At 34.6% G+C, this 112274-nt stretch overlaps 4 protein-coding genes and 1 long non-coding RNA gene across 7 annotated transcripts; 1 reads left to right on the plus strand and 4 right to left on the minus strand.

Annotated features, from left to right (window-relative positions):
* Positions 1 to 314: 314 nt before the first annotated feature.
* Positions 315 to 71782, minus strand: LOC126808830 (sideroflexin-2). Its single transcript, XM_050533820.2, has 11 exons — positions 71673 to 71782; positions 69830 to 70030; positions 69407 to 69577; positions 68373 to 68471; positions 67684 to 67762; positions 66470 to 66555; positions 65678 to 65738; positions 65041 to 65107; positions 64552 to 64651; positions 64036 to 64083; positions 315 to 742 (listed from the first exon to the last, which is right to left on the minus strand). The coding sequence occupies exons 2-11, from the start codon at positions 69982 to 69984 to the stop codon at positions 631 to 633; spliced, it is 978 nt and encodes a 325-aa protein (XP_050389777.1). The 5' UTR covers positions 69985 to 70030; positions 71673 to 71782; the 3' UTR covers positions 315 to 630.
* On the minus strand, positions 15923 to 17211 carry LOC130010601 (uncharacterized). The gene is made up of 3 exons (XR_008785903.1): positions 17097 to 17211; positions 16830 to 16857; positions 15923 to 16498 (listed from the first exon to the last, which is right to left on the minus strand). It is a non-coding gene; the product is annotated as an uncharacterized LOC130010601 (long non-coding RNA).
* Positions 71764 to 78993, plus strand: LOC126808836 (ADP-ribosylation factor-like protein 3). Of its 2 annotated transcripts, none has more exons than XM_050533827.1 (6): positions 71764 to 71869; positions 73505 to 73648; positions 74468 to 74584; positions 74948 to 74998; positions 75301 to 75486; positions 75827 to 78993. In XM_050533827.1, the coding sequence occupies exons 1-6, from the start codon at positions 71867 to 71869 to the stop codon at positions 75869 to 75871; spliced, it is 546 nt and encodes a 181-aa protein (XP_050389784.1). In that variant the 5' UTR covers positions 71764 to 71866; the 3' UTR covers positions 75872 to 78993. The 2 variants fall into 2 exon arrangements, with proteins under 2 accessions (XP_050389784.1, XP_050389783.1); XM_050533826.1 differs by lacking the exon at positions 71764 to 71869 and adding an exon at positions 71922 to 71948.
* A 1251-nt stretch (positions 78994 to 80244) lies between these two features.
* On the minus strand, positions 80245 to 92293 carry LOC126808827 (isocitrate dehydrogenase [NAD] subunit beta, mitochondrial). 2 transcript variants are annotated; one of them, XM_050533814.2, is made up of 10 exons: positions 92182 to 92293; positions 90222 to 90269; positions 88166 to 88314; positions 87264 to 87404; positions 86519 to 86651; positions 85789 to 85922; positions 85382 to 85484; positions 84740 to 84886; positions 84052 to 84207; positions 80245 to 83317 (listed from the first exon to the last, which is right to left on the minus strand). In XM_050533814.2, exons 1-10 carry the CDS (start codon positions 92251 to 92253, stop codon positions 83237 to 83239), a joined length of 1164 nt encoding a protein of 387 aa, XP_050389771.1. In that variant the 5' UTR covers positions 92254 to 92293; the 3' UTR covers positions 80245 to 83236. The 2 variants fall into 2 exon arrangements, with proteins under 2 accessions (XP_050389771.1, XP_055954310.1); XM_056098335.1 differs by lacking the exons at positions 90222 to 90269; positions 92182 to 92293 and adding an exon at positions 89489 to 89499.
* A 2966-nt stretch (positions 92294 to 95259) lies between these two features.
* On the minus strand, positions 95260 to 105726 carry LOC126808835 (calcyclin-binding protein). Its single transcript, XM_050533825.2, has 6 exons — positions 105561 to 105726; positions 103710 to 103911; positions 99649 to 99745; positions 97890 to 97989; positions 97002 to 97102; positions 95260 to 96121 (listed from the first exon to the last, which is right to left on the minus strand). The coding sequence occupies exons 1-6, from the start codon at positions 105576 to 105578 to the stop codon at positions 95971 to 95973; spliced, it is 669 nt and encodes a 222-aa protein (XP_050389782.1). The 5' UTR covers positions 105579 to 105726; the 3' UTR covers positions 95260 to 95970.
* Between the last annotated feature and the right edge of the window lie 6548 nt (positions 105727 to 112274).

Consider the following 112274-nt stretch of genomic DNA (forward strand, 5'->3'; position numbering starts at 1 on the left):
TAAATATGATTTCAAGGACATACCAACATGAAACTTCAAACCAAAAGCATCATATTATCCGCAAATGATACTAGGTTCATAGTAAAATATAAAGTAGTTTTCCAAACTTCCAGCTTGGTCTAATGGAAACTCAACCCTTTAATATTCCTATCTTCTCTTTGACTTCTGAACAGTATACAGGATCAATTAAGATGCACAGATGCATTGTTAAAAATTTAGAAGACTACGGGGCTAAGGAAAATATGTCCTGAAGCGACCAATTTTATAATGTTTTTTTTTTAAAATACAAATGTAACACCATCCTTTGATGCTGGCATACCATTATTTCAAATAAAGGCACTGGCAACCTGACAGTCATACATTATTTAATACTAGATGAATATTCAACTTGCGCATAGGTACAGGATATTGTCTGTATTTTAAGTTGTTTAATGGTCTTCAGCGAGGCATTGTGTAATATATTGAAATAACAGTATCACTTAATGTCTCACTGTCCACTATAATACCACACAGAAATCATTTTTTTTCTTCTTTATTGTTTATGGGGGAAGGGACCAGTCACAAAATTGGGACCTAAAAAAAAATAACCCATCATTATAAGATAATACTTTTACATGTTCCTGACATATTTTACAATCCTTTGTTAAAATAAAGTTGGTCCGGTAAATCAGCACCATACCGAATCTTTAGATCTTCAAATTTCTCTTTATCTAATATTTTTAATTTCTCTGTTCTTATAGAACTGAAATATATAAACATAAAAGATACAAAATACAGGCAATCTGCAATCAAAGAATTTCAATAGAATTCTGGCTTAGAACAATTCCAGCCAATTTTAAGAACTGTACTGAACAACAATTCATTCACATAATTAGCAAGGACAAAAATTGTTTTACCAGTAAATTCGAGGGGGAAAGTACATAATACAGTGCTAGGACTATCTAGAAAAAAGTGCTAAATTTTGGATGTTTGGGTTTGGTCCGGTTCACTGATTTTAATTGCTTGGTATGCTGATCTAAACAACATGTCCGTCTTGAGTAGTATTGCCCTAATATAAATTACATAAGCGTTGACAACTATTAACCTGCCAGTGGGAGTATCAAATAACTTAACATTTTAATTTCTAAAATAAAAATCTCATTTCATATAAAGTCTTTGAAATCAGTTGTTTAGTCTTCCAAAAACCAAGTTTTATCATGCTGAGCTATTTTTGTACGCCCATATTTTCAAGTGGACGTGTATTGAGTCGACCCTGTCAGTCCACAATTTATTTGTGGACACGCGGTTCCTTTTGATATTGGCATTTTATCCAATATTAAAAGCTGTTCTAACATATCACCATTCCACCCTTATGATGGTTGAGTTCGAATTTCATGAAAATCGGATTGAAACTGCCCGCTCCTCGTTCGCAAATAGTATAAAAGTATATAATACCAAGGTTGTGGACACTGTAGAAGTCACAATTTTTTTATCCTATTTTGATCAAACTTAAAATATATGTCTATATTCCACGGATTTTTGTTTCTTTCCATATTCGCACATATCGGTCTGTAACCTCCTAGATTATGGACCCCGGGTGTACCAAAAATTACAGTTTATACCCGATTTTAAAAACCGTTTAAATATACACCGTTACACCCTGGGTTTGAATTTTGTGATAATCGGATCGAAGGCTGTGGTCCCTCTAACAATTTGTATCCGGTTTTGAAAAAAACTTAATATTATATGTTTATGTATCAAAGATCTCGGTTTGATGTTCGCGTATATCGGGCCTAACTTCTTGCCTTGTGGCCCCTATTGTACGAGAAATTGTAAGAATAATACTACGAGTTCTTGATGTTGAAATTTACACGGAAATATTTATTTATGGCTAGGGATATGATATCATATCTTTCTTATCTAAATTATATCCTGGTTATATATATTATATATATCCTGGATATAATATATATAACCAGGATATAATTTAGATAAGAAGCAGGATCTAATTTAGATAAGACTGATATGATATCATATCCCTAGCCATAAATAAATATTTCCGTGTAAATTTCCACATCAAGAACTCTGTGGTGACAGAAATGAAATGAAATGAAATGGAGTTTTAACGTCCTACTGTTCTGCTCCTAACCTGGGCTAATGAAGCCGGGCATACGCCATACAGTGTGCTATAAGGGAAATTTTGCCCGGACAGCGGCACTACGGCCTACTCTTATATCGAATTCCAACTGCCAAGGGATCTTTTACGTGCACGCCAATGTGTACACGGGACCTCTGTTTTTCGTCCCATCCGAACGACTAGACAGCTTTCCTTGTCAGCCCCTCCGTCCTGCATCACTGACAAGGGAGAACCACGCCGGAAAATCTGGATGCACTTTCTCTGTGGTGACAGAGAATATAAGTAATATTGTTATAATACATTATTAAAGGTGTACTGTTTTGTTGACATTGACAATAAATTCGCGTTAACAAAATAGTTTATAAAGTCTAGTATTGATGGCGATATTAGCGACCTTTGATTTTGGCTTGCTGTCGTACTGTTGTCTTTTCGCCTCAGAAGTTGATGTAGTCTCTACTTTCAAGGTCACTTTTCGACTTTCGTGTTTTGAAGGGGCGAAAAGTAGAAATTATAAATGGTAGTTATAGGCTTCCATAAGATTGTAAGACAAAATAAACATTTTACCATCGGTTCACGAATGCCTTTAAGTGCCATTTATAACAAGGGACTAGAAGGACGGGGCTAGATATATTCCACAAGTAACTCAAACGGTTACGTCATATTCCTATCTGGAGAGCATGCGCAATAAATACTAAATCAGTTTATGTACATTCATATTACATTATTATTTGTGTTGCGAACCATTTGTGTCAATTTCTAGGTCCTAAATATTAGCGAGTTAGCTCTTTTAAATAACAAATACATGTAGATTGTTTTGGGGTGACCTTTTCCCTGTATGTAAATAATCAGTAAATGTTCATATTTTTGCACCAAAATAGATAATTTTGGATCAAATTTTCTTTTACTGATTATTGATAAGTTCGTAAATAGTAGTGTACGATGATCAATAGGCCATTAATATTTCGATATTGGCCCCTTTCTATAGAAATCAATATATAATTGGCAAGAGTTATACAATCGTAATGTGCTCAACAACCCTTGTTTTACTTGTGAATATTTATCTCCCCAAGAAAAAGTTCCAAAATCATTTAATTGGTTAACATCAAATTGGTCAATATCAAAGTATATGAGTAAAATAATGTAAGATATTTTATACCCTGGCTTAGACAAGCTGCTGTAGATATTACATCAAATTAATAAGCTTATTATTACATTATGTAATATTTGAATCAATTTTTTTAAATTTTATTAAATTGTTATTAAATTTGTTTAATTCTGTGTTTAATTTGATTAGTTTTTCTTATTCTCTTATTCAAATTTCATAGAATCTGATTCCAAACCCATCTAGCTTTAGTGTTACATTCTAAATATAGAGCAGTGTAATATGACACTTATACAATACACCATCTGAATAGATAATAATTGGGCTACTATTTATTGTCTTTGAGAGGTTGATGACAGGATTCTCTTCAACAAATCTTTGAGGTCACATTCCCAAACTTGAAGAAATCCGGCTGATTTCTAGTTGGTCTTAAGACTGAATACAGGGAAACCCACAACCTACTGTTATAACTCAATTAAATTCAGGATGTGACCTAATACAGTACAGTTACATTTAGCCGTTGCTCCCATCCGTCCTGGCCCCAAGTTCACAAAGCTTTCTCAGACTTAAGTTAAGAATTTACTCAAAATTGTTCACCTTATTTTAACTAAAATATAGCCCTTTATGAAACTTTTGTTGTTTTAATGTATCAAGTACATCAATAAGAAACTATGTGCTATGTTTTATGTTTTTGGATGAAAGTTATTTCTCATAAACAGTGATTGAAAGTTGAGTAAATTCTTAACTTGAGTCTGAGAATGCTTTGTGAACTCGGGGCCTGGTCTACAATGTTATGTGAACAACTCTCAGACTACATTTATCATCTGACTGTTTTGAAATTGATATATACTATTCAAAAAAAGTAGGGGATATTTGATTTTTAAGTGTTATTAAAGTCACCTAATGAAACTGACGAAGAAACAAATGACAAAATGAAATGAAGTTCACATTCATCGATTTATTCCAAATGATCGTTAGACTAAGTAAGGCACAGACTGACCATTATAAGGGTAAAATGATACCCGGGGTCAAACAGCAAAGTTACCACAGCATCACAACCAAGTCAGTAACGGGTAAATCCTCCTCTGTTTGCCAAACAAGCATTGATCCGACGTGGCATACTCCTAATGAGACGTCTAAGGTCATTTTGGTCCAGATTGTCCCATTCCTGTTGCAACGCAGCAGCAAGTTCTTGGACATTGGCAGGACGTTGTTGACGTTGACGTAACCTCTGTCCAAGCATGTCCCAGACATGCTCGATGGGGGAGAGGATTGGGACTCAGTGCTGGCCAAGGTAATGTGGTGATGTTCTGTTGTTGGAGGTAATCTGTAACGATCCTGGCCCTGTGACATCTTGCGTTGTCATCCTGGTAGATGAAACGGCAGCCATGACGTCGTGCGAACGGCACAACATGGACTGCCAAGATGTTGTCCCGGTAGTACTGGCCTGTAACACGCCCTGCAACAGTGATGCCTCCCCACACCATAACAGAACCACCCCCAAATCGATCATGTCTGATGACGTTAACGTCTTGGAAGCGCTCGTTTCGACGACGCCACACCCTCCTACGTCTGTCCAAAAAATCAACAGTGAACCTTGACTCATCTGAAAACATCACATTGCTCCAGCGTCGATTATCCCAGTGTTGACGATCCCTACACCAACGACGTCTTGCCTGAATGTGATGATCTCTCAAACAAGGGATCACCCGAGGACGTCGGGCGCGAAGGTGACCCCTATGCAGTCGATTCCGAATCGTCTGGCCACTCACTCTCACACCAGTGTCTGTTTGAAGACGAGCGCTGATCTGATTTGCTGTGATGACACGATTTCTCAAGGCCAAGGTACGGATAAATCGATCCTGGGCTTGAGTTGTCGCCCTTGGTCGACCTGAGCGTGGTCTGTCCTGTACAGATTGTGTATCACGGTATCTGGACCATAGCCTGCTTATGACAGACTGAGAAACATTCATCGTCCGCGCCACAACCGCCTGTGTTGTGCCGATCTGTAGCATGCCAAGGGCACGTAACCTTTCATTTTGGGTAAGCCGACGCATATCAAAATTTGTTTTCTGGTCACTAAAACAATTAAACTGATGTTTCCACCCTGGAATTCAATGCCACAATGACTGTAACATTCAAAGTCAGAGTCGTGCAAATCTTGGGTTGGACCCCCATGATGATCCCAAGCATCACCTGCATTCCATGCGGTAGCTATTGGTGCGTTTGGGCGTCACATGTAACTGGAAATGTTTCTTCTGTTAGGTTCTATAGTGACTTTTTTCGTAGTCATTTGCATATTTTAGTATTATGCCCCCAAAATCAAATATCCCCTACTTTTTTTGAATAGTATATGTCATTTATATTTAGCCTCTTGAGCGTCCACAAGGTAATTATCGGAAATCGCTGAAAATCAATAGGTTTCTTCATCTCATGACCATAAACAATGTGCATAGTTTTTTTTTAAGTCAATTGGATATTAAACAAACAGATGGGGGTGAGACCATATGACTACATTTCAATGTGAGCGTATAAAAATGTACCAATAATCAGATGATATTGTTACCTCGGACATGAATGAAAATCAATAATTTAGCTAAGTCTCTAACTCATTATCATCCAAAGTCTTCAACATTGAAAGCACAAATTATTTGTCAGTTTAACATTGATGTTGTGATCTTACCAGGGAAAGATGGTCCTTTGATATCCAATATTTAAGACAATATAAACACTTTACCATTGGTACACGAATCGTGTACCATAATGCGTTTCAGCGGCATTTGTAACGAAGAACGAGGTTAGACATATCCCACAAGTCATGTCAAACGGTGACGTCATATTCTTTGTCAGTTTAACATTGATGTTGTGATCTTACCAGGGAAAGATGGTCTTCTGATATCCAATATTTAAGACAATATAAACACTTTACCATTGGTACACGAATCGTGTACCATAATGCGTTTCAGCGGCATTTGTAACGAAGAACGAGGTTAGACATATCCCACAAGTCATGTCAAACGGTGACGTCATATTCTTATCTGGAGAGCATGCACAATAAATACTACCGGTATAGACTGGAATAACCAGACGCTAGAGATTGCCATTCGACTGAGACTTTTGGCTATTTCGCCGAAAATAACTGATTAGAAATTACAATAAAAACAGAAACGATTGAATCTAAATCAGTTTATATACATTCATATTACATTATTATATGTGTTACGACCATTTGTGTCAATTTCTAGGTCCCAAATATTAGCGATTTAGCTCCTTTAAAAAGTAATAGACAGAAACTTTGCGTTTAAATTTCAGAACTATTGCAGAATAGCTTTAAGAGCACAGGCACGATTTTTTCAAATTGATCAAAGGTCATTACTCCTACAGTAAAATTAACAGAAATTGTTGAAAATTAATAGGATTTTATCTGTTTTTAAATTTCTATCAGAGAATAACTTTACCGTGTAGACCATGATTAATTTTTATATGCCCACATATTCATTTGGACGTATAATTTGTTTTAGGACAGTCTACTGGTCACAATTATTATCTGATTTTGACAAGACTTGAAATATAGGTCTATCTCCCAAAGATTTCGGTTCCATTCGAAATTTGCATGTATCGGACTGTAGCTTCATGGATTATGGCCTCTGATTGTAAAAAAAATCATGTTTCTATGTTCTGGGCACTGTAGCGGTGACAATTTTCATCCGATTTTGATGAACCTCGGAATGCATGTGTATAATCCAAAGATCTTGGATACTTTCGATATTTGCACATATCAGATCGTACCTTCCTGAATTATGGCCCATGATTTTACTTAAAATCGCCTTTTTTTTTCTCTGTGGGTGTATCTTGCCTGGCAACCACTGGTTATAGAAATATTTATATATTTGTGATTCTTATTAGTGTAAGACTTTGTTGACGTTATTTGATCATTAATGGACTTCAGATTAATATTAATATTGTAGATGGTTTTATAGAAATATTTACATCAGATATAAACATATACATGTATTTTAAGTTTCACTGAAATAGGAAATGAAATGGGGTTTAAAGTCCTACTGTTCTGCTCCTAAACTGGGCTAATAAAGACGGGCACTGAAATTGGATAATACATGTGACCTCTACAGGGTCTACAACCTATTTGTGTACGGGGAGCGGCCATTTTGTCATGAAATTGAAACCCAGCTGTCATTATGGTGTAATTGTGTAATGTAAAAGGGTTTTTTTCAAATCAAATAAAAATTGTGACCTCTAGAGGAACAACAAGTGAAAAACACAATTTTCCATACAATCAGGGGCCATAATCCAGGAAATTACTGTCCGATATGCACAAATATCAACATGAATCGAGATCTCTGGGATATATACATACATTTTAAGTTTCATCAATATCAGATTCAAAATGCAGTGACCTGCAGAGGGTCCAGGATCTTTGGGATATAAAGTATATTTTAAGTTTCATCAAAATCAGATCAAAATTGTGACCTCTAGAGGGTCCACAACCTTAGTATTATATAGTTTTACACTATTTGCATACATAGAGCGGCCATTTTGTCTGGCAGTTTCGGTCCTATTTTCAATTCGAACTTAACCGTCATTATGTTGTAACAGTGATATATTCGAACAGTTTTTTTTAAAATCAGATAAAAATTGTGACCTCTAGAGATTAACCCCAAGCCAAAAAATTTGATTTTTTGTACCATATGGGGCCATAACCCAGGCAGTTACGGTCTAATATGCATGAATATCGAAAGGAAACAAGATCTTTGGGTTATAAACATACATTTTAAGTGTTCACAAGCTAAAAACATGATTTTTTGTACAATCCGGGGCCATAATCCATAAAGTGGTCCAATAAATGCCACTATCGAAACTAAGCAAGATCTTTGGGAGATAAACCTATATGTCAAGTTTCGTCAAAATGAGATAACAAGCCAACAGTGAGGCTGATGTCCCCCGCCGAAATCAAAAAAAAACAACAGATGACAGATAATAATTAATTACACATTTGTCTTTTTCAAAAGTATCGAGTAATCAAACTGATTATCTATGCTTAGTCTGAACATAAAATGTACACTTTCAAACTACCTGGTAGTGAGTGATACTATACACTAAGTTTTATCACTCTCCATCAGTTAGAATCAAAGTTATCTTGTCCCAAAGCATCGACCAAAGAAATTGCTTAGCTCTGCTTAGCTTTTAACGGGAATATTCATCATTGAACACCGTCAAGACATTCGCCTTAAGAACATCTATACCTCAATTAAAAGCAGAATTGTTATGTTCCAAAGTCTTGACCAATCAAATTACTTATTGCTACTTAGCCTAAGCAGAAAATTCTCATTATCGAACTTAGTCAAGATATTGATAAAATAAATCTATACTCAAAGTTTCATCGCTCTCACTCAATTAGAACCAAAGTTATCATGTTCCAAATTCTCAATCAATCAAATTGCTCATCTCTGCTTGGCCTTAGTGGAAAATGCGCATGAACGAACTATGTCATGGCATTCACGGAATAGACACCTACACCAATTTGGATGTTGGAACATTCTACCTCAATTAGAAGGAGAGTTATTGTGTTCCAAAGTCTCGACCAATCAGATTGAAGTCTCTATTTTGTGAAGCAGAAAATGCTCAGCATCGAACCTGGTACAGGTATTCATGTAATAAAACTATACACGAAGTTTCACCACTATCACTCAATTAGAATAAAATTTTTCAAGCTCCAAAGTCTTGACCAATCAAATTGCTTATCGCTTTGTTTACCCTGAGAAGAAAATTCTCTCATAATCAAACTTAGTCAAGGTATCGATGTGATGAAAACTATACACCAAGTTTCGTCACTCTCACTTAATTAGAACCAAAGTTATTGTTTCCCAAAGCATCAACCAATCAAATTGCTTATCTCTCCTTACCCTAAGCAGAAAATTCTCATCTTTGAACTCCATCAAGGCATTCACCCAATCAACGCCTACACCAAGTTTTGAACATTCTAGCTCAATTCGAAGGAGAGTTGTTGTGTTCTGAAGTCTCGACCAATCAAATTGCTTATCGCTCTGCTTACCCTGATCAGAAAGTTATCATGTCCCAAAGCATCAACCAATCAAATTCAATATCTCTGTTTACCCTGAGCAGAAAATGCCCATCTTCGAACTCCATCAAGGCATTGACCTAATAAACACCAAGTTTGAACATTCTAGCTCAATTAGAAGGAAAGTTATTATGTCCCAAAAATTGTGACGGGCAGGCAGACAGTCAGACAGACAGACGGACGAACCCATTTTAATAGTACCCTGCTTTCTTAGAAAGGCGGGGAACAAAAATTGTGACCTGTAGACTATCCACAAACAAATTGTGAACGGACGGACGGGGGCGATGACAATTTATGTCCACATACAAATGCAATCTGTTTCACAGAGTATTACGAAAGTCTTCTAATAACTCTGTAAAAGATGACTGCTTTCAACATATGACGTCACATACAGCAGCGTCAATCACTGGCTCAATGGGGCGTGCACTGTTTACATATATAAGACGTTACTGGTCCGGGCAGAATGGTGTCCTTTACTCATTTTACATACCCATTTAGAAATTAGACTAAATAGGAAATATTGTTTACCTACATATACTTCAAACACCTTTATTTATTGCTCTAATGCTTAAAAAAAATTGTTCTAGAATTTAATTTGCAGAAGGAAAAAAGATAATATTGGGGGCTCATTAAGCAAAACCAATGTCATCTCTATCAGTCGTTGTAGGGTCGAATGAATATTCACTGCTGATCAGTGTGATAAAAATGTGAGCGTATAAAAACCATCTACCATATTAATATTACATATTTGGGAATTTTTAAAGTTTATTCTGGCGTTTTGTTGTGTATTCAAGTATAAAAGTCCACTTATGATCAAAAATACAATTTTATGAATAATAATTGTGATGAAGTTCACACTTTTAAAGTGTATTCCGGTATTTTGGTATATTGTGGTCAATAGTCTTCCATTAGCTAGAGCCTATAGAGGTTATGAAATAGACTTTGTGAACCTGTTGTAATTGTATAATAGTAATTATGAAGTATAGCACTTGTGTTGCTATAGCTGAAGTGTTGTCCTTAGCAATGAACTAAAGGCCTGGTCAAAGGTTTAATTCATTCATTAATAGAATGACTCAATACTGAATTATACTGCAGATATCTTACATAAAAGGAAAACTTCACACATAAAGTATTGATGTCCCACCCTTCAAAATAAACATAATTTAGAGTCACAGCTACATAATATTAGTCAGAGATGTGAATAAGAATGTTGTTGGTACACTCCTATTTAGTTAAATAGCATTAGCCTACTGTGCACAATGCATGGCCATCCTATAAGTTGAATAATTATCCCCCACCAAGAAATCAAGGAACATTTTTATAATGAGCTTGGGCGTAAACAAATTCACAAGTTATGACTCTTGGTTACAATTTCCAAACTTGCTTGAAAATTGCATTTTAAAGGACATTTTTGAAACAAAAACGTTACAATTTTAAATTAAAAGTGACAATTTGGCATAAAGTACAGTATATTATCAAATATAGATTTAAATTATTATTCTACGAGTTTAAATAATGGTGGATTTAGGTAAATCGTGCTACCGGTGTATAAATAAGTATGATTGCTTTGATTGGATATTACAATACAAGCCAGTTTTTCAAAGTTCAAACAAGCCACAAATGAGGCTGATGTCCTCTGCCGATATCCCCAAAATATAGATGACACATACTAATTAATCACCCATTTATCTTTTAGAAAAGTATCAAACAATCAAACTGATTATCAAATCTTAGTCTAAGCAGAAAATGTTCATGATCAAACTCAGTTATCACTCTCAATTACATGTAGTTAGAATCAAAGTCGATCTTGTCCCATAGCATCAACCAATGAAATTGCTTAGCTCTGCTTAGCTTTAGTGGAAAATGTTAATCATTTAACTTAGTCAAGACATTCACCTAATGAACATCTACACCATGTTTAAACATTCTACCGCATTTAAAATCAGAGTTGTTATGTTCCGAAGTCTTGACCATTCAAATTGCTTATCACTATTTAGCCTAAGCGGAAAATATTCATCATCAAACTTAGTCAAGGTGTTGTTGGTATAATGAATTGACAGAATGAGTTTCATCACTCTCATCCAATTAGAACCAAAGTTATTGTGTTCCAAAGTCATAACCAATCAAATTAATAGAAAATGTCCATGATTGAACCCCTACACCAAGTTTGAACATTCTACCGGTACCTCTATTAGAAGGAGAGTTATTGTGTTCCAATGTCTCGACCAATCAGATTGAAGTATCTACTTAACTTAACAGAAAATGCTCATCATCGAACTAAGGCAAGGTATTGATGTAATGAAACTATACACAAAGTCGAAGTTTCACCACTCTCAATCAAAGCTCCGAAGTCTCAACCAATCAAATTACTTATCGATCTGCTTGCTCATTATCGACCTTAGGTATTATTATAATTAAACTATACACCAAGTTTTATCACTCTTAACTTAATTAGAACCAAAGTTATCGTGTCCCACAGCATCAACCAATCAAATTGCTTACCTCTGCTTACCCTAAGCAGAAAATGCTCATCTTCAAACTCCATCAAGGCATTCACCTTATAAACACCTACACCAAGTTTAAACATTCTACCTCATATGATGAAGGAGAGTTATTGTTTACCAAAAAGTGTCTTCGAAAGACAGGTGACAATTAGTAAAAACTGTTATGCATTCAGTAATGAAACAGGAACGTCTCAATGAACTATTATTGACTCTTGTGTGACCTGGTGGACATGATCAGCCATGACAAAATCGCTGATTGGTAATCAAACTTGACTAAGTGCGGACACTTGATAAAAATATGAGGACATAGTCATGTCTTTGCTAATTTATGTATATTCACCCCAACAATATATGGAAGATTTTTGTTCCATGTAAATGATGTGATTATTATCACTTTCATAAGTTGTCACAGATTCACAGTACTTTATAAGTTCTTGCAAAATTCTTAATAAATAACATGAATTCCCATGTACTCAATTTTAATCATGTTATAATATAAGTGTTTTCTGATCATCAGAATTCTGCAAAATCTTCCCTCAAAGTCCAGGAAATGGTATTTCAGAGATTCTAGATGCCCTCCAGATTCTCCTAGAAAGCTTGCACCTGCGGGGCTCGACCTGTGGCTGCATCACTCGTATTAGGGGCTTGTGCATCAGTCTGTCTCATTTTTGCTAAGCACCCCTCCGAACAAAATCAATATGTACGCCACCGATAATTCATTGAGTTTGTATGTCAGACTTTTGAGACTCAATTACTCTCCATCTAATTCAACTATAATATTCAAACTTAGCCTAGGTGTTTATTAGGTGAATGCTTTAAATGAGTTCGAAGATGAGCATTTTCTGCTTAAGCTAACCAGAGATAAGCATTTTGATTGGTTGATGCTTTGGGACAAAAACTCTGATTCTAATTATGTGAGAATGATGAAACTCGGTGTATAGTTTCATTATATCATTACCTTGACTAAGCTTATAATGACCATTTTCTGTTCAGTTTAAGCAATTTGGTTGGTTGGTACTTTATGAGTTTGATAACTTTAATACAGTGAGAGTGGTGTGACTTATTGTATAGTTTGAAATTGTTTGAATCTATCATAGACTATGGAGAAAGTGAAGCAACATATGACAAATCAATTTTGATAGTTATTTAGAAATGTGACTATGCTTTTTCACAGACCCCCATTCACAAGAAACCAAGCCAAAAAATATACCCAGTCAAATTGTGACGATGAGCCAAAGGGGTTTTATTGTTGTGAGATGTTGTACATAATTATTTAATTGTCTATATTTACTACTTATATCAGTGTTCATATTTTCTTGATTACAGCAATTTATTTCCTCTTTAATAAAATTCAAGAATTATAACCATTATATAAGCATCACTTAAAGAGTCACTTTGTGCAAAAAATAATTTTTGATTTGACTACATTGTTGAAATAATTTAATAATCTTTCATTGTCTTCAATACAGTGTCATTTAAAATAAATAGAATTTATTTTCTCGGTTAGAATGATAATGCCTTTTTAAACTCTACATTATTCTAAAGCATAAGGAAGAATAATATGGGGTTAAGTTCCAAACAACACTAAAGCCTGGCGCACACTATGCGACAACTTAAGCGACGAGTCTGGCAACAAATATCACCTGAATTAAGTTGATTACGCACACTACACGACGACTTTGGCGATCACGAAAAAAACACCCTGTCACGTGCTTCATCATGTGACACCTGTAAATTCATTGCGTTGAATACTTCAATTAATATTGTTTTGTACATGATGATCAGGCGGCGGCGTAGCCGTCTTAATACAACACCCGTCAAGTGCAGTGCGTTTATAGTATTATAAGTAACTAGCTCAAATTGGGCGACTCTTTCTTGCATGTATAAAAAACAAGCTACGTGAGGAGGAGTCCAGAAATATTCCAGAGAATCCTAAATATCCTCTCATTGCCAAAATAAACAACCAAGATGAGACAACCAATAAGCCCAGGTGGGAGATCGACGGTCACTCTCCGTTTTCTCGCTACAGGTACTGGAAAAATAACGCCCATTCTAATTACCATCCATGAATCCTAGGACTATATTATTATTGAGTACATTGCTATATAGACGGAACAATCCACTCTGACTACCATATGTATTCGACAGCTTTGCCAGAATTCCAAACTAAATTTCAATTAGTTAGTTAGGGCTAAATTAGATTACCCGAGTCACTTAATATTATACATGCAGTATGCACCAGAAAAAAATTCTGAGAAATCTTGTGTGTGGTTACGTCACATGAGAAGAATAACCAAAAATGATTGGTTTAATTTATTTTCTTCGTTGTCGCTTAACTTGTCGCCGAGGTGAGCACATTACACGATTTGTTACCGATGAAGCGACGACTTGGGCGATCATATCAAACAAGTCTGATATTGACGACGAAATATCGCTTGCGATCGAGTGCGCACACTAGGCGAGTTTTGATTTTTCATCGTCGGCGACCGAAATCGCCTTAGTCGTCGCGTAGTGTGCGCCAGTCTTAATAAGCCTAGGTCAAAGTAAAGCGATGAGGTTTACAGGGCAGTAATCTGAATTAAATTTACCTAGAAGCATGTCTAAAGAACAGACGAACAAACCTAGATAATATCAGGAAACAAGGGTATAAAATAAACAAGGCCATAAAAAGATTATTTAAATGCAATTTATTTGTATCAACATAGTTAATTTAACAACAACAAAAAAAGAGATAAGTCAATATATAAAAGTAAAATTTGTAATATATATAAATATGTATCCTTATAATTATATCCTAAATCAGGTATTTTATAAAGAAAATAAAATATTTTAACATAAATTAACAACAAGAAAATACATAATTAATAAACAAAAGTAAAATTTGTAATTCATATAAAACCAAACTAATTAAAATGTAAGAATAAATAGTACTATTCTAAATAAATAAATATTTATCTTTATATTCTCAATTAGGTATTTATGTTTTTATTCTAAATATAAAATTCTTTCCAGAGTCAATAATGCATGTAACCACTGCTTCACAAATATACACCAACAATATAAATACATTAATAATATATAACTGACAGATCAATCTGAACAAATGAAATTAAATAAATACATATCCCTGAGTTTCTATTGCACTATTCAGTAGAATTTGTAACAAGACAAATATTTTGTATCAAATGTGTTTTTTTGGGTTCAGTTCTGTAAATGAATCTACATCTATTTTTCACAAGTGTGCTTGTATTATACACAGTCATGTGTGCGAATTTCCACATAAGATAAAATTAACTTTCTGCACTAGAATACTTTATTTTCTTCTTAAACATCATAAAAACAGGTTTAAAATCCAATTAAACTGAGTCATTTCGGGAATAACATGTGATAAAAGTATACTTTTATTTCAATTGCTCCTATGGGTCTTTAGCATTAGGAGGTAACAGAACAAAATCCACAAGGTAAACCAGGCAACTCTACTCCCCATCACATACAAGCTTTGGTTTGAAAACACAATACTTGAATCGATAATATATCCAAATTGTATACGTTAGACCGCTCTGGCACCCAATTCCTCTTTATGAACTTCGAAAAAATATGATACATAGAACAGCCTCCAGTTGTCTGTTCTTCGTTGCAAAGACAAGTGCACAAGTTTACATCGCTTCCCCATGTATATATGTTCCTTGGATATTTGAATAATTTGTCAGTGTTAAATATCAGCAGTCCTTAAACTGGTTCTGGAGGGACATGAGCATGGGCTGGTTTTAACTGAATTGATAACTATCAGCGACATATGTCAACCTCGTCGACATTGCTATCTATGCACTCCCTGGGATAGATATGTGTTATTTCCTTGTGTATAGCACTTGTTACCTCCTCTCCCATACAGAGCTTTAAGTATGGACAATTAGGGAAGAACTTGGCATGCTCAATCCATGGATCATCATCAGACTGCCAGAACTTTACGATACCTTTACACGCAAAACACTGGACACGGTCACCAATTCCTGTATAATAGAAACCAGCCCTAGCTAATTCCTGTGGTGTTTGGTTTCTACTTGACCAGTTCGTGAAGCTGTTCAAACGGTTGTGTTCTTTTGTATAGTCAGTATATGCATTTTGTCTAGTTGCTTGTGGAGTACAACAAGGCCTGTCCACGGGATGAAGATATGTGTGCTTTGAATTTGTTTCAACAGTTCTTGGTTGTGTTTCTGTTAATCTGTTATAGGCAGGCGATGATTGGACCATGGTGGGAACATGAGATTTGGCTGGGCTGTACATTACAGCTGTGTTGGTGACAGGTTGCCTGTAATACACAGACTCATTTACTATTGGAGAAGCCCCATTCTGAATTGGTCTCATGCTATCTTTGACAAATATACAATCTGGGAAACTTCGGCGATGCTCTTCCATGGGTTTGTCTGTAGGTTTCCAGTTCGACAGCTCTCCATTACAAAATGCACAGATGACTTTATCTCGCTCGCCACTATAGTAAAAACCTGCCTGTACAAATTCATATGGTCTTGCTGAATGAGTTAATGGCCACCACTGAAAGGTTTCTAATCTTTCTTTCTCTGAAATGAAACTTCTGGTCCAATTCAGCTTCATTGACAAGTCTTTCTTCTTCAGTCCTTTTTTTCTTAGTCTCTTTAAAACAGCTGTCTGTTTTGAAAATCCTGAAAATAGAAATGCAGGTTTATATTAACACAAGATGGAAGGGGAAATGTGTTGATTTTGAACAACTAAAGCTTGAAGTAAGGATATAAAATCTAAAATAATTACCCATGTGATACCAATGATCAGGTACGGCTTATAGAGAGCATATCGATTAGTTATAATTTTCCTAATTCCAGCGATTCCTTTACAATAAAAAAAAGTACAAGCCTCCATGGAAGCAATATCATGAAGGACTATTACTATTAGTCTCTGTCAAGAACACTTTTGCTTATGTAAAGATATTTGTCCAATTGTAACTGGATAAGCAAATTATATTTTCAATATACCCACCTTGCTGACATTGGCATCAACCCCATTTCTGTAAAACGAAGAATATTATTCATAAAAAAACGTCGACACCGGAAAGATATTTCTCAAACCAAACGACAAAATACCTATATTATATATTATTTATGTGATTACGAATTAAATTTTTATTAATAAAATATAAAGTGGTGAATAATGTTCCTTATCCAGACTTGATGGCAATCCTACACAATTATTCTGTCATCCCCATTCTTACTAAAGCTCAAAATAAATCGGAAAATGTAAACCTACCTTATTAAACTTGTTTTACAATATTTATTGTTGTAGAGAATCTTAAGATTTCGACGATCATTGGACATTATATAGTCAATGGTTAGGTCATGTGATCTATATCTATTTATAGTTAACCTTTGTCAATGACGTGTAATATGCTCTGTGTACTGTAAAGCGCAACATGCCAGAATATACTAGTCTACCGAGAACAAACGGGATTGGCCGTATTGCGTCATTATAACTAAAAAGAATGCCATATTGACCGATTTTTGTTGTTGATTAACTAACATAACTGGTTTAAACACCTTTTCAAAATATTAAGCTACATTTGAATATAAACATCAGCAAATCCATGGACCTTATAAGGTCCATAGCAAAACTAAAAGAGCTAATATTTGGATCTAGAAATTACTACATTCAATCGTTGTGTTACAAGTCTCAAACGAATGACAATCTCTATGGCGGGATTTAAGGGCCAAAACTAAATGTATGTTGAAAGTGTTATTATACATCATAGAAAATACCTATTTAAGATGTAAAATACATATGTCGTTATACTTAAAATGATGAATACATAAAGTAAAAGTCAAATGTCAAATTACAAATGTTTTTTGGAAAAAATCCACTAATATGCACAACCTTTTCACATACACACTTCAACAAAGCAACTTTGCAAAATGACATTTGTCTTTTGTCTTTTGCATCTTGAGTTCTTGAGGTCAACGGTCAACGGACATCGGGTTACATGTCAAATTGTTAAAATGAATGCTCCCATGAAGGAAAGATAAGCTTGTCGTCGTCGTCGTCGTTGTATGGATTTTGACTTTACGGCTTTACTTGTTATTATCAATTAATGGAATCTTGCGTCAATTTAAATGTACGGAAACTGTATATTATATTTGGAAAGATTAAATATATATTAAATGCTTATTATGTACGACAACTTTTTGAAATAAAATTTAAATTTTACTTTGATTTTGTATCTGTTCTTTGATGTAAATTTTTATTAAGGAGCTCATTTCATGAAAACGAAACGATTAGTCCATTTAATGAAATGTTCTTTAATTAAGAAAGTAATTTGCCAGCAATCAAAAATTTAATATAACAAGAGATCGAAAACGTTTCATATCCCATCCCATATACTTGTCTATGCCTACTACAGTGAAGAATGAGAACAGATCGGATTCTGATTTAATATACTATTCAAAAAATGTAGGGGATATTTGATTTTTAAGTGTTATTGAAGTCACCTAATGAAACTGACGAAGAAACAAATGACAAAATGAAATGAAGTTCACATTCATCGATTTATTCCAAATGATCGTTAGACTAAGTAAGGCACAGACTGACCATTATAAGGGTAAAATGATACCCGGGGTCAAACAGCAAAGTTACCACAGCATCACAACCAAGTCAGAAACGGGTAAATCCTCCTCTGTTTGCCAAACAAGCATTGATCCGACGTGGCATACTCTTAATGAGACGTCTAAGGTCATTTTGGTCCAGATTGTCCCATTCCTGTTGCAACGCAGCAGCAAGTTCTTGGACATTGGCAGGACGTTGTTGACGTTGACGTAAACAATTCATGGATTTTCTTCACAAAAATGGAAAAATGTTATCAAATATTTAAAGGAGCTAAATCGATAATAATTGGTTCCCTGAAATTTGACAAAAATGGGTCGCAACGCATATAATAATATAATATGAATGTATATAAACAGTTATGTTCCGCGAAATACATCAGAAGTCTCAATCGAATGGCAATCTCTAGCGTCTGGTTATTCCAGTCTACACCGATAGTATTTATTGCCCATGCCCACCAGATAAGAATATGCCGTCACCGTCTGACATGTATAGCCTCGTTCTTCGAGTCCCGTGTTAAAAATGGCACTGAAATGCATTATGGTACAAGATTCGTGCACCAATGGTAAAATGTCTATTTTGTCTTAAATATTGGATATCTGAAGCCTATCTTTTCCCGGCTAGATCACAACATCGATTTTGATTCAAATTGACAAATAATTCGTGTTTTCAATGTCGAAGACTTTGGATGAAATTGAGTTAGAGACGTAGCTACTTTAAAGGTTGGCAGTTATAATTGGTACGAATTAGACTCATTTATAGAATTTATATCAGAGATTTGAGTTAAAGAATTTTCCTTCCAATGGCGAGTTTCTGCGACGGCCAATCAACCGATGCAAGCACCGATGTTTGTTCCCCATGTATCCAAGGGTAAATTTTGTTATTGAAATTAGCACTAACAACAGTGGGATTTTTGGGGGGGGGGGGGGGGGTTTGTTTAAAAAAAAGAGGTTATCCCCCGTAAGTCATGAACATTCCCTTTATTTTACTAAGGAGACATTTGATTGGACGATAAGAATGGACACGCCTCGTCAAAAACTAAAGTTTTCAGTCTTAATACAGCAATGGCCAGAGAGTGATTTCTCTGGCCACTGCTTCAGGAATATGACACTATAGAATTTCATAGTATAGAAAATGGGATACACTCCCTGAGAAAAAAAAGTGGGTCAAAAATGAGTAAAACTTACTCATTTGGGTGAGTTATGAGAAAATACTCAGCTAGATGAGTCTTTTGACTCAGATTGGGGGCAAACGGGTCAGCTATGACTCAGTTCATTGATATTTGCGTGGACACTTAGAGTCGCCAACTAGTCACTTCCGAGTTATTAAATAATCAGTGATGAATTTGTCCTAAGTGAGTCACTGCCTGGTCAAGAGTGAGTCCTTCCGGTGAAATGAATTGTGGGTGGAAGATTTTGGCGGCCGTTTGACGAAGACTGGACGCTCATTGACCTAAAAGAAAATCCAATGCATCTACAAGTATCTACTGTAAAAAGGTGAATCATTTGTGTTTTTATGTTATGTTTATTATTATACAGATTAAGTGGCATAATATATGAAATAGGCCAATGATTTTGAATTTCATTAAAAATTCAAATTTAAATTTATTAAATCTATAAGAAATTAATATTATTGACCTAGGCTTAGTTACTAGGCTAATACGATTGAGTCGAAAGCGAGTCGCCATGTAATTCATAAATGAGTCACAGCTACTTTACACAAAGAGTAGGAAAATAAGTAAATACTAAATCGCAACTGGGTCAATAATAGATCACTGTTTTTTGTCAATAATATGGTAGGATTTTCGTACGTCTAACAGGCTTAATACTAAACATGAAAGATGCATTATTTAAGACTAAGGGCTAAATCTGCCTATTACAGGTCTTTATTTTGACTTCAAATGTTATATGAACTATTATTTAGACGTTTATTCACATGACAAGCCTATAATCAACTCTCTAGAACATCGAGTGGCAGAAATTTAAATGGATCAGAACGCCCCGATATTTGAAAATTTAACGATGAAATAGATAATCGAGATGTAGTCTCGTTTGTCCAGTACCATTGCTTCCATAATATAACAAAAACTACGCTACTTCTTCTAGCACTCATAACTTCGCTAAGAATGAAGTAATTTGATTGAAATTTTCAATATTTTCATTTTCCATTATCTATATATTTTTGTACTATTATAGTAACATCGGGCAGCCCTTTATCCAAATCTTACATAATGCATCTTAAATGGGCTGTCAGGGTTTTGCAAGTTTTTGTGATATGTTACTGATACCATATCTCACATGAAGCGCTTCGCAAATTCACTTGTACTGTTTCTTTCTTTCTTTCAAGGCTGGCTGGATGCTACTGTTAAAGCAGTTCAACTTTATTAAAAGAAGACATAAATAAAATACTTTGTCCCACTGAAATGGTTAGTAAAATAGACTTTTAAGTTTCACTTAATTATGGGGGTGGGTGTAGTGTTATTTGACATAATTTAAACCATTTACACATCAGCTGCAAGTGATGATGTTAATCTGGTAAATTTGTTTTTGTATCATTGCAGAAACCAGAGAAGTGATGTCATAGATAAATAAACAACTTATGGAATTGGAAATGCGAAAGATTTCTTGAACTTTTGAAATGATAATGTGTTTTGGGAACATTAAACTGATTCTTAGTGATCATTTACTATATCTGTATGAATTAAATACAAATGTATTTTATAATATTTTCAACTTTTAAACTGACACAATAATGATCATACAGGTTTGGAAATATAATATTATGTTATTTGATTGTTCGGCTAACTAGTTGGTTAGTTCAAACGACGAACGCATCATTACACTGATGCAGAGGTTGATACATCAGACATAAAGTTAATAGGATTCGGGCTTGTGCGGAGTCATTTGACTCGTTGTGTAGGCTAGTAATTCGATTCATATCTATTTGCATTGATTCACTTTACTAGTCATTTGACTCACTACAGTTAGTTGCGTTACTCATCTGTTGTGTCAAATGACTCAATAAAGTAGTCAAAGAACTCACTTTACCAGACGAGTCACTTGACTCATTTAACGAGTCGTTTTATGGATTTTTGGGTGTCACAAAAATGAGTCTTTGGACTTATTGTTTGAGTCTTATGTGTGTCCCAAGTTAGTCAACGAAAAGTGAGTCGTTTTATGGATACTCACTCAAATGAGTCAACTGACCCACTTTTTTCTCTGTGTACATGCACTCTCTAAGAGTGTTCTATACTACGTTTTCTTAAGGGTATAGTACTTCGACTGACAGCCGATTAAAGCCATCGTTAAACCGACAACGGAACCCAACACCTTCGTTAAATATAACGGCAAGTTAACTCCATGTTAAAGTTAACGGGACTTCTAGTAAAAGACTTTCTTTATCTATCCCTTAAAGTTAACTCCGTGTAAACGGGTCGTTATATATAGCTTATATAACAGAGCTTTGAAAAACCTGCCCCTGATCAATATTCATGAATTATTCCAGACTGAACATTTAAAGGGTACATTATTCGAAGACCGAAGACAGGGGCGTGTGGCTCTGCGTGTGGGCGTGAACTGACGGGCACGGTCGCTCTTGACAAAATTGCCGATAGTGGTAAAACTTGACTAAGCGCGGACGCTTGATGAAAATATAGTCATATCTTTGTTAATTTATGTGTATTCACCACAACAATATTTCGGATATAGGTCCAGTAATTATTATCACTTTCATATAAGTTGTCACTGATTCAAAGTAATTTGTAAGTTCTTGAAACATTTTTAATAAATAACATGAATTCCCATGTACTCAATTTTACTCATGTTATAAGTGTTTTCTGAACATCAAAATTCTACTATATCTTCCGCCAGAGTCCAGGAAATGGCATTTCAGGGGCTCTAGATTAAAAAATTCCTCCGAGGGAACATGAGTGAAGTTTGATAAGAAACCTTATATCTCAACCCTTCGTGTTTCGAGATATGAGATGGTGCTATAGAATCCTTGTGGCAAAACCCGACGGGGATCACATCGGGCCTTGGTAAGCAAAATTGACAACATTTTTCACCAAAACAACTAAACGATTGATTATTGTTATTCTTAACATTTCTGCCACATTCAACTACAATTAAGAATATAATCCTACACACACAGGTACAAATCTATGGGACAATATTCATGATTCTTGTTTCTACATTCCAGTTTAAACATTTTAGACATGAACGCAACATTCTAAACTAATTAGGGTTTCACACTGCGAAGCTTGTGTGAAACACTATTGTTTTTGTTAAAATTATTATTCTTATTATTATTATTCTTCTTTTGTTTTGAGTAGATCTCAGCAACTGATTGTCGGATCGTTACGATTTCTTCGGTTTTATCGGAAAAGTGGGTGTGACTTAGAGGATAAAGCTATTTTGAACGTTCTGCGACAATGCGAAATGTCCGAAATCACCGAAGCTATCGTTTTTAGAAATATTGCAGTAATTTTAACAATAATCATTGGATTTTAACTTTCGATGCATTTTGGCATAGCCGGAGACGGGGCACATAGCTACGCTACTTTTGATTTTTGATTTTCGGCAAATCTTCGCAGATATTAGGCGCTAAATTTAGAAAATTTAAATTTTTACAAAAAACTTTTTTATTTATGAATATTTTTTAATCGTGTTTTACACAAATATAACGAGTCCTCTGACTTGGGCAAAAATGTGAAAATTTTTTGTCTCGGTAATTTTCCTTGGCCCCCATTGGCTAATTCAGTTTTTCAGTCCTAGATTAATTATTTATTGTTCGATTTGTATAAAACAAAGTTCATATGCCCCGTTGTCTCAATTGTCATTTTTTTTGTTACCAATAGTGTTATCTGTCGGCACCGGAAGTGGCGTAAATTGACAAAAAACTACAATTTTGACAGTTAGGTACCATTTTTCGAAAGCAAATATTATTTTGTTCAAATCTGGTATAACTGAAATTGTGCGCCCTTTAAAGGCGCACAAAATGTTGGGACCATTTTTTTTAATTTCGATTCCGTTTTCGGGCTATTTCGATTAAAAGGTGAAAAAAGGTGTAAAATTAAGCTATTTACAACCCATTCAGCGTTTTCATATTTTAAAATATTACTTCGTAACTTTCATAAACTCGTAGCAATAATCTATACGGAGAGAATGTATGTGAAAATTAATTTGTAATATGCGCAGTTGCCGAGAAATGGGCAATTTTGCATGAGTCACTTTTTACGCTAGTTTGCCTGTAAAAGAGTCAATTATTATTCGATTTTCATAAAAGTGACACCATTTGATGTGTAATGTCAATTTTAACTAGGTCAAACCAATTTAACATTTTCAATATCACCGGAAATGACGTAATTTGGGCAAAAATTGTATTTATAGCCTTCGAAACCAGTAATTTATTCAAATGAGTCATATTTGTTATTTGTTTAAAATTTTGATATTTGATTCAAATCAACTAATACAATGAACCCTTACGATCATATAGATATCACAAAATGGTTTCTAACTTGTTCAGTTGCGGAGAAATAGGCAATTTTCAACAGGTCACTTTTTAAGGTTTTTTTGTCAAAAAAAGTGTCAATTATTATTCGATTTTCATGAAATTTTCACTGTGTGATACATAATGCCATTTACGATATCATACAAGTAATTTAAGATTTTCATTATCACCGTAAGTAACGTCATTTTGGCAAAAACTGTATTTTTAGCCTTCAAAACAGATATTTTATTCAAATGAATCAGATTTGTAATGTTTTTAAAATTATGATATTTGATTCCAATCAACAAATAGAATGAACTCATTCGATCATACAGATACCTCAAAATGGTTTCTAACTTGTACGGTTGCAGAGAAATAGGCGATTTTCTACAAGTCATTTTTCAAGGTTTTTGGTCTATAAAGGTGGCAATTATTATAGGATTTACATAAAATTTTCAACATGTGATGATGCTATTTCTGATTTCATAAACCAATTTAACATTTTCATTATCACCGGAAGTAATGTAATTTTGACAGGATCACTGACATGTAGCAAATGAATTGATTGCTGGATTTGGTTGTTTCTGCGTCCATTTTATTTCATGTGTGCAATGCTTATGTGGAAACCTGTTTAACGGTTTCATTGGTACCGGAAGTGACATAAGTTCAAGGGTAACGTGGCACCGGTGAAACCCGTCATTACTGCTTCGCAGTTCTAGTGATTCTTGTTTCTACATTCTTATGTCAACATTTCATGCACAAAATCAACATTTTAAACAAAAAATTGACTTTATCATTTTATGTTTCATTTTCGGCGTTTTATCGGTAACTTTTAGGCAACACAAATAAAATAAGTTGTTTCTCGGGCACCGCCCGCACGCAAAATTGGTTGCGCGTGCGGACTATTTTTAGTCTTGATGAAAAAAAAAAAATATGTAACGCCCGCCCGAACATCGATAAGCAAGTCATAAAAAAAATATGCCGCATGTATCTACATGCCCCATACGTGAATATCCATTCAAATGTATTAAACTGATTCAGATGTAAACGCTCATTTACGGGTCTTTTTTTACTGATATCGAAAGAACCTCCATTTTTGTATCACGTGATTATAATTACCTCCCCTTGTGAACTGGAATTTGAATCGTGTTAAACACCGAAAGTCATTGACAACAATGCAATGTATTTCAATCATTCGATCTTAATCGGCTCATTATTGCCGGCTTCAGTCGGTCCATGTTTAAAAAAATCCTACTTATAAAACAATGAATCGTAGAACAGGTTAATTATTATAACTTGTGGCTACGAATACGATACGATGATAGTCACCATACCTTAGTCAGAATCTGGGTCATTAGCACATTTAACGCTAGTTTTGATAATCCGGAAAATAATAATTGGATTACACATTTGATGGTTTTACTGACGAGTTGTTAGTTAAATTTAAATAGTCATTCGATATAAACCCCAGATAGAACACCGAATATCCTGAGAAACACACCGAATAACCAGAGAAACAGTCATATCCCGATGACACGTGACATTGGTTGGAATTAGGTCAATCATTATAAACCAGCGATACTAGATTTAGATCGAAGTGTCGTTTACCGTGATGATGATGATACACATGCTGACAGAGACTTACTCTTTAAAATATTGTCGTTATTATGGACGGCTATTAATAGTCGTACGGAATTTTATTTTAAACCAATTTCAATTATGGTTGTCACTATTACCATTAGTAAGCTACATTACGTGAATTAAATATGGAAAATTATTTTCCTTTCAGTCAGTGTTCAGTGTTTGAGTAGACTTGATTTTTGGTATGTATAATATATAACTGAAAGCAAAACCGTAGACAAGTAATGACTTTCTTATTAAAAAAAAAAAAAAAAAAATACAAGGCCGCCCTCCCGCCCCAACAATTTTCAACAATAGGCAAATTTTATTTTGCACCATCCTCTAGCCAGAAATGAGATAAAAAAATAAATAAACCGCCCTCCCCCCCCCCTACAGTTTCAGCTGTCAGTTGCCCGAGAAACAAGACATTTATTTTGTGTAGCCTTATATATCATTAAATATTAAAATTAAAAAATAATTAATAATTTTACACGACAAAGAAATCAATTCATTGGTTTCTGAAAGTATCTAAATAAAAATCTGGAATTTGAACTCTTATGAATATAACAAATAATGGCGAACGTTGGTGTTTGTTCACGTCACATGTCTTTCCTTTTGAAAACCCCATTTACATCATTCCGGATTACGAACAGGAAGCCACGATGGATCGTGGGAATGGCAGAATACGAATGAATGAATGAGTAAATGACCATTCGTCACACCTGAATACAACACACTATTATCTATAAAAATATCTCTGCATGGAAACGACGTCAGCTTATATAGTATGTGTATGTTGTCAGTAATTACTAATACAAAAATACTAATACTTATTAAATGTTAACACTTACACGCTAGTTTGAGAAGGGTGGGGAAGCCCAGGATCTATACGTCTTTCAACGATTATTTCCCAATGTTTTCAAAAGTAACCGTTATAAAACGTGACATATCAAATATTTGACCATTAGGAATGCACCGCCATCTGATAGTGTGATTGACCTATAAATAAGTTACATAGAATTTTAATTTATTTATATCTTGTCTGTTACAGGGCCGTATGTAGGGTTTTAAAAGTGGGGGTGCAGCAGAGTGGTGGGGGGCGCCAAAATAATGCCTGAGTTACTGAACGCGGAGCGGCGAGCGCCACGCTCGCGGATCGATGTGTGTGTGTGGGGGGGGGGGGGTGTCCCCCTGAAAATTTTGAAAATTAGGCTGCCGCAAACGCGTTTTCCAAACGCATGGCGCCCCATAGCCTCCACATAAGTGATATAAGAAAGTTTGGATCAGGGCAAACGAATCAGGTATCTATTAGCGTGTGGGTGCCATTAAAACCGACCGACTCATCAGTGCCTTAAGAGAACCACTGTGTGATCATTATCAAGTGTATTATTTTATAACTGAAAGGTTGTCAATTTTTTTGAGGGGGCGCCATTTCTCTTGACAGATTTAACCCAATTTGAAAGGTATATTGGAAGCAGCTCTGTCCCATAGTAAATTTTGGCCACAGATTTGTTTTTTTATTAACTACTTGATAGGCCTACAATCTCAAATCTAAATCCAAATCCAAATAAAATTTGGCAAATATGTGAAGGCTGATTTAAATTGTCACAAAACACTGTTTCCACCGGGAAAAGTAAACTGAAACACAATCAACACGTTATTTATGAATGGCGGGCATGTATTGGTTATTTAGGACATAACGTCATTGCAAAGAATATCTACCTGTTTCAATAGATATATCGTGACATATCATAATAACACTATTATGTACCATTATCCAATGCAAATCTTGCTATGTGTATACGGAAATGTATTTACGTCAGCAAGCGTGTTTGTATGTATGTCAGTTCTGCAATCTGATTAAAATACAGATCTATATTTCGTTTCGTTACATGAAGATCTGACCGGTTATAGTGGAAGGTCGCGTCAGGTCATACGAGCGGTTTTTGACCCTATGACGTTAGACATTTGATTAACCAATCAGCGTTGCTGTTTCTAGTGGGTTACCCACAGTTCCGTGCAATTCACGCCAAAAACTTGCCGTTACAGACCGTTTCATTGGCCAATCCTTCACATCATTCAGAACGCGGGTTATATAACAATTTTTCCAGATCGTAGTGTAGTAAAGAGAAGTAAAACGAATTTTTGAACTATAAAAAACAAAACAAAACGAAATGATTGATCAGTCCGGTCTTCTACATTTTAAGTTTCGTCAAAATCTGATAACCAGCAAGAGATGATTCATTGTCACTAGATAAGAGACAACGAGAAAAAAAGAAAAAGTCCGTGCATTACCATGATTTTGTTACGTATAGAACAAGCTAACAGTGCGGCTGATGTCCCCCGCCGAAATCCCAAAATAAATAGATGACACATATTAATTAATAGCACATTTATTTTTTTCAAAAGTATCAAGCAATCAAACTGATTATCAACCATACACTAAGTTCCATCACTCTATCAGATAGAATCAAAGTTATCGTGTCCCAAAGCATCAACCAATGAAATTGCCTAGCTCTGCTCAGCTTTAGCTTGAAATGTTAATCAATGAACTCAGTCAGTACATTCACCTAATGAACATCTACATCAAGTTTAAACATTATACCTCAATTAAAAGCAGAGTTGTTATGTTCCAAAGTCTTGACCAATCAAATTGCTTATCGCTCCTTAGCCTAAGCAGAAAATCTCATCATCGAAATTAGTCAAGAAAATGATAAAATGAATCTATACTCGCAGTTTCATGGCTCTCACTTAAATAAAGTATCGTGCCCAAAGCATCAACCAATCAGATTGCTTATCTCTGCTTATCATCGAACTCCATCAAGGCATTCACCTAATGAACGCCTACACCAAGTTTGAACATTCTACCTCAATTAGAAGGAGAGTTGTGTTCCAAAGTCTCGATCAATCAAAATGCTTATCGCTCTGCTAACCCTGAGCAGAAGAGGCTCATTATCGAACTTAGTCAAGGTATTGATGTGATAAAACTATACACCAAGTGTCCTCACTCCTCTCACATAATTTAAACTAAAGTTATTGTGTCCCAAACCAAAGCATCAAACAATCAAATTGCTTATCTCTGCTTACTTTCACCGTTTTTAATACTTTAAATCACTGTTCATAGTTTTAGGGAAAACCCCAGATTAAACGAAGGGCTGGCATGTTGCTGTACTTGGGATACATTTGATTGAACCGGAAGAAGAGACACACTCCCTCGGAAGCTCAAGTATCAGAAGCCAATCCAGCGATGGCTAAATTAATCTGACCTCCTCATCTCAAGAACATAAAAATGTTTCAAGACAACTTTAGTCTGCTTCATTATACCCGCACCTTGGCTGATAAACATTTCATTTCAGATGTTTTAAACGGTACTTAATGAGTGTTATTCTTTTTTATTTTGGGATTTAGACAGTAATAATAATAATAATAATAATATGGTGTTCTATTTCGGCCACTTACCGCGTCGCTCTTGAAAAAGATAGGTTGCCAGGCAACAAAACATACGCCCACAGCAGCTAAATCGTCCGAGCGGTCGTCAAGGGTTGTCGCATATTTATTCCTTTGTAGGTAATGGGGGCCTTTACAAGACAGTTCCATACAGATCAGATTATAAATTTTGTCGTTTGAGGGTTTACAAGGTTCTACAAACTGAAACAAGGGTCTCAACTCTGGAAGTAATCTACAGAAATTGTTGAAATTTGACAGGCTTTTTCGTTTTACTAATTTAAATAATGCATATAAATTTCATACAGATCACATGATCACTTTTGTCATTCAAACGTTCACAATCGCCATAAATCTAAAAATTATTGACGGAAATTGCTGAAAATCAATAGACCTGTTTCACAAATTTAAATAATGCATATAAATTTCATACATATCGGATGATAACTATCATCAACTGAGCATTAACAAGGTTTTACAAAGTGAAACAAGGGCAATAACTCTAGAAGTAATTATTGTAAATTGCTGAAATTCAATAGGCTTTTTCGTTTCACTAATTTAAATCATGCATATAAATATCACAAAGATCGGGTGATCAATTTTTGCGTTAGAGCGTTCACAAGGATCAATAAAGTGAAACAAGGGCCATAACTCTAGACGTAATAAACGGAAATTGCTGAAATTCAATAGGCTTCTCCGTTTAACTAATCTAAATAATGCATATAAATTTCACAAAGATCGAATGATAACTTTTGGCGTCGGAGCGTTCACAAGGTTCAATAAAGTGAAACAAGGGCCATAACTCTAGACGTAATTAACGGAAATTGCCGAAATTCAATAGGCTTCTTCGTTTCAGTAATATAAATAATGCATATAAATTTCAGAAAGATCGGATGATAACTTTTGGCGTAAGAGCGTTCACAAGGTTCAATAAAGTGAAACAAGGGCCATAACTCTTGACGTAATAAACGGAAATTGCTGAAATTCAATAGGCTTCTTCGTTTCACTAATTTAAATAATGCATGTAAATTTCAGAAAGATCGGATGATAACTTTTGGAGTTAGAGCGTTCACAAGGTTCAATAAAGTGAAACAAGGGCCATAACGCTAGACGTAATAAACAGAAACTGTTGAAATCGTTTCACTAACTTAAATATTGCATATAAATTTCACAAAGTCACAAAGATCGTATGTTAACTTTTGGCATTAGAGCGTTCACAAGGTTCAACAATGTGAAACAAGGGCCATAACTCTAGTAATTAATAATGTAAACAACATCAATTTTAAAACAATTGGATAACTTTTGGCGTTAGAGCGTTCACAAGAAATTGTGGACGACGGACGGACGGGGGCGACGGCACCATATGTCCATATTTCAATGTGGGCGTATAAAAAGCGACGCGCCTTTTTCAATGTTAAGCTATAGAGAGAAAAAAGCGACGTCGGCTTTTTAACACGACGTCGCCCTTCAAAAGGCGACGCGTCGCGTCGCCGTTGGCGTCGCGTCGCGCATCGCCTTTTCTGAGGTGATGAAATGCGCATGTACCAGGAGAATTCTGTGATTTGCAGTTTATTTGCCGTTTGGTATTTTATCTTCAATACAGTAATTTTTGCTGGACACAAGGAACTGCCATTGATATCTTTTATATAACAATACATTTCTATAATACCCAGATTATATGTTATATTTTAAATCTCTGTTCTAAACTTAAAATCGTAAACTCTGGTGTGAATGAGTGACCTCGTGGTCTCTGCAGATACAGTCATACACTATTATAGTTAAACACACGATGACAGGGTACTGATAACGTTGTAGGTTTCCGTTATTCACACCCGTTGTTTTATAGATTCTCAAGTGTTGTATTACTGATAGTTTGAACATTCATTGACATTCTTCCACAAGAATTAATACGAGAATATCGGAAGCGAATATATTAGCAAGGGGAGGGGGGCGGTACTGAGTATAGGACATACGCCCGGGGTGACTCTTCTTTGGGGGGGGGGGGGAGCAATTTATCTAAGTGCTCACCTTGGAGGCTGAGATAACAAATCACCGCCCTTCGCTTCTCCTAAACATGTGTAAACCAGGACAAACTTCATCGACTATAGAGGGGTAGAATTATGATTTTTCCAAGACATATTATAGGGTTTTTCGATCAAACGGAGAGTTGACGGGGAAATAAATATAAAAAAATTAATAAATTTAATCAATAGTTATTTAGACAAGGTGTTAAAAGTATAAAAGATGATATTTTAAAATTATTTGATCGAAGACACTGAGCGAAGACACTGAACAAAGCAGATACAGTATGCAATGGCATGGGGTGCCACATGGGCTTGCGAGGGCCCTGTTAGTAGCTGCCTGTGTGACTATAGGATAACTAGTGCAGAAGTGAACCTAATCGTGGATTCTTTCAACATCTATCTTAATCATGCATTATGCAAGAGCTAAATCTGCTTATTGCAAGTCTTTCTTTAGGCCTGAAATGTTATCTAAATTATCAATTAGACATTCATTAACTTATCCAGACCATAATAAACTCTCGATGTTGGCTGGATTAGATTCCTATATGCCGCTAACGGCCATTGATAATTAAATTAAAAAAAAGTGGGACGTTAAACCCCATTTCATTTCATTTCCATCCAAAATTACATGCTCAAGGCGCAGTCATGACACTCTGTACATTGCACTTTACACTATTTACACTAGTAGCTTGATTATTTCTTTTAAAGGTCATATAAACATGTTTATAAACGTATTTACGCCACTCTTTTCTTTAACGGTATATAAATATGACTTTTAATGGTTGAATAATATTTCTAGGGCATTCTTCTTTGTATATATATTTTTTTTTAAACGGGTCGCACTATGTATGCTATGGCGTGACAGTTTTTCATGGATTATTTTTAAACTTTACATATTGTCATCAACAGATCAATGAACTATTTGACTTGGTTATTATTTTTGCTTTTAAATTTATTGGTAATAAATCTATATAATTAAAAATAAACGTCTTAACGTCTTTAAATGTGGGCGTATATTGTCATCGCACCTGTCCATTCGTCCGTTATCTACAATTCCCCGAGATGCCCCCTGCCTTTTACACAAAGTTTGTGGACCTCCAAACAGACGACAAAGTTTGTCCTTTTCTGATGAATTCAAAAAAATAGGTTGAGGATGAAAAGATTTTGAATGGGTTCCATTTTGGTCCGCATCAAAACTCCACTTTTTTCAAATTCAATGTGAAGCACTGGGACAATATGAGGGTGTCCGAATGAGTCCATCTGGTGCATTATGTGGGCGTGTCTTACATGATAACTGCTTGTATTCACGAAGTTAATTTGGCAGTAATAAAAAAACAACAGAATTGTTGCTGATTGGATACAAGTTTTAGTAATTTCGAAGATCATGAACCTTCCTTTAAAAAGAATGTATAATCACAATGATATTATTTTGACATCCAACCATATCAATGACATGAAATGTGGTTTAACGCCCCACTGTTCTGCACCAGCCAGGCATACGCCATACAATGTACTATATGGGAACTTTTACCGGGATAGCGGGATTTCTGCCATGGGTTCTTTAATGTGCACGATGACGCGTACACGGGACTTCAGTTTTCCGTCCCAAGTTAAAACAAGATGACTAGTCATCACCATCCCGCGCCCTTGCTCTTGTTTGGAAGGCATAAGGAAAAACAACTTCTTGGAATATCAATGGGACTAGTCAAAAGATTCATAATCCGATAACGCGCGGCAAGGCAGGGTCGCTACTCATTGTAAGGTTTGCACAACAATTAATTATATACCAAAAACTAAGTCAAATTTGTAGTAAAAATTCAAAAAATCATTCAACAGAGAAATTTGTTTCCATGGAAACACAAAAACTATTAAATCTGAGAAATTTCTAATTAGCAAAAGACACAACTACTATCACAGGTTAATGTATAAAAGGTTTCATGAATATATCTTGAAAAATTTATGAGATATACTCTGGAAACAAAATGTACACGAAACACCAAGTCAAATTTGTATGCACGGAATCAACAAAAATATAAATCCAAGAAATTCCTAAATAGCAAAAGGCACAACGAATGTAACAGGTTGATGTGTGTGTGCAAAGTTTCAAAAGGATATCTTGAACGATCTATGAAATATGCTCCGGAAACGAAATCGGGAAGGACGGACGGGACTTACTTCAATACCCTTCCCTAACTTCGTTCTGCGCGGGATAAAAATTACTTTCTCGACCAATACCGGGATCCAGCCCTGACCGTGCCCATTATCCCACTGAACCACTGTGGCTCCCCATATTCATTATCTATAATTTCACCAATAGCAGGAAGAATTATTCGAGTGTGATTTATCTTTGAAAATCACAAGCTTGAAAATGATCACAAACCCCCCCACCCCTCTCCCAATAGTCCTACATATCTAGATAAAAATCCAGTAGACCAGGGAACAGATTGTTGGCTAGCTGCAATATTGTACCCGTGTCCTGTCTTGTGCGAGGCTACAACTGATACATAATTCGAGGCTTTGCGCAAGTAAAATTGGGTTGCAAACTTTTCAACACATGTCATTACAGTCTGCATGTAAAATAAGTAATTATGTTACAAAATAGTGAAGTGTGGAACACTGAAATCTTAATCCAAACACTTTTTTCTGTATTTTCGAGGGGATGTGAAATCACAAACGTGTTCTAATTCTAGTTCGGCGGTCATTTTAAAATGGACAGAAATTTCGCGTGGCGATTTTGTGACCCACTTAATAGATCCAACCATCCTTCAATAAGAGCTGACCACATTCCATTTGTACCATAACTACCGTGAAGCTATTCAACATCAAAGGCATGACTTTACCAATTAAAGCAGCAGTCCAGAGTTGCGGGACTTTGGGTAACTAAGTGTATCAAGTATAGAAAACTCGGCGGAAATAATGTCTAACCACTTTCGTATCGCTTACAACCAAGTCCGCCACCCACTTACACGGTACTCAAGTAACAGGATGTATATATCATGAACTTATTAGGTGGTGTGGGGCAGTGCCGGACTGGTGGGCCAAAGGCCCACCTGTCAGGTCATTGACCAAGGCCCACACATACGCACCAAAGGTGCGTCACGAGCGCGCCAAAGGCACGCGAGCGTGCGAGGTGGGTCTGGGGGAAATTTTTGAAAATTGATAACCGCAAACCCATTTTCCAAGCATTTCAGACCAAAGCAGAAGAAGGCAAATTTTTGATTTCCTGATACAGTTAGATAACAGAATAACCTAAGAGCACTATCATTAGATGAATTTGAGAATTCTCTTCAGTGTCAAAAACAAAAACCTTTTATTGTCCGTGATGAAAATAACGCAAATTATAATATACATATATACAGTTCTGTTGACGCACATCACAGAATATAGCGAGAATCTTCGAACTCACAGAAGTAAACGAATATCATCATAAGCTCATGAACCTCACGTACTTATGATGATATTTGTTTACTTCTGTGATGATAACTGATAATAGTTCTCTAAAAAAGTAACAAATTATTTCTTTAGCTTCAAGGATAGCCAAAGTAATCTTCAGGTCTTTTAGATGATGGCACTAGTCAACTGTAATTTTATAATGTTGTGACAAGCAGAACAGACAACCTGTACTCTCTGTAATATTCTTTATTACTATATTATTGACAGGAAAATGTTAAATGAATCCCTCATTTGACAATTCAATCGATAATGAAATTATGCATATAATATTTTTATTGTGATGCCCGAAAATGACTCCGAAGCAGGAAGAAACTTTTAAATTCAAATTCTCCCCTCTCCTTTCTATCTCTTTTCTTTTTTTCTTTCTCTTTTTTTATTTTTTCTTTATAGGCTTAGGCCCGCTTTTTTTTAATGTGTGTGGGTCTGGGAGCGCATGATTGTTATCGTGCCTCGCCGTGTTTTCGACTCAATGCTGATTGACAATCATGTTCCTGAAGCAGCAACTGTGATACTAAGACAATCAAATCAACTATAGCGACCTCTACGGAGACCTAGACATTGAATGATTTTTGAACTTTGAAACTCAATTATCGCACACATTTTAGCTGGAAATTAGTGCCGGAATATGCAGGCTATTGCCTTGATAAGATGTACGGAGTTAAAGCGAGATCAGGACTTCTATTGAAGATGATCGACAATAAGAATATTCCGGCACATGCTTTCGAACACCTCATTAACAAGCTGAAAGTCGCATTTGAAATATGTACCTAGAATCTGTGTACCCACAAAGGGTTTTGCTGTTTCTAAATTTATATCTTTGAGATGTGTAGAACCAGAATCTGCCTGGTGCCATATGGGCCCGGAAGGTTTTTCAGAATATGCAAAACTGACTAAAGCTTAGTGAATATGTGCAGGATAACATATACAATCATATTGGTGTCTATACCCATGTTTATATGGTCTGAGAACCCAATAAGAGTATTACAGATGAGGTCTTGTACTCTTGTATACTGAATATGAAAATTAGGTGCCGTCAATAAGTAATTTCTGTTTTGCCAAATAGGAAATGAATTGGGGTTTAATGTCCTACTGTTCTGCTCCGAACTGGGCTAATGAAGACGGACATACGCCATACAGTGTTCTATGAGTGAAATTTTGCCTGGACAGCGGCACTAATATAGTATATGGGATAATTAGTGTCTATCGTGGGCAACCAGGATCTCTTCGCCTATTAAATGTATTTCTGACATTATGATTGTCCTATGATTGATATTATAATTGACAACTATGCTATTTGCAATCTGATTTTTGATAGGGTCCCCCCTTTGTTGCTGGCGAGTTCACACGATTCTACAAAGTGAACAAGCACAATAACCGGAAAGAGTTGGCATTGGGGTTTAACTGGGTCATCTTGTGACTAACATTCTGTGTCTTTTTATTTTAATAATTTGTAGGTGCAAAAGTCTCTTTAGAAGTGGGAAAGAATAGTCGGGTGATAACTTTCGATGAAAATGATCAAGTCCAATAACACCAGAAGTCATTATCAGAAGTCGCTAAAATTTAAAAGCCTTCTTCACAAATGTTAAGAAGCTCATCTATTTGATTTATTAATAAATTTATTCTTTATGGTCGGCAGCCCATTGGCAAAAATTGAAATATACAATTTTAAAAAATCAACAAGTCATTCATCCAAATCAAAAATATCTATTTTATTTTTTTTTTAAAAGAAAAAAAAAAACCTGGCAATTGTTTTTTTGTCTTAAAAAATTAACAATAAATTGAAATATATTAAATTATAAAATAAAAAAAAGCTTAAAGCAAATCGGAACATATTAGGCTAAAAAAATAATTATCTTTTCGTGATAAAAATTCAAATTATTAGATTTTAAATCAGAAAAGGGTTTAAAAAAAACCCTAGTTTTAAATGAAATGAAATGGGGTTTAACGTCCTACTGTTCTGCTCCTAAACTGGGCTAATGAAGACGGGCCTACGCCATACAGTGTGCTATGAGGGAAATTTTGCCCGGGCAGAGGCGCTACGGCCTACTCTTATATCGAATTCCAGCTTTCAAGGTATCTTTTACGTGCATGCCAATGTGTACACGGGACCTTGGTTTTTCGTCCCATCTGAACGACTATACAGCTGTCCTTGTCAGGCCCTATGTCCTGCATCACTGACAAGGGGAAACCACGCTGGAAAATCTGGATGAACTTTCTCGGCCAATGCAGGGATCGAACACCCGACTTCCAGGCTAGCGAGCCAGCGTCTTACCCACTTAGCCACGTGATTCCCCCCCCCCCCCCCTAGTTTTAAAATTTAAAAAGTAAATTGTAAAATGTAAAACAATAGAATGACCTGGGTATTGGATTTACACAATGAAAAAAAAATTATGTAAATAACAAGGGTAAAAATAGAAACTTAGTTCCGATTGCACTTGTATAAAATATATCATAAATAACCGATTCACTTTGCACACATAACTCTAACTTAATTGATATTTTTTATAAAGTTGATTTTACTGTGTCCTTCCTGCAATCACCTCCAATCAACGTATATGCATGTATACATCCAGTGTTGTACAGAGGCTATCTCAACTTTTGTGAGATGTGATCGTAGCACATAAAAAGGAGTAGGTGGTGGTTTAACGCCTGCGTCCACACTCTGCTTCCACACAATAGTGATATCACATACAAAGCACGCAAACATTTGTATCTGCGGTTTATATGACACTGGTTGGTTTTATTTGCTATTTAGAAGTGTCCACCCATCTATCCACAAACGCCAACCAGCTATACTAGGAGTAGGATAGCAATTGCTACTTTTCAACGAGTCTTCCCTTATCAGTGGTGAATGATTTGGCACTGTGTAAGGAACAGTTTGGTTTGGTTTGTTGGCTATTTAGATCAGTTTATCTACCCACAAACGTCAACCACGTCGTAGCTGTAGCTATCTATGTATTCCTTAGGATAGATTCTTGCCGATTCTTCATGAATAGCACTTGTTAACCCCTTTCCCATACAAAGCTTTAAATACGGACAATTAGGGAAGAACTTGGCATGCTCAATCCATGGATCATCATCAGACTGCCAGAACTTTACGATACCTTTACACGCAAAACACTGCACACGGTCACCAATTCCTGTATAATAGAAACCAGCCCTAGCTAATTCCTGTGGTGTTTGGTTTCTACATGACCAGTTCATGAAGCTGTTCAATCGGTTGTGTTCTTTTGTATAGTCAGTATATACATTTTGTCTAGTTGCTTGCGGAGTACAACAAGGCTTGTCCACGGGATGAAGATATGTGTGCTTTGAATTTGTTTCAACAGTTCTTTGTTGTGTTTCTGGGGATCTATGAAAGCTTGGTGGGTTATAGGCAGGTGCTGAGTTGATAGTAGGTGATCTGTATCCTGGGGTATTATTTACCATTGGAGAAGCGCCTTTGTGAATTGGTCTCATGCTTTCTTTTACGAACAAACAATTTGGGTAGTTTCTTCGATGTTCTTCCATGGGATTGTCTGTAGGTCCCCAGTTTGACAACTCTCCGTCACAAAATGAACAGATAACCTTATCTCGCTCGCCACTGTAGTAGAAACCGGCTTGAACAAATTCATATGGTGTTGCCGAGTGACTTAATGGCCAATATTGAAAGGTTTTTAGTCTTTCTTTCTCGGATACGAAACTCCTAGTCTTTTGCATCGGCATTGCTAGATATTTGCTTTCCGAGTTCTTCTGTGCGTTTTCTATATAGCAAAACTTAATTCCTGAAAAATATTAATACGTCCTTATTTTAGTCTAGTTATTATTTGAACAATCAAAAATCATGAATTGAACAATGAAATAAATGGGGTTGCACAGGAAAAGAAGGCGTGGCCACGGTGACCGAGATGAAGCGTGCTGACCCAGAAACTTTCCCGCAGCCCGACTAAAAATAAAATACAGCATCAACGGCTAATCCCGTATAAATAGTAATAACTTACTACTAGTGGTGATAGATGTAAGACCCACACTTTAAAATAAAATAAAATAATCTAATCGACTTACCTTTATTGAATTCCGAATATGCAGTTAAATATCACAAATTGTAATATCGTTATTCAAATCGTATACTTTCAACATTCAATTGTGTCATGATCACCAGGTTCGCCGGTTATATTTATATAAAATGACTGATCACGTGATTCAATACAAATTTCCATAGCCTTGAACTTATAGCCTTCTAGACAAATCAAAAGTATTCCACTGCATTATATATTTTCCAAAACTATTCTCGAACAGTATCGAAACTTCGGCCAGTGTATTTTTGTTTATAATCTTCGGAAAAAGTGTTTAAGTTATCAGATTAAAACTAGCAGAAATCCATGTCTGTGGATTACTGCCTAGACCAGACAGTGATGATATGCACAAAAGAGTTCTAAAAGCTAATAGAATGCTAAAAGTCTTGTGTAAAGATTTTGATAATGTCAAATTTCATTGCCTCTTTTCGGTTGTCAGTGACTGGAATGGTTGTTTTTCATCCAATTTTTATCATGATCCACTACATTTAAACAACTTAGGTGTAGCTCGTTTGGCTAAATTCATGAAGGGTGTACTTAGCATTCCATGGTATGCCCTACCTGGGCAACAAGACACCCCAGATAGTAATTCCGGATCAGCAAGACCCGAATGGCATCAAACTCCAATGAAGTACAATAAATGCCCCACTGTAAAAGAGAGAACAGATGATGCTAGCTTACTGAATACACTCCAACCCTTATTAAATCAGATTTCATCTCTCCAATCAGTACTCAATACAGTTTTTACCACTGGTAGACATCAGTTTTCTAATATGTCTGCTTAGACCCGTAAACCAATATCTATATGCATGTTGACAACCTATTGATAGTTTATTTTGCTCATATAATCAAGTTGTTTTGCTCATATAATTAAGTTGTTTTACCAAGTATATATATACATGTAATGTTATTATTATGGTCAATTGGTCATATTATTATGTTAGTTTATTTTGCTCAGTTACATGTAATTAAGTTGTTTTACCAAGTACATATATAATGTTATTATGGCCATATTATCATGCTTTGGTAGTTTTATCACACTGTTTACTTGTATACGGTTTCTAAACTATAGGATAACATTATACACAGGGCATGCCAAATGGTGAGCTGTGTTTCAATTATTATTTCAAACTCAAGTGCCAAATACTGTGTGTATACCTAATATGAACTCTGTCCATTATCTAGCTGTTAGTTGTAGTGATTATGTTATATTGTTTAATTTGTTTTGTTTTATGTTCCTGGCTTTTCTTGTCAGTGTTGTGGGATGGTGTAGACCCCATGTAAATTGACTTGATAATTACACCAGGGTGATCCTGGCACGTATTTATGTTACGGTTAGATGGTTGTAGGGTCAAATATCCTTCTTTATCTCTTTTTACCCCAATGTCATGATATTAAAGAATATTAAGATATCCACATGGAATGTGCATGGACTTAATGACACATATCTGGTTTAAGTAAACTGGATGACCAGAATTTTGTACAAGAATATATACACAAATTTGATATAGTATTATAGAAACATGGACTAATAAGGATAGTAAGCTTTGTTTTAAAAATTATCAATATATCCATTCCTTTAGGAAGAAAAATAGACGTGGAGGTTTAGTGGTTTACTTTAAAAATTGCATAAGTAAAGGCATAGAACATTTAAAATCAGGTAGTGAGGATATTATTTGAATTAAACTAAAAAAGGAATTTTTTAACTTAAAAAATGACATATTTGTTTCTTTTGTTTACTGTTTACCTATCACATCTTCATTATATGCAGAAGGTAGCAAACATGATACTATTGAAACACTAAAATCTGAAATTACCAAGTTTAGTCTAAATGGTGATATTATAATTAGTGGTGATTTTAATTCAAGAACAGGAGAGTGTGCTGATTATGTTATGAATGACAGTTTAGCACCACATCTACCCATGTGTGATGGTTATACTGTTGACAACTGTAGACGTAGGTATAGTAAAGATAAAGTTAGAGTTGATACCCAGGGTAGAAAATTACTTGACATTTGCAAACAGGCTTCTATACGTATATTAAATGGAAGAACTTGTGGCCGGGATTCCTCAGGTGAATTTACTTCTTACCATTATAACGGCAGATCAGTTGTGGATTATACTGTTGTGTCAGAAACTTTATTACATTTAATTTCAACTTTTAGAGTTTGTAATTTGACTTCATACTCGGATCATTGCCAAACTTGGTTTATACTTGATATAAAAATATCCACAGCTCAAATAAAAGGTGATCTTAATAGGAAGGCTTTCAATCCAGTTAAGTTCATCTGGGACAATAATGTAAAGGACCAGATCCAACAAAATTTTGAAAAGTTTAGTGTTTGTAACGTTTCAGAAAGTATAAGTGATACTGATAGTCTTGAAAAGAAAATTAATGAATTGGAAACGGACATTAAAGCAACTTGCAGCCAGTCTTTGAAACCTAGGCTTATTAAAAAGCGGAAAAGAATGACAAAACCATGGTTTCAATCCTCCTGTCTACAAATGAAAAGACGCCTTAGTCAATTTTGTCCTATTTTTCAAAAAAATCATAACGATCCAGTTATACGTCAAACTTACTACAGACTGAAGCGGGCCTACACAAAAATGCTTAAGGAAGAGAAGCGTAACTATAAACAAAAATTGATTAATAAAATCGAAGAATTAAATGAATCGAACCCAAAACAATTCTGGAATATTATTTCTAAACTTGAAGAGTTATCTAAAAGCAAGAATGATGAAAGTTCATTATTTGATACAACTACCTTTAAATCTCACTTTGAAACACTTGGTACACACACTACTGATGATAATACTTTTGATTCCAATTTTATGGATAAAATCCAAAAGGCCTTGCAGGACTTTGAAAGTACAAGCATGGACAATGAAGAGTTAAATTTTCCTTTATCTCTTCTCGAGATTCACACCCATATTTCAAAATTGAAAAGTGGCAAGAGTGAAGGCCTGGACGGGATAAGTAATGAAATTTTAAAAGCTTTAAAATTCCAAATTTCACCGCACTTAATGTACTTATTCAATAATTGTTTACAACTTGGTTACTTTCCCCGGAGATGGGTAGATGGTTTCATTGTCCCAATACCTAAAGTAAAGTCGCCACTTTCAGTAAATGATTTCAGAGGCCTAACAAAAACTAGTTGTATAGGTAAATTACTTATAAGTATTTTGACAAGTAGATTGACTAAATATTTTCAATCGCAGGCAATGCCATCCGATTTTCAATGCGGTTTCCGTAAGAATTACAAAACATCAGACAACATAATTATTCTTAGGTCTCTTGTTGATAAATGTTCTAAACAAAATAAATATTTGTATGCATGTTTTATAGACTTTAATAAAGCATTTGATCACGTATGGAGAGATGGTTTGTTTTACAAACTACAGTCGTTAGGTGTCACTGGACCGCTATACAATTGCCTAAAAAGCATGTTTTTTAATAGTAACCTTCAGGTCAAAGTTGGAAATTTTCTCAGTGATGAATTTAAAAATGATGTTGGGGTCATGCAAGGAAATAATTTAAGTCCCCTACTATTCAATATATTCATAGATAAAATACCTGAACTTCTGATGCAATCTACGGACTTACCAAGTCTAGGTGATAAACCCATACCAGCTCTTTTGTATGCGGATGATATTATTATATTCTCTTTAACACCAAGTGGACTCCAATCATCCCTTGATATTGTTGGCTCATATTGTAAACAATGGAGAATAAAGATTAATATTAAGAAAACACAAATTATGCTTTTTAATAAATCTGGCAAGACATGTTTCCAGAAATTTTATATAAACAATGCCGAACTTGAAAATGTTAGTGAATACAAATATCTAGGTATCACAGTTCAGTCATCCAGTTCTCTTAGTAAAGGCGTTGAGTATTTAATGGATAAATCATTGAAGGCATACTTTAAGATTATAAAAGCTTTTTCTCATATTAATGTTTCACCTCATATATTATTTAAACTGTTTGACTCATTAGTCAAACGTATTACCTTGTATGCATGTGATGCTTGGGGTGATTATATTACCACAAACATTAATAACACCTTAAAAATTGAAAAGCTACATTTAAATTTGTGCAAGAGTATTTTGAAAATTCACAAAAAGGCTACTAACTCAGTTGTTCTTGCTGAACTAGGCAGATTTCCTATCTTTCTAGATGTGAAATATAGAATGGTTAAGACATGGATAGAATCTGAAGTTAAATGTTATAACTCATTAATGTCGCTAGCTATCACAGAGATGAAGACTTCTAATAGTAAATGGCTTAGTCAAATACAAGTTATATTAGAGGAAACAGGAATGGGTGAAATATTTACTGCCGCAAAAAATGAAAATTTTAATACAGAATTCTTTTTACACTTATTTAAAACCCGATTACATGATATATATATCCAGTCCTGGAAACACACTGACCAGAGTAGGACTATCCAGCATCTAAATGGACATATGAAATCAAATTCAAAACATGATTTTTATTATAATATTAAGAATTTGTATAGCATGGAAAATTATTTATGTGCACTGAAAAAAGATGAAAGGGGTGCACTCAGTAAATTTAGACTTAGTGCACATAAACTGGAAGTTGAAAAGGGAAGATACAGTAAACCCTTTACTCCTCGTAATGAGAGACTGTGTAAAAACTGCAACCTTCAATTAGTAGAAGATGAAAAACATTTCTTATTGTATTGTCCATTTTATGATAATTTGAGACAACAATATCTCTCACCCTTCATCAAACCTCATATAACTGATTCAATTCAACTTAATATATTAATGAATAATGAAGAGTGTATAGAAAATGTTGGAAGTTTTGTATTAAATGCCTTTATGAAAAGAGGAATATAAATATATCTTTGTTAATTGATTTGTAACATTAAATATTGCCGATTATTAGATTCGTATGTACCAACCGTCTTGAAAGCTAATGTTAATTCGTAAGATATGTAGATAGATATTGTTATGCATCACAATGTGTAATACTTGTTACACCTACAGCGCCTTCATCAGGCCTGTGGTGAGATCAAAATAGTTTTTCGTTATGAAATTAACAGATTTAAAAAAAACATCTTAAAAAGTTACGGAAAATTATTGAAAACGTATGTTCGTTGGACTTTTTAATTGCTGTCAAATACTGCCATTAGTTATAAAATGTTATTTTCTTAAGCCAAAATAGGGACCATGGCAATTCTTCTTTCAACACCAGTCTTTAAGGTAAACAAAGCATGTGTTTCATAGTGACAATGTTTATCAACTATATATTTACATAAATATTACACGTTTTGGTACCTAAATGCAACTATAATTATTTTCTAATATATTACCCAATGATTTATGTACAACCCCCCCCCCCCCCAAAAAAAAAAACCAATGAATATATATCAGTTATCATTGAAAGTAAAGAATTAAAAGTGTTATGATTTGTAGTCTCGGACAACTAAACCTGGTACATTTTAGACGTCTTGCTAACCAAGACTATGTTGGGAGGTTTTCTACCATACACCATCTTGAAAATTAATGTTATTTTGTAAGACATGTAGATAGATATTGTTATGCTTCACAATGTGAAACGTTTGTTGTAACTTCCATACTCATGCCTGTACATGTAGTTGTGAATAAACTGTTATTATTATTATTATTATTATAAAGAACGATGATAAATGTATGTTGCAACATTCGTATATGAAATGTTTAAGAACAGACATTAAATACCATTTGCTATGTAAGGCCTAATATATACTTTACAAGCATTAGTATACTATTCAAAAAAAGTAGGGGATATTTGATTTTTAAGTGTTATTAAAGTCACCTAATAAAACTGACCAAGAAACAAATGACAAAATGAAATGAAGTTCACATTCATCGATTTATTCCAAATGATCGTTAGACTAAGAAAGGCACAGACTGACCATTATAAGGGTAAAATGATACCCGGGGTCAAACAGCAAAGTTACCACAGCATCACAACCAAGTCAGTAACGGGTAAATCCTCCTCTGTTTGCCAAACAAGCATTGATCCGACGTGGCATACTCCTAATGAGACGTCTAAGGTCATTTTGGTCCAGATTGTCCCATTCCTGTTGCAACGCAGCAGCAAGTTCTTGGACATTGGCAGGACGTTGTTGACGTTGACGTAACCTCTGTCCAAGCATGTCCCAGACATGCTCGATGGGGGAGAGGTCGGGACTCAGTGCTGGCCAAGGTAATGTGGTGATGTTCTGTTGTTGGAGGTAACCTGTAACGATCCTGGCCCTGTGACATCTTGCGTTGTCATCCTGGAAGATGAAACGGCGGCCATGACGTCGTGCGAACGGCACAACATGGACTGCCAAGATGTTGTCCCGGTAGTACTGGCCTGTAACACGCCCTGCAACAACATGTAAAGCCGTTCTTCCAGCAACAGTGATGCCTCCCCACACCATAACAGAACCACCCCCAAATCGATCATGTCTGATGACGTTAACGCCTTGGAAGCGCTCGTTTCGACGACGCCACACCCTCCTACGTCTGTCCAAAAAATCAACAGTGAACCTTGACTCATCTGAAAACATCACATTGCTCCAGCGTCGATTATCCCAGTGTTGACGATCCCTACACCAACGACGTCTTGCCTGAATGTGATGATCTCTCAAACAAGGGATCACGCGAGGACGTCGGGCGCGAAGGTGACCCCTATGCAGTCGATTCCGAATTGTCTGGCCACTCACTCTCACACCAGTGTCTGTTTGAAGACGAGCGCTGATCTGATTTGCTGTGATGACACGATTTCTCAAGGCCAAGGTACGGATAAATCGATCCTGGGCTTGAGTTGTCGCCCTTGGTCGACCTGAGCGTGGTCTGTCCTGTAAAGATTGTGTATCACGGTATCTGGACCATAGCCTGCTTATGACAGACTGAGAAACATTCATCGTCCGCGCCACAACCGCCTGTGTTGTGCCGATCTGTAGCATGCCAAGGGCACGTAACCTTTCATTTTGGGTAAGCCGACGCATATCAAAATTTGTTTTCTGGTCACTAAAACAATTAAACTGATGTTTCCACCCTGGAATTCAATGCCACAATGACTGTAACATTCAAAGTCAGAGTCGTGCAAATCTTGGGTTGGACCCCCATGATGATCCCAAGCATCACCTGCATTCCATGCGGTAGCTATTGGTGCGTTTGGGCGTCACATGTAACTGGAAATGTTTCTTCTGTTAGGTTCTATAGTGACTTTTTTCGTAGTCATTTGCATATTTTAGTATTATGCCCCCAAAATCAAATATCCCCTACTTTTTTTGAATAGTATAATATAATTTAATATACTTTTAGAAACCTCTATAAACCTTATTCTATTTTCTTGATGTTTATTATTGTATTGTACTTTGCATATACTGTATGATTTACCATACTCTGATCGTGTATATACCATGCAGTTGTGTAATAAAGCATTATTATTATTATTATTACTAATTCACCCACAATATCGCAAACAAATTCCGTGCCCTAACCCTCTTGGCGAAATCTGCATTTGGCCTTAATATTTAGACCTGACCATATCCAAGAGAAACACAAAATACTACATTATCTGGTACCTACCTTTACCTTATTACTGATAATAGATGGTTACTGGCTTCATTATCCAAGTTGGTGTAGAAAAGTAAGAAGTTAAATCCGATTTTAGTATAACATTATGAGTACATCAAATCAGATATTATAATGTAACTTTCTTCGTGTACATCAGAATCTAGTTGTGAATAAACTACATGTATTATTATTAATTTATATACACACACGTACCGGTATTTTATAATTTTACAAACCGAAACTATATATTACTATGTGTCATTCCGTATTTTTAGCCATTCATGTACTTAACAGGATCATATGAACTTCCATCTGATACATTTACATGTACATGAATAACATATACGTTGTGGTGAATAAGTGAAACCAATAATAAATAATACTCTGATATTTTTTGCAGTAATTCTTGAATTGTATAAATCCCAAATACACTATATTGCTGGTGTTCGTTGTGGTGAATAAGTTAAGTGAAACCAATAATAATAATTAATAATAACACATATCCTGATATTTTTAGCATTAATTTTTGAATTGTATACACCCAAATAGACTATAAATAGCTGGCGTTTTATTAAATGGATTAAAGTTTTAAAGGGGAAGTATAAAAGATTGTGAAAATACTAAAAAATATCTCATCTCATGAACCTCTAGAGCAAGGGTGTCAAAACTCAATTCGATTCAGGGGCCACACGAACTAGTTTTTTTTACATCAAGTGACCGGAGATGTGGGAGATATACAATTAATATCAAGATAAAGCCAAATGTCCTTGAACTTTACCGAATTCTAACAAGCGGTTGCCATGCAAGATACGCCCACATTTGGCAAGAGATGGACAGAGAACAAGCTCAAAAAAAAGAAGTGATTTTTCGTACAATCAAGGGTCATAATTCAGGAAGTTACAATCCGATATGCATGAATATTGAAAGGAACCAAGATCTTTGGGTTATAAACATGTATTTCAAGTTTCATCGAAATCGGATCAAAATTGTGTCCTGTCTCTAGAGGGCCCAAAACCTTGATATAATATTTGCGTACAAGGTGCAGCCATTTTGTTCGGCAGTTTTGGTCCAATTTGTACAAAATTCAAACTCAACCATCATAAGGGTGTAACAGTGATATATTCAAACGTTTTAAATCGGATAAAAATTGTGACATCTAGAGAGGAACCCCAAGCCAAAAAATTTGATTTTTTTATCATCAGGGGCCATAACCCAGGCAGTTACGGGCTGATATGCATGAATATCGAAATCAGATAAAAATTGTGACATCTAGAGGGACCTCAAGCTAAGAACGCCATAAGAGGCCATAATTCAGGAAGTAACGATCCGATATGCACGAATATCGAAAGCAACCAAGATCTTTGGGTTATAAACATGCATTTCAAGTTTCATCAAAATCGGATTAAAATTGTGACCTCTACAGGGTCCACAACCTTGATATACCATATTTTTACGCTATTTGACTAAGAGGCGTGGCCATTTTGTATGTCAGTTTTGGTTCGATTTTTACGAAATTTGAACTCAACCATCCTTAGGGTATAACGGTGATCTATTCAAAAGTTTTTTAAATCAGATAAGAAGTATGGCCGCTATAGGGTCCACAAGCTAAAAACGCGATTTTTCATACAATCAGGGGCCATAATTCAGGAAGTTACGATTCGATATGCACGAATATCGACAAGAACCGAGATCTTTGGGTTATAAACTTAAATTTCAAGTTCCATCAAAATCAGAAGAAAATTGTGACCTCTAAAGGATCCACAACCTTGATATACCATATTTTTACGCTATTTGAGAACGAGGGGCGGCCATTTTGTCAGTCAGTTTTGGTCCGATTTTCACGAAATTCGAACTCAACCAACCTTAGGGTGTAACGGTGATATACTAACACGGTTTTTTAAATCTGATAAAAATTGTGACCTCTATAGGGTCCACAGTCAGTTTTGGGCCGATGTTCACGAAAATCGAACTCAACCACCCTTAGGGTATAACGGTTTTTTTTTTAAATCGGATAAAAATTATGACCTCTATAGGGTCCACAAGCTAAAAACGCAATTTCTCGTACAATCAGGGGGCTATAATTCAGTAAGTTACGGTCCGATATGCGCGAATATCGAAAGGGACTAAGATCTTTGGGTTATAAACTTACATTTCAAGTTTCAACAAAATCGGATAAAAATTGTGACCTCTATAGGGTCCACAACCTTGATATACCATATTTTTACGCTATTTGAGAACGATGGGCGACCATTTTGTCAGTCAGCTTTGGTCCGATTTTCACGAAATTCGAACTCAACCAACCTTAGGGTGTAACGGTGATATACTAACACGTTTTTTTAAATCTGATAAAAATTGTGACCTCTATAGGGTCCACAATCTAAAAACACAATTTTTCGTACAATCAGGGGCCATAATTCAGGAAGTTATGATCCGATATGCGCGAATATCGAAGGAACTGAGATCTTTGGGTTATAAAGATATATTTCAAGTTTAAACCAAATCGGATAAAACTTGTGACCTCTACAGTGTTCACAAGCTAAAAACGTGATTTTTCGTACAATCAAGGGCCATAATCAATGAAGTTACAGTCCGATACATGCCAATATCGAAAGGAACCGAGATCTTAGGGTGATAAACCTATATTTCAAGTTTCATTGAAATCGGATAAAAATTGTGACCTCTAGAGTGTTCACAAACAATTGTGGACGGATGGGCGGACAGGGGCGACGACAATATACGTCCACATGAAAATGGGGGCGTATAAAAACAAAGCCGAACATCCTTGACACAGGTATTTGTTTTAGACTGGTTATCAAGAATTGCCAAGATATGTATGGTTTAATGGTCGAGAGCGAGACATTAAGTAATATATTGATACTGCACCAGGCGTTAGCCGAGTGTTGTTTCAATATATTATGCAATGTCTTTAGCTCGAGACCATTAAACAACTTAAAACACAGACACTATCCCGCACGTGCTTTTCAATGAAATATGTCACGCGAAACCAATATTTCATCTAGTATAGAAAATGAAAGATTGGTAAGTTACATTATTGGAAATAATGGTAGGCCAATATCAAAGGAAGACGTCACATCTGTTTTTTAAAGCCTAATATTGAACACACCGTTCTCTTGTATTATCTATTCAGAGTTGTACTGAAACTGGAAAACATTAATAAGTGATTTCCGTCGCTAGTTTTATCAACATGTCAGTTTGTTGAATTTTTTTCCACGGGCCACATTTAAAGCCTTGGCGGGCCACATCTGCTCTGGGGCGTCCAGGACGGTGACGTAGAGCTGAACGATATTTCGATATAAAACCGTCAGAAATACCGTCTTCAGAAAAATATCGAAAAACCGAACATACCGAGGTTTTGATTTTTGTGGTTGATATTTAACATAAATATTTAAAAAAAAAAAAACTATTTTTTTCCTTATGTTATTTACGATATTTTATTGCTTAATGATGAATACATACTGTTATAAACACCCGAGTGTTCGACGAAGTTTGCAAAACCCACTAAAGAGCTTCGTCTTCATCACGTGACTTCTCGTTCACTTTATTCACCGGGCCGATACCGTAAGAATTATATGCCAACTACCGGTAGATTTATTATCATACCCAGCGAAGTGGCATGGCGGTCTGTGACCCGAAAAGTTTAATTTAGTATTCTTGTATTGTAAAATGCATTTTCAAGATGGCATACGCTTGAATGAGAAAACATGAATTTGCAAGGGTAAATGAATAGCAATCAATCGTATGTAAATAAAATATCATAATTAATGTATTGGAATTCAAATTTGTAACAAATAACAACACATGGACCAACATCAAAACATGTTTTCTCTAACATCTTCCCTTGCCGAGAAATAACCAATTTGGTCGGGATCACATTTTAAAATAGATAGAATGAATCAATATATAGATATCAAAACATTTTTTCTCTAACATCTTCCCTAGTCGTGAAATAACCAACTTGGTCGGGATCACATTTTAACTTTCTTCGCATGTTATTATGGTTTTATAAAGGGTTAATTCTGTTCAATTTAAAGATTTTGTTGATGGCATCGTGTTAAGTCTTCCTTCGTTTGCTGTAGTTTTTTAATGGCATATTATGTAACAGATTGTATCAAGTGTATAAATGAAACTGATATTGCTGAAATTATTTGGCTAATTCTGCGTACATTTCACGTGTGCACTTCTCACGTGGAAATCTGTTTAACGGTTCTATTGGAACGGGTAGTGACGGTAGTCATGGTGGCTATGTGAGTAAGGCGATGGCTTGCTAGCCCGGAGGTTGCAGGTTCGCTCACCATGTTGGCCAAGAAAGCTCATCGGGATTTTCAGGCGTGGTTTTCCCTTGTCAGTGGTGTAGGATCGAGGATCCGACAAGGACAGTTGTCTGGTTGTTCAGATGGTAAGAAAAACCGAGGTCTTATGTACACATGGGCGTGCACGTAAACGATCCCTTGGCAGTTATAATTCGATATAAGAGTAGATCGTGACGCAGCTGCTGTCCTATGGGGCGCCGTTTGTAAAATAATTATTTAATTTTTTTTATAGCAAAAAACATTAGATTTAACTCCGAATATATATATTTAGATAAATATTAGAACAAAAATGGCATATATGTAAATATCAAAAAATATTGTATCTAAAAGTCGAGTTTTTGGTCTATGAAAAACTTTAAATGTTATATCTTGATTTCACATCGCTTAGCTAAATATGCTGTTTTTCGTAGGTATAAATGCTAAATACTAAATCACTGAAAAATCTAAAGTTAAATATTTAGCTAAATATATAAACATTTAGCTAAATATATAAACATTTAGTTAAATATATGAACAGTTAACTAAATATATAAATATCATGCTAAATATATATGTTTAGCTAAATGTATAAATATTTAACTAAATATATATTTGTGGTCCCGCCAATATTTCTATTATCGTAAGCGACACAAAAAACTGCGCATAAAATGATGACGTGTACCCGACACGTGAGCCTTGGCACAATAGGCCTACTAGCAATTAGAAATGGAAGCTGACCACGAACCCGAATCACATGCTCTAATAGTAATAAGTAGGCCTACATCATGGATACTGACTGTGTCACTGTCAGTGTGTACTCGTTTTCCTTAGCCTGGCATCAGCCTAGTAGAGACAAGCACACGGCGCGTGACGACAATGAATCAGATAACCCGTAATATATATGTCGTGAACTTACCATATTTATGAGTGATCGATGTCTAACGTTACATATATGTAGGCATTATTAACGAATTGCAGGTGTAAGAACTAAGCTGAGCGTTCAGGTACCAGATAGTACTGTGTTGTGCAGTCAATGGAAAGTTGTACACTACGTCATTGTTTAGTGTGAAGTCGCTTACAACAATAATTATTTTACAAACGGCGTGGTACGGTTGCGCTTTGTAAATTTAACTATATGTTTAGCTAAATATATAATTATTTAGCTAAATATATAATTGTTTAGTTAAATATATAAATATTTAGCTAAATATATATTATTTAGCTAAATATATTTTATTTAGCTAAATATATAAATGTTTAACTAAATATATAAATGTTTAACTAAATATTTTAACATTTAACTAAATATATATTTAGCTAAATGTTTAAACATTTAACTAAATATTTAGCTAAATATTTATATATCGTCAAATCTCTTGTTTTGGTCTTAATATTCAATGCTAAATGTTAAATATGAAAATAGAGACAAATCAAGAAATATTTATATACATTATGTTTAATATTGAGTTTTTGTTGTATTTTTAGTTAATTTATTAAAAATTTGCACAAAAGTCGAGATTTAACTTTATATATCAATTTAAATTAAATCTAGTGTTTTTTGCTATATAAAAAGCTAAATAATTAATTTACAAACGGCGCCCCATACTGTCCGGGCACATTTTCCCTCATAGCACACTGTATGGCGTATGCCCGTCTTTAATAGCCCAATCGGAGCAGGACAGTAGGACGTTAAACCCCATTTCATGTCACGGGTGGTGACGTCAGTTCAAGGGTAACGATATGCACCGGTGTAACCCGTCATCACTGCATTGCAATTCTATTTTTAACCTGTTATAGTTCACCTGTTATTTAAAGAATAGTCTAGAAAGCCAGAACAACAAATTAAATAGGGCAGTTGACCTAGATAGTGTATGAATTGTATTTGACCCACTTAAATTTGCACATTATGTAACTAACCCTTTTATGTTAACGCTTGAATAATTAAGTGGATACTGTTATAGTTGTGGTCAAGTGTGTTCGTTGTCTCGTGCAAATGTTTTGAGCAATGAGAGAGAGTATTTTCAAATAACCTTTTCTGTCAAAATAATTATTTGAGTCATTTTATATTAATGAATACAGGCAAACATTCTCCCCAATTATGTTTGGCTATAACATACTAATTTAAAATGAAATGGTGCGTTCTAACATTTCACTTTCAGCACCAACCGGAATAATGAATACGGACAAGTATCATCATGCACGGAGTGTGCTGTGGAAAATTCCGAGCTTTCCAACTGGGTCAGCACGCTCGATGTAACACGGCGGGACCTGAGCCACCGTGCCCCCACCTCCTTCTAGATAAACACGAGTGAATGATTTTTGATTGTTTAAATACATACATAACTAGACTTAAAGGCACGTAATTTATATTTTTCGGGAATTAACGAAACACTAAATGAAGAAAATCCATTCTGCTTTAGAAGCATTAAAAAACGCACATAAGAACTCAATCTAGCAATGCCTCTGCGACAGATTAGAAGTTTCGTATCCGAGAAAGAAAGACTAAAAACCTTTCAATATTGGCAATTAAGTCACTCGGCAACACCATAGATAAGATAAGATAAGATGTTTATTACATCAAAACGTCCATTATGGACAGCATGCATACATATTTAGACATAGTCATATACATTTAATAATATACATATTACATAAACACATACATTCATACAAACAGTACATCTAAGGGGTTTCAGTTACATGTATTTCCACCAAATTTGATTTCGCTTTCTTATCAAAAGCCAAACACATATAAAGCCACTGTCTTGGCCATCGATTAAAAGCAATTAAGAAAATTGTAGGAAATCTCAGGATTTACGTACTGAGAAGGCTGGGTATAAATGGGCTTTACGTATTTTTTCATACGTGCTACATTTTAGCAAAAAACATGTTGCTCGTTCTCGAGATTGCCATTTGATTGAGACTTAACTGGTGTATTTCTGGAGTAAAGATAGGTTGCCAGGCAACGAAACATACGCCCACAGCAGCTAAATCGTCCGGGCAGTCAACAAGAGTTGTCGCATATTTTTACTTTTTTCGGTAATGAAACATTTATAATACACTAAAATCTGATTAAGAGCAACAACTGAGAAAACCATTAGAATTTTTTTGGTTTTTATAAAGTTCTACCCCATGCTAACGTTTTGTATACAAAACTTTTAATTTCATGGATTTAGCTGTTCCAAGTCATAAAAATTCATTGAAAATCAATATACTTGTTCCTCTCAAGATCTTAAACTTTTGCAAAGTGATCAAGGGCCATTGGCAGAAATCGTTGAAAATCAATAGGATTCTTCGTCTCATGATCCTAAACACTGTGTATAAATTTAAGGTCAATCGGATATTAACTTTGGCCTCTAGAGCATCCACAAGATTTTTCAAAGTGATTAAGGGCCATAACTCTGGCAGTAATTATTGCAAATCGGTGAAAATCAATAGGATTCTTCATCTCATGACATTAAACACTGTGTATAAATTTAAAGTCAATCGGATATTAACTTTGGCCTTTAGAGCGTCCACAAGATTTTTCAAAGTGATCAAGGGCCATAACTCTGGCATTAATTATCGTAAATCGCTGAAAACCAATAGGCTTCTTCGTCTCATAACCTTAAACACTGTGTATAAATTTAAAGTCAATCGGATATTAACTTTGGCCTCTAGAGCGTCCACAAGATTTTTCAAAGTGATCAAGGGCCATAACTCTGGCAGTAATTACCGGAAATTGCTAAAAGTCAATAGGCTTCTTCGTTTCATGACCTTAAACACTGTGTATGAATTTAAAGTCAATCGGATATTAACTTTGGCCTCTAGAGCGCCCACAAGATTTTTTTAAGTGATCAAGGGCCATAACTCTGGTAGTAATTATCGGAAATCGCTGAAAGTCAATAGGCTTCTTCGTCTCATGACCTTAAACACTGTGTATGAATTTAAAGTCAATCTGATATTAACATTGGCCTCTAGAGCGTCCACAAGATTTTTTGAAGTGATCAAGGGCCATAACTCTGGTAGTAATTATCGGATATCGCTGAAAATCAATAGGATTCTTCGTCTCATGACCTTAAACACTGTGTATGAATTTAAAGTCAATCGGATATTAACTTTAGCCTCTAGAGCGTCCACAAGCAATTGTGGACGCCGGACCGACGGACGGACGGGGGCGACGACAATATACGACCACATTTAAATGTGGGCGTATAAAAACGGAAAGGATTGAATGTAAATCAGTTTATATACATTCATATTACATTATTATATGTGTTGCACCCCATTTGTGTCAATTTCTACGTTCCAAATATTAGCGATTTTTTTGTATCGGCCCCTATCTATTTATAAGTGAGTCTAAGTGTGGTCATAGCTTTCTTATGATCTCTATTTTTAACCGAATATAAATAGTCTGGAGAGTTCCTAACAGTAGGTTTAGAACTGAAATATGTACGTATTACTCGAGTTGGAGGATATGTGGAAGAAGGAGTTAAATTTTGATTCGAGGGATTTCTTTATACAGTCTTAAGACCAACTAGAAATCAGCCAGATTTCTTCAAGTTTGGGAATGTGACCTCAAAGATTTGCTGAAGAGAATCCTGTCATCAACCTCTCAAAGACAATAAATTGTAGCCCAATTATTATCTATTCAGACGGTGTATTGTATAAGTGTCATATTACACTGCTCTATATTTAGAATGTAAAACTAAAGCTAGATGGGTTTGGAATCAGATTCTATGAAATTTGAATAAGAGAATAAGAAAAACTAATCAAATTAAACACAGAAATAAACAAATTTAATAACAATTTAATAAAATTTTAAAAAATTGATTCAAATATTACATAATGTAATAATAAGCTTATTAATTTGATGTAATATCTACAGCAGCTTGTCTAAGCCAGGGTATAAAATATCTTACATTATTTTACTCATATACTTTGATATTGACCAATTTGATGTTAACCAATTAAATGATTTTGGAACTTTTTCTTGGGGAGATAAATATTCATAAGTAAAACAAGGGTTGTTGAGCACATTACGATTGTATAACTCTTGCCAATTATATATTGATTTCTATAGAAAGGGGTCAATATTGAAATATTAATGGCCTATTGATCCATCGTACAATACTATTTACGAACTTATCAATTATCAGTAAAAGAAAAATTGATCCAAAATTATCTATTTTGGTGCAAAAATATGAACATTTACTGATTATTTACATACAGGGAAAAGGTCACCCCAAAACAATCTACATGTATTTGTTATTTAAAAGAGCTAAATCGCTAATATTTAGGACCTAGAAATTGACACAAATGGTTCGCAACACAAATAATAATGTAATATGAATGTACATAAACTGATTTAGTATTTATTGCGCATGCTCTCCAGATAGGAATATGACGTAACCGTTTGAGCTACTTGTGGAATATATCTAGCCCCGTCCTTCGAGTCCCTTGTTATAAATGGCACTTAAAGGCATTCGTAAACCAATGGTAAAATGTTTATTTTGTCTTACAATCTTATGGAAGCCTATAACTACCATTCATAATTTCTACTTTTCGCCCCTTCAAAACACGAATGTCGAAAAGTGACCTTGAAAGTAGAGACTACATCAACTTCTGAGGCGAAAAGACAACAGTACCTCAGCAAGCCAAAATCAAAGGTCGCTAATATCGCCATCAATACTAGACTTTATAAACTATTTTGTTAACGCGAATTTATTGTCAATGTCAACAAAACAGTACACCTTTAATAATGTATTATAACAATATTACTTATATTCTCTGTCACCACAGAGTTCTTGATGTGGAAATTTACACGGAAATGTTTATTTATGGCTAGGGAAATATAAGCAGGAGCTAATTTAGATAAGAAAGATATGATATCATATACCTAGCCATAAATAATCATTTCCGTGTAAATTTCCACATCAAGAACTCGTAGTATTATTCTTACAATTTCTCGTACAATAGGGGCCACAAGGCAAGAAGTTAGGCCCGATATACGCGAACATCAAACCGAGATCTTTGATACATAAACATATAATATTAAGTTTTTTTCAAAACCGGATACAAATCGTTAGAGGGACCACAGCCTTCGATCCGATTATCACAAAATTCAAACCCAGGGTGTAACGGTGTATATTTAAACGGTTTTTAAAATCGGGTATAAACTGTAATTTTTGGTACACCCAGGGTCCATAATCTAGGAGGTTACGGACCGATATGTGCGAATATGGAAAGAAACAAAAATTTGTGGAATATAGACATATTATTTAAGTTTGATCAAAATCGGATAAAAAAATTGTGACTTCTACAGTGTCCACAACCTTGGTATTATATACTTTTATACTATTTGCGAACGATGAGCGGGCAGTTTCAATCCGATTTTCATGAAATTCGAACTCAACCATCATAAGGGTGGAATGGTGATATGTTAGAACAGCTTTTAATATTGGATAAAATGCCAATATCGAAAGGAACCGCGTGTCCACAAATAAATTGTGGGCTGACAGGGGCGACTCAATACACGTCCACTTGAAAATATGGGCGTACAAAAATAGCTCAGCATGATAAAACTTGGTTTTTGGAAGACTAAACAACTGATATCAAAGACTTTAAATGAAATGAGATTTTTATTTTAGAAATTAAAATGTTAAGTTATTTGATACCCCCACTGGCCGGTTAATAGTTGTCAACGCTTATGTAATTTATATTAGGGCAATGCTACTCAAGACGGACATGTTGTTTAGCATACCAAGCAATTAAAATCAGTGAACCGGACCAAACCCAAACATCCAAAATTTAGCACTTTTTCCTAGATAGTCCTAGCACTGTATATTCTCTTTATTTAGCAAATGAACATGATTTATTTGGAGTTTCGATGTTGAATTATTGATCGCAGCTGACCAAGACAATTTTTTATTTTTAGAGGATTAATTGGTTTAGATTATTTTTGTCCAATTTTTCAACTGCGAAATTTTGGCTGTGCACCAATTCAGCTTCCATATATCGGTGGCATAAGTTGCATATGAATTTGTTCAAGCAGGTTTTTACTAAAGTGGCGAGGGAGATAAGCTAGGTCATCTGTTCATTTTGTGACGGACAGCTGTCTAACTCTCGACACAAACAATCATATTGAAGAACATCGAAGAAACCACTCGCTTCTAACGAGATTTTCACAAGTCCAACAGTTTATTATTAGCATAATCTTTGGTTTGGTTTTACGTGCAAAACTTTCAAGAGTTATTATATCGTTGCTTTTTGTTACTACAAATATGTGGTACCGATCCCAAACGAATACCAAGTGAAATTACATCTTTGTACATCTTTGTTATTGTTGTTAATTTTGTAGTTCTTATTAAATTTTAACAACTTCACTATACAAGCCTTTTGTCATGAAAATCATGGGACCTAATTCTGAAAACATTCATTTCTTGAACATGAATTTATCTCTCCATATCTCATACACTTAAAAAAAATAAAAGAACATTTGTATTTTAGGAGATTCGAAAAAACAACTTTTTACTGAAAGAAACGCCACACCTTATAAGGATGGTAATACTGTATATAATATAGGTAGATATTTGGATTCCTGACGAATATGGGCGACAGGCGAATTTGGCCCCATGCAAATTTCGACACTGGGAAAATTTTCACTGGACGAATTTGAGCCCCGGGCAAAGCCAAGTATCCTGCAAGTACAAGATATTATTAACACAAATCAGAATAGGGACTATTACATAAACATAAAATCTTCAACCTTTATTATTATATTTTCCATATAATATAAGACCGCTGATTCTTTTCAATTGACCGTCGCCGATCAGAGTACGAACTATTACATTTGCACAAACATAAAATCTTCCAACATTAATGATTATATTTTACATATAATATAAGATAGTCTCAAACAATAAAACTGGAAGAACGAATCCAGGGAGAAAATTTGACATGAATTCCCTGAGGCAGGGCACAAGTCCAGTGCAGGGACCTCAAGTACAATAAAAGGGCTCTTCAAGTCCAAGAAACGGGACAGGTTTGTTTTATGGGGGTTTGTTTATGTTTGATGCACTTACTATTCCCTATGTGGTAGCATTTGTTCTCCACTCTAGTGCGACTCCCAATCTCTTGTGTTCCACTGGGGAGCCGAGGTGGCTCCGTTAGTAAGACAATTGGCTCCCTAACCTGGATATCCCGTGTTCGATCCCGTTGTTGGCTGTAAAAAATCATCTGGATTGTGTACCGGCGTGGCTGGGCAATGGACAGTGTGTAGTCGTGTACAGATTGTTGTGCAACTCAAAGAACCCTTGACAGAATTTCATATAAGATATGTCGTTAGCCCAGTTGAAGCAGGGGGGTTGGACTGGCGTGGTTTCGAATCCCCGGTTGTACGTGACAAGGAGTAGGGGCGCCTGTCCAACCTCGTGGGTTTTCTCCGGGTCCTCCGGTTTCCTCCCACTGCTAAAGACCCCTATGCGCAAGCGAATTATTGAAATAAAATTAAACCACATGTTAGTCCGAAATGACCTACTTTGTGTCGAGTGGACGTTAAACCCCATTTCTCTCTCTCTCTCCAGTTGAAGCAGAACAGTAGGACATTAAACCCCATTTCATTTCTTTCAATGCGTTCTACTATCAGATCTGGATTAACATTTTATCGGTCACTTGTAGCAAGATTGGTAGAATTTTTGCTCTTTAAATTAGTAGCATTGTATTAATAATATATTTGGCTAATTATTAGATTAACACATTGTATAGAAGTCATATTGTCTCATATGCACTTAAATCAAAATGAGTGATGGATTTAAACATAAAAAGAGTTCTAATTTGGTAAACATAACTGGTTCCCTGGTATTCAGAATATCATCTGTTAAAAAGCTTAAACCAGCCATTTAAGATTCAGATATTGTTGGATTCCAGAGAGATTACCATCTGAGTTCCTAGACCATATGATGTAGCAATTTCTATCAGCAGACTGGCCCCAATGGGATTGAGAGAAAGATGTTAATTTATATATGCTATTGTAATCTTGTTATGCATTCTAAGGATATGTATCCATCTTAATTACTGAGAAGACAAACATCTTAATTACTGAGATAGTAAGAAGAAAATATACAATGTGAAAAGGAAACAAAGAATACAATTATAAATACTAGAGGATCACAGGGTTGTTCCAAGATATGTAGTAAGAAAAGAGTGCATGGGTCATACGTAGGATGTGGCGACCGGTTTTAGTACCTGTCCACTTTCCACATCTGACAAAAGACCCATGGTGCTACACAATGGGCTACAGATAATATTTAAAAAAATGATTATTAAAATTTAAAGGTTTGCTTTAAGTAATTTCTTTAAATTCTTTCAAACTAATATCTCCAAATATTTTAATTCAGCATTTACAATAAATGATTGAATTCACTTTTCATTAGTCAATTTTGTTTCCGTGGAGTCGGGGATTAATTATTGCAGAGCCACTGGCCAATTAGAATCCTCCATCATTATTTAAACTACTTTTTTTGGTGCAGAAAATGCTTATAAATCCGTATCAGTAATGAGTGCAGGAAAGACGTGCCAGACACTCCGTCCTGCAACCAGGGCGCGCAACAGGGCACTCCAGGCCCTAGGACAATCAAGTGGGGGGCTCGAAAAGTTTTGAAAGATACATGGCATGGTCTGTAGCGTCATTTTGGTGTATATCTGGGGTAAATGGAGGTCACTTTTCTAAACCACAGAAACTAAAGTTTAACACAGCATAATGATATACCAAACACATGTACTATGTTTTACTTTTACTGATGTAATAATACTCACATGTAGCCTACACGATTTTGATTGGAATTTTTAAGCAAGCAAACAGGCGGAAAAATAAAAACCATGAATACCAGGCTTCAAAATATCAAAAAGAAAGTTTTTACGTCACAAATATTATTCGTTTATTTTTTTCAATACCTAAAATCATGTTGAACTGGATTCAAACTGAAGGGGGGTCAGATACCCTGACATTGGCACCATCCTATTTATTCGATTTGATTAAACAATATGTACCTTCTCGGTCCTTACGTTCCTCTCATAAAATCCAACTTGTATGTCCAGTACAGAAGTCAAAATTTGGTGAGAGAGCTTTTGCGTACGCAGCACCAAAAGAATGGAACAAATTGCCTCTGGAAGTCCAAACTTGGCTATATTTAAACAACATCTAAAAACCCTGTTTTTTACCCAAACTTTTGAACTACAATTTAAATGCTTCACTTTCCATTTCTATATTGTAACTTGACTATTCCTTTTTATTCTTTTGTTTATTTGTATATACATGTATGCTTTTTATAATCATATCTACATTGTAAAGTGCCACAGAGCAGTCAGACTGACTGAATGTTCAGCGCTATAGAAAACAATTATTATTATTATTTATTGATCAAATAGTTAGGCGGTTTGGGGAACACTGATGGGTGTAAACGTATAACAGACTCTGCAATTAAACAGCGGAAAAAGAAGTTACTAGAAAATAATTCAAAAATTTACTTATGCCTCCATATGTATGGTAAATGGACAGTAAGTAATGACAAATGGGCCCTCCCAGGTGAGAAACATGACTTCTAAAAATAGATTTTTTATATCTTTGGATATCTCCTCGCGAATGCAAAGCTTTGATAGGGATTTGAAGCAAATTTTTGATAGATTAATAAGTTTGAATATGTTTTTAGTGCAAATATTATATCATCAAATCACACAGTTTGTACATGGGAAGGTATCTTTAACTGCAACGTTTCATTGAAAGTACTCTAACCGTTAACAAGCAATGATACAATCAAACATGTTACAGAAGGTTATGTACAAACGGGTAACAATAAACTAATTAACAGAAGCCATTCACAGAACCAGTGTTATGGTGTTAATCATTATATCAAACACTATGACAACCAGGTGGATACTATGATAAGGCATCACTTAATTGAATACTATTCATATCCATAACATAACCAATGCCATGTGGATGAGTCAACCAATTCTGTGTGGATGACTCAACCAACGTATTTTGATATGTGGATGACATACTAGACTTTTCGTGTGATTGCTTGTGGAGAGTTAACTGACATTCTATTTGGTTACGCCATTTGTGTATGTATATGCAGTGTAAATAAAGTAATACATTGTTTTGTTATTCCTCTGGTTTCATATCGATTCAATGCAATTTCTGTTGTTTATTACTAATGACCAGAAATTGAAAGTGAGGTGTCCTCGTGATATGCATTAGATAGTGCTGCATATGTAAATAGCATGATTAGTAGGATATAAAAATAGATTAGACTATCGGGATTATAAAGCAATCCAGCAATGGCCAGAGAGGGATTTCTCGGGCCATTGCTTCAGGAATATGACATTTGACATGCTATAAGCTACATCTCTTAAGTGCTCATGTGTAGTTGAACATTGGACTTGTCTGCGATATCACCTCGGTGGAAGCGGACGTAAAATACAACTAACACTAACTAACTGAACATTGGACATAACATATGTACACTAGACATTGATATAGATGATATACATATTAATCCATTGCACACACACACACACACACACACACATGGAACAGATTACAGGACACAGCTATACATGTTCATTTTATATTTAAAGATAACATTATTCAAGAGCTAAATCTGCGTATTGCAGGTCTTTCTTTAGGCCTTAAATGTTATATGAATTATTAATTAGATATTTATTAAAATGACAAGACCATAATTAACTATCTAGGCCAAGGAATGGTTCGGCTATTTAATGTTTTAATTTAACCAGCGGCTGCCAGGAAGGATACGCCCACATTTTGCAAGAGATGGATAGAGACCAAGGTAAAAACAAACATGAAAATGTTGGCGTATAAAAATGGGAAAGCGAGGTTGAGTCTCAAATATAGCAGTATCATGGTTACAATGATAAACAATCAATGCACATATCTTGTCAAAACAACAAACAGTGATAATTTGAATTAAATTTTCAATATATATTCATTTTTCATTATCTATTCTTGAACTATTACAGCAAGCAAATCCAGCTCTTTATCTAAATCTTACATAATGTATCTTTAACTGATATAAGATGATGAAATGAAGGAGTCATGGCCATTGGGTATATATAGTGCTTGTTAAGCTTATTTGACAAGGAACAGATGATGTACATTGTGAGCAAAATGTTGGCATTGTGTTTGGTGTAGATACAGTATAATTCAAATTCAGCATGATGCAGATAATGTATATTTGTAATGGAACAGATTATGTATATTGATTGTTGGAACAGCTGATTTACCTTCCACATAATGTAGATGATGTGCATTGTATATTGTGGGAACAGATTATTTACTTTCCACCTGAAGTAGTAGTTGATGTAGTCTACAATGTATACTTTTTCAAAAAAAGTAGGGGATATTGAAATGCAAATACCTATGTAGGTTGCGATATGATAAATAGCCATGGACATTTAACATGCTTTGAGAGTATGTTCACAGGTGAAGAACTCATTGCCCCAACAGAGCCACTGAGCTGCACATGTGACACGCAATAGCACCATACACGTGGGAGGGGTTCATTGTCAAATTTGACACTTCAAGGAAGGGTTGATGAAACCTGCCGCATGCTGGTTTATCTATCCATGTTTGCTTTCCTATCTGTTCTTGCATAAGATTTACTGTTTAGCGTATCTTTGCTTTAGTGTGTTACGTTTAATTTGATCGGGAGACGTCAACCGACAACACTGCAAGAATTGGCCGTGGCACTGCAAGAAGAGTGGGTCAGATTGACCAAAATCGTGATTGGACGGTTGATTAGGAGCTGCCACGACAAATTGCTGAACGTCTGAGGATTGGTGGAGCAATTACTCATTATTAAGACTTTTGACAGTGTATCTCTTTGCGAGTGAAATGGGGCCGTCAGATAATCCGCCCATATGAACTGTTTATGTTCATGTGTAGGCAATTGGCCTGTTACTAACATACACTGGTTACCTCTAATAAAAACAGCAGTGCATTTCCGCAGTTTTGTATTGTTTCTGAATATCCCCTACTTTTTTTGAAGAGTACCCCGGTCTATATGAAACAGATGGGATATATGAAGAACATTGTACATAGAAAATGTAATGACTGTTGAACAGGTGTGAATTTGACATGAAAATGATGGTGTACATTTTACATGTAACAGATTATATGAATTAGACATTAAACAGCGGTTGTGTACATTGGACATACAAAAGATTATGTACATTGTACATAATTATATAAATCAACATGATATGTACTGAAAATGGAGTATGTGATGAAAGAAGATGTGGATGATTTATAATAGGAACAGAAAAGAATATTGGATTGGACATTGGACATGAAAAAGAAAGAGTTACTATAATAGTATAGTACATTGTACATAATTATATAAATCAACATGATATGTACTGAAAATGGAGTATGTGATGAAAGAAGATGTGGATGATTTATAATAATAGGAACAGAAAAGAATATTGGATTGGACATTGGACATGAAAAAGAAAGAGTGACTATAATAATGAAGTGAGTATTGTCTATTTCCAGCAAATTTTTTTAAAGATCAGGTTAAAGGTTTGAATTTTTATGAAGAGGAGAGATACAACTTACCATTTCTGTGGGAATAGAGAACATCCTACTGGCACCATAAACAACATTCTATAAATATAATTAGCATGTGCAGAACATGTATTTAAAATAGTTAAAAGGTGCTTTATATAAATATCCTCTTTAATTTAAATCAAAATAAAGTTTTGAATTAGGTTGATGTGTTATTTGAATTAGTGATAAGATAAGCGCCATACAGTAAAATATTTGTTTTGAAACATTCAGTGCAAGTTGGTTTATTAAATAATTTTAGTTTCATTTTTGATGTTCTGGGTTATATTTCAATATTGACTTAATCTAGTACACAAAATTTTGAACAAAGACATATTGTCATTGGTGAAAACAAATCAACATACAAAATACAATAAAATGCCTAGTTTATTTGACCCAGTTCAAAGAGGGAGTGACACTTTAAAAAAAAAGATGTCAATTAAACTTCAGAACTCAACAATACAGTGGATGTGACTTTATATCAATTAACCAGCAATTTGAGTAATAATGTTTCTAGGTAAAACTTACGTAACACCCGCTAAAAGAACTTGCAATGGGGGATTTAAAAATTTATTTCTTTTCATCCAGGCTGTTTTTTCTAATTTTTCTATTAATATTGGTAACATGGCTGCAAAACAAAAAGTTATTCCCATTCAGTTGTTTGTAGAATTATAATCTTGCTGTGACATAAGATAAATGGGACTCAAAACCACTGAAACAAATTCTTCTTTGGTTTTTATGTTCATTGCTTTGCTTTGCATGGTGATGATGACGTCTTTAAGATCAAGGCAAGTCAAAACATCTCAAGCAAATTTTTCCTTCATTTCCATGCAGTAATGTGTGTAGTTGTCGTGCTTATAGGACATGGGTTCAAAAACTGCGAAGTTGCTGTCATTGTTGTTGTCGTTGTCTAGTTCGGTCGGGATCAGCCTTAACACTAATACCGCCTCATAATGAAAAGTTATTGAGTAATATTCTATTTAGTTTATCTTAGATCCTACTAAAATTTCTACTTACTCATACTAGGTATAACCATCATTATCCTACAAAACACAACCTGAGATATTCCTTTCACAGCTGCATACTAAAAAATTAATATAAGTTAGGTCAGTAATAATTTCAGTCAATGCAGGGGGGATCACGTGGCTTAGTGGGTAAGACGCTGGCTCGCTAGCCTGGAGGTCGGGTGTTCGATCCCTGCATTGGCCGAGAAAGTTCATCCAGATTTTCCGACGTGGTTCCCCCTTGTCAGTGATGCAGGACGGAGGGGCTGACAAGGACAACTGTCTAGTCCTTCAGTTGATACGAAAAACCGAGGTCCCGTGTATACATTGGAATGCACGTAAAAGATCCCTTGGTAGTTGGAATTCGATATAAGAGTTGGCGATAGTGCCGCTGCCCGGGCATAGGAGCAGAACAGTAGGATGTTAAACCACATTTCATTTCATTTCATTTCAGTCAATGCAGGAGATCAATTACTCAATTAGGACTTTGAAAATATTCCCTTATGTAGGATAAATCTGATGAGCTATTAATGGAGCATTGGATATCTGGCAATATCCCTTTAAATGCAACATATTAATATAGCTGTAATAATTTCAGTAAGTCTTCCATTAAAATTTGAGTACCCATATTTTTCAAAATCTTTTCCTACCTTTGATTCTGTGATTTTGTTATTATGTTTATCAAATACTGTTACACCATTTATTAATTCACTGAAACAAATGAAATAAATCATGAAGACAGTCACACACCATGAAAACAATCTGATTAAAATAAAGATCTATATTTCGTGTCTTTTTTTATACTTTCGATGGCCTACACTACATGAAGATCTGACAAGTTATAGCAATAAGTCACGTCAGGGATCAAAAGACCGACTTATGACCCTATGACGTCAGACATTTGATTAACCAATCAATTTTGAACTATAAAAACGAAACGAAATAGGATCTGTGTTTTAATCAGATTGACCATGAAGTGTGCTATGCGGGAAATTTTGCACTGATAGGAGTATACACAAGAACTTGGGGTTTTATTGTCCCATCCGAACACCTAGACATTTTCCTTACCAGGCTGAAAAATCCAGAGGAAGTTTCTCAGACAACACTGGAATAGAACCCAGACGCCCCTGGTTAATGAGCCATCGCCATGCTCACCAAGCCACTCACTGAAACAAATCATGCAAGTTAATTGCAAACTAACTGTGTCAGAGGAATTTTGGGCACCATATTTAAGACTGTGACTTTGAATTGAGATTTGTGATGGATAATTTATTTAACCTTTTGTAAAAGACGAAAGAGATTATTTTACAAATTCTAAAGAAAATACTGTTGAATCATAAGTATATTAGAAGACCAATTGATTAATGATCTCATACATTCTTGTGTCAGGTTTGTGAGCATGCAAAGATTTTAATAATTGATCATTATTTATCCTTACTAACCTTTGCCTCATAAGAGGTATATTGATAATATTAGCTGCTGCTACTGCTGCAAAGGGTACAAATCTTTGAATTAATGGAGTTGCTCTCTGTAAGAAAAATTGGATATCAAAAATCATACTTATATTGATTGGTATCTAAGACATAAATTGGTCATTATTCAACTGCTGTTAAAATAAATATCACCAATTTTTGGATTGTTTTGATGCATTTTTAGATTTTTAAATAATTGTGAATCTTTGAAATCTGTTTATTTTCATTATGTGTTTACCTATTTTTGTAGAATTAATAATATTTAACTAATATTTCCTACTGGAGACAAATTCCATTGATAATGGTTGTAAAATAACATCCAAAAATTTGTTTGAATAGCCTTGTAAAACTATTTGAATTTGTGAAAGCATTAGTTGGTGTCTACAAATACAGTAAAAAAGTTATGGACACAACAGAAATGGAATGAAATGAAATGGGGTTTAACGTCCTACTGTTCTGCTCCTAAACTGGGCTAATAAAGACAGGCATACGCCATACAGTGTGCTATGAGGGAAATTTTGCCTTGGCAGCGGCGCTACGGCCTACTCTTATATATCGAATTCCAACTGCCAAGGGAACTTTTATGTGCACGCCAATATGTACACGGGACCTCGTTTTTTTCGTCCCATCCGAACGACTAAACAGCTGTCCTTGTCAGGCCCTCCGTCCTGCATCACTGACAAGGGGAAACCACGCCGGAAAATCTGGATGAACTTTCTCGGCCAATGCAGGGATCGAACACCCGACCTCCAGGTTAGCGAGCCAGCGTCTTACCCACTTAGCCACGTGATCCCCCTGGACACAACAGCAGTGAGGTCTGGCACAGCAAGATCTGGGCACAACAGCAGTGAGATAGGGCACAACAGCAATGATGTCTGTAAATAGTGTGACCATTTTATAACTACTCAGACATATGACATTTCGAAACAAGACTGGACATAAAGCACCTGTCACAGACTGTGTCAAGTACAAATTACCACACAACGTACATATACAAGCCTGGAGATAAGGCACCAGTCACAGACATTGTCAGGAAAAATTATCACACCATGTATATATTATAATATAAATGTTGTATAACAGTTTGTGTCTAAAAAAAATCTGTGACAGATGCCTTATGTCCAGACTGGCTTGGAAACTAAAACCAAACCAATAAGTAAACTGATTAATAAATATATACAAACTTTTGCTAGAATTGATTTTAAACCTAGAGCTGTAACTAACGCACTAGTTGTTGCACTGACATACGCCACTGCCATCTGTCTAAAACAAAAATAACAAAACACAAGTGTAATTCAGAGCTCAAAGTAACAATACTATTATAAATTTGCTTAAACTTGATTGTATGTCAAATTTGAGGCAGATCTGCCTATCCAACCCGGAGATATAGATGTCTTATTACTAAGAGCCGTAAACACTATAGCTTTTTGAGATTAGTGTAGTGTTTTGTGGGGTATTGTGTTTGCGGATACTATTGAATTAAGGGGTAATTACTCTGAACTTTATTTTTTGTTTGAGAATGAATGTGTGTATTGAAATCAATGTGACTTTCAAAGCATTATTTTCTTGCCTGCATTTATTTCGTGTTTCATAATATAATTATTTTCTGGTTTAAAGTTATTAAATATTTGAATATCATGAACTCTTGTTTATTATGAATAAACTAATGCAATGTTGTTTCAATTCATCGCAGGAAAAAACTTATACATAAGGGATATTTAGCAATCAGAGAAAACCAGAGAATCCAAACAAAACCCACAATGTTAGGCAGGCAACTTGATGAATAAAATGATTCTTTCTTCCATAAGAAGTCATTTCAATACGAACCAAATGCAGGCATTTATTCATTTGAAATACATGAAATAAAACCTACTTTGTTGTTATTTCTGAAGCAGCATTTCTATTGGTGTAATTAACTAGAGCATTGAATGATTGATTAGCCCACTGCCAGAATATCACAGCTGAATTAGATCTGAAATACATAGAAAGGGAGATAATCAACCAGAATATAATAATCGAATAACCATTAGGCTAAAATTTCTATTTCTATACAAAAATCACCATGATTACCAAACTTCAAAGACATAAATATAGCTCTGAGCAATAAGTACATATAGTCTTCGTTTTTTGTCAATAGATGGTCAGTATGTAATTTATTGCAAGCTAACCCTAAACTAGTAATGAAATTAAACAACTATTCCAACCACAACAAAGAACTATTCCTTTCTAGAATAAGATTCCTTTAATATAAATGCATTTCTTAAGGTGGAACACAGATACATTTTTTAAAAGTTATTTCTGATCTTCCTTTTGTTCAATATTACTGAAACTGACATTTCTTACAAGTATATATAGCTGATCATAATTTGTGCAATGATACAGTTGACTAATAGGGTGCTCTTTCACTTTTCTTTTATTTTTATTTCTAAATTATTAATCATAACCATTACTTCTTTTTCCGAAATTCTAACCAAAATTGCCCATATTGTTGTTAACATTATATTGATGTTCTAATTTACAGTCGTTCTGCAGAATATCGACATCATTCAGAAGACAGCCTTCAAGACCAGTCTCTACATTTACATGGGTTGTTTTACGCACACGAGAATGTGTGCAAAACCTAGGTTATTTGTTCCATCCAAATTACTAGGACTGTTACCTATAGAATTCAAATGAAGAGATTATTGCCCAGATTGCTGCATTTCCGAATACTCTTAATTTGAACTGCTCAAGGTTATTTTACATCTGAATAACTAGGCACATACTTCTGTCAGCCCCCACACCCTCAACCCCAGTGAACCTTGAAAAATCCTTTCATGATACCCCACATTTTTTTGGTTAGATTACGAAATGATAGTTTGATCTAATGTAAATTAGATTACTGCTACAATTTCTTTTTAGACAGACCTATAAAATGTGATCATAGCCCCAATTAGTACCATTCCTCCAGGAACTTGAAAAGACATTCTTCCAATAACATTCTGCAGTTCTCCAGAATCAGGATGGAATGCTGATAAATATAGCTGCTGTGCCCGTCGAATTTTATCTACAGTTGTTCCGCTTGATTCCTCGCCTTTCCTGAAAAACGTAATATTAACATTAAGTTAAGAACGATAAACTCAAAATCTTTGGTTCTGACAGACAGGGCAGGGTGCTCCCATCTGGAGTCAACTAGGGTCACAATTGGTTTCAATTGAGTTCCTACTTATGATAATAGTCAACAATTACATATATTACAGACAGCTAGCTGGAAGGACATATGACAATCTACTTCACAAACATGCAATAATATATCAAAATCAATGTTTTGAATAAGAAACCTCAACAAACCTATATTTTTCTAGCAGGAGTTTAGCTTCCATCAACTGTGATGAAGGTGTAATGGAAAGCCTAGGATCTGTTATCCAGGAAAAATATTTCAATCTTCCTGTAAATGTTGACTGATCCCATCTGGGCACTGACAAATTAATTCTTTCACTTGTCATTACCGGTACATAAGACAACAATCAAACTGTAGGCCTTATTTCTTATCTGTAAAATATATAAAGTATTGTCACAACAATCCTCAACATTTTATTATCTGCCAAATTTACTGTTTAATCTATGATCCTGATATGTTAGCCTATATTTCTGTTGACATTTTTTTTTATGCCATTGATAGCCTCTACCTGCAGCACACTAATTTTGTGTAATGTCACACTTTAAGTTAGCCTACTCAAAGCAATCTTCTATTGGGTGGACTAGATGGAAGGGGGTAGCAATTTAGGCTATCTAAGAAGGTTTATATTGTATTTTCATAAGTTGAGCTAAGTGGGCATGTTACATCAAAATTCCTAACTTACAAGGCTAGAGTTGATTTTGTAATTCACTAGTTAGTTTTTCAATATTTTTTTGGTATCAATGTTGGACTTTATTATTGTATTATTAGGTCTATTTAATAAAAAATGGCACCATATCATTATATGTTTTAAAGGGAGAATGGCTCTATTCTTTTGAACCTTAAAATAGACAAAAATGGGTCTAAAAGCACACATGTAATATGAATGTATATAAATTGATTTATAATCAATTTTTAAAATTCTTAAATAATTTTTAATCAGTCATGTTCGGTGAAATAAGCGAATAGTCCAAATTGAACATTATTTTTTTTACGCCTACCAAGTCTATTCTACACATTTTGTTCATTTTTATTTTGTCGTTTGGGAATCAACCATTACATTTTCGCACTGTCTGGTTGGATATGTTTGTCTTCGTTCATAATGGCGCCCAAAAACGGGAAGTAAGTGAAGGCTGTCCAATTTGCATTTCCCTAATATGGTGGTAATAATTGTTTGGACTACGTGTCGGGGAACAGACCGTCATTTGCTTTACATGTACTCGAGGATTAAGTTTAAATATGATTTGTGTTTTAATTTCTGCGATACACGTTCTAGCCTGTTTGATTTTTTATGTCCTTGATTATATAGCCTACATGACTTTTGTAGGCCTACTGATAGTGATATCAAAATGTTCATTGTGTCTTTATATTGGATTTTATAAAATGATCCCATATTTTCACGACAAGATATAAATGGACCCATATTGAATTAAAATTTGTGTTTTTAATTTCGTATATTATGCACAATATATACAATTAGAGCTATTAGAGATTAGCTCTTTTAATGTGAGACAATTACTTGACATTTACTTAGGCTATTGCAGTTTTTGTAATGTCTATAGAACACATATGGTTCTCCAGCTAGTTGAAATTAAACTATATTTAGCTCATGAATGTTAAGGGTTCATTGTGGACTTAATTTAACCTTGTCCAATCAAGCAAGGCTTAATAATGTGGCTCTTTAGTCATTGACAATATGCTAAAGCATATGTAAGTACAGTCAGAGTCAAATTAAAGGAATCTATTTCTCGGTTGCTTATAGTTCATTCAAATTTAATGTGTGTCACTGATTCACTGTGGATGATTGAAAATTGATCCGACGTGTAGGCTAACGTTATTCTGTTGTCTGATTTGAATGACATTCATTAATATTCTTGACTCTGTTGTTGTCTATTACAAAAACTATTATAATTATTGGTTTCTTCTTTCAAAATGTTACAAACAAAAAGTTAATATCCCAAATTGACACTATTCGTGGAAACTTATTCCTGTATGGAAGCTACTTTAATTACTTACAATGTCAAAATGTAGTTCTTATTTTTGTATGTGTATCTTCATCACTTTAGAAAACATTGCTGTCTGAACCCTTGCATACCACACATTTCAGAGTTAATCCCCCTTTTCAGCTCTCGGCTGTCTGAGAAAGATTAGCTTGCAGAGTGACGTCACACGTAGTTACCTCAGAGTAAATAACTCCGGCCAGCCAAATTATGGTAAGAAAACGTATGCCTTTCGACCGTACACACACAACTTAAACATTGAAAATTGTTGTTGAAACGAATGCTATATAAGGTCTATGATTTTATGTACTTGGTTCCTTTTTTTAACGGCGATCATGTTTGATCCGACTCCCTTTTCTATTTCCAATCACTTACATTCCATCCATCACTTAAGTTAAGTTACTAGCCTAGTCGTTTTAAATTAAAATTTTAGGGTTAGGGTCAGGTATAAGATTAAAACCTATTAAATTCAGGGTTAGGGGTTTAAGATTAAAACCAATGAGTAATACAAAATCTTCAACAACAAAGAAATATTTTGACACAAAAATGGGAGTCACATCAAGGTTCAAACATGAATGCCTGTGAATGGAATATTATCTGAACATTATTATAGGCCCTACTTGCTTACTTCGCTAGAGTTACAGTCAGTATGTGCGACACAACATGCTATTAAAAATACGTCCCCATCTGCTAAACTGCATGGCAGTAGCTACATGTAGTTCAGCTCTGAACGTAGGTCGACTCATTACACTCGCCCTCTACGTTCTGGAACTGTCCTATTGAATCCTTCTCGAAAATTTAATCGCTTCCCAGTCAATTTTACTGGGCAACTTTTTACTGCTAAACGGTCGCGTGTAAGTCCCTGTGAACGCCTGAACAATATGATTGAACATCTTAGTGAGAAAATAAGACCTTGCTTACCTCGCTAGAAGAACCAGTATGAGCGACACAACACTTTGTTAAAAAATATGTCCCCGTCTTCTAACTGACTTGGAGAACTTCATTGAAAGGGTAACGCACAAATTTACAAACTCGGCCATATAAGATAAGATGAAACAAAATTTAGGTAAGTCTGGGAGAAAAAAATTGAAATCTTCTGAGCTGAACTAGGCAGAAGCAAATGAAATCTAAATATAGGGTAACACACAAATTTATGTAAATCGGCCATATAAGACGAAACACAGTTTTATCAGACCAAATACCCACAAGATGAAAGGCGTCAGTCAGGAAATTCTACATGTCCCCTACCTTATTTAATTATCCTTCATTGAACAACAAAAACTCATTGACAAACAAAAGCTGTCCAGTAGTATTAAACTCAATAAAATGGCGTCATTTGAAGAAGAATGTTATTGTTTAAACAGTGATGCTGCAGGCTCCACAAGGGTTCATGTGCCCTACACAAAGTTATTAGATACCCTAATTCAGTCACAGATAGGTTTAGATCCATTTTAGAGGACGTTGAACTAGTTGAAGCAACAGAAGAAGCCATCTTAAATAAAAATTAACTGGAACTCTGGTTGCCAAGTCAGATATGACTGTATGACGTCGCTAATCTAACGCAATTTGATTGGCTATTGCATCAATCGGCTGAGGTATAGAACTGGTACTATCCATACAACTAGCTGGCCATACAACCATTTGTTGGTCGGATGCGACCATAGCCTCGATCGTTGTATGGATTGGTTGTAAGCCCTATCGTGTAAACGCCACTTTAGAGGAAACTCATTTATATAAGCTTTTATACTATAGTAACTTATAGCTCATATGTGGCTGTGTTGGACAACATACCAATTCTCTTTAATGAGATTTAATTACAAAAACAAAATAACTTTGAATCTTTTGTAGGGTTTGTTGTCTTTACTACGAAGGATACGAGGGACACAGGCAAAGGAATTGAGAATTTTATTATTGGGTTTAGATAATGCTGGTAAAACGACATTATTGAAGTCATTGGCATCTGAAGATATCAGTCATATAACCCCTACACAGGTTGGTATATATTAAATCCATTTTGAAGGGTTTAAATTCAGGTCCTAATTCAACTGTTACACTGATTTCTGTGCCTTGTTTACCAGGGTACACTGATCTGACTCGAGGAATTGTCCATATATTGATTGGATAATATTTCCTTATGAAAACATTTTTATTGGTCTACAAACTGTAAAGCAGGTTTTACAGAGTGTTCACTACTCAATTCATTACAAATAATCTTTTCTTGAATAATGATCTGACTATCATTGTGGCATGATCATACAGACTCTTGGCCATTAAAGAGAAGTTTTCCTCGGACAGTTTTCACCTACTCTTCGATGAATTCCAACTGCCAAGGGCCCTTTTACGTGCAAACTAACGTGTACACTGCTACAGGATTTCATCTGATCAACAAGATGCTGTTCATCATCTTACCACTTCCTGTTGCCGCTCATGTAATGACAAAATTTGTCAATTTTAAAATCGTTTGCTTATTAAAAACAATGCAAAAGTATCTTAGATGAGGAGAGCTATTTAAGCTTATTTTATAAGGTATGGTTATAAGCTCTTTTTCCTAAATTTAATTTCAAATGAGTCTAGGAGAATGAGATCTATAGTTCTCCCTTTCTTTCAAGCCTGTTTTAACCACAGAATATAAGATTTAAAATCATGATCTTTTAGAGGCATTTAGTAACTGGATAGAGCAATAAACTATAACACATTCTTATGGAAGAACAATTACTGATTTATTTGGGCGACGTTTCGAAGAGTATTCTCTCAACGTTTTCAAGCAATATTTAAAATCATATTTTTAAACTTTTACAAATATATTTTCAGGGCTTTAATATCAAAACAGTGCAATCAGCAGGATTCCAGTTAAATGTATGGGATATAGGTGGACAAAGGAAAATTCGTCCATATTGGAAAAATTATTTTGAAAATACAGACATTTTGGTATGTGGTGATATGGTTTAAATACTGTACCCTTTCAGCATTTGGTTTCATTGAGTACTAGAATTCCGGTATTAACATTGTCCAACAGCTCATTTGGAGTATCATTTCTGATCATGGAGTGCTCATAGAAGCTATCCACTAATTTGTTCTAATACTATCTTTTCTGCTTATCTGAATTGAGGACAGATTCTTATTAAAGTATAGCCCAATATTCATCACAGCTTATTTAAAATACAAATTTTAAATTGTTTTTACCAAATCCATTCAGACTGAAGAGTGTAACCATTATTCTTTTTTTTAATATTTTTACAAATGTTTGTCAAATTACTTTTGAGTGATTTAAATGAATATTCTATTTTTCAGATTTATGTTATAGATAGTGCAGACAGAAAACGGTTTGAAGAAACAGGGGAGGTTTGTGTGATTTTTGTGTACCTATTTCTATGTTGGCTACCATAGTCATACAGTTAAAAACATTTCGCAACACACTTCACTCTTAATGGGGACAGCCCCTGCCACCCTGATCAAAAAAGGTGTATTTATCACCCCTTCTACATGAAGAATTAATATTAAAATAGTATGCCAAAAAACAAAAATGTTACATTTCAATTCATGTTTTGGAATAAAACATTCCCATTCAGTATGTTCAGTTGAGATGGTCCTTGCTCTTTCTGGTGCACAGTAAAAATATTTCTTTAAAGTTGTTGTTATTGTAGGAATTAACTGAATTATTAGAGGAAGAAAAGTTAAGTGGTGTACCTGTTATGGTTTTTGCTAATAAACAAGATTTAGTAACGGCTGCACCTGCTAGTGATATCGCAGAAGGTTTAAATCTACATCAGATCCGAGACAGAGAATGGCATATACAGGCCTGTTCAGCACAGACAGGCGAGGGTGTTAAGGTACATACTTCATACATAGTACTTTTTGGGTTAGTTTGTCAGGGTTCTTGGAAAAAGTCATCAATTAAAGTCACAATGTCCCAGAAGGCCAGTGATATTTTCCTTAGATAAATGTACCAAAATGAAGAGCTATAAAATGTTATTTAAATATTAATTTAGACAATTAAATTAAGAACAAACCAGTTTAGATACTATCTTGACATTGATGTTCATGGAGAGAAATAACGATGGCAATGTTAATTTAAGTGTTGTGAAGTTTAGATGACCATAACTTATATAATTATGTTAGTATTGATTGATTTGATTAATTTTAATATATGTTTATTTTGTTTATTTACAGCATGGTTTAGATTGGTTAATTAAAGCATGTAGTAAAAAGAAATAAAGATACTCGTTCAATCTAATATAATATAATATATCTAGATATCTTCTTATATCTACATGTATCATCACTCATTTATATTTGTGTCAATATTGTAGAAAGTGATGATTTTTACTTACTGGATACAATAATATAGCTATTTCCTGTAAACGTATTGGCAACACAAAACAAACTAGAAAACTATTTGAGTGTGCCTTTAATTTGCACAGAAACAAGGCATTGCCAGTATGTCAAACTGATTAGCGGTCGTTTATATTGTATGGTTATGTAATCAGGAAAAGCGTGATTTAAGATACTGTAAAATAAATTTTTATGTGACTTGCTCTACCTAATTTAGACAATCTATATTATGGTAAAAAACATTTTTTATATTTTGTACTGCATCTCATATAATAAAGGAGATGTGACATGTCTTATTTAGACAGAGCTGGTCACATGATGGTGTTAAATATAAATTATTATCACTGGTCACATTCATTTCAATACACAGTTTTGTCCTCATTATTTCTTGGTTTACAGTAATTAAAGTAATTCACAGTTTTTATGAATTCCTTTATTATCATGATAATCATTTATATCTATTGTGTATGTTTTCATTGCAAACAGAATAGTCATTCCCGCCAAAAGTTTGGTAATTGTGCATTGAGAGTGTCGTCCATAATTTGGCATGGAATCGGTCATTTAGATTTAGAAGTTAACAGTTTGGAATAGGCTGCACGTTACTTTTAATCAAAATTAATAAAATGGATCTGTTTTGCATTTAAACCTTTCAGTTGGACCAGAAAACTTAATTTGATTGGAAAATTATATTAATAAAGTTTCAAATAAACAGAAAACAGATCTGAGACCTACCGGTCGGTCCCCCATTTTTCAAAGAGAGCAAAGGACTATTAAAATAGGTCTGGCTGTCCATTACACTTTTAAGGACACATAAAATCTCCTTCTAATTGAGATAGAATGTTCAAACTGTTGGCTTGTTATCTCAGGAGCTGAAAATATGTATTTCCTTTATCCTCATTTAAGACTTACAAACATACCCCATTAATCTTTAAATGTTTATCCGTCCAATCAAATTATAACAATTCTTCAGTATTTAGAAGACTTACTTATAAAATGAATTATTTTTTGAGCAATTTTGTGATTTATTCATATCAAAAACAGCAGTTTTTCCGTCCAAATTTTTAAAGATTACTGAATATAAAACAGGAAAAGTATAATCAATCAAATTTGTGTTTGTTATATTTAAATGGCGTTTACACTATACAACCAATCCATACAACCGTCGGGTGCAACATGATACAATTGTTCTGTTGATTGTACGGCAACATTTTGTTCCTTTTTAATAACTCAATAAAATGGCAGTAAGGCCATGCTTCGTATACAGATTTATTAGATATTCTAATTCAGTCGTGGATAGGTTTATAATCCATTTTAGAGGACATCAGAGTGACAGAAGACATCTTTAATCACGATTTCAGATATGACGTCATATACCCATATGACGTCTTATATGATGCAGTTGGTTTGATGAGAATAGAACTGATCCTATTCATACAACAAGCTGTCCATCCGAGGGGGGTTGGATGGCTGAATGGTTAGCATGCGCGCGCTGTATCAAAAAGTCTGTCATTGAGTCGACTGGCGTGGTTTTGATTCCACGGTTGTACGTGACAATGAGTAGGGTCGCCTGTCCAACCTCTTGGGTTTTCTCCGGGTCCTCCGGTTTCCTCCCACTGCTAAAGACCCCTACGCGCAAGCGAATTATTGAAATAAAATTAAACCATATGTTGGTCCCGAAATGACCTAGTTTGTGTCGAGTGGACGTTAAACCCAATTTCTCTCTCTCTCTGTGTCCATCCGACCATTTGTCTGATAGGTTGGTCGCTGCATCTGATGGTTGTAACCACTGCTTAAGGAACGATTTGTTCATTAAAGTTCTAAATTATTTAGTTAGGGACTTAATTTGAGTATTTTCATATTACTGACAGCGAATATCAGATATCTGGCGAGACGTATCCCTAAATAAAATGAAAAGATAATTAATGATGTCGTTAATTCAAGATGTGTATGATATATGCTGCATTGGTCTTGTTGGAGAATTGCAAACTTGTGACCTCATTACTGTACGAGTATCAATTAGAGATCTCATATTACTATTAATAGCTAGTGACTAGTTGACAAAGTAGTTAAACTGACTTGGATATGGAACTTAGTCTACATTATTCAAAACATTTAGTATGATATTAGTCACATCAATTCAATTACCACCAATATTTATGTTATTCTTTTGAGTGTAGATAATAGCCATGTTGTGAAGTTTTGTTTATTTGTTGCCATAGTTTACAGTCAAATCACTTAGTAATGATGGGGAAATTAAGGGTAAATAACATCTTGGCTTACAGTAATATTCAGTTTGATGTGGCTTTTCCATTTACACATTTCTATCTGCTATTGGGAAATGGACAAGATATGAATTTCGTACCATTAAATGATCAGTCACACATATGTACAGTGTACAGGTAAATAAAACTTGCTAATTCCATAAACCTTTATCTTTGTACTGTACATAAAACAGTTTTTATGTGTCGCTGGCGACAAGGTTTCTTAATCAATACCATGATTGTGCCAGGGTAAATATGTCTATAAGCTTACAATTACAAAAGGTAATATATTGAATTCAAACATATAGGCTTATAATTTTGTTAAATTTCTAATTTAGCTGATGTGTTGAAAACATATCTACATAATAGTATTGTGGATTGGTGAGTCATGAATGATCTCCGTTAATTAGTGAATGACATTGCTGATAGTCATTAGAATATATTAACTGTCTTTTGGACCACAGATCTAAAAAATAAGGCGTTTTTACTCATACTTTAATTTAGAACCACTTATTTCAAGATATACTGTATAAGATTTGGGACAATTCCTTTAAGTATTGTAAATTAAACACAGCCAATTACAAATATTAGTACCTCAAGAAATATTGATTTTAATTGGCCAGGGATATTCACATGAATTCAGAAGTTTGATGCCATAGAAATATTTGTGATTTGTCTATGCTATGAATGTTCATTCCATTTTACATGTACGTGTCTTGGGAGAAAATAAAAGTGTATGTCGTCTTTCATGTTTCATAAGCTGATGATGTTGTCATGTCGAGTATAATTAAAATTATATCAACATTTCATTCCATATTAGTCTTCAGTTGGTTACTCCACCTCATCTTGGTCTGAAGACGTGCAGATTAAATCAAAAAAAGAAGTGAAATGGGTTTGGCTTTTGAAATTGAAGTCCAACTCATGCTTCATTAACCTGCCGGTACTTAGAAGTAATGGGCATTGTTTGGGGCAAGATATGCTTTTAAATGTTGGTGATTTGTATCTTGTGTGAAATGGAATGGGGTTTACTGTTCTGCTCCAACTGAGCTGATGAAGACGGTCATACAGCGTGTGATGAGGGAAATTTTGCTCAGACAGCAGCACTACGGCCTTCTTTTAAATTCCAACTGTCGAGGGTTCTTTTTCATCCCATCCGAATGACTATGCCTTGTCCCTTTCCGGGCCCTCTGTCCTGTACCACAGACAAGGGGGAACCAAGCCAGAAAATCCTGATGAACTTACTCAGCATCACCGGGATCAAACACTTAGCCATCCCAGCTCCCTATCTCATTGCGTCTCTTTGTAAATATAAAGTAATATTTTTATACTGTGTAAAATATTGGCGAGTTGATGAGATACTTAATTTCATAGACTTATTTGTCACAACACATTGCAAACCCCCTACACTGTAGCTACAATTGATCTCAATTCAAATCGACAATATTGAGCTGTGAGTATAGCAAGCAAGAGATGTTCCTGTCATTTGAATGAAAAGACAAAAGAGAGAGAGAAATTGGGTTCAACATCCACTTGACACAAACTAGGTCATTTCGGGACTAACATATGATTCAATTTTATTTCATTAATTTGCTTGCATGTAGGGGTCTTTAGCGGTGGGAGAAAACCCACAAGGTTGGACAGGCAACCCTACTCCTTGTCACGTACAACCGTGGAATCAAAACCACGCCAGTCGACTCAATGACAGACTTTTTGATACAGCGCGCGCATGCTAACCATTCAGCCATCCAACCCCCCTCGGATGGACAGCTTGTTGTATGAATAGGATCAGTTCTATTCTCATCAAACCAACTGCATCATATAAGACGTCATATGGGTATATGACGTCATATCTGAAATCGTGATTAAAGATGTCTTCTGTCACTCTGATGTCCTCTAAAATGGATTATAAACCTATCCACGACTGAATTAGAATATCTAATAAATCTGTATTTGACCACCCAATAATCCCCCACAAAAAGAAAGACAAAAGAGAAATAACTTGTAACGAATTCTTCATACATAAAAGCAACAAATGTTATCATTCTCTGAAAACCATAGATGGTACTCAATCGAAAATAAAATGAATTTTCAGACCCCCACAAACGATGACTATCAAGTTAACATAAGAAGATCAGGTGACGAAAGCATGCAATCATATTTTCTCTACACACAAAACATGTTTGATTTTGTCATAATTCTACTACTCCATATCTGCTATCGGAACTAACAAATATATTCTTTGCCGTAATCGACAGCAAATCTATCATCATTTATGATTCCCTGACTCTCAATCAAACACAAAGATGGGCATATGTTTCAATCGAGCACAAAAATATGTCTCACTGACATTTATATACAAGCAGAAATCTTTGCCTTTTTGAATTTATACTTGAATCAAATTAATATGGAAACTGTAATAGATTTATTTGGTTTGCGATTGATCTAAATCCTATACCCCACAGAAGCCAGCAAAACATAAACAATTTGTTGAGACAGACTATGGGTTTCTGAGAATGGATGCATCATACAATATATTTATATCATTACTGTTAGCTACACTACAGTAAAACATCTACATACGCCTATATACAGGACTCTATCAAACATAATGGCAATAAGACATTTCCAAGCTTTTTAATTCTTTCACTGCACAGGCATTCTGAAAATGTTAGACATAAATAGCCCAGGTTTTTTTTGTTTTTCGACCTTCTGTAATGAGATTCACGTTCACTCTCATTATCCGAAAGAAAATACACTTTCCCGCTATCAGAATCCGCTAATAAATCGACTCATTCTGTCAAAGAGAAATAATCCTGTTTGCATTTCGCAGCCATCTTCACTGAACAATAGAACTTGTAATCAATGCACAATTGAAAATCCCCATAAGCAAGCCATGTGGGAATGACATCAACGGTACACAATGCCTTATGGACTAGCAGACGAATTCACTAGCAGATGATTCAAGTTGTCTGTAGAATGAACTATGACACCAGTGGAGCAGCTACGCCATCTAGCTTTGGGAATTATATTGAGCATGTACGATCTTGGCAATTTACGACTAAATAAATGTACGATCTTGGGAGTTGAGCAATTTATAGAATTCAAGTCAAATCAGTTGATTTGGATTCTATATTCATTTTTTTAAACTTTAAAGTATTGTAATCGAGTAAAATATTTAAATTTCATGTCATCAGAACCAGATGCTTTCAATGTCAATCAGACAAAACTGGAAAACATTAACTAGTAAGAGCCCTGTGTCTATATCTATATATATTTAAATTAACACTCTCATATTTACAGCTATATAACAATTCATTATTACCAGAAACTGGTCTATTATCAAATTTTTCTTAATAAATACTACAAGCCAACAGTGAGGCTGATGTACCCCGCCGCAATCCCAAAATAAATAGATGACACATACTGATTAATTGCACGTTTATCTTTTTCAAAAGTATTGAGCAATCAAACTGATTATCTATACTAGTCTAAGCAAAAAATGTTCAGGATTAAACTCAGTCAAGGTTTTGAAGTACCTGGTAGTGAAACTATACACCAAGTTTCATCAATCTCCGTGTCCCAAAGCATCAACCAATGAAATTGCTTAGTTCTGCTTTGCTTTAGTGGGAAATGTTAATATGTTAATCATTGAACTCAGTCAAGACATTCACCTATTGAATGACTACACCAAGTTTAAACATTCTACATCAATTAAAAGCAGAGTTATTTTTCAAAGTCTTGACAAAACAAAATTAGTGGAAAATGCGCATGATCGAATTCTGGAAAGGCATTCACCTAATAAGACACCTACACACAAGTTTGAACATTCTGCCTCAATTAGAAAGAGTTATTGTGTTCCAAAGTCTACACCAATCAGACTTAAGTTTCTACTTTGCCTCAGCAGAAAATACTCAGCATCGAACTTAGTCAAGGTATTGATGTAATGATACTATACACAAGTTTCATCACTCGCATTTAATTAGAGCTAGTTATTGTGTCCCAAAACATCAACCAATCAAATTGCTTATCTCTGCTTACCCTAATCAGAACATGCTCATCTTCGAACTCCATCAAGGCATTCACCTAATAAACACCTACACCAAGTTTGAGTTATTGTGCCTCAAAAATTGTCACGGACGGACCCATTTTAATAGTCCCCTGCTTTCTTCAAAAGTCGGGGGACAAAAATCTGGAAATGAATCTAGTGGATGGACACAGATTTTGGGGGGAGGGGGGTATACTCAAATACCAGTGACGACAGTATTAAAAGAAACATAAATTATCAAAACAAAAATATACAGTCTAACAATACTCCATCAGCTCTTGAGCAAATAAAATAATTGTATGAATGTCGACTGAAGAATTATCTGTAATAGTCACATCTGCTGTAAACGCAAGAGGACTGCACCACTAAATGGCAGTATTTTCAATAATCTTTGTTCTTCAATAGAAAAGAGATTCATTTAGATATTAGATAAAGATTTGTAATCAAATTCTTTTCTAAAATATAAGGCCAGGCTTTATGTGACAGTCTTGTATTTTGGCCAATAAATATTTCCTAGTTCATATTTTTCAAAGAAAGAGAAAAATAAAAGGTTTCATAAATTAATAGATAAATGGGTGGAAAAAAAAGTTTCCTACAGTAGGCTACATTATTCAACTGCTAGTTGACTGAAGATTCAAGCTGTCCGACTGTGGTTTTTGAATATCAAGAAGTGACTTGTCAACAAATGTAACCCTAAACATACTACTGGGCCATTTTTTTATGATATAAGATAGCAAGTCGCATAGTTCTTTTTCACAACATGTAAATTTCTTTAAACATTTGTACAGTTGCTCATTAAAATAGTTAAGACTGTGAAAATATGATTTGGCGTATCAAGGTCACGGTTCATTAATTTTTGAACTTAGATGTATTAGGAAAATATTCTTGGCCAACAGATCCTGACATTATATTTTAAAAAAAGATTTGAATATAAAGTTTCATTTATCCTGTATGTAAATTATTTACAATAGCCTGAGTAAAATCACTAGTTGATGTATAACCTCCCATATCTTGAGTTCGGAACTGTAAAATACAAAAGAAGCACTATTAAAGTTACTAACAAAAATATTACCGAGAGAGACAGATTATCATGGAGATTTAACAGCAACCCAACACAAATTAACTCATTTTGGGACTAATATGGTATATCTTTATTTCAATGATTCATTCACCTTAGGAGTGGGAGGCAGGAGAACCAAGAGAAAATCCAAAAGATTAAGAAAGACAACTTAACTCCCTGTCATACATGTTTGGGATTGAAACCACAACCATCCACCTTAATGACAGAGAAGCATGATCTAAAGCACACAGAAATCGAGGTCTAAAGTGCACATGCTAGATCACAAAGCTATGCAACTTTATAGCAGTGTTGGTATCAGGCTTTAAAAGGTTTTACTTCTCATGGGATTGAAATCTCAATCATGTGGGAGACATAAGTGTCTAAGCATAGCGCTTCAGATTATCCTACCACATCCATTTCAATATAAATATTAAATTATAGCTATTATTAATGCCACTCCAAGTTAACAATGGAGATGCTTTGCCAGGCCAGAAAACAGATGTGTTGTGAGCAGTATCGTGACATAATCAAACTTTTCAGATAGGGTTATTTGTCGAGCTAGTATCATATTCAGTTGGTGCATACCTTTTGCATGTTCACTCGATTGACATTTTTCAAGGGATTGAGATAATTCAATTCAGAAACAATCAAGTATATCCCTTAAAAAGTTACAACTATAAAATGATAAGTTATTTACCTTGCCCGATTTAACAACTCTATAAACAGCATCTTCTATTAAACGAGAGTGAAATTCTAAATGTAGATGTTTTAACATATTACATGCACCCAAAATGGTGGCGGTTGGATTCGCTATATTTCTACCAACAGCTTCAGCATATGAATGACGAGCACCCTAAAGAAAAAAGAAAGATGAAATAAAGGATACGTATTTAGGTCACACCCATTTTAACTTGTATTCTTCTGTAACACCTATTAAAATGTGTCTTCTTATTTCTTGGGGGTGACAAAATACAAACTAAAAACAAAAAGTACTTTTTCTCTTCTCAAAGGCTTATAGTACTTGCACATTTGTAAGTTTTGAAATATTAAAAAACAAAAAATGTTCACAGGACTCAAGTAGCTTTATCAAAACCCAGAAGAAATACAAATTAATTTGGATTTACCTTAATCATGAATGCATTTTGAAATAAATGTGATCCAGATAACAATTGGCCATTCATCTTTGATTATTGTATTGTCTTAATGGGTGATACGTTTGGCAATCAATGCGACTGGTGAAAGGTGGCATTTAATACATTAATTCCTTGTTTGTTTTAACATCTTGTACCAATTTTCTTAAAATAAATTTGTTGGGCATAAAAATTCATTAGAAATTATACCGGTAAGCATTTATTAGAAAAAAGCAATTATCGGTTGTTTTTTACCTGTTCATAGATGGCAACATCATGACTGAAACTCTCTCCAGGAACAACACCAGCTCCCCCTACCAGTCCCGCAGCTAAATTATCAACTATGTTACCATAGAGATTGGGCATCACCATGACATCAAATTGATGTGGATTAGACACAAGCTGTCAAATAAAATAAATTGTGTTCAGAGCAACCAAGAACAAACAATACTGGTTAAACAGATAGCAAACGATGTATACATTACAGAATTTCTAATGAATAATAAAATCTAAATCAAGTAAATTATTCAGAAGCTGTTGAGAAAAATGTAGATCATTATTTTCTCCTGGTGTTTGACCAAGCAGGTCAACTGTGTTAGGCATGAATTTTGCAATGCAGCATACACTAAACAACAATTGAGCAACTTTTAAAGGTCCCCCCACCTCTTTTTTTTAATTTCTCTGCTGTTATGTATTTGTCAGTCACATAACTATTTATCCCAATGAAGCAATAAATCAATATGATGTTGGGGCTATGTAATGGTATCAATATTAACGTCATAATAAAAGTTTTAATATAAGTTAGTGGGTGTAAAAAATTTAAATAATATATCATGGTATTAATATGACCTCTTTAGTCTTAACGCAATTACAGCAAAAGGTGATATAAGCACTAACCTGCATACAACAGTTATCTATAATCATTGTTTCAAATTCTATACTAGGATAAAGCTCAGCTATTTCTTCACATGATCTTAAAAACAAACCATCACCTAGCTTCCTGGAAGAAAACACAGATTTACTTTTAAAAACATATAGCTCGGAGAAAGTTCACCTCTCCAGTTGGCTAAATATTCCCTGCAATAATATGGTCGCCAATCAGAATTTAAAACAATACCTTTTGTGGTTTTTCAACTATGCATGAAAGTATCAATCAGTCTCTCTGAGGGATTTAGAACCCCTTGCAAACTACAATATAGTGAAAGTTCAATCTCTAAAATGAATATCAGTACAAACTCAGGCCAGCGGAGGCAACAATGCCCTAAATTTAAAAAAAAAAAAAATATCAGAAATCATTGACTTACATGATATTAGCTTTATGGACAGCTGTTACTTTCTTTCTGTTTAATCTCATAGCATAATCAAATGCAAACTTTGCTATTCTCTGAGATTTCTCCTTTGTCACGATCTTTAGACACTCTACAACACCAGGTACACTCTAATAATACATACAAACAAATTAAACACTTTATAACTCAGTAAACTGTAATAATAAACACTCTGTAACACCTATTGAGCTCTAGTCTAATAACACCATGTAACATTCTAATTATAAGGCCGTGGTTAATTAATATATTGTTTTTCATGACCTGCCCGGCTGCCCACATGTCCATTTTCATCCGTATTATGTGAATAAATCGCGGACACTGGTTACCGTTGGGTTTTCAACGACCAAGTAACTGACATTAGTTATTGCTGAAATAGAAACAGCATTAAACTAAATTAAATTTCATCTCAATAATTAATAATTACCACATGTAGCATGTATATTTCACAAACTCAGGTCATGAGAAACTGACAATTAATTAACCGCGGCCTAAACAAAAGAAATTAGACTTCATCAATATTACAGTCTGGATAACATTAGCCTCTATGCTTTCAATCCTGTATCGGATACAAGGGCAGGGTTTTCAAAAGGAGTACCTCATCATATTATCTACTAACCATCACAGGATAACAATCCCTAACATGATACTGCGATCAGAATATTTATAATAAACAATTGGAATATATAAAGTCTGAACCTGGTTTTACCTCATGTTCTAAAGCACTGTATTCACCTTCTGTTTGTTCACGAATAATAACAAAATCTAGATTATTGTGCTTCGTTTTATAACCTGCTAAACTCTTTATACGTACAACATTGGCAAATAAATCTAACTCTTGCCTGAAATACATATTAAAAATGCTTGATTACTCTAAAGCAAGAATTATTACATCATTGAGACAATACAAAGGCTAGACTGCCTGAGATCAATAGATACCATGATGTCAGTGCCACCCCTTGTGTTTTATTTACTGAAGGTTTAGAGCAGGCGTGTCAAACATGTGGCCCACGCACCTGATCTGGCCCGCCAAGGGTTTTAAATGTGGCCCGTGGAACAAATTTCAACAAACTGATGACGTGTCAATAATTCTTAGAAATTAGCGTTGGAAATCATTAACTATTGTTTTCCGGTTTCAGTAAAACTCTAACTTCTGTACTGTATGTCACAGATATCTAAGGTATATGTAATACCGTACAAGAGATCGTTGAAATCAGTTTGACACCCCTCGTCTAGAGAGTTGATAATGGTCTTGTGATGTGAATAAATGTCTAATTAAAAATTAATGTAACATTTGAACATCAAAAGAAGACCTGCAAAAGGCAGATTTAGCTCTTGTCATGATGCATCTATAAGAAAAGATTCAATGTGGTAAGGGCCAAATTAAAAATCCAGGTCAACTGTAAGACAACACCAATTTAATTTTTCATTTAATGAAACATTTAAATCTTTACCTGATCTGCATGTTTAATGTCTGTAGAACACCACCTTTAAAACTAGAGGGTGTGGCTATAATACCTTTTAATCCAACACCATTTCTTTTAAATGATTCGACCACAGAGCCTACAGTAGCACTCTGAGCAGGTTGTACTTCACTAAAATGATTAAAAATGAAACATATTAATTATCACACAAAACTGTAGCTAAAATAAGAATGCTACTGTAATTATTTACTGTGTTGTGAATCAGGTTAACATAAAACATCAATGACATCTCAAATTATGTTCACTATGTTTCCTGGATAGAATTATTAGAAACATGACAAGGACACAAGGTACTGTGACATCCAAGGGACAAAATGCTTCAACATATTGACACAATTAGTGAAAATCAACAGGATTCTTACGCTCACTCATGTTGACAACATATACCTTTTAAAAGTGTTAACAGGAATCTTCAAATGAACCCATAAACTTAGCTACTGATACTAGACATGTGACTGCATATTTTTTTTCCCAAATACTTTGAAATGGATTTGACTGATTTTTTTTTCTTTACATACCGGGTCCGGAACATTCTCCTGTGACTTATTTGTAATCATGTTACACAGAATTCAGTCCTGTTACAGTTCTGTACAGTCCCATTACTGGTTTGGTGTGAATAGAATAGTGATATAATCAAACACAGCAAACATGTTTAAGTTGTTGTGGTTAGTTGAGATTTTGTTCTTATGTCTCATGCTTTTTCTAGACAAAGTCCTCATTTTCACTTGCTTTTGACATTATTGGGATTGGCAGAATTGAATTCCAGAATGTATTGAATGTATCGTGTGTCCATTCCAACGAAAAGAAAGGGTTTGAATTATTCTAAGGAAAAAAAAACACACACATTTTATTTAAATCCTTGTTCATCTAACCTGATAAAAATTTCCTCAAAGTCTACCGGTGCTCCAGCTGACTGAAAGACCTCCTGAACACTTGCCATTAAATCTGGTCCTACTCCATCTCCTGGTACCATGGTGATGGTATGACGACCAGCAGGATGAGATATTGGTTCAGCTACCGGCTAGAAACATAAACAATTTCTAATAAACACTGTAAATATATGTTAACTCAAGGTTAATTACGTCATCTAGTGCAATAGTAAAGTTATCAATAAGTACGAAATTCTTGAATGTTAACTAAGTTTGGTCGCAATTTCTTTCTTTTCTGTGTTTGTATTATTGTGTTAGAATAGACTGTACCATATTGCTCATTCTTTTTCCTTTTCTCATAGACTAGACCCCAGGAGCAGAAATCAAACACGTTATTTCTATAAATATGAAAATATGACAAGTTTCAAGATCTTGACAGTAAAGACCACCACTGTGTAAAGCGTTCAGTCATTATTTTATGTATCAGTCATCACAAGAATTGTGGAGCATTAGAACCAGATCATTTACCAATTTTACTTGAAAACTAACTAATATAGCAAAGACATGCACTAAATGTGTAGGTACAATTACAATCCGATTAACATACAAATCGAAATTTCAGTTTGTTTAGGGTTTTTTTTAAAATACTTTTACTGAGCCAAACTATGATACTATCAAATAGATCGGAACGGTTTGCGAGGGAGGTAAAATATAGGTAAACTTTGAGTGAATGATACAAACTATTTATATCTTAAGTTTTGTTTTGTTCTCTACAGTAGAGATTCTACTGCTTTGAAGATGTCTCAGTGTACACCTTGACTGAAGCGTGATACTAACTTGACCATTTATTTATAAATAAAATAAAATTTGAATATACAAAGTGAAAGAAAATAGGATCTACTTTTAGTCAGATTGCAGCATGTAACATTCAATACCATTGCTTTCATGTATGTGATGAAGCAAAACATGCCTTTATTGTGGGTTCAATAAAAACCCAACCATATATTTTGACATACATTATAACACATGCATTCAAATGACACTGCATTACAATATAGGCGACAAAAAGGCCAATGGATGGAGGCAAACAACTGAAGCTTAGACAATACAAAACTACATAACTATTTACCCATAACAATTTCATATCACGGGCAGTCATGGCATAACATCCAACATGATAAAACAACAATTAAATAAACTTAGAAATTTAAGACTAAAAACAATTGCCAAAACCGAAGACTATGCAAGACAAATTTTTCTATTTTTCGAAGTTGATGTGTGACTGTGTGCTAGACTTAAACACCTGTTGCTACGACATTAACTTACCTTGTCAAAAGCTGGCTACAGTTTTAAATAGGACAGAAGTAGATAATAGAATTGTATTAAAGAGAGATGTGGATTACAGAATACTTAAAGATATATATTATCTTTTATATTTATGAGCATATTTATACTTATATCATTATGTTCTAATAGAGTTAATTTACTTTACATACTGATATCTTCAAAGAGTTCTAATTGAAATAAGAGGCCCAAGGGTCAGACTAGACCATCAATTAAGATTTATATAGTGTATTAAAGATTTTACTCACAAAATATCAAATTTAATTTTCAGGCATGCATTCTAAAAGTCACTATATTATTATTATTACCTTTAAGATAAGCTCAAATAATAAGACAGTAACGTTTGATGATCACCGTACAAATAGTAATACATGTATGATTATGCTTTAAATACTGCAATATGAATTATGCTATTTTACTTAAATAACCATTGGTTGGTAGTTAGATTTTTAATCCAAACAACGCATTCACTTACTGTTTTAAAGATTAAGATGTATATATGACTATGAATGAAAAATTTATTGATTTCTGTTGATCTATACAGACATGACCATTCCCTTTTTTAAATAGGTAAAATGACATGCTACAGTGTATATATGGTTATATAATGAGTAAATATGTAATTTATACAAATCAACACATCATACATCTACTATATAGGCCAACTAGTTCAATCCATATTCATATTGTATACTGAATTCTAACACTATCTTACCTTGCTTAAAACTGTTGTTTCATGATATTTTTGTTTGTTTCCACATGGCTGTAAGAGATTAAAAGAATTATTTCCCTAGTCCAAAATGTCTGATTTTTGACTGATGTTCTTTTAGAACATTAAAGTAAAAGATCAACTGGAATTCAGGTGTCTTTTGTCTACCACCATAGGATTACCTATTGTAATTTTTGGATTGTCAGTTTGGCTCAGTTTCTTGATCATTGGGCGAATGTGAAAATGCGATCAGTTATATTCCTGCTCTATAACTGCCAAGAAATGATTTATTATGTAACAGTCAACTAGAGAAGTTCTCGTTAGTATAAAACTTTGATTTGGTATTCCTTGTTTATTTGAATAATGTTTTACAACATTATTGTTATTATTAATAAGTCTAACAATGTCAAGGTTACAACTGCTGCCAAACCAGGTACTCTGTAAAAAAGCTTTCAAAAGAACATTAGGTTGACAAATGAAATGGGGTTTAATGGTCTACTTATCTGCACCAACGGGCTAATGAAGATGCATTCTGTACTGTACTACAGTATTATAAATTTTGCTTGACAGCAGCATCTCTTCCCACTCTTCATCAAATTCCAACTGCCAAGGGTACTGTTCTTTTACATGCATGCCAATAAAATGTGTACACATGACCTTGATTTTTCATCTTCTCCAAACAATTAGACGCTCCTAGTGTGTCCTAGTCCTTACAATACCAGACCCTCTGAGATAGCATGATTTAGCCAAACCATCATTATTTCAACTCATAATAATTTGTAATAAAATATCATAGCATTTTTGTATCAAAAATGCCCCCTCAAAATGTGATTTCCAAGCACGGGATCACAGTTTGCTAAGTGGGTAAGACGCTGGCTCACTAGCCTAGAGGACGGGTGTTCGATCCCTGCACTGGCCGAGAATGTTCATCCCCTGATTTTTCGGCGTGTTTCTCCCTTGTCAGTGATGCAGGACGCAGGGCCTGACAACGACAGCTGTCTAGTCATTTGGATGGGACGGAAAACCGAGGTCCTGTGTACACATTGGCGTGCACGTAAAAGATCCCTTGACAGTTGGAATTCAATATAAGAGTAGGTCGTAGTGCCTCTATCTGGGCAAGATTTCTCTCATAGCACACTGTATGGCGTATGCCCGTCTTCATTAGCCCCGTTCGGAGCAAAACAGTAGGACGTTAAACCGCATTTCATTTCATTTTGATTTCCAAGCATGTTTGGAAGGTGTAACCAAGGGACATAACTTGTGTATTGCTTGGAAACTGCATTTTGCGGGCCATTTTTGAAAAAAAATCGTTAGGATTTTAATCTAAAATGCCAATTTGGCTTAAAGAACGATATATTAAATTAAAAATTATCAAGTATCGATATCAATATAAATTGTTGTCATAGGCCCATGGCCATATTTAAAATAATGGTGGATTTCTTTACAACAACTTCCAAACTTGCTTGGAAATTGCATTTTGTGGGGCATATTGACACAAAAACATTACCATTGTAAATTAGCAATGACAATTTTACATAAAGAACAGTTATATGGATATAAATCATTATCTTTTAAGTTCATATAAATGGTAAATTTGGGTGGATTTTTAAATGTAAATCGTGTTAATGGACTGTCTGCTGTCCTAGACTTAGCACCACTGAGACAGAAAAACATGGCTGGAAAATCCAACCAAACTTTTTCAGCCAAGGATCGAAATAGAGACCTCTTGGTTATTAATATTTGCCTATGTATAGGCTACTTGATATCGATCTCTACTTAGGTCTAGGAGTAGTAGTAGTAGTAGTAGTACTACTAGACTAGGCTAACTAGAGTAACTGCCATTGGAGTTTGCACAATTTGCAGCTGAGAAAAATGTAAATGTAAATGGTGCCATTATTTCAAATTCCTATTATTTGCAAACTGATAGTTAAAAAATAAATGTGGAATCTTTTGGGGCTTCACTTACTGCAATTAACGACCGAAAACTCCCTAAAATTGTTCGACCGACACAAGGTCGAAACATTGAAGTGGTCGCCATGCTGAATTCTGAAGGCGAATTATGACGTCACGAAAGGGGTTTTCCAAAGCCAAATAAACGAAGGGAGACAACTCCATGTATTAAGCTCACTTTATTTTAGTCTCTATCATCCAAAAAAATATTCTACGAATATGTTGAAGACTAGGAGGTTTTGGGTGACCGAGACTAACTTTTTTTGGGCACAGACTACTAATTCTCTCCACATTGACTTCAATGATACTCCATGACATTCCCATAATCTTAATTTTAATAACCACAAATGACCTAACGTTTCACAACCATCTGATAATAATATAGAAGGGATTTGGCCATTTCGATTTTTTGCTAGGCCTGGTCAAAGGAATCTGTAGACAGGAACATCCTTTTAGTAGACAATGAGTCATGACCATTATTCATGTCTGTTTACTTCCTCATCCTTCCACCCTTCGATCTAGAAAAAGTTAATGAACAAGCCAACAGTGAGGCTGATGTCCCTCACCAAAATCCCAAAATAAATAGATGACACATTTTAATTTATCGCACATTTATTTTTTTCAAAAGTAGCCTATCAAGCAATCAACTATACACCCTATCTGATAGAATCAAAGTTATCTTGTCCTTAAGCATTGACCAATGAAATTGCTTAGCTCTGCTTAGCTTTAGCTCGAAATGTTAATCATTGAACTCAGACAAGACATTCACCTAATTAAACATTCTACCTCAATTAAAAGCAGAGTTGTTATGCTCCAAAGTCTTGACCAATCAAATTGCTTATCGCTCTGCTTACCCTGAGCAGAAAATGCTCATTATCGAACTTAGTCAAGGTATTGATGTAACAAAACTGTACACCAAGTTTCATCACTCTCACTTAATTAGAACTAAATTTATCGTGTCCCAAAGCATCAACCAATCAAATTGCTTATCTCTGCTTGTCCTAAGCAGAAAATGCTCATCTTCGAACTCCATCAAGGCATTGACCAAATAAACACCTACACCAAGTTTGAACATTCGAGCTCAATTAGAAGGAGAGTTATTGTGTCCCAAAAAATGTGACAGACACACAGACGAACCCATTTTAATAATCCCCCATTTTCTTCGAAAGGTGGGGGACAAAAATGTCATGCAAAGGAGGGGGGGGGGAACGAAATACAGAATTGCTGTATAGTCGCACTACAAATCTTGGGAACTGAGATAATGGCAGCAGTAATTACGAGTTCATTTGCTGATATTTATCAGACTGTTGAATAAAGCAAAGGAAGACAAAATTCATCAGTTTTTTGGGTTTTTTTAATTCTATTTTCAATTTATACATGTAGTTAACCAGAAAGATAGTTTTTTTTTACCACTTATTTTGATTCAAATAGTGGATCAATCAAGGATTTTTGCATCCACCCAAAGTGGGCAAACAGCCATACAGTTGTAAAATTTTGTTTGAATATCTTCCCCCAAGGAAGAAAATTACGTGAAAAAGGTCTTTGCCCAGATTTGATTTGTTATCGATGACATGAGGTTTTGTGGTATAAATACATAATATAACAACCATTTTTCATAATAACATAAAATGTATGATAGTCTTGAATTACATAAACTTTCCTGTATCTAAAATCATGTTATACAACTTAAATTTATCACATTGAAGCACATTTGATATATTATTCAAACTGCATACACATGAAATTTAGAGACTTTGTCTTTTTGAAGATGTGACTTTACAGTTACATCAAGTTTATTTGTTCAGATTAGATGGTATGCAAAATTTAGGCAGATTTGCCAAATGAGTGCAAATTTTTGCAGTTTATGTTTTATTCTGAATATGATGTTATGTAAGATTAACTCTTTTAATAATTTTTGTAAGTGTGCTAATGCCTCTTCAAAAAAAAAAAATCCCGAATTAGATGGAGCATTATTATTATTTATACAGAAACACATAAAATATTGAACACTTAGGCTGACCTTAAAAATATCTTTGTTTCGCCTAACGCGACCGACTAACTAAAACCACCCCCGACTTAAATTATTTTATTGCACTTTTCCACGATCTTTTTATTTTATTTTGTGTGTCAACCTGAAATATATCATGAGAGTTATTTCCCTATACTATGGCTATGGTTTGATTCATTATTGAAACTGGTTGATCAAGACGAAAGCGTCATAGGTGTCGCTTCTCAACAAAATGGTTGCAGACGAATACACGTCCATTCCCACGAAATAATTCTGCCTCTATGTCTGTGGTGCGTAGTTTTAAACATGACGACGATATTTTCAATATCCGTTTTCGAGAAAAATAAAAGCACAACGCGCACTATCGTTAAAAACGTGTTGAAGGAGTTTCACACTTCAAGTTCGTGGCTAATCGTATGCGAGTCGGGCATCACGAAAAATCCTGATGTCATTGATTTGTTTGCCAATAAAGAAGACGAATGTTTCCACCCGGAAAATTATTAAGCTGTCAAATTAGCTCTTAAGTTTAATAAAAACTTTCAGTTCGTTACTTTTTACGTCAGACCCCAAATTCATTAAACAAAATTAATGAATCTGTAGTATACAGCTAATAAGTTTTCTGTGTTGATTTCTCTGACTTTAAAAAAAAATCTGAAAAAAAAACCGACCTACCGACCCTTCTCCTCGATTGTGGGTCGGGTTTGGTGAAACAAAGATATTTTTAAGGTCAGCCTTATAAAAATCTATTTACCACATTTTGTGTATAAAACATTTAAGATTATGAGCAACAGTATACACAATAGGTTACATATGTATTAATGACAGTTTGACAGGATGAATAAAAGAAGTGGGAGCATGATTCCAGCATGATTAAAAGATACAAGATATATTCTAATGAGGATCACCATCACTTAATAAAATTAGAAATGAAACAAGTGTTGCAGTTAAATATCAATACAGTGGTATTCCAAATAGTTATTACCCATGGCCATAGCTGCTCAGAATTATTCTCGTACATGTATATTGTTTTCTCATAATTCACAACAATACGCACTATCAATACAGACATGAAAGTGAAATTTGGTGATTCTCCTTTATAATATCACAGTGATATCTCTGATCTAGAATACAACTCCCACTCTAAAAGGTACTATAAATAAAGTACAGATAACATAAAAAAGAACAACTAATTGATGTATGTATTGGCCACTTGAACTTCACAAATAAAATTGAAATCTCTGATCACCACGACAATATCAACAAGAAATTTATGTGCCCTAAAATTAAAGCTAAACATGTTAACATATACAATGTATATGAATTAAATTAATGCCAGCCCTCTGTATCATAATCTTTTTCACATGAACATGCTGGTTATAATTCTAAGTCGTCTAACATGCACAGCAATTACCAAGACATTTTATCTGTTTAAGTCAAGAATTTTACTGCTAACAGTTTAACCTAAGGTTCTCTGCAGGCAAAAAATTGAAATGAGGATACCAGGTTTGTCCCGAATTTACCTAGTTGGTGTTGATTTGACATTAGACCCCATCTCTCTCTTTTTAAATTTAACATTGTCATATGACTGACTTGAAATAATCACTATTGATTAATTTTATTACTTCGAAAGCTGGTAAATATATCCCATTTATGGTAGTTTTAATATCTTGTTCGCATACATTTCTTGCTTTACAGTGATGATGAAATAATCACAATTTTTGGACATGAAGCAATATTGAAAAATTGACATTTACACTCCTTTTATTCAGGGTATACAAATTTTTCCAAATTCTAAAGTTACATCATCATTCCGCTTTTATTCTGTGATTCAGACATAGATTTTGCTATGGTTCGCTTCATTTCGTCATCACCTTCCTCATACATCTTCTTCAGTAAACTCATCATACCAGCTTGTGGATCTTCCATATCTTTATCATCAGGCTTAGGCCTAAATAAGAATCAAAATTTTTAATGATATTCAGTAACAATGAATATACAGCAAACACCTAGCAGCTTTCAAATCTTTGGGGTTAGGGACAATATCTGCACATAAGACTGATGGAAAATAGGTTTCATCTTTTAAGATTAATCAAATATTAATGATATTCAGTAACAATGAATATACAGCATACACCCAGCAGCTTTCAAATCTTAGGGGTTAGGGACAATATCTGCACATAAGACTGATGGAAAATAGGTTTTATCTTTTATGATTAAACAAACAATCGAACAAAATTTGAAAAACTATTTTTAAAAATTTCCACCTAATTAACCATCTTTTATGATTAATCAAACAAAATTTGAAAAATTACTTTTTAAAAATTTCCACCTGATTAATCATCTTTTATGATTAATCAAACAATCGAACAAAATTTGAAAAATTATTCTTAAAAATTTCCACCACGAGCTTTCGGTGCCTCGACAGTAGCTACAAAAGAAAACGCTGATTCAAGTTTTAAATCATTTATTTCAGTCAATAAGGTTACTCCTTGGGACTACTGAGTGACATTTCTACTAGGATTCTTTAGTCTTTATCAAACGTCACTCAGTAATAAACAGCAATTGTATTCCACAGAATTGTGTTGTGTGTACATACTTTCAGTTCAATTACCAGCTTTCCATAGGACTAGTTCCTCAAGAGAGTGTGTCAGGAAACTTTGGGTGGACTCAGGTGATTAAAGACCTTGAGTTTTTATCACAGATTTTGAGTTTATTCTTGTTCCTGTCCCCTGGACCAGGAGATGCATACAGGGGAGCTAAAAACTCATTTAATGAGTATTCAACACCGAAATATATTGCTACAGTGTATCTATAAAGTAAAGACTTACTTCGCACTCTCTGCTTTTTTCTTTTCGCTAGCAGTTACATGGAACCAGGTTTTTCCTTCATTTTTCTTCTTCAACATAACTAGAACCATGTCTGACTTGATCTAAAATAATATACACTAAATAATTATAATTCTAGACACACCTTCAATTTCAGAAGGGGATAGATATGAGTGCATATTAAACTCAATATGAACCATGGCATTATACTTCAGTCAGAGTAGTCAAGCGGTAAGGGCACTAGGTTCCATTTCACCAATGGTTTTCAAGTAAATTAACCATTTTACAACTCTAATTTATGTGATTTTACAACTCTAATTTATGTGATTTTACAACTCTAATTTATGTGATTTTACAACTCTAATTTATGTGATTTTACAACTCTAATTTATGTGTACACAACTTTAAAGGAGCTAAATCGCTAATATTTGGGACCTAGAAATTGACACAAATGGGTCGCAACGCATATAATGTAATATGAATGTATATAAATTGATTTACATTCAATCGTTTCTGTTTTTACTGTAATTTCTAATCAGTTATGTTCGGCGAAATGCGCCAAAGTCTCAATTAAATGACAATCTTTAGCGTCTGGTTATTCCAGTCTACACCGATGGTATTTATTGCACATGCTCTCCAGATAAGAATTGTGGAATATGTCTAGCCTTGTTCTTTGAGTCCCTTGTTCCAAATTGACAAATAATTCGTGTTTTCAATGTCGAAGATTTTTGATGATATTGAGTTAGAGACTTAGCTACTTTAAATATGCTTCATCTTCATGAAATGAGCCTCCAGACTTCTTGACTAGGATTTCCTGGGTTACATGCAAGAAGCACACAACTATCTATTAAAGACAACTTACATAAAATATGCATCTAAACCAAAACAAACCTTATGGTAGCTTTTTGAAGCATCAATTTCTTCACATAAATTGTTAATTTGTACTTCATAATTCTTGTTATTGAGACCGTCAACGCTCAGATATATAGATCTGAAATACAGTATTGAAAACATTTACAACACACTAAAATATGATTATGAGTAAAAACCCATCAAGTCATTATCAGAAATTAGAATTTGTTTGGCTTCTAGTTCTGCCCTATGCGAACCTTTAGTATACAAAACATTTAATATCAAGGGCCATAACTCTGAAATCACTGAAAATCCATAGGTTTCTGAGTCGCATGACCTAAAATATGTGTACAAATTTAAAGTCAATCAGATATTAATTTTAGCCCCTAGAGCTTCCAAGAGATTTTTCAAAGTGATCAAGGGGCATAACTCTTACAGTAATTATCGGAAATCGTTAACCCTTGTGCATATACAAGGGGTATTTCGGGACCCCATGACCATATCCTTAAAGATAGGTTCCCAGAAAAGTATTTATCGGGTGGTTATTTCCAATAAAAGTATGGCAATTTTGGTAAGTAGAGATATCCAATCTTACTAGAAAAATACTGGATTCCCTGAAAAACATGGGAGCGTACACAGGACAAAAATGTAAGGGTTCCCCTAATCAACAGCCCGACGATTAGGAATACCTGCACGCGTGACGTCGAAGGTTGCACGCGAAGACTGAGCGCTTGGTGTCCATGTTGATAAACTTCATGAAGAGTTAGACGTACAACACTTTTTGAGATAAAAATCACGGAAAAAGATGCGGGGAGTGGATAATCCAAGAATTTAATTAGGATTCGATATTTGTTATAAATAGTCAGCGATTTGTGAGCAACTTGTTCATAATTGTCTCGTGCAAATTTTATACATTGTCAGCTACTCAATGTCAAGTATAATGCTGCAAATAGAACGGAAGTGAGGCAGTGGCAACATTCATCATTTGACAAGAAACTATGAGTACTACATTATCAAACACAAGGGGTCTTCTGGAACCCCCTCCCCTTTCTTTTCAACTTTTTGCTGTTCTGCGCTAGCTTTGTATTTGGAATTTTTCTTACTGATGATATTGTGTTGGTCATTCGAGTAATCTAGATCTGAAAGCAAATCTAGGTACTCATCTAGGTACCAACCTCATCAAAAGAAGATTCTACATGGAAATGACAATTAAGTTATTTGCAGATTTGTATGGTTTCAAAAATACCTTATAATTCATATCGTCACTGTTAATACCTCAAATAATTTTTTTTTTACTCTGATTGATTATTATTCCGTTATATGGGGCTGTAGTTTGATCAAAATTATGCACCCAAATACCAATTTATCTGGGGTCTTAGATTACCCCTTGTTGACAATGTTTTTCGTGTGACCTGTCCGCACAAGGGTTAAAAGCAATAGACCTCTTAGTCTCATGATCTTAACATTAGCCCCTAGAGCGACCACAAGATTTTTCAGTCATCAAGGGCCATAACTCTGCCAGTAAATATCAGAAATTGTTGAAAAGGGCTTCTTCATCTCATGACCTTAATCGAATATTAAATTTAGCCTCTAGAGCATCCACAAGCAGGACTAACTAAACTTGTAAACATACAAAAGACTTTCAAAATTAAATGGTGTAATGCAGAGGCATTGAAGAAATTTAAAGGTTGAAAACTATGCTATAGTTACATGGATTGTTTATTCTGAAATATTGGGTCTTTATAAATGCATTAATAGAAATTATAAATTTTCCAGAATACCAAACTGAATCACTTACTTGTCAGTAAATTCTGATTTAACATTATCTTTATCTAATGACTGCACATTATCGAATGTTATATAGAGTTTCATAAACTTGTCTGATTCATCCCATCCTGCAAAACAAGATTACTGTATATATCTAACAACTTAACCAGCAGTTGCCATGTAAGATACGCCCATATTATGGTCTGAAATTTGCAAATATCGAAAGGGACTGAGATCCTTGGGATATAAAGATCTATTTTAAGTTTCATCAAAATCAGATAAAAATTGTGACCCCTAGAGGGTCCACAACCTTCGTATTACATACTTTTAAACAATTTGTGTCGAAAGAGCGACCCCTTTGTACGGCAGTTTTGGTCCGATAGTTTTAGTCTGATTTTCACTTATTTCGAACTCAACCATCATTAGGGTGTAACGGTGATATATTCAAACCTTTTTAAAATCGGATAAAAATTGTGACCTCTAGAGAAGCCACAGGTTATAACACGATTTTTCGTACATGCACAATCAGGGGCCATAATCCAGGAAGTTACAGTCTGATATGCATGAATATCGAAATGAACCATGATCTTTCGGTTATAAACACATTTCCAGTTTCATCAAAATCGGATCAAAATTGTGGCCCCTAAAAGGTCCACAACATTGATAAACCATATTTCCCCACTATTTGCTTACGAGGGGCGACCATTTGTCGAGCTGTTTGGGTCCAATTTCCACGAATTTCGGACTCCACTATCATTAGGATATAACAGTGATATATTCAAATGTTTTTTTTTTTAAAAATGCGACTTTTCGAACAATTAGTGGCCATAATCCAGGAAGTTGTGATCGGATATGTGCAATTATTGAAAGAAACCAAAATCTTTGTGATATAAACCTCAATTTAAAGTTTCATCAAACACCAAAATTGGACAAAAATTGTGGCCTCTAGAGGGTCCACAACCTTATATACCATATTTTTACACTATTTGCATATGAGAGGAGGCCATTTTGTCCGGCAGTTTTGGTCCGATTTTTACAAAAATTCGAACTAAGCTGACATTATAGTACTAAGGTGATAAATTAGAATGTTTTTTTTTTAAATCGGATAATAATTGTGACCTGTAGAGGAACCACAAGCTAAAAACCTGATTTTTCGTACAATCAGGGGCCATAATGCAGGAAGTTACGATCGGATATGTGTGACTATCAAAAGGAACCAAGATCTTTGGGTTATAAACATGCATATCAAGTTTCATCAAAATCAGATGAAAATTGTGACGTCTAGAGTGTCCACAAGCTAAAAACATTATTTTTCGTACAATCAGGGGCCACAATCCATGAAGTTCTGGTCCGATACATGCCAATATCGAAAGGAACTGAGATCTTTGGGAGATAGACTTATATTTCGTTAAAATGGGATAAAAATTGTGACCAGTAGACTGTCACAAACAAACTGTGGACCAGGGCTTGGGCCATTACATTGCCAATGTAATTAATTACATTACCATTACTTTTTAAATGTAATCATTACAATTACTTTCTCATTTTTAGCATTGTAATTAATTACCATTACCCATTACATTGAAAGTAATTAATTACCATTACCCATTACTTTATGACTATATAATTAAAAAAAATTTTGGATAGAAATTTTAAAAAAAACTTATTTTTCTGCCATGAAGTACCTACAAAATCAAAATCAAACTCAAAATAATCCTTGATTCACTTAATAGATATTTGTTTATGAATTATTATTTCTAGCAATTATTATAACATCAAGGCAAATTTTATAGTGACGGGCAGTGGTGACAAAAACTGACATTTTCACCGTATGACTTGAAAAATTAATCAAAACTTTAGTTAATTAACTGTATTTTCTTTTAAGTAATTTTTTCAAAAAATTTAATCAGTCCAAATAGTTTTTCTATAATATATTGTATAATAACTGGTAAATTATTCAACATGACTCTAAAACAAAATATAGAATATTAGTTTTAAGTAATCATAAAATGATGAGATACTTGAAGGTCATTGTTTGGTTTGTCACTAATTGTTACCTTGAGATTAAGCTTAAAGTGCCATAAGACTATTTATTGTTTTAATCTAACTGACTGATTGATTGGTTTAATCTCACTGTGCCCCCCAATCAACTGGTGTTATAGGGTAGTGGTGTGAAAATTTAAGTAAACAAAGGATTATAGACTGTATCCTTATTAGTACTGTTCACCTAGTTAAAATTTAATTAGTTTAATGATTAAAATATATAAGTTAAGTTCACGTGTCATCGGTTAACGAGTATCTTAAATATTATTCACCTACCTTTCATTCAGACAGTACTCATAAATCAATCAAATATATGATTTGAAACTCACTATCATTATATAAGGATAGTTGTCACCCCAATTACATTATATCTTTTAAAATGGCTAAAATTCGCATAGGGTTTATTCCTAATTCTCAAGGAGGTCAAAATTTAGTTAATTTGGGGTATAAGTACAGAGTAAAATATACGAAACCCAATAGCACCTGCAGACTTTTACTGAAAATACAATAGTTCAGTTGGATAACGGGGGACGATTGCCCCCTAAAAGACGAAAATATAAAAGAGTAGAAGAATCTATTAATGATCTAAAAATCAAACTGTTAAATGGAGTAAAAAGTGCAATTGAATATACTGACGCCATATCACATTTAGTAGGGTTATGATTTATGTTTGATACATGTATTTGTTGTTACTTTAATGAAATTTATTGTGAATAAAGTTGTTAATTAGTTTAAACCTTGTAGTTTAAAAAAACAGACTATACTTTTAACACCATTGTATTCAATAATCCCCTTGCTTGATTAATCCCCTATGAGAACAATAGCAGGGGGCACAGTGAGATGTCCCCGATTGATTGACTGAGTGATTGGCTGAAAATTAGTACTAATCTTTGATTATAATATACATCTTATCAGAAATCCACTTCTTAGGGGTTACATGTCTAAAAAAGGTTCCTTCATAAAAAGTAATAAAAGAAAATGTTTAATGCCTTCTTATTTTTCAAAACTGATTTAAATCTTTTTTTTAGAATTATAATGAATTGGATTGGTGTTAGATACACTTAATTACTTCTTTGGTGCTATAAAATTTGAGGCTTGTCATATTGGAAATATTTATATATGCCATAAAATGTAATTATTGAAATGTAATTGACCATTACATGATTTTTGGAATGTAATTAATTACATTCCCATTACTCATTACTTTTGAAATCTTCCATTACTCATTACCTGACCGTTACTTAAAAAATGTAATGATTACATAAGATTACCATTACCCATTACCCAAGCCCTGCTGTGGACGGACTGACGTCTGGACAGACAGGGGCGACGCCATAATACGTCCACATGAAAATGTGGGTGTACATGTATATAAAAATGTCTTACTTCCAATTTTTTGTTTATCCCTTGTTTTGAGCTTCACATTCCTACTAATTGAATAGATCTAAATCATTTTCTTTAAGGTACTAAACATTTGATTTCAGCGGGTCATGAACATTAGAATGTTTGGAAAAAGCGTATATTCCTTTACCATGCGTTTTGGGTTGCCTCCCTTGTAAGCTTGCATCATTTCAGGTCTTCGACTGTACTGTGCAGTGGACGCTAATGTTCACCTATTCGATCCAATCACTCAATTATTTATTACTTACAATGTCTGTATGTTTTGTCTTCGGTTTATATTTGGTAGATACATGTGGTGCGATCCCTCCTGCACTTAATGTTTGGTAATTTCTAACCAGACCGCAATATTATTATTAATTGTGACTGCGGGAAGCCTTGGCAGTATCTTTGACATTTTAGATTGTCTATGCTGTGTTTTGATGGATACATGTAGATACTGTTAGTGTTGCACTGTCGATTAAAACATCAGTAGCTAAATGTAGTTAGTTGTAAATGCTCAAAAGCAAAGACTGCCAGAAAGCTAGAGTGGAGTGAGAGAGAAACCAATGGGGTTTAACGTCAACTCGACAAAATATTGATTAGACAAGTCACAACCCATTTACATGTACTTAATAAATGATGCAAGATAAAATACTGCTGTCAACATACCATATTTTGTAATTTTTTCTCTGTGAAGTCTTCGTTTAGAATCTGAGGCAACTGTTATTGATTTAGCTTCTAATAAGGAGGCTTCAGTTTTATTCTTTATCTCTGTTTCAAGTTTTCTTATTTCAACTGAAAGAATATTTTTAACCTTTTGCCGTGTTGCTTCATTATTGAATTTCTCCAACTCTTCTAGATCTTTTCTTAACTGAAAGACATAAAATTAAATTCAAACTAAATTTGTAGTTTTATTAAAGATCCTTAATAGAAAACCTAAAACATTGTATTTTACAAGATATTTCAATGAAAAACCATAATTAAAGATAATAATGCAGGAGTCATTATGTAATGTGAATGACACAACACTCTAATAATAATACAACAACTGGGTGATGATTTAGCATGAACATGATTTGTTCGGATACTAGTCTCAGACCAATCCCTACGGGAAATAAAGTTACTAAAATAAAGACCTGGGAACAGTTTCACAAAACTTTCTATCTTACCTTAAAATATCTTACGAAAAAGATAAGAATCATTTACGCCAGTTTCACAAAGGCCGACGTACGTTTTTTCTTAACTTTTTTTTCGAAAACAGATCACGAATGGTTGTGATGTCATGTGGCATCACTTCATTCATGCTTCTGTAAACATTCCCGCATTCTGAATTTTGGCAATGTCTGCATTTATAGCCGATATGTTAGATTTTATCCTTACTTTTTAAAATATTAACAATGAAAATGATATAGTCCTTATACATGTATTAAATTAGAATTCAATATTGATTGAATTAGAATTGATCAATTTCAATTCAAGCAATATTGATGCTGTTATCTTGCCTTGAAACTATAGGATCCTAATATCTAATATTTAAGACACAATCAAACATACATTATGCAAGAGCTAAATCTGCCTATTGGAGGTCTTTCTTTGGGCCTGAAATGTTACCTGTATAATAACACTATTAATTAGACATTTATTAACATTAAATACCTTAATCAACTCTTGATGCCATCTTCTGTGTCAGATTTTCACTGCATTTGAATCTGAATTGCTGCTCAATGCTCATTAGTGATTTAATCCAAAAATGGATAATCAAGACTATGTTTTTTATTGTACCGACTTTAGTAATGATGATCAAGGCTAGGCCTAAAGTTTAAATGCTAATATCTTGGTTCTGAGTAGAGCAATTTGACTGAAATTTTTAGCATATTCCCTTTACCTTATCTAGTTTTTAACTATTATAGTTATAGTGAAAACTGCCAGCTCTTTCTAATCTTCCATAATGCCCCTTTAACATTTTATAATCAGTACACAAGTTGTGTACCTTACCCTATGGTTTCAGGTGCCATTTGTAATGAACAAATAAAAACATATCCTACAACACAATGTGGAAGTAATTAGTAAAGGCTGATTCACAAACGACAATTTAATAAATTTTAAAAAAAACTTGTAGGAAGGCACTATTAAAGCAGGCGTAAACGACTGCCTTTCAATTTGAACTGTTCACATATTTTACCAAACATAATTGATTAGGAATTACAATATTTTTTTCAAAAATTGAATATAAATTAAATCACTTAAATTTACACACATTCATTATTATGTGCTTTTATAACCAGTTGCAGTTTGGTCCATTTCAAGGTTTCAAAAAATAGAGTCATACGTACGGTTTATCTTACATCAATAATTATTAAGACTAAATGTGTTATTTGTAAAATCAAATGACGTTACCTAATAAGTTAGTTTCGTTTTCCGCATTGTGACATTGTCTGGTTTGTGATTTTAAGTTTTCTGATCAGCTTTTTCTGAATTATCTTACAAATTTTGTAAGGCATTTCAAATAAAAATGTGTACCTCTTCAACTGCTGCCATTGTATCGTAAAGAGATGATAATTATAGGTTTAAACTAGAGAATTAAAATTCACAGTAGCAGTACTTTTCTTTCAACTACAATAATTCTGCTGGTAACATGTGCACTCGACTCGTCCAGAATTTTCTTCGCCTTCAAGTTCGGATTTCCCTCTTTCCGGTTGTATCTTTAACGACATAGGGATCATTACAACGGTATACAGACAACTCATCCCAAAGACAACTCATCTCAAGACAACTCATCCCAATACAAGACAACTCATCCCAACTTTAAAACATGGATCGAGATATAAGACAACTCATCCCAACAAATATAAGCGCTAGTTTTATTTGTTTTAATAACGATGTTGAAAGTTGGCATAACAGAATGAATCATAAGGCAAAAAAAGGAAACCTCCAATTTTACCTTCTACTAACATTGTTGTAAACGGAGGCAGTTCTCACTATAATAGTTAAAATGTAAAGATAATAGTTACATGTTAGATAATGTAAAAGGAATATGCTGAGAATTCCAGTCAAATCGCCCCCCTATGAACCGAGATATTGGCATTTGAATTTTAGGTATAGCCTCGATCATCATTACTAAAGTAGGTAGGTACGATAAAAAAAAAACAACCATAGTCTCGATTATCCAGTTTTGGATTAAATCATCAATGAGCGTTGAGCAGCAAATATGATTCAAACCCAGAGAAAATCCAACACATAAGACCGCATCGAAAGTTGATTAAGGTTTTTTCATGTTAATTTAATGTCTATAAATTAATAGTTTATTTAACATTTTAGGCCCAAAGAAAGACCCGCAATAGTCAGATTTAGCTCTTGCATAATGTATGTTTAATAGTAAGTCGATTCAACATAACATAGAAAGACAATTTCTCAAACCGTATGCGAAAATTAAATATGACCATGGCTACAACCACATTAGTTAGTTCTACTACCACATGTAATTGTAATCTGTTTCACAGAGAATTACGAGTCTAGTAATATATCTCTGTCAAAGATGACTGCCTTAACACGTGCCGTCACAGCACGCGGCGTCAATCATTGGCTGAATGGCGCGTGCATTGTTTACATAAGACGTTACTGCTTCGGAGAGAATGCTGCATTTTAGTCATTTTAATACCCATTTACACTAAATAGGAAATAATTTTTACCTACAAATACGTCAAACGCCTTTATTTATTTTTCCAATACATAAAAAAAATGTTTTAGAATTTAATTTGTCGCAGGAAAAAAGTTAATATTACTGGCTTATTAAGCCGCATCGATGTCATCCTTATCAGTGATTGTAGCGGCCTAGCAAATATTCACTGCGGATCAGTGTGGTAATATTGTACCAGCTTACTTACTGCAACTTGTCGTGTGGTTGGAGCAAGACGGAAGACACGGTATTTGAACCATCTCTAAACACATGTGGTAAGGGACACGTCGAATTATCCAATAACACCCAATAACTACCCAATAACACCCAATAACTCCAAAATAACTGTCGGTCAATCTGACTTTTCGGGCAGACGGGTAAAGTGAAAAAAAATATTATTTCATCTATTTGGCAAAATAAAGTGTCCGAAGTCTAATAAAAATAATTTTACTTTTCTTTTAATTGAATACCACGAATTTGTACTGAATTTACTATGGATTAAAGCATTTTGTCTGAAGCCACTCTACTTTGTGCAACATTTTTCGGGCATCGATTATTATTTGTGAATGCAGCTGCAACAGTATGATTGGATGGTCGGCATAGAGTGGGATTTCGGTTGCAACCCGATTGGAAACTTTGAAGTTGCTTAATTCAGGGGCTAGAATAGCACAAAAACGCATTTGCGGCGGTTGAATTTTCAAAATTTTCTCGGGGAGCGCGAGTCCCCCATACCCCACGGCGATTGATTGGTTGTTTGGGATTTAGGATTTAGGCAAATCACCTTATAAGGTAGGCTATATTGGACCACATTGAAGTTGCTGTATTCACGGGCAGGAATAGCAGGAAAACGCGTTTGCGGCAGTTAAATTTTCAAACATTCATCGAACTCGTATGCGTATGCGTCACGGACCATTTTATGTATGAATTTATATCATATTTCTAGATTTATCTTGGTAAGGTGACACCGGTGAAACATGAAACACCTTCATCAAAGGTTTCTGGTCACGCCATAATCCAAATGTATAAAGAATTTATTTATCATTGATGTTATACATAAGTATACAATTTCACACACCGTCTTCATTATGGCGTTACTCAAATATTTATTTTACTTTTACACATGTGATAGCATACAAGGTCTGACTATTCATTTTGTTATTGCAAACTAGTCAGGCGTTACAACAGTTACACAGAAATAGAAGATGTTAATACAACCGTCTTAAAGCTATATAGGTTCCCACCATCACGATTCGCGCCAGGAAACTTTCCAAATGTTATACTTTTTTTTTGGGGGGGGGGGGGGAGGGGGGAGATGTCTATAGTCCTACGTTGTCGGTACGCGTATGGGGGGTAGCAATAACCAAAAGTTATTACAGATGTCCCCGCAATAGTTATTGTCGCATGGAATTTAGACAAAGCCATATTCTATATATTACGTTACGCAACATAAAAGTAGGATACTAAAATAAGTTCATGCGATAAGATTTTTTTTTTTTTTTGCAAGTAAAATATATACATACAAAAAATTCAAAATGGCAAAAAATCATGTTTGTAAAGGAATGCAAATTAACTGTGAAGTATTCTGTGTTGTCTGCGATTGAAATTATTATTTTTTGATGTAAATAAAAGCACATCGTCATGATATAATCTAAATAAAATACTTGTGTAATAATCAGTTTTATTCAACGAAGTTTTTTTTCTGTGCACCTTCCTGTTTTTTGCCAGATGTTTCTTTGGGCTTTACGCACCAGAAATCAGCATTTTTGCTTCCACACATTAAGCTCACAGTTCAGGACTTGTGGTCTTAGCTGCCAATTGCCTGTCCCATGAATTGTTGACACTAAATGGCAATATCCCGTAATAATAATTATATGCAAAAATATTTTGAATACTCTCGTCATTCAAATAATGATCCGAATCGACTTTAACAACGAAGAATCTGATCGGAATCAGCCGAGTACCGCCTATATCTGGTATAATGGAAATAATAGGTGGTGGTGGTGGTGGTGGTGAGGAGTGGGGGGGATAATATATTAGGAGATTGCTTTGATAAAATTACACTGATCAGAGTATGGGATGAAAACCCACCATACCGGTCGAGGCGTTTATGCGATAATCTGTTTTTTTTTTTATGTTTACGACCAAATTGTTTTGGCAGTTATGTCCATAGCTCCATTAATTTAACTCATATCACAATAATTTATATCGATATTTCATAATAATATACAATTTTTTATGCTAAATTGTCATTTGAAATTATAATCGTAAGGTTTTTGTGTCACATCCATGCGATTTCCAAGCAAGTTTTTAAGTTGTTAGCAAGAGACTTAACTCGATATAGAGCCAAGTCGGATCTAAAAAAAAAGAGTCACTCGGCCCTAAAAAGAGACTACTCGGACCAACACAAAAAGACCAATTATTTTATATTACAAGACCACTCGGACCAATATTTAGCATGACTCGACGCCATTTCAGAGAACTTCTTTCAGCACGATGTTCACAGAAACGATAGCCGACATTTTAAAAATAAAATACTGACAATAAATATATTGTTATTTATTTATTATGAAAGCATAGTAATCGCGGTAACAGCTACTTAAAGGCTCAATACCACTCTTGTTGTAACTGAATAATATGCCCCAATCTTTATTCTGGTCAACAAATTGTACTATTTTACAATATTCCAATTAATTGGTGATATAAATTTCATCTTAACACAACTAATTTAAAAAATTGGAAAAATTCAACTAAATGATTTGAAAAGCCTGACGTAAAGCTTTTCAAATGTGACTTGGATTTAAAAATATTTTTAAACCTTTTGGACAAGTAAAATAGGATTTAATGGATAATTTACACAACAGGTAGGACACTAACACATCTAATACTTAGAATAAGGCTATTTTTTTTATTTTCTGGAGCTGTCAAGCCAGCAAGAGTGTTATTGTCCCTTTAACAATATCATAGCCATAATTTACAGGTAAGTAACATACATAAAATGCCTTCGTTACTTAATGTGAGATACGGTTCATCTACTCGCTCATTATACGATTTCCAGAGGATAAAAAGTTTGCCTTGCATTGATCGGGCCTGCCATTTCTGGTAACGCTTTAACTTGCCCTTGAACACCATTTTTATTTGCAAGGAATCACAAACTATACACGTATCTGACATGTTGGCAAATGGTAATGAAGAATGTTGTTTGTTGTTGTTTATTACAGATTTAACGTCCAATACATGTTATTATGGACAGGTTGATTTGATTAAATTATTTACACTTAAAGGGTTGATAATTGGTAAAGAAAAATTCAAAATAAAGAAGTCCTTGTAAATCAGTCACCATAAAACACACTTATAAAATCATTGTCGCGAGAAGAGAGGGTGGGTCATCTTCTCTCTTTGTCATAATAAAAACAGGTTAAAACAGGAGGTCCAGCTGACTGATGTTTGGCGTCATCAGTGCGGATAGAAAAAAAAACCGCGGGGAAAAAGAATCCGCTTGCGTTATGTGGAAAAGCGAGGTGCTCGCAGTAAAAACCACATAGCTGGACCCGTGGATTATTTACATATTAAAAACTGTTCGTCCAATAAGTTCCATATGGTTAAAAGTTAATTAAAAGTCCTTTAATGCGGTTCACAGCGTAAGCGATTAAAAGTTAGGGGTTTTCTTGCGTATGACTCTCACCAGATAAAAGTTACCTGAAAAGAGAAAGAAGAGTCAGCAGCAACCCAGAACAAAGCAATTTAAGCAAATTAAAACATTTAAAGAAATAATACATGGCATTAAATTTTTAGACATAAATTAAATTAAATTGATTGATATGCACTGTCATTGATAATAATGGTTGTGTGGGTCCATATTCTTTTTTTCATTATTTTCCCTAATTTATTATTATATTAAATCATACAGTAGACTGAACCGCCATACTGTCCTACAACAATAATTCCTTCCTTTGTAACTAGATATGCAGTTCCCTATCTTGATGTCAATTTATTCTGATATTATTAAAGCATGCAGCTGGCTTGGCCGCCAACCTAGTCTATACAACAGTTATGTTCCATGATTAGTGCTCTTTTTCGCAACTAACTTAACAGTTAATTGTGACAAAGTACTCTATAACTTTCATCAAATTGAACGATCATTTAGGTGCTTAGAACTTTATGACCTCTGCTAGTTTTTGATAATATATGATATTGAGGTTTCAACTCTGTATAAACTTCTGTTAAGGCACGGATTGACTATGATCTAATTAAACATGTAATTAATCCCATATGTCATTTACAAACTACATGATCTGTGTACAAGCTCCACATGACTTCAAAGGAATATGCACTGGTCAGTAAGCATGCCATGACGAGATAAACAAGACAGTTGCATGTATGACCATGTGTCTTATCTATTCTCCGGCGCTATATAACCAGGAGTTTACTGACAGTTAGGCAGGCGACTAAAGACCACTAGAGACGAGCGCAGATGGAGAGACCGGCGCATGGAATCACCCGAGTTCAGCCGCTGCCTTGGCAGAAGGGCAGGTTGATGGATTTAATATAGTTATATGTGTTCCTCTATAGCTTAAGTTCCCGTATTGTTGTTGTGACTGTACCTGTTTTATATACCCGATGTAAATAAATAATATATTTACTAAACTGATCTCTGTTACCACTAAGATAGTGTTACATAATTCCCGATTCTGCTATGAATTTTGAGATCGCTTCATAGATTTTGCATGACATATTCCGAGGTGGGAAGAGTATATTTTTGAGTGTATATTGAAGTTTAGCATCTTCCATTAAACCTCTTACCTGTACCTTTTTTATATACCTGATGTAAATAAATAATATATTTACTAAACTGATCTCTACCACTAAGATAGTGTTACATAATTCCCGATTCTGCTATGAATTTTGAGATCGCTTCATAGATTTTGTATGACATATTCCGAGGTGGGAAGAGTATATTTTGGAGGGTATATTGAAGTTTGGCATCTTCCATTAAACCTCTTACTGGGAGTCTTTTCTCTTCCAATTTATTGCACGCAATGACGACATGATTAACGGTCAGAGTGTGGCCGCATTCGCGTTTCACTGGTTTATTTTTATGGTTGGTAATTAAATCTTTAGTTCTCAATCTTGTGATTAAGCCACAAATTTTGCGAGATGGGTGATTGACCTAGCAGCCTTTACAACCAGATCGTTATTTAAACACACATTATGCTAGAGCTAAATCTGATTATTGCAAGTCTTTATTTAGGCTTCAGATGTCATAGAAATTATAAATTAGATCTTTATTTAAACAACAAGCACAAAATCAACTCTGTAGACCCACGGATGGCTTGGATTCGGCTTGGATTTAAACAGGATTTCATTGATTGATTAAATTTTTAAATGGCGTCGTAAGCGGAGATTAACCGTTACGTTGACGTCATACTCCCGGAAATTTTAGATCGAGTCTAAATGATAGAGTGTACGAAGCGAGGCCGCTGTTGAGCGAGGCAGTTTGATTGAAAGTTCGATATATACGGCCTTGCTATTATGTTTAGTTGTGGTTAAAATAAGAGTTT

The sequence above is a fragment of the Patella vulgata genome, chromosome 1 (genome assembly GCF_932274485.2).
Source record: "Patella vulgata chromosome 1, xgPatVulg1.2, whole genome shotgun sequence".
NCBI classification, from domain to species: Eukaryota; Metazoa; Mollusca; class Gastropoda; family Patellidae; genus Patella; species Patella vulgata.

Coding starts and splice junctions, on each gene's coding strand:
- LOC126808830 (XM_050533820.2), bottom strand. CDS start 69,984: ATGACAAGTGAAAGAATTAATTTGTCAGTGCCCAGATGGGATCAGTCA. Junction 68,472..69,406: donor GCTATGATCACATTTTATAG/GTCTGTCTAAAA, acceptor TATGTATTTCAG/ATCTAATTCAGCTGTGATAT. Junction 743..64,035: donor TCTCTATTCCCACAGAAATG/GTAAGTTGTATC, acceptor TATATATTTCAG/TTCTATAAGAACAGAGAAAT.
- LOC126808836 (XM_050533826.1), top strand. Junction 73,649..74,467: donor GTCATATAACCCCTACACAG/GTTGGTATATAT, acceptor ATATATTTTCAG/GGCTTTAATATCAAAACAGT. Junction 75,487..75,826: donor AGACAGGCGAGGGTGTTAAG/GTACATACTTCA, acceptor GTTTATTTACAG/CATGGTTTAGATTGGTTAAT.
- LOC126808827 (XM_050533814.2), bottom strand. CDS start 92,253: ATGGCGACCACTTCAATGTTTCGACCTTGTGTCGGTCGAACAATTTTA. Junction 90,270..92,181: donor GTTTTCGGTCGTTAATTGCA/GTAAGTGAAGCC, acceptor AATCTCTTACAG/CCATGTGGAAACAAACAAAA. Junction 85,923..86,518: donor ACAGTGCTTTAGAACATGAG/GTAAAACCAGGT, acceptor ATGTATTATTAG/AGTGTACCTGGTGTTGTAGA.
- LOC126808835 (XM_050533825.2), bottom strand. Junction 97,990..99,648: donor AAATCAGAATTTACTGACAA/GTAAGTGATTCA, acceptor ACTGTATTTCAG/ATCTATATATCTGAGCGTTG. Junction 97,103..97,889: donor CTTCAAAAAGCTACCATAAG/GTTTGTTTTGGT, acceptor ATATTATTTTAG/ATCAAGTCAGACATGGTTCT.